Here is a 144,179-nt window from a genome sequence, read left to right on the forward strand (position 1 = left end):
ATTAAGGCTAGAAGTTTGAAATCAAGTTGTTGGCATGGTCATACTCCCTGTGAAGGTGCTAGGGAAGAATCCTTCCTTGCCTCATCTAGCTTCTGGGGGTTGCAGATAATCCCTTGGTGTTCTTTGGCATTTAGATGCATCACTCTAGTCTCTGCCCCTGTCTCTACATGGCTTTCTTCCCTGTGTGTGCGTATCCAAATTTCCCATATAAAGTCACCAGTCATATTGGATTTAGGGCCTACTCTAGTCCTGTATGACTTTATGATTTTTTTTTTTTTTTTTTTTTTTTTTTAGACAGCTCTATTGTCCAGGCTGGAGTACAGTGGTACGGTATCAGCTCACCGCAACCTCCACCTCCCAGGTTCAACAGACTCTCATGCCTCAGTCTCCTGAGTAGCTGGGATTACAGGCCTGTGCCACCATGCCTCGCTAATTTTTATTTTTAGTAGAGACAGGGATTCACCATGTTGGCCAGGCTGGTCTCAAACTCCTGACCTCAAGTGATCCACCTGCCTTGGCCTCCCAAAGTGCTGGGATTACAGGTGTGAGCTATCGCACCTGGCTCTGTATGACATCTTAACTTTATTTATCTGCAAAGACCCTATGTCCAAATGAGGTCACATTCATGGGCTCCAGGTGAACATGAATTTTTAGGAGATATTATTCAATCTGCTAAAGCATCTATTGATTGTCTGTTTTCATTGAGTTTGAAATCTTCCTGGTTCTTGGTATGATGAGTGATTTTCATTTGAAATCTGGACTTTCATATTATGTCCTGAGATTCTGCATTCCATTCAAACTTCAGTTTCTGCTGCTCTGACGCTGCTTTGGTAGGAGAAGTTGGGGAGCCACCTTGTTGCTTCTAGGCAGACATAGACGTCCAAGTTTCCTGCTTAGTTCCAGTGAGATCTAGGAGAGCTTCCTGCTTAATGCTGAGCAGAGGTGGGAGCTCCAGTTCTCTACACATTTTCAAAAGTCACAGTGGTAGGGATGCTCTCATTACCACTGGGTGATGGTGAAAGTTCTGGGTCTCCACTAGCCCTCTCTGACACCACCCCATGGTTGTCTTGTTACTACCAGATGTGGTAGACATCCAGGTTTCCCAATTTCCATTATTTCTTTGACTTTTGAGTTATTTGGCAATGTGTTTTATGTTTACAAAATATTTGTTTTGATTTCTTTTTTGTCATTGATTTCTAACCCAATTGAAACGTAGTCATGAAATGCAATGTGTATTAGAGTGATTTCTTCACTTCCTTTATATTCTAGTGTGTAGTCAATTTTTATAAATATTCCATATGTGGTAACTTATTATTTACTTGATGTGGACAGGATGTGACAATTCAATGAAGCATATCTTGTTTTCTTGTCTTCTCTGTACCAAATGTTTGTCTTCTTGAGCGATTAATGAAAAAAAAATGTAAATATTTCCCTTCATGATGGTGGGTGGGTTTTTTTTGTTTTTTTGTTTGTTTGTTTGTTTTGTTTTTGAGATGGAGTCTCCCTTTGTCGCCCAGGCTGGAGTGCAGTGGTGCGATCTCGGCTCACTGCAAGCTCCGCCTTCCTGGTTCACGCCATTCTCCTGCCTCAGCCTCCGAGTAGCTGGGACTACAGGCGCCCGCCACCACGCCCGGCTAGTTTTTTGTATTTTTAGTAGAGACAGGGTTTCACCACGTTAGCCAGGATGGTCTCGATCTCCTGACCTCGTGATCCACCCGCCTCGGCCTCCCAAAGTGCTGGGATTACAGGCGTGAGCCACCGCGCCCCGCGACGCTGGGTGTTATGGACAGAATTGTGTACCCCTGAAATTCAGATGTTTAAGCCTTAACCCCCAATGTGACTGTATTTGCAGATAGGGCCTTTAGAGAGGTAATTAAGGTTAAATGAAATCATAAGGATGAAGCCCTAATCTGATAACTGATGGTGCCCTTATAAAAGGAGGAAGAGATTCCCACAGATCTCTCTCTCTCTCTCTCCCCCCCCCCGCTCCCCCCCCCCCCCCCCCCCCCCCCGCCTTTGTGGGTACACGGAGAAGAGGCCACATGAGGTCACAGTGAGAAGGTGGTCATCTGTAAACCAGGAAGAGAATTCACACCAAGAACCATATTGCTGACAGCTTGCTTGTTATTGCTAGTACCTTGCTTGATCTGGGTCTTCTCCAGAATTGTGAGAAAATAAATTCTTGTTGTTTAAGCCATTCAGTTTTTGGTATTTTGTTATGGCAGCCTGAGAAGACTAACACAGTGAGCTTATATTTCTCCTTGAAATTCTGTCAGTTTTGCTTCACTTTTTTTGAGACTACATGATTAGCATCTGGGTAAACTGAAAAATTTATCATTATGTAATACTTTTTTATCCCTAAAAAGTTATTTTGCCTGAAACTCTATTTTATCTGATAATAATATAGCTATAACAGCTTTATTCTGGTTAATATTTGTCTGGTAAATATGATTTTTCATGTCTTTCTTTTTTAGTTTCAGTCTTGCTGTATCCTATGTAGAATGTGTGTCTCTTTTAAATAGCTTAAAACTAGATGTAAATAAATATCTAGTTTGAAAATCTTTTTACTGGAGAATTTAGTCCATTTTGTTATGAATACAAATGTATCTTTAACTTAATTAATTTAATTCTGTAATTGTCTTTTGTGTCTTCCACTTTTCTGTATTGTCCTTCTTACCTTACTTCGAGTAATATTCTTAATTCCATTTTTTCTCTACCATTTGGAAGTACTGCTTTTATTTTAGCAGCTATCCTTAAAATTCTAACAAACTTACTTAATATGTAAATTAGTCAATATCTTTACCTTTTCTCAAAAAAATTAGAGTCCAGAATCATTTTAACTTCAATGACTTCTCATCTATTTTTTCATATGATTGTGGTAAAATGCTTTACTTCTATCTTTTTGAACTTCTCAAATTAGATAATTTTTATATAATCAACTTTTTAAAGATTAACCACAAGTTAACTAAATTGTCATGATTTCTTCTTATATGTAAGGGCCTTTTTTCTGAGATCATGGTTATTATTTCTAAACTACATTCTTCAGAATTTTGTTTGGTGTTGATCTGTTGGTTTGTGGGGTTTTTGTGTCTGTTGTTAGGTTTTTGTCCCCATTAAAGATGTCTTTATTTTGCTTTCACATAGGGGTGATAATTTAGCAGGGCATGACTATAAGTTATTATTTTGAGGATTTTAAAAATGTTTTAATTTTTAATTCTTGTGGGTACATAGTAGGGTATATATAGTTATGGGACACAAGAGATGTATTGATACAACATGCAATGTATAATAATCACATCCGGGAAAATCGGGTATCCATTCCCTCAAGCATTTATCCTTTGTGTTACAAACAATCCAGTTATACTCTCTTAGTTGTTTTTAAATGTACAATTAAATTACTACTGACTGTAGCCACCCTGTTGTGCTACCAAATACTTGGTCTTATTCATTCTTTCTATTTTTTTTTGTACCCATTAACCATCCCCACCTCCCCCAAGCCCCTCACTACTTTTCCCAGCCTCTGGTTACCATCCTTCTGATCTTTATCTCCATAAGTTCAATTGTTTTGATTTTTAGATCTTTGGGGATTTTTTCTCCTCAGTAATTTGAATACGCTCTTTCCCTTTATTTTAGCTTCCATTGTTGCTATTGAGTAGGATGTTGACAGTGTGTGTTGTCTTCTTGTACGTATTCCATCTTTTCTCTCTGGTTGCTTTTAAAATCTCGGTGTCTTTGATGTTCTGCACTGCCACTATAATGTGTAGCTGTTTGTGTTGAACCTAAGATTTATGTATAGTTATGCACTGTATGACAACCTTTCAGGCAACAGTGGTCCCATAAGATTATAATATCATATATATTTTTCCTCTATCTTTTCTATGTTTAGATACACAAATACTTACCATTGTGTTACAACTGCCTACAGTATTCAGTATAGTAACATGCCATATATGTTTTTTAGCTTAGTAGCAATAGATTATATAGCCTAAGTATCTAGTAGGCTATACGATCTAGATTTGCGTAAGTACAGTCTATGATGTTTGCACAACGATGACATCACCAATACATTTCTCAGAACGTATCCCCATCATTAAGTGATGCATGATTACTTCCTTAATCTTCAAGATTAACATCTGAATAAATTTGGGGAAATTCTTAGCCATTATCTTTTCAAAATCTTGTCTCTTCCAGTTTCTCATGTCAATCTTTCTGGAACTTCAATTAAACATGTAATTGATATCCATATTCTAACATCTGTATGTCATCTTCTTTCTTATATATTCATGTCTTTGTGTCTTCAGGCATTATTATTATTTTGGATAATTCAGATCTATCTTCTGATTTACTTCTTTCTTATGTGTAATCTGTTGCTTAATTTATTCCTTGAGGTTTATTTGGTGACTATGTTTCTTATTTCAATTACTATATTTTTCAGGCCTACAGATTCTTTTATTTTTAATTTTACCTGGTCAATTTTTGTTTTTTCTTTTACTTCGTCATTTTTTAATGGTCTCTTGTTTCTTTCAAGTCTCTCTTTTATTTCTGTGAACATTTTAAGCATAACATTTTATACTCTACATTTGAGAATTCTAATATCTGAAGTGCTTTGAAACATAAATGTGATGCTTTTAAAATTTACTTCTGGCCATTAATGTTTATCTCATACATTTGGTAATTTTTGTTGGTCATAATTTGTAGAAATACTACAGTGTCTGGATTTGGGGTATATTCATTCAAAAAGAGTCTGTACTGCTCTCACCAGATCCCCAGGATGTTATCAACCTAAGAACAGTTTAAATTAATATCTAGGCTTGGGATTTCCAATACCATGAAAGTAGAATAAATTTAGACTTACAGGAGGACAGCCTTGTGGTTTCTCAAGAGCTACACCCTAAAACAAACATTTTCTGGTTGGCTCCCTTTGTTGGCAGATAAGTATTTTTTTTCCCCTAGCTTGTCTTTTCACTGAGAATGAAGTCTTTAAAACTCCCAGCTTTGGGGCATCTCAATTTTGCTTCACCATTTTGCCCAGCCAAAAGCCTTGCCTCTTGTTCCCCTGTCCAAACATTAAAACCAAGCACTATTTTATTTTTTATTTTATTTTATTTTATTTTATTTTATTTTATTTTGAGATGGAGTTTTGCTCTGTCGCCCAGGCTGGAGTGCAGTGGCACGATCCCAGCTCACTGCAAGCTCCGCCTCCCAGAATCATACCGTTCTCCTGCCTCAGCCTCCCAAGTAGCTGGGACTACAGGCGCCCGCCACCACATCCAGCTAGTTTTTTTTTTTTTTTTTTTTTTTTTTTTTTTTTTTTTTGTATTTTTAGTAGAGATGGGGTTTCACCATGTTGGCCAGGATGGTCTTGATCTCCTGACCTCATGATTCACCCACCTCGGCCTCCCAAAGTGCTGGGATTACAGGCATGAGCCACTGTGCCCAGGCAAAACTAATCTACAGAGGTAGAAATCAGAATAATGGTTATCTTTGAGGGTACTGCCTGAGAATGGGCATGAAGGAGCCAGTTTAGATTTAGAAAATGTTTTAAATATTTACAAATATTACACATTTGTAAAAATTAATCGTGTTTTACACTTTAGATCTGTGCATTTTACTGACTATAGGCTTTATCACATCAAAAAAAATATGCAAACAAGGTTCTGGGTTCCTGTTATTGGCAGATATTCCTGATTTCTCTTACTTTTTAAAAAGAGATCATCCATGCACATAAAATAATTCTGGTTATATTTTACCAAAATTCTGTGTTTGTAGTGGGTTTTTCATCCACTCCACCATAATGTTGATGTGTATCTCACATGCCACTCTTCTAATTCTGATACTGTTTTTGGAGACTTTAGTATTGTTTAAATATTCCAGTTGGATTTTTAAATTAAACGTCAGGCTTTTTCTCTGCTGTGAGGGAAATAAGGTAAGGTGTGTGAATCCTCCGTGAGAGGACCTTTAGTGGTAGAAATGGTGCTCTACAGGGCAATGTGAGGCAGCCACAGTGATTTTTATGATTCCCGGGAGAAGATGCCACTTCCACACTAGGGTCAAGACTGACAAATCGACTTTCCCTTCCCAATCATGGAGGACAGAGGTCTGTTTATTTTAGAAGGATTCAGCTAACCATTCTCCCCTCACCCTCTATCACCCTCTTTTTTCTTTTCTTTTCTTTTTTTTTCTGAGATGGAGTCTCACTCTGTCTCCAGGCTGGAGTGCAGTGGCACAATCTCGGTTCACTGCAACCTTTGCCTCCAGGGTACAAGCAATTCTTCTGCCTCAGCCTCTTGAGTAGCTGGGACTACAGACATGCGCCACCACACCTGGCTAATTTTTGTATTTTTAGTAGAGATAGGGTTTCACCATATTGGCCAGGCTGGTCTCAAAGTCCTGACCTCAGGATCCACCGGCCTTGGCCTCCCAAAGTGCTGGGATTACAGGTGTGAGTCACCGTGCCTGCCCACCCTCTTTTTCCTTTAAAGTGAGGCACCCATGTGTGTCTATGACAGTTGTTAATAGATTGAATTGTGACCTGTTAAGATTACGTTGAAGTCCTAACCCCTAGTACCTTTTAATGCGACCCTTATTTGAAAATAAGGTATAATAACTGCAGATGTAAACAGTAAGTTAAGATAAGGTCATACTGAATTTAGGATCGGCTCTTAATCCAGTATGACTGGAGTGACACATATGGGGAGAACATATAATTGGGTTATATGTTCACAGCAGATTGGAGCGATGCAGCAGCAAGCCAAGGAATGCTGATGATTGACAGCCATCACTAGAAGGTAGGAAGAGGCAAGGAAGAATTCTATTCAGAGTGTCAGAGGGAGCATGGCCCTGCTGACACCTTGATTTTGGATTTACAGTCTCCAGAACTTTGAAAGAATACATTTCTATTGTTTTAAGCCACCCAGTTTGTGGCATTTTGTTATGGCAGTCCTAGGAAATCAACACAAGGATTATTGTAAGTTTGGTGAAGAAAGACTGGAAATGGACAGGAGGTGACTCAAGGTCTGTCTTTGCCTTATCTCAAGTCATAAGTTGTGGGTTGGGAGCCCGTTGGTCCTGAAGTTTAGTCAGGAACAAAGATAAATGCACTCCAAAATTATTACATAAGTCATGGGAGAGAGTTCAATTTCCAAACATTGATTTATATCTAACATTTCCAGGGTCCATCTGTTGTATAAAACAAGGTGTATCTTGGCTTTAGAAAGCCAAAATTCTTGCCAGGAATTGGGTTATGATTTTCCTGCCCAAAGCATTTCATTCGACAATCTACCTGGCAAATGGGGAACAGTTGTGAGCCAGGAAGCTCCTAAGGCTGGATATCTTAGTGAAATGAACAAGGAAAACTGGAAAGTGGAGGAAAAACAGTCCTTTCTATTTTTCATTTAAAATTCAGGGAAGGATTTAAAGCATAGGCATTGAGGTACCTCTCAAGGATACACATCTATTTATATTTTTCAGAGATCAGGAGGAGAATGCACATAAAGCCTTTGAAAATGTGTGTGAACAAACATCTATGTGAACATATGGCAGGGGAGTGTGATCCTGTTAAACACTCGCTGTGTTTGGTAGGACTAAAGAGCTAGAATGCCTGCTCACTTAGTTCCTCCCACCCCCGCAGATGTGTAAGTCTTAGCAGGTGAGAGGATCTGTGGCTTGCTTCCTGAGGTCCATGTAGGAAGGACAAACTTCAGCCCTAACCTCAACTAAGGAGTGCTTTGTCCAATGCAAAAGCAGTATCAGGACACAAATGGAGAGTACATGTTACTCTAAGGATAGAGCCTAGAAAATGTGTGGAAGCAAGATGCACAGTGCAGAGGAACTGCACTGATGTGTTGATAGGGCTGTCAGTACCTATGAGCTCTATATGACATTGAGAGGCCACGTGCCAAGTCAAACCTTCCTCCACACCCTGCCAGGCCTCTCTGCCATTGATGGCCAGCTTTAGAACAAATGCAGCTTTAGGATCTGAAATGGCTGTGGCCTAAAACCTCCACCCAGAAACTGGGAAGGCTCTTTGGCACATGCTGTTTCTTTTACTCTGGATACTCTTCTTCTCTCTGCTAGCTCCTCCTTCAGGCCTCAGCTTATTTGTCATCTGCTCAGGAAGAGTCACTGATCAGCACGTTCTTCTTATAGTCAGAATTTTGCACATTTGTAGTAACACAATTTCGTTTACAACCATTGTTTAATACTATTGTCCTTCTCATCAGATTGTAGGAGATTCTTTTCTGCTCACTGCCATTTTCCTGAAGCCTATAGAATGCCTGACATATAGTAGGCATTTGAGAAATACTGTTGACTAATTGGCTATCCAGTATCCACCCACTTGAAAAAAAATGCTTATAGTTTATTCTCAAAAAAAGGAAGAAGGGTGTGGTGAAAGAGACTTTAAAAAATTCCACATTTTCAAAGAACTCCTTCAGCTTTAAAATGGAAGGAAGAAAGGAAATAAGGAAGGGAAGAAGGGAGATAAATGGAAAATGAACAAGGGTTATGAAGAAGCAAGTCACAGAAGAAATTCAAACGGCCAACAAATATATGAAAAGATGCTTATCTAGACTAGTAGTCCGGGAAATTAAAGTTAAAAACAATATTTTATGCCCTTAGATTGGCAAATTAAAAATATTGACAAAATTCACTTTTAGCATGGACTTAGGGAATAAGATTGCTGATATACACTATTGGTAATTCACAATAGTGCAATGTATATGGAAGATACTGGTATTAAGTTTTAAATTTTTAACTGTGCCTATATTTACAGGATTATTTACTAGGGAAAAACTAGAAACAACTTAATCTTATATAATAGGGAAGTAGTTAAATAAATTATGGTACATTCTTGCTATGGATTGCCATAGGTATTGACACTGATGAAAATCTCTATAAAATTTGTTTAAAAGGAAATTGTAGGACAATGTATACAACATAATATCAATTAAGTAAAAATAGGGCTGGGTGAGGTGGCTCAATGTATATAATATAATCTCAATTAAGTAAAAATAGGGCCGGCCAAGGTGGCTCACACCTGTAATCCCAACACTTTGAGAGGCTGAGGTGGGAGGATCACTTGAGCTCAGGAGTTTGAGGCCAGCCTGGGCAACATGGCTAAACCTTGTCTCTACAGAAAAACTACAAAATCAGCTGGGCGTGGTGGCTGGCACCCAGCTACTCAGGAGGCCGAGGTGGGAGGATCGCTTGAGCCTGGGAAGTGGAGGCTTCAGTGAGGCAAGATCCTGCCACTGCACTCTGGCCTGGGTGACAAAGTGAGACCCTGTCTCAAAAACAAATACATAAATAAAAATAAAAGTATATTTTCCAAAGGAAAAGGTTTCAGAAGATTCACACTATATTTAATAGTTGGTGTGAATCCTTTGAGACCTTTTCCCCTGAGGAAGTGAGAATGCGGGTTTAACTTTTCACAATGAACAGGTAGTGCTTTTTTAAAGAGAACTTTATTGAAGTATGATGGACATAAAATAAATTGCACATACTTAGTGTCCAACCTGTTAAGTTTTGATATTGTATACATCTGCGAAACCATCATCACAATCAAGATATTATCCGTCATCCCCCTAAACTTCGTGTCTCTTTGTAACCCCTCTTTTCTGCTCCTTTCCGACCCCACTCCTATCCGCTAGCAACCGCCAATGTACTTTCTGTCACTACGTATTAGTTTGCATTTTCCAGAATGTTATATAAATGGAATCACACGATTCTGGCTTCTTTCGGTTGGCAGAATTATTTTGAGATTCATCCATGCTGTTGCATTTATAAACAGTTTACTCTTTTTTATTGCTCAGTACTATTCCTCCGTATGGATCAATCACAACTGGTTTATCCATTCTCTTGTTGATAGACATTTGGATTGTTTCCAGTTTACGGCTATTACAAATAGAGCTGCTATGAGCATTTGTGTACAAGTCTCTGTAAGAACGTATGCTTTTTTCCCTCTTGAGTAAATAGCTAGGAATGGAAGGCTGGCTTTGTTTAGCATTTTAAGAAATTGCCAAAATGTTTTCAAAGCTGCCGAACCATTTTATGATTCCACCAGAGACAGGAGTATGGGGCTGAGGTAACAAATGGTCCCTTCACCATCCTCGATGAGGTAATGACAGTAACCATCAGCTCACCGTATAGGCCTAATCAGGGACTGTCCGTGCTAAAATGTGTCTAGTTCTCTTTAGTCAGACTCCTTTGAGAGTGTGATTAGGCTCACGGTCGGTGTGGCGTGTAGGACGGCACACACATGGACAAATGCTAGGCAGGAATCGCCCACGCTGTAAAGGGCGATGGCCTGAACAAAAACTACCGCAGTTGGGATGGAAAGGAGAGGGCTGAAGTTAGAATGGTTGGGAGTTGGTAGGAGGGGAGAGAGGAGGACGCCTAGGGTTTAGCGACCAGGTGATGGTGGTGCAAGCAGACGGGAGGAGTGGGTTGGCGGGAGGAAAAAGAGGCCATTTTTGGTTTGTCACCTGTGAGTCGCCTACTGGACACAAAGACGAAGCTGTCGGGAAAGTGATGGTAAGTGTACACGTCTGCGTGGAGATCCAGACTTCTGGTGCAACATCTAGGTTTAGGTGAAGTATCAGAAGCAGTTATAGTCAACACATTCGTATCTTTCAGAGCAATCATTTCTACACCCCACGAAAAACACCGAATCCGTGGTCTCCCCTACACAGACACGCCCAGAACATGCGCAATGACGTCAGCCTTGTTGACTAGTATCCCACTCACTCAATTCTGCGCATGCGTACCGCGCATGCGCACCATCCTCTACTGCGGCCGCTCCCTACTCTGGGCGTCGGCACTACCTCCCTCTCCGTGGGCCCCGCCCCGGCGGCTGCCCGTGACCTGCCTGGGCGCGGGGAACGGAAAGCCGGAAGGGGCAAGACGGGTTCAGTTCGTCATGGGGCTGTTTGGAAAAACTCAGGAGAAGCCGCCCAAAGAACTGGTAAGGGCTACGGCGGCGGCAGATAAGCGGGTGGATCTGTGTGGGGCGAACTGGAGTTGGTAATTGACAGGACACTCTTCTCCCCACCGCCTGCCCGATACCGACCGGCCCCCATTTCCGGGGCCTCCCACTCGACTGGGGGGCCCGGAGGAAGAATCTTTAGGAGTTGGCTTTGGGGAGCGAGAGCTCCTGGTGCCACTCTCTACCAGGTAGCCGAGGGGTGGATGAAGAGTTTCTTCACCTCGCCACCGAGCGCGTAGGCAGCGACACCGTCCTGGCCTTGGAAACCCCTTCCCCCTGCGCGCGTTGGTACGACCCGCCCGGAACCTTTTCCCTGCGTAGGCCCCACCCCTCACGCCCGTCTGCGGACCCGCCGGAGAACCTTCCCTTGCCCGGAGCGTTGTTTGGAGCTGGCCGGGTCGCGTCTGCCGGAGGAGCATGGCACCTGCCGCCTGTTCTCGGTCCTCCCCGTTGTGTTGAAAAGGAGACTGTTTCCTCTTTCCCCAGCCCTACAACCTTGTGTTGACCCTTGTTACATATTATAGCAGGGCAGGGACTCGACCCAGAAGGATGTTGCAGAAGATAGCTCCGGACCCAGCTTCGAATTCTCATTACCTATTAATTGAGATAATATTGGGAGGCAAGCAGTTGAAAGTTCCCTGCAGTCAGTCAACCTAAGTTTGAATCCTGCCTTTCCACATCTCACCTCTGTGATCTCTGGAAAGTTCACTTCTCAGTGCCTTAGTCTTCTCGTCTGTCAAGCCAAAATAATAGTAGTGTCATCTCAGAGTAATTGAAGATTCAGGGATGTAAAGTTTTCATATTCGTAGTTAGGGCTAATTCTTTAAATACGGCACAGCCTTGCTACTCAGGTGCCAACCAGCAGCATCAACATCACCTGGGAGCTTGTTAAATCTCCAGACCCACTGACTCCAGACCCACTGAGTCAGATTTTGAATTCTGACAGGCTCCCTAAGATGGGTGTGCACATCAGTGCTTTAAGAAGCACTGCTCTACCACACCTAGGTTTGTCCATAATGGAAAAAAAAATCCTGAAATCCTTTAATAAATGATCTTACCTGTTCAGCTCTAGCAGGCACATTTTAAAAACCAATCTTATGCATCTTGCAATTCCTGGCACATAATGTGCGTTAATGTAAATTTTTTGTTGTTGTTGTTAATCAAAGGCCCTAGAATAGTAGGCACTCATTTTCGTCAGGAAACTTACTAAGTTTTGCTCCTTGGTAAAATAGAAATCGTGGCGCTTAAATGAAATAACGGTGTAACATCACTTTGGAAACTATAGAACATTATATAGATGCACATTTTGTGACATCTGTATATTCTAAGATTCTTGTTATTGTAGGAGTGTGGTAGGGAGAGATTATTTATTGCCTTCAGTATTTGACCTTGGCATTGCCATTCGTAAATTGAGTTAAGATTATGGAGAAACAAAAAGATCATAGGGAAATGGTTGCTTTACTGTTTAAACTAGTCTCCAGTATATGTATTACTATACTACTATAGTATATTATACACTTAGATTGCTTTTAAATGATAAATACAATTGCTAAGAACACGATGTTAGTACACTCTTCAGTAGGGTAATCTACCTGAGAAAGCTGATTGACACTGGAAAATAGCAGGGTTGATGCATGAGATTGGTTTATAAAACTATGCTTGCCAGAGCCAAACAGGTAAGATCATTTATTGAATAAACATTTTAGGTTTTTTTTTTTCCCCATTATGGACAAGTCTGGGTATTGTAGAGCAGTGCTTCTCAAGCATTAATATGCACACTAATCATTAGGGATCTTGTCAGAATTCAAAAATCTGATTCAGTAGGTCTTGGATAAAGCCTGAAAGTTCTAATAAGCTCCCAGGTGATGTTGATGCTGCTGGTCTGCACTTGAGTAGCAAGATTGTAGAGTGAATTAAGATTAGCCCTAACTACCACCACCTTTACCTAACATATTGAACCAGGCATTGTGTTAAGCATTCTGCAGTGTTGTGAATTAGGAACTATTATTATCTCCACTTTACAGGTGGCAACCGAGGCATACAGTATTTAGGTAATGTGCCCAAGGTCATATAATTTGTGAATTACAGCACCAGAGGTTATGTATTCTAAGGCCTGTACTTAGAACTACCATGCCATTTATGCTGCGTCCCAAAGAGGGATCATAAAGGTGAAATAAGAAGCCAAAGAACTTAATTTCTAGCAAATAAACATTTTAAGAACAAGTTTGGATAGGGCACCTGATACGGTTTGGATCTGTGTCCCCGCCAAATCTCATGTCAAATTGTCATCCCGTATTGGAGGTGGGACCTGTGTATGAGGTGATTGGATCATGGGAGCGGATTTCTCATGAGTGGTTTAGCACTATCACCCTTGGTACTGTCCTTGAGATAGTGAGTTCTCATGAGATCTGGTTGTTTAAAAGTGTGTAGCACCTTCCCCCTCATTCTCTCTTACTCCTGCCATGTAAGATGCCTATTTCTTTGCCTTCCCCTATGATTGAAGCTTTCTGAGGCCTCCCCAAAAGCAGAAGCTGCTGTGCTTCCTGTACAGCCTGCAGAACCGTGAGCCAGTTAAACCTCTTTTCTTTTTTATTTTTTTTATTTTACTTTAAGTTCTGGGTTACATGTGCAGAACATGCAGTTTTGTTACATATATACACGTGCCATGGTAGTTTGCTGCACCCATCAACCCATCACCTACATTAGGTATTTCTGCTAATGTTATCGCTCCCCTAGCCTCCCACCCCCAACAGGCCCCGGTGTGTCATGATCTCCTCCCTGTGTCCATGTGTTCTCATTGTTCAACTCCCACTTACGAGTGAGAACATGTGGTGTTTGGTTTTCTGATCTTGTGATAGTTTGCTGAGAATGATGGTTTCCAGCTTCATCCGTGCCCCTGCAAAGGACATGAATTCATCCTTTTTTATGACTGCATAGTATTCCATGGTGCCACATTTTCTTAATCCAGTCTATCACTGATGGATATTTGGGTTGGTTACAAGTCTTTGCTATTGTGAATAGTGCCGCAGTAATTTTTTTTTTGTTTTCGAGATGGAGTTTTGCTCTGTCACCTAGGCAGTGCAGTGGCGCGATCTTGGCTCACTGCAACCTCTGCCTCCCGAGTTCAACCGATTCTCCTGCCTCAGCCTCCCGAGTAACTGGGACTACAGGTGTGTGCCACCACACCTGGCTAATTTTTTGTGTTTTTAGTAGAGACAGTATTTCACCGGGTTAGCCAGGATAGTCTCGATCTCCTGACCTCGTGATCCACCTGCCTTGGCCTCCCAAGTGCTGGGATTACAAGTGTAAGCCACCGCGCCTGGCCCTCTTTTCTTTTTATGAATTACCCAGTCTTAGGTATTTCTTTATAGCAATGTAAAAACCGATTAATACAGTACGACATACACAGGTATAGGAGTTCAGTGGTTGGAGTGATTATTTCTAGGCTGAGATGGTCAGAAACAGTTGACCTTTCACTGTCGTGTGTTCCATCCCCTTCCTGAATGGGTTCTTGATTATTTAGTAGGATTTTTAGTGTTAGGTGATCCACTTTATCTGGTGCTGGAGATATCCAGCCCAAGATTTTCTTCAAGTTCCTCCTCAGTTCTTCAAGGTACCCCTTCAGTTTTGATGATATGTTTTAGTTTGTTAGAAGAATGTCCATCCACTTTAGGGTCAGCTTCTACCAAGTGCTGCTAGGCTTTCTTTCACATCTGTGACTTGTGACCAAAGAAAGCGTTTTGTCACCAGCCTTGGTTACTTAGCATGAGTCTGTAATTCAAAAAAGTGCCAGTAAAGCAGCGATGGTGTATTAATCAGGGTTTTCCAGAGAAGTAGAACCAACAGGATGGATGGATAGATAGGTAGTTGAGAGGGAATTTAATATGGAAATTGACTGGGGATTTTGAAGGCTGAGAAGTACTGTGATATGCTCTCTGTAAGCTGGAGACCCAGAGAAGCCAGTGGTGTAGCTCAGTCCGGGGTTGAAGGCTGGAGAATGTAGTGAGTTGGGGTAGCACTGATGGAGGTCCCAAAGTCCAGAGAGTAGAGAACCTACAGTACTGATGTCCAAGAGCAGGAGAAGGCTATCCCAGATTCAGAAGAGAGCAAGAATCTGCCTTCTGCCTTTTTTTATATCCAGACCCTCAACTGATTGGATGATGCCCACTCACATTGGGTGGGGGCTGATCTTTAGTTCACTGATGGAAATGCCAGTCTCTTCCAGAAACACCCTCATAGACATATTCAGAAATAGTGCTTTACCAGCTATCTGGGTATCCCTCAACCCAGCTGAGGAGATATCTAAAATTAACCATCACAGATGGGAAATACTTTTTTCTCTGTAGAACTGCTGATGCACTGATAAAGTATTGAGAGCTGTATATGAATAAGAAGCCAAGTAATGTTAGTTTGGCCTTTTTTTTTTTTCTTTTTCTTTTAAGGGAGAAAGAAAATACTTCAGAGGCCAAGTGAAGGAAATTTTTTAAAGATAAGAAAAAGTTGGCAGAAATGGAAGAGGTGTTCGAGAGAGAGGGAATTGACTAAATGCTGTAGTCTCAGCTGGGCATTTTTGAGTTGGGATAAGCTTACAAGACAGCTCCTTCCGTTGGGGGCTGAAAGATGCAGACATGTGGGTCTGGGTCCTGGCACAGTATAAGCAGAGGCTAGGTGTAGTCATGTCACACCATCATGATTGTCACACATGGTACCATTTAGGCCATGGTGACAGGTCAATTCGGGCAAGTAAGATACATTATAGGTGGTTTCTCCAGAGCTCTGATATAACATGCAGCATACAGTGGGTGCTAAGCAAATATTTGTTAAATGACGAGTGAGTGTCAGAATAAAGTTTAGTAGGGTTTAAGGTCAGGTAGTCCCAAGATGAGCAATATTTCAAGGAACTCTCTAGGGAAACATTAACTATATTAGGAGCCTCTACAGACTAAAGTCTTTGCCCCTGCACAAACTTTGATGGAGACATCTTAGTGGTGAAACCTATTCTGTTTTAAAGGATGCAAGTAAAGACCAGACTGGGCCTGCTGAGGATGAGGATGCCTTAAAATCCATTTAGAAACCTGTGACAATCTTGGGGTGGGAATCAGGAGGACATGGAATTCTGCTGGAAAGAGATTCTTCTCTTAGACTTGAGGTTCTGCTGGGAAAATTGTTCTGTCTTACTTAGGGACTTCACTAATTTAGTCTTGGGGTAGAGTGCCCCCTTCCGTGGCATCCGAATTCTTAAATCATGTGACTAACTTATGTTCTTAGACTGGGTCATGACTCGTGGTTGTGGATTCTATCAGAAAAGTGAAGAAAATGAGAAGGGGAGCTGGAGAAAAAGATAAAGCTTCATTCACTTAGTTCGTACAACAAATATCGAGAGATTTTGGTGTGCATTGGATTGGAATAAGGTTTACAAAAATAAGACACTATATGATGACTTAAAAGAATGTGGAGGAGACTGACATGTAAGTAAACACTATAGGGAGATAGGAGCAATAATTTAAGCATGTACAAAGTCTTTGATGCCATAGTGGAGGGAGTGATTATTCAGAATGCGGAAGGGAAGCTGGTCAGGGAGGGTCTCTGGGTCTTGTCACAAGTGGCATTCACCAGGTGGACAGGTAGGTATAGAATCAGGAAAGGGGAGGCATCCCTAGTAAAGTGAACTGAATATCTAGGGTTTAGAAGTGTGGAACATATGTTAGAGGAACTAGGGAAAACATTCAGAATGGTTGGAGGATGAAATGCTGTTCTGAGTGGAATGCAAGAGGAGTGATGGTAGTGGTAAGATGTAACATTGGAGAGGTAGTTAGAGGGCAGATTAATAAAGGTCTGTGTGTCATGCCTACTAAAGATGGGAAGCATTCAGAACAGTGGGTTAGGGCAAGAACTAGAAGTAAGAGATTTAGGTAGGGAGGCCGGTTAGTGGCCCAGGTGATAGATGATGTGAGCCTTAGAATGGCAATGGGAATGGAGAGGATAGGATGAGTTTTAGAAATATTTAGCATAGATAGTCAGAATTTGCTGAACTACTGCATGTGGGATGAGTGCAAAGATGATTCTTAGGTTTCTGTTTAACCCTACCCCAGTCAAACCTGTTCAACCCCCTGAATGGCAGTGCCATGAGCTGAAATGGAGAGAATTCAGGAAAGGAGCAAATTGTATGGGAATGGTGATAGTGGAGAAGGAGCCAGAGCTTAGTTTTGGACAGCATTTAAGAAATGAGAGAAGACAGACACAGGGAAATCCTGAAAGAATATTTTTCTCTTCTGCTTTGTGTCCTCAGCAAAATTGTAAACTTAAGAGCAAGGATTGTATTTCTATTTATTCTCTGTCATCCACTGGGCTGGCATAATGTTGAACTTCCTCAGGAAGAGTAAAGTGCTCATCAGGTGCTTGTTTCATGGACAGAAGTAGGGATGGTGTGCCGTGTCCCACCGGCGTATCCTGGCTCAACGACGGATGAAAGAATGCACTCAGACACAGGTATCCAGTGAAAGAGCCTAGGGGACAAGGCTGCTCACAGACCCCGAGGAGGGTGTTGTAGTAATCTGGGCCCTGACAAGCCGGCCCTGCAGGCGTTTCACTACAGATTTAATGACAAAGGCTTTGAGCCAACACGCTTGTGGGTAATTAACACCCCCACCTTCGTGGAGAGAGCAGTTCTGCCGGCGGATGATTAAAGGCCAGCTTCCCAGGCCTAAGTAAACTAACTTATCTAGATCAGTTTCTTTACATCCCCTTGAGAATCTGGCTGCCTTCAGCCAAATCCTTTTCTGAAGCTTTTGTAAAATCTCCCGACCTTCCATGAAGGTTTGTATCTTTTTGCAATTTTTCCCACCACTGTGACCAATCTCCTACAATGGTGAGAGAAAACACTTGGACATTTGAAATATAGCATGATTAAGCTGATATATACTCAGCTGACAGTGACAGGAATAGGCAGATTTTGATCTAAGGTCACTTGTATTTGTTGCTTTTGGCCGATTTCTAGTTTTATGTATATTTTAGATTGTCTTGAAAGATATACAAAATCCTACATTGCCTCCAGGAGAGGAGCTAGGTAGCTGAGGGTCAAAAATGGGAAGGAAACTTATTTTTCACTATTTGCCTATTGAATTTGTTCCATTTAAATGTATTATCTAGTCTGAAATTATCTTAAAAATGTTTTCTGGAGTCAGTATTTTCCTACTTTAAATTGATTTTATGTATTTCTGTTTTTTTTTTTTTTTTAAGGATTTGCTTGTTATATTTTTCCAGTCTTTTAATTTCGCTCTTAAATATGTAAAAAAAATCTTTAATATTTTAAATTAAAAAAACAGAGGATAACATATCCATTGTGGCAGGCTGAAAAAGTCCCCCACCCCCAAAGAGATCAGGTCCTAATCCTTGGAACCTATATATGTTCCTTATTTGGAAAAAGGGTCCTTACAGGTATGACTAAATTAAGGTTCTTGAGATGGGGAGTTATTCAGGTGGCCCCTAAATGCAATTACCTGTATCCTTATAAGAGGGATTTAGAGGGAGATTGGAAATACACAGAAGAAGAGAAGGCAATGTGAGGATGGAGCAGAGAGACAGCATTGAAGATGCTGGCCTTGAAGATTGGATGATGAGGCTGCAAACTAAGGATTACTGGTAGCCATTAAAAGTTGGAAGGCAAGAAATGGATTCTTCGCTAGATCCACTAGAGGAAGCATGGCCTTCCTGCTACCTTGATTTTGGCTTAGTGATACTCAGATTAGAACTGTGAAACAGTACATTTATTATTTTTTTATTTATTTATTTATTTTTTGAGACAGTCTTGCTCTGTCGCCAGGCTGGAGTGCAGAGGTGCCATATCGGCTCACTGCATTCCCCGCCTCCCGGGTTCAATTGATTCTCATTTATGTTTTAAGTACTTTGTTACGGCAGCCTCAGGAAACAATACAGTTATATACATGCTTACTCTCTTTATCCCATTTTCTTACATCAGCACACAGAATGACAGTCACTGTCCTAAATTTGGTATGATTCCTTTCTGCTCAGCATTGTTTGTGTATTTTGAAAATGAAGTTTATTCATACCAATATATATAGATGTATTTCATGTATTTTAACTCCATGGAATTTGATTGTATAAATTTATGACAATATATTAGTTCTAAGGCCAGGAGTGGTGGCTCATGCCTGTAATCCCAGCACTTTGGGAGGCTGGGGCAAGCGGATCACTTGAGGTCAGGAGTTCAAGACCAGCCTGGCCAACATAGTGAAAGCCCGTCTCTACTAAAAAATACAAAAATTAGCCGGGTGTGGTGGCAGGCGCCTGTAATCCCAGCTACTCAGTAGGCTGAGGCAGGAGTATCGCTTGAACCCAGGAGGCAGAGGTTGCAGTGAGCCAAGATCACCCCACTGCACTCTAGCCTGGGCAACAAAGTGGGACTCCATGTCAAAACACACACACACAAACACACACACACATTTATTCTATTGATGGACTTCTAGGTTGTTTCCTTGTGTAATACAACAATGCAGTGAACATTCTAATACCTGTATGCTTGTGTATTTATGAGAGAGTTTCTTTAGGCTATATACATGGGAAGTTATTGGATCTTAGGATATGACTTCTTTGTACAAAAATACTGCCAAATTGGTTTCTAAAGGGTTGAACTGATTTATACATTTACCAGCAATGTATGAAAGTTGCTTGTCTTTAGATCTTCTCTAGCACTTGTTATTAACTGAATTTTTGACTTTTGCCAGTCTTAGAGGAATGAAATGAATATCAGGCTTTTTCCTGATTATCAGTGAGATTGAACATCTTTATCTTCTCCAATTATGTGACTTGTCATTTCACTATTGTATATATTATCATAAAGACCTTGTCAAGTTTAATTTCTTCTTAAAATAGAACACCTATGAAATGCCAAGTACTTTATTTTAAAATTTTATTATGAAAATTTTTAAATTTTTAGAAAAGTAGAAATAATAGCAGTTGTTAGTACATTTGGGCTGCTATCACAAAATACTACAAGCTGGGTAATTTATAAACAACAGAAATTTATATTCTACAGTTTATGGGGCCAGGAAGTCTGTGATTAAGGCACTGACAGATATAGTGTCTGGTGAGGGCACTGCTTTTTGGTTCATAGATGGTGTCTTCTTGCTGTCCTCACATGGTTGAAGGGGCAAAAGAGCTCCCTTGGGTCTATTTTATAAGGGCATTAATCCCATTCCTAAGGGACCTAATCACCTCTCAAAAGGCCCCACCTCCTGATACTATCACCTTGAGGATTAGGATTCAACATACGAATTTGGGGACATGCACCAACATTCATACCACAGCAAATAGTACAATGAAAACCTGTATAATCAAATGTTGATAGCACTTTGCTGTTATTTGATATATATTTTTCAGCTGAGTCATTTTGAAGTAGATTATAAATATAACACATTTTGCAACATTTCATATTGCATCTCTAGAATATATGGAAATTCTATATAACGAAAATACCTTCATATCATTGAATATCTAGTCCCTATTTAAATTTTCGCAAGTGTTCCCAGTATGTCTTTTATAACTTTTTAAAACTTAGGATTCAGTGAGGTTTGTGTTTGGCTGTTACTTGATTTTATTTAAAAATCCCGTTTTGGGTCAGGCTCGGTGGCTCACACCTATAATCCCAGCAGTTTCGGAGGCCGAGGCGGCTGGATCGTGAGGTCAGGAGATCGAGATCATCCTGGCCAACATGATGAAACCCAGTCTCTACTAAAAATACAAAAATTAGCTGGGCGTGGTGGCGCACACCTATAATCCCAGCTACTCGGGAGGCTGAGGCAGGAGAATCGTTTTAACCAGGGAGCGGGAGGTTGCAGTGAGCCAAGATTGCGCCACTGCACTCCAGCCTGGCGACAGAGCAAGACTCCATCTCAAATAATATTAATAATAATAATAATAAATAAAAATCCCCTGCTTTCTACTTATAGCATTGTAAGAATAAAGACTTGTTTGTAAAGTATGGCGTTTGTTTTGTAGAATGTTCCTTGTTCTGGATTTGTCTGTGTCTTGTGGTTAGTTTTTTTTTTCCCCCCCAACTTTTAAGTTCAAGGGTATATGTGCAGGATATGCCGGTTTGTTACATAGGTAAACATGTGCCATGGTGGTTTGCTGCGCACATCATCCCATCACCTAGGTATTAAGTCCAGTATCCATTAGCTGTTCTTCCTGATGCTCTCCCTCCCCCACCACCCCCCAAACTGCCCCCCCCTGCACTGGCTGACAGGCCCCAGTGTGTGTTGTTGCCCTCCATGTGCCCATGTGTTGTCATCATTCAGCTCCCACTTATAAGCGAAAACATGTGGTGTTTGGTTTTCTGATCCTGCATTAGTTTGCTGAGGATAATGGCTTCTAGCTCCTTTCATGTCCCTACAAAGGACATGATCTTGTTACTTTTGTGGTTAGCTTTTTTCTCTACCCTTTGCGTTTTCTATGAAATGGAAGTTGGGTCTAAGTTTGACAAGATCCAAGTTAAACAATTTTAGCAAGAATGTCTCACAGGCAACCTGTGTACTTCATAGTGTATCACATCAGGAGGCATATAATGTCTGTTTGTCTCATAATTAATGATGCTAATAACTTTAGCCACCTGGTTGAGTTAGTGACACACCAGATCTCTACATCATTTTCTTCCTTTTTATGCTAGTAACTAACCTGAGGGGTGATATTTTAGCGCCATGTGAATGTCCAGTTCTTCAGTAACCCTTCACTTAGACACATTAACGTTTATAGATGTCCCTTTCTGGAATCAGCTATTCTATAAGAGTTTTTAGAGTGGTGATTTTTCTAATTCTCTGATTTCTTTTTCATTTTTAGCTGGCAGTCTTCTGTAAAGATCTGTCTCTTATTAGCTGGGGCTATTTGGTTACCTTGACATATAGTTTCTATTGAAAATGCAGGATAAGTGCTTAATGCTCTCTATTTAATTGCTAATATTTAGAATAAAGAATTGGTATAATAGTATCCAGTGGTGTCAAATGCATTCTCTCTCCACCTGTGCCTCTCAGAAGCACCATTTTGGACTCATGGATTTTTGTATATTTAGTGTGTTATAGCCCTAACCATTATTCTGTTTGATGCTGAAAAACTTATACATTTGGTCAGTGGGAGCTATTTCAAGCCAGTTCCTATCTGCTTTTAGCATAATTTTACTGATCTTTGAATACCTCCTTGTTTTCTAGCATATATCCTGGTGTGATTTATGAATTCCTTGCCTGAGACCTGAAATCGGCCATTTCTCCAAGATGCAGTGGTTTCTTTTAGCGGGAATGCTATTTAGAAACCAAAATTTGAGTGCACATGATGCTTCTTGCTACTTGAGTGTCCCTGCTTCTAAGCGTTTTTATGGAACAGAACTAGGAAACATGTTCTTTAAAAAATCATGAAGGTGTTTATAGACCAAGTTGCTTTGAACCAACCCTTTGCCAAAACAAAAAATGTAACTATTTGAAATCACTGAAAGCTACCAGGGCAGTGAGAAATTGCAAAATCAAGATCTCAGCGAAGAGGGAAGCTCAGTTACATGAGCCCAATCTCTTGGAACTACCTTCCCTCTAAAGAGATCCTCTAATTCCTAATGCAGTGGCTGGCAAATAGAATTTGAGTAGAGTTTTTGACAAACCCTGTGGTTGGGGAGTATAAAAATTGGAGTTCATGGCCAGGCATGGTGACTCACACCTGTAATCCCAGCACTTTGGGAGGCTGAGGTGGACAGATCCCCTGAGGTCAGTAGTTCAAGACCAGCCTGGCCAACATGGTGAAACCCCATGCCTACTAAGAATACAAAAAGTAGTCGGGTGTGGTGGCGAGCATCTATAGTCCCAGCTACTCGGGAGGCTGAGGCAGGAGAATTGTTTGAACCTTGGAGGCAGAGGTTGCAGTGAGCACTACTGTACTCCAGCCTGGGTGACAGAGAGAGACTCCATCTAAAAATAAGTAAATAAATAAATAATAAATTGGAGTTCGTAAGTAGATATTCAGGGCTTTTGGTTGGGACTCTGAAAGAATACCCTTTAGCAATAATAGTGACCTGGAAATAGACTGGCTTTCACAAAGACTGAAGACCAGTTTCAAATAATCTCTATCCCCTGATAGGATTAATTACGATTAGTTAAGAACCAATTGCCAGGACACTTAAGCTGTATGTTTGCCAGAAGCAAATGTAATTCCTCTTTGGAAGAAGACAATATCATTCAGAAACTTAAATTATCCTGCAGATTTTCATATGTAGTTGTTTCTCAGTATCTGAGGAGGATTGGTTCCAGGGTCCCTCCGCCCATACCAAAATCCATAGATGCTTAAGTCCTTGATTTAAAAAGAAAAAGGTAATATTTGCATATAATCTATGTACATCCTTCTGTGTACTTTAATCTCTAGATTACTTATAATACCTAATACAATGTAAATGCTATGTAAATAGTTGTTGCACTGTATTTAGGGAATAATGATAGGATCTATATGTTCCACACAGATACAGCCAACCATTTGTTGTTTTAAAATATTTTTGAACTGTAGTTGGTTGAATCCACACATGCAGAACCCATGGATATAGAGGACTGACTGTACAATATTGAGAATTCCATTCTTAAAAAATCAGTAAATGCCTTTTATTTATTACCATTTATATGGTTACAAATATTATCTCCCAGTTTGTAACATTTTTCTTTTTTTTTTGAGATGGAGTCTCACTCTGTCACCCAGGCTGGAGTGCGGTGGCGTGATCTTGGCTCACTGCAAGCTCCGCCTCCTGGGTTCACACCATTCTCCTGCCTCAGCCTCCCGAGTAGCTGGGACTACAGGCGCCTGCCACCACGCCTGGCTAATTTTTTGTATTTTTTAGTAGAGACAGGGTTTCACTCTGTTAGCCAGGATGGTCTCCATCTCCTGACCTCGTGATCCGCCCGCCTCAGCCTCCCAAAGTACTGGGATTACAGGTGTGAGCCACCGCGCCTGGCCAACATTTTACTTTCTTAATGGAGTCATGGTGAATAAAAATTTGTAATTTCAATATAGATAAAAATAACAAGCCTTTTCCTTTTAGTGGTTATTGCTTTTGTGTCTTGTTTAAGAACTCCTTGTCTAACCTGAAATCATAAATGTGTTCTCCTATACTATCTTCTTAAAGCACCACAGTTTTGCATTCCAAATGTTTTCAGTCCACCTAGAATGAATTTCAGTGAAGGATGGAACAGGAATTCAATCATTTTGTTTTCTATTTGTCTTAAGCCGTCTCTCAGCATGATTCATGGAAAATACCCTCTTAATGGTGTTAGTATCCTTTGCCTAGTTTGGCATATAATAGACTCTCTATGAATGACTTTGAATAAAGGATAATATTTTGGTAGTGTGAAACTCTAGAGGTTCCTTGTGGTTTTCAAATATATTGTATAATTTACTAATTGATTTTTTTATTCTGTACTCCTTATGTTCTGTTTTACTGATCAATTATAAGGGCCTCTCATACTACTGAAATCCTGTCGGCACTAAATTAATATTTGTCGAATTTTCTTTACATCTGTTTTAAATTTCCTGTTGTTTATTGTAGTGGTCTTTACAATTATGAGACTTGCTTGATACATTTTCTTGAGCTCTTTGTCTTAGACTGTGTTTTTTAACTTGAACATAACATTACAGTCACCTGAAGAGATTTTAAATGCTACCTGTCATTTGGGCTCTACCCGTGGCCCAGTTAAATTAGTATTTTTAAAGGTTCCCAGTTGACTTTTGTGTAGTTCAGGTGGAGAAGCACTGGTCTGAGACATGACTGGATATCTTGGTTCTTCAGATTTCTCTTAGGTAAGTTTTTCTTTTTTGCAAAGCCCCTTTTGATTTTATAAGTTTAAAAGGAATTTCTCTTTTTGACAGATTTTATGAAACTTTTACTCTTTGACATTTAAAAACATACATAGAAAGTTTCTGAAGATTGTTACATAAGTGTTATTTATGGCTGAAATTTTTTGTCCCATCACATTTTGTATTCCATGCAATTAAATTCAACAGATATTTATTGTCCTTTGTGCCAGGTATTATGCAAGGGCTTGGTGAATAAGAGAAGGTCTTTGACTTTCTGGAGCTTATAGTCTATACTTGTAAGTAGCTCTCCAAAAGAGGTGGGGGTATAGGGTGCTGTGCAGTTGTACTGCCTGGAGGGTTGAACCTATTCTGTGAGTCAGGGAATGTCTCCCTGAAGTAACATTTAAGCTGAGACTTTAAGAACAAGTTCAAAAAACACATTCTTTAGATAAACTAGACTTTTTCAAAGTTAAAAACTTTTGTATTTCAAAGGACATTATCAAGAAAGAAGATTTTCTTGAATGGAAGAAAATATTTGCAAATCATGTATCAATGAAAGGTCTACTACTATCAGAATGTATAAAGAACTCATACAACCCAACAAACAGACAACTCAATTAAAAAATGGACAGAAGATACGAATAAACAGTTCTCCAGAGGAGATATAGAAATGACTAACAAGCACATGAAAAGATGTCCAATTTCAGCCGGGTGCAGTGGCTCATGCCTTTAATCCCAGCACTTTGGGAGGCTGAGGCAGGTGGATCACCTAAGGGCAGGAGTTCGAGACAAGCCTGGCCAGTGTGGTGAAATCCCATCTCTATTGAAAACTCAAAAATTAGCTGGGCATGGTGGTGAGCACCTATAATCCCAGCTACTTGGGAGGCTGAGGCAGGAGAATCACTTGAATGCTGGAGGCGGAGGTTGCAGTGAACTGAGATTGCGCTAAGGGAGGAGACCACCCCTCATATCGTCTTACGCCCAATTTCTGCCTCCAAAGAAAGAAGAAGTAGAAACTAAAAGGCAGAAATGAAATCCACAGGCAGACAGCCCGGCGCCACACCCTGGGCCTGGTAAAGATTGACCCCTGACCTAATCGGTTGTGTTATCTATAGATTACAGACATTGTATAGAAATGCACTGTGAAAATCTCTATCCTGTTTTGTTCTGATCTAATTACCGGTGCATGCAGCCCCCAGTCACATACCCCCTGCTTGTTCAATCAATCACGACCCTCTCACATCCACCCCCTTAGAGCTGTGAGCCCTTAAAAGGGACAGGAATTGCTCACTCGGAGAGCTCGGCTCTTGAGACAGGAGTCTTGCCGATGCCCCCGGCCGAATAAACCCCTTCCTTCTTTAACTTGGTGTCTGAGGATTTTTGTCTGCCGCTTCTCCTGCTACATTTCTTGGTTCCCTGACTGGGAAGCAAGGTGATTGGCGGATGGTCAAGGCAGCTCCTTAGGCGGCTTAAGCCTGCCCTGTGGAACAACCCTGCAGGGGACTCCGACCAGCCTGAGTGACGCGGATCCTGAGAGTACTCCCGGGTAGGCATTTGCCCCAGTGAGACGCTTCGCCTGAGCAATGTGTGGCAGGCCCCCATGGAGGATCAACGCAGTGGCTGAACACCAGGAAGGAGTGGGCACTTGGAGTTTAGACATCTAAAACTTGGTAAGACTAGTCTTTGAAACTTGCCCACTCCATTTGAGTGGAAGCATGGCCTGATCACCCACGGTGTGCCTGTACTGGCACTATGGTTTTGTTTTTGACTTGACTTGGATTGCGTGATACTTTGGTTTTGGTTTTGACCTGGCTTGAATTTCCAGATACTCTGATTTGGTTTCGATTTGGGTTTGGTGTAAACTACAAAAGTGTGTGTGTGCCCTTTTTACCTGTTGTTTTGTGATGTGTGTGTGGTGTGAGTGTGGTGTTTTGTCTCAAGGAAACATGGGTAGGCATAAAGTAAGCCCACCCCACTAGGAGCTATGTTGAAAAATTTCAACAAAAGGATTTAAGGGAGACTATGGAGTACTATGAAACCAGGAAAACTTAAAACTTTGTGTAAGATAGACTGGCCAGCATTAGAGGTAGGTTGGCCATTAGAATGAAGCTGGACAGGTCCCCTGTTTCAAAGGTATGGCACAAGGTAACCTGTAAGCCAGGGTACCCAGACCAGCTGCGGTACATAGATACTTGGTTACAGCTGGTTTTAGACCCCCCCACCCCCAACACACAGTGGTTCAGAGAACAGCAGCATAAGCGGCTGGCAGAGGCAAGGAAAGACCAGCAGAGAGAGAGAAAGGAAAGAGACAGAGGAAAAGAGGCAAAAAGAGAGAAAGAGACAGGCAAAGAGGGAGTCAAGGAGAGAGAGAGAGAGATTAAGAGAGAGGCAGAGAGCGAGAGAGAGAGAGAGAAGGATAGAGGCAAAAGGAAAGTCAAAGAGAGAAAGATGATTTAACATTAACCACTGATAATTCCCTTAACCCAGCAGGTTTCCTAATAGGAGATCTAAATCTTAATTGCCATACGGATGTCTGACTGGACCTAGGAGGAACTCCCTTCAGGACAGGATGATTGATGGTTCCTCCTGGGTAACTGAAAAAAACAAAAAACTAAAAGTCTTTTAGCACATGTACTACCCCTAGAATTTCTAGTAAACCAGTACCAGCCTGAAGATCACATTCTTATCAAAGGGTGGAAAGAAGAAAAACTTGAGCCAGCCTAGGAAGGACCCTACCTTGTGCTGCTAACCACCGAGACTGCCGTTCGTACAGAAAAAAAAAGGATGGCCTCATCACACCTGAGTCAAGAAAGTGCCACCCACTCCAGAGTCGTGGACCATAGTCCCAGGGGAAAACTCTACCAAACTAAAGCTAAGAAAAATTAAACTCTTTTCATCTATTCTATTACTCTTTCTTCTTTCCTTGTTCTATTGCTGACCATCTAGTCAGCAACATAACCAAGTCAATTTCACCACAAACTATTGCATATAATGCTTGCCCTGTTATACCCTGTGAGGACTTGCCAAGTCAAAGACAGCTTTCTATTTCAGAAAAGCACTTTTGTCCCTCCTGACTCTCCTCAGACTGGGCATTAGTAAACTAGGACCATTTAATCCAGGGAGATTTCGATAAAGACCCCAGTGCCAACCAGGAGTCTTGCCCCCCAATGTAGAGCTTTCATGCCGTAGTTGGTCCAGCGTTCTATGGACCACTGCAGAGCAAGGATGGGTAAACTAGGACCATTTAATCAGGGGAGATTTCGATAAAGACCCCAGTGCCAACCAGGAGTCTTGCCCCCCGATGTAGAGCTTTCATGCTGTCGTTGGTCCAACGTTCTATGGACCACTAAAGAGCAAGGATGGGTAAACTAGGACCATTTAATCCAGAGAGATTTCAATAAAGACCCCAGTGCCAACCAGGAGTCTTGCCCCCCGATGTAGAGCCTCCATGCTGTAGTTGGTCAAACGTTTTGTGGACCACTGAAGAGCAAGGATGGACCGCCCCAACTGGTTTTTGTAATTTCCTTAAGACCATACATTCATTTTACTAGAGGATCATAGAAGTTAAAGACTTAAAACAAACTTTAGCAATTAAGACAGGATACTAAGATGCAAATGCCTGGTTAAAATGGATCAAATGTTCCATCTGCATGTTAAACAAAAGCAAATGTTATGCTTGTGCACATGACAGGCCAGAGGCCCAGATTGTCCCCCTTCCACTAAGGTGGTCCTCCAGTCGACCAGGTGTAGGCTGCATGGCAGCTGTTTTCCAGGATTCTACAGCTTGGAGTAATAAGTCGTGCCGGGCTCTCTCTTCACCCTGCGGTTCAGCCCCCGAGGGCCGTCTAGCTTCCATCTCCCAACACTAAGTTCACTTCGTGTCTCTCACGACAGGGAGGAAACATAGCATTCCTGGGAGACCTGAAGGGATGCGATGAGCTTAAGAATTTTCAAGAGCTTATCAATCAGTCAGCCCTTGTTCATCCCTGAGCAGATGTGTGGTGGTATTGTGGTAGACCTTTACTGGGGACTCTGCCGAATAACTGGAGTGGCACTTGTAGTTTAGTCCAAGTGGCTGTCCCTTTCATCCTGGCATTTCATCAACCACAGGGAGAAAAAATAAGACATTGTAAAGTGAGAGAAGCCCCTTGTGGGTCTTTCGACTCTCATGTCTATTTAACACAACTGGAGTCCCACAAGGAATACCAGGTCAATTTAAAGCTGGAAATCAAATAGTTGCAGGATTTAAGTCAATATTTTGGTGGGTGACTGTTAATAAAAATGTAGATTAGATAAACTACATCTATTACAACCAACAGCAACGAGGTTTTCATGAGTTAAAAGAAAAACTCATGTTGGCCCTGGCCCTAAGGCTACCTGATCTGACAAAACTCTTTACACTCTATGTGTCAGAAAGAGAAAAAATGGCAGTTGGAGTTTTAACCCAGACTGTGGGACCCTGGCCAAGGCCAGTGGCCTATCTCTCAAAACAACTAGACAGGGTTTCCAAAGGCTGGCCCCCAGGTCTAAGGGCCCTAGCAGCAACGGCCCTGTTAGCACAAGAAGCAGATAAACTAACCCTTAGGCAAAACCTGAATATAAAGGCTCCCCATGCTATGGTAACTTTAATAAATACCAAAGGACATCATTGGTTAACAAATGCTAGATTAACCAAGTACCAAAGCTGGCTATGTGAAAATCCCCACATAACCACTGAAGTTTGCAACACCCTAAACCCCACCACCTTGCTCCTGGTATCAGAGAGCCCAGTTGAACATAACTGTGTAGAGGTGTTGGACACAGTTTATTCTAGTGGGACCAACCTCCGAGACCATCCTTAAACATCAGTAGACTGTGAGCTGTACGTGGATGGGAGCAGCTTCGCCATCCCCTGCAAAATGACTCGGACGAAGACGACAAGCCCTGCTCCAGTCACACCCGGAAGCTGACTGGTCCATGCATGGCCGAAGCATGAGGAAACTCATCACGGGACTCATTTTCCTTAAAATTTGGACTTATACAGTAAGGACTTCAACTGACCTTCCTCAGACTGAGGGCTGTTTCCAGTGTATACATCAAGTCACTGAGGTAGGACAAAAGGTTGCTATGGTCCTATTATTTTATGGTCATTAGAAGTGTACTGGAACCTTAAAAATAACTTGTTTGTATAATGTTATTCTATACAAGATATGTAGCCCAGGAAATGACCAACCTGATGTGTGTTTTGCCTCATCTGAGCCTCCCATGACCACAGTTTTTAAAATAAGATTAAGAACTGAAGACTGGTAGGGACTCATAAATGATATCAGTAAAGTGTTAGCCAAAACAGAAAAAAAAAAGGGTGCCCAAACAAGTCACCTTGAAATTTGATGCCTGTGCCGTCATTAATAGCGATAAGTTAGGAAGGGGATGTGGCTCTTTTAGTTGGGAAAAAGGCTATATGACCAAAAATAAGTATATTTGTCATGAATTAGGACTGTATGGAAATGAATGTGGCTACTGGTCTTGTGTCATTTGGGTCACTTGGATAAAAAAATGAAGAGGATCCAGTCCACCTTCAGAAAGGAAAAAATGGCCCTTCCTGTACTAAGGGACAGTGTAACCCCTTAGAGCTAGTAATAACCAATCCCCTGGATCCTCTCTGGAAAAAAGGGGAGCGTGTGACCTTAGGAATTGATGGGGCCAGACTGGATCCTCGAGTAAATATCTTGGTTCAAGGAGAAGTTTACAGACGCTCTCCTGAACCAGTGTTTCAAACTTTCTATGATGAGCTAAATATACCAGTACCAGAAATTCCAGGAAAAACAAGAAATTTGTTTTTGCGATTAGCTGAGCATGTAGCCCAGTCTCTCAATGTCACTTCATATTATGTATGTGGAGGAACTGTAATGGGAGATCAATGGCCATGAGAATTCTGAGAATTAGTACCTACAGACCCAGTTCCTGATGAATTCCCAGCTCAAAATAATCACCTTGATAATTTCTGGGTCCTAAAAGCCTCAATTATTGGACAATATTGCATAGCTAGAGAAGGAAAAGAATTCACTCACCCTGTAGGACGACTTAGTTGTCTGGGACAGAAACTGTATATTGGTACCACAAAAACAGTCACTTGGTGGAGTTCAGATCAAACAGAGAGGAATCCATTCAGCAAATTCCAAAAGTTGCAAACCGTGTGGACCCACCCGGAGTCCCACCGGGACTGGACAGCCCCCACTGGATTATATTGGATATGTGGGCATAGAGTTTATGCCAGATTACCTGACTAGTGGGCAGGTAGTTGTGTTATTGGCACTATTAAACCGTCTTTCTTCCTACTGCCCATAAAAACAGGCGAACTCCTGGGCTTCCCTGTCTGTGCTTCCCGTGAAAAGGGAAGGATAATTATAGGAAATTGGAAAGATGATGAATGGCCCCCTCAGAGAATCATACAATATTATGGGCCTACTACTTGGGCACAAGACAGCTTGTGGGGATACCGGACCCCCATTTACATGATCAAACGAATCATACGGTTACAAGCTGTCTTAGAAATAATCACTAATAAAACCAGCAGAGGCTTGACTATTCTGGCCTGGCAAGAAACTCTGATGAGAAATGCTATCTGTCAAAATAGATTGACTCTCGACTACTTGCTAGCAGCTAAAGGAGGGATCTGTGGGAAATTTAACCTTACTAATTGCTGTTTACAAATAGATGATCAAGGGCAAGTAGTTGAAGACCTAGAAACATGACAAAACTGGCACATGTGCCCATGCAAGTGTGGCATGGATTTGATCCTGGGGCCATGTTTGGAAAATGGTTCCCAGCGCTAGGAGGATTTAAAACTCTTATAATAAGAGTTATAATAATAATAGGAACCTGCCTACTGCTCCCTTGTTTGATACCTGTACTTCTTCAAATGATAAAAAGCTTCATCACTACCTTAGTTCACCAAAATGCTTCAGCACAAGTGTGCTATATGAATCACTATCAGTCTGTCTTGCAAGAAGACATGGGTAGTGAAAATGAAAGTGAGAACTCCCACTAATAAAATGAGAGTCTCAAAAGGGGGAATAAGGGAGGAGACCACCCATCATATCGTCTTATGCCCAATTTCCACCTCCAAAGAAAGAAGAAGTAAAAACTAAAAGGGAGAAATGAAATCCACAGGCAGACAGCCCAGCACCACACCCTGGGCCTGGTAGTTAAAGATCGACCCCTGACCTAATTGGTTATGTTATCTTACAGACATTGTATAGAAATGCACTGTGAAAATCCCTGTCCTGTTTTGTTCCAGTCTAATTACTGGTAAATGCAGCCCCCAGTCATGTACCCCCTGCTTGCTCAATCAATCACAACCCTCTCACACGCACCCCCTTAGAGTTGTGAGCCCTTAAAAGGAACAGGAATTGCTCACTCGGGGAGCTCGGCTCTTGAAACAGGCGTCTTGCCGATGCCCCCGGCCGAATAAACCCCTTCCTTCTTTAACTCGGTGTCTGAGGATTTTTGTCTGCCACTCGTCCTGCTACAGTACCACTGCACTCCAACTTGGCCAACAAAGACCGAAACTCCGTCTCAAAAAAAAAAAAAAATCCAACTTCACTGGGCATTAAGAAAATGTGAATCAAAACAGTGAGATGCCACTTCACACTCAGCAGACAGCTATCATAAAAAAATTAGAAAATAACAAGTATTGGTGAGATGTGGTAGAAATGGTAACCAAAAGGTATAAACAACCCAGACATACACATGCATTAACAGTTGAATGAATAAATGAGTTGTGTTATACACATATAAAGAAATAATACCCAGCCATAAAAAGGACTGAAGTACTGATACATGCTACAACATGGAGGCACCTTGAAAACATCATGTTAAATAAAGGAACCACAAACGAAAAGTTAACACATTGTGTGATTCCTTTCATATTCAGAATAAGCAATCCCATAGAGACAGAAAGCAAATTAGTGGTTGCCAGGGAACTGGGGAGGGGGAGATAGGAAGAGATTATTTAAAGGGTATAGGGAGGTGGTGGTTGTATGACATTGTATATGCAGTAAATGCCAGTGAATTGTATACTTTAAAATGATTAATTATATAAATTTCACTTTGAAAAAAACTACATAAACCTGATTAGATTTTTAAAACTTGTATGAGCATACAGTTTTAAGTGCTTAAGTATTTCTTCTGAGTGGAGTTGGTCAACCTAAATAACAAGCAGAGAGAGGTTCCCTAGAAGAAAATGATGGTTCTTTGGCAACAGCATTGCAGTGGGAATGTGCTTGCCATGGTAAACTATGTATATATTCAAGGACGTAAAGGAAGGCAAAGATTTTTAAAGGGAAAAGGAGGGTTATGTAATTGTTTTGAAATGATTATCCTTGGCTACAGAGATCAATAACAAGAGTGATGCCAGTCCAAGGTTGGACAGGCAGTTGCTGGGCAGATGTCCTTGCGAAAGTATTTTTTGTGTAAGATTGCAGTGCCTCTGAGCAAGCAAGGCTGTGGTTTTTGCAGAGTCTTTTGTAATAGTTTTTGTCTAGGTATACAAGTGTGAGAACCCTCTTAGCCTTTCCAGCTGTATATGTCAGATTTTTTAATACACTAGTGACTTCATTTTGACTCTAACAACTTTCACAAATTATTACAATTGTTGTTGCATAATAGTTTACAGATTTTGTTCAATATTAAACATTAAAAATGAAATTTATTGGAAATACATCTTCTAATGGTATGGACTTTTAAAAAATGCCATTTAGTCCATGGATGACTGCTACATGAATGAATGCTACAAGGGTTCAGCATAAATTCTGTTCCTGTTTTATGATTTATTAGACTCAAGTGCTGAGAAACCTTGTTGATGTAATAAAAGGGTAATGGAAGGAGTTTAGTTATAGCAGTGTCACTCATTTTTTTGAACTTCTGAGTCATGTACTAAAAAGCACATAGTAATTTAGCATAAAATTGACTTTTAATGATTGACTCACACAACTCAGGTTTTCCTACAGGGTTTTTGAAACGTGAAGAATTGGAAAACAGTTCACTTGCATAACAATTTGGTAATCATTAGAGTAATTTACTACTTCCTCAACACCTCCATCAGCATTTCCAGTCCACCCTCTGTTTAGTGCTTCAGAAATGTTTGCCCGTCAGAGAACTACCATGGTAATAAGAGACATAGGTTAGGGGAATGCTTTTCTTTGGTAAAATGGAAAAGCATTATTGTTAAAGGGAAAAAGGGAAAGATGAGTTCTCATGACACAGGCAGAATAGTTTTTGAAATGATTACCTGTGAAAGATGAAAATTTTCTGATGCTCTTAAAGCTAACTGTGCACTTGGACCTCTTCAAATCTTTGTGTACCTAGAGAGTACCATACTCTTTCTGAGGTTTTATATAAAGTGCTGCTTACAGCCTGCCTTCAGCTACAAATCTTTGAATAAGGTGAAACTCCTGTGCACTGTGAATAAAAAAGAGGTGAAATTTTAAAAAAAGTAAAATTTGACTCTAAAGCTCTGTCTTTGAAAATGGCTTTTTTTTTTTTTTTTAATTTTGTATCTGGAATAAATGTAGAGTTAATACAAAATTGTCAAATTAGATTGAGTTAGGAGTTTCAGCTTTTCTTCTCATTCCTTTTCTAAAAATTTTCCCAGGTCAATGAGTGGTCATTGAAGATAAGAAAGGAAATGAGAGTTGTGGACAGGCAAATAAGGGGTAAGTTATCATTTTATGTCTTCTATTTTTCACCTTCTTGGTATATTTTGCTTCAGTTCATAAAAATAAACTGCATTTATATATCATAAGACATAGTTTATTCCTATATCAGTTACTTATAGCTGTCTGACTTATTTTGCTTTTTAATTCTGTAATCAGTATTTTTAAAAAAGATCATGAGTTAGAAGAAACTTTATATTTTGGAAGAGCAAAAGAAACCTCTTGCTACTTATAAAGAATTGTCTTTTATGGAATTCAAATTAAATAAATTATACATAAGTAAGGGATACAATTCCATTGTCACTGCTCTGTTTATCTTAGCATGACTGTAAATTGAGGACAGTATGTTTATAAATAAAGTTGATTTTTTTTTTGTTTAGTACCATTTAAGGTGATTTACAAAGGGATGGTAATATTTAAAACTTTTAAGGTTTTTAACACTCATGATTGGAGAAGAGTTAATATCATAAAGGTATCCCAGTATCACTTTCTTTAAAAAGAATTGGAGAGGGAAATTCCATTCCCAGCCATGAAGGAGTAATTGCTTTTCAACTTGCATTCTCATTGTAAATAAAATTTTGGACAAAGCAAGAGAGAAAAAAAACTGGACAAAAATCTGTGAAACAGCTGTTTTCAAACATTGGACAGCTGGCAGTACAGGGTTGTGATCACTGAGAGAATAGAAACAAAGACAGAGAGCCTTAATATGACCCTGTCATTCTGCTTGGAGATACTTTCTGGATTATAGCCCATGGAAAGACATTCCAAGCAGAGCATAGTGGTTTCACTGGGTTGAGAATAGAGATAAGGGTTCAGAGAGTGGCTGGAATTTGTGGGGCAGAGTATCAGAGAGAAGGGAAATACTCAGAGAAAGAACTTCAAATGTCTCCATAGGATCCATTGGAGTCTTTGACTGAATACTAAGCTGTGCATGCTTAGAGTGAAATTCTGAGAGGCTGGGCAAATAACAATTACTAGGAACAGAACTACCAGGAAGCTGTAAGGTGAATAATTCCTAGAGCTAATAAAGGATTGAGAAATGGTTGAGTTCTGATCAGACACAGAAAAGAGACTTTGTTGAACCTCTGGGATGTTCAGTAGAGACCTCAGAAGAGTCACACCTTAATAATAAGGATCAGGTAGGTAGTCCTAGAAAAAAGGCTACCACAAGCCCATACCAACTAACCAACAAGACTTAAAAGACTTGAAGGCTGATTTGCAGGTAATTTGACTGCCTGCCAAAGTAAAGATTAACACTCTTTAAGGGAAGACTACAAAATTCAGACACCCAACAATGAAACATACACAGTGGCCAGCTTCCAATGAGATACTATTATGAAGAAGCAGGAAAATGCGACCCCAAATCAGGAAAAAAGCCAGGTAATAGAAATAGATTAAAAAAAAAAAAAACCAAAAATCCAAAACCCCCACGAAAAAAACAGATGATTGAATTCACAGTCAAGGATTTTTAAGCAGCTATTATAAATATGTTGAGATTAAAGGATAATGTATACATAATGAGGAGATAAATACAAAATACAGAAAATAACAAAATGGAATTTCTAGAGGTGAAAGATCTGAAATGAAGTGAAATTAAATGAAGACTCACTAAATGGGTTTAACAGCAGAATAGACACTACAGAAAATGAGATAAGTGAAATTGAAGATATACAAAATCTAAAATGTTCAAATGAGCATTTCCTTTGAGTGTCCTATCAGCAGCCCAAATATTTCAGATTTTGGATTTTGGATTTTCTGATTAGGGATATACAACTGGTATGATGCAAACCTTCCGAAATCTAAAGCCTGAAAGACATTTGGTTTCTAAGCATTTTGGATAAGGGATATTCAACCTGTAATACAAATTATCCAAACTGTAGTACAGACAGAAAAAAGAAAAAACAACAACACAGAGCTTTTAATATCAAGTGAGCTAATGTGTGTAATTTGAGTGTCAGGAGGAGAGGGGTCAGGAAGAGATCATATGAAATAGTAACTGAATGTTTTTCAAACATGATGAAAGCTGTTAAGCTTGCAGATCCAAGGAACTCATCTCCAAATCGAATAAACACAAAACCATACAAAGGCAAAGCATAATCAAATTACTGAAAACCAAAAAGATAACCCCCCAAAAAAGACAAATTTAGGTCCAATAAACAGTGATAAGAATGATTTTTAAATTCTTATCAGAAACAATGCAAACTAGAATATCTTTCATATGGTGAGAAAAACCCCACAAAACAACCCCATGTTATCCTAGATTTAAGTCCAATGAAAATAACATTCATAGGTGAAGGTGAAATAAAGATAATTTCAAACAAAAGCCAGAAAGAATATGTTGCCGATAAAATAAATGTTAAAAGAGGTTGTAGGCTGAAGAAAAATCATACCAGATACAAACTTGGATTTATATGAAGGAATAAAGTATGCTGGAAATGGTAAATATATAAGTAAATATAAATTATTTTTTCCTCTTAAGAATGTGTTTAACTTACTGACTCTTGAAAGTAAAAATAATAATGTATTGTGGGGCTTGTAACATGTAGAGGTAAAATGTATGACAATTATAATAATTGATTTGTGTCAAAAATAAATGTTAGAAACCTCATAAGTTTCATTAGTGTCTCACAGCCTTGCATATTCCTTTTTTGTGCTATGCTCACTGTATTTCTTCTCACATCCATAGCTGATTTTGCCTTTTAAATGACGATCTTCAAGCCCAATATCTTTCATGTATGTTTCCTATTATTTGTCATTAATAGTAATTTATTAATTTACTAACTCTAACATGATATCAGAAAAAGATCATGGATTTTGGAGTCTTAACATTACCAGGTTTAAACTCTGATATCACCTGTCCTTATATAAACTTCTTTGAATCTCTTAGAATTGTTGTGACAGTTAAATCTGTGAATATATGTAAAATGTTTAGGGCAGTACCTGGCATACAGTAGAGACTTCACTACTTGATGGTGATACCAAAAAGGGGGATGGGGCACTTTGATAAAGTGTGACTATGAAGTAATGTGATTGCTTTAAATGTTACTTGTGAAAGCATATGAAGGTTTATCGTAGCAGTTGGTTTTTCATTTGGTTTTATACTAGCAGTCAAGGTGAATGGATTTAAAAAGAAATACTAGTATAAAAATGAGCAACTGCAAAACAAATTTATGTTCTCAGAAGTCAAGCTATTGGCTATGCTTATTGGGGGGAAATGGTGGATTAAAGGTGACATAAGGGGGCCTTGTGGCATGTTGGTGATACTCTGTTTCTTGATCTAGGTCCTGGTTACATGAGCATGTTTAATTTGTGAAAATGTATATAGCTGTACAGTTATGTTTACTTTTCTGTATATATGTTATACTTAAATAACAAGTTAAGTAACTTAAAGCAAAATGTAACTATAGGGTGTTCTCAGCTTCTCATGGAAGATTTATGGTAGTCCACATGTTTAGCTTTCAGTCAAATGTAACACATTTTGAACACTCATTATAGGCAATAATTGGAATGAATTTAGGTAATTCATTTCATCTGCTCCTTAAATGAAAATAGTCAGCTTGGGTGAGTACTCATGACTATAAAGGTGAAATATACACATGTGAAAATTCAGAAAAGTAGAAAGAAGAAAGTTAAAATCGCCCTGAAGTTTGACCACTTAGAGATAACCACCACAAATACTTTTTATGATCATCCTTTTCTAGATATATTTCTCTCTGTTTTTGTATTTATACCCAAATGTTTATTTATAAGTGAGTCATACTAGTCTTGCTGCTGATTTTTATTTATTTTTATTGTAAAATTTACATAAAATAAAGCTGACCATTTTAACCATTTTTAAGTGTACAGTTCAGTGGCAGTCAGTGCATTCATAATGTTGTGCAACCATCACCACTATCCATCTCCAGATCCTTTTCCTCATCCATACTGAAACTCTGTACCTATTAAACAATAACTTCCTATTTCTCCCTACCCCCAGCCCCTAGTAACCACTATTCTACCTTCTGTATCTAAGTATTTGACTATTCTAAGTACCTCATATAGGTAGAATCAAATAATATTTGTCTTTGTGTCTGGCTTATTTCACTTACTGTAACGTTTTTAAGGATCATCCATGTTGTAGCAGGTATCAGAATTTCATTCCTTTTTAAGGCTAATATTCTGTTGCCTGTATATACCATATTTTATTTATACACTTATCTGCTGATGGACATTTAGATTGTTTCTACCTTTTGGCTATTGTGAATAATGCTGCTATGAAGATGGATGTACAGATACCTGTTTTGCTTCCAATTCTTTTCAGTACTTTTGCATACATAAACGAAATCATTACTGGATCAAATAATAATAGTATTTTTAATTTTAGGGGGAACCATTTACTGTTTTCCATGGCAGCTGTGCCATTTTACATTTCTGTCATCAAGAGCTAGGCTACTCAAAAGTAGCTGTATATATGAGGGAATATAGAAGTCACTGTGCATGCCCAGGGAATGGTACAGGCTCATAAAATAGCTCAGAAGACCTTGAGTTTATACCTTGTGCTGATCTTTACCACAGAAATCCTATGCCAATTTTAAAAAACAAAAAAGAAAACAAAACCAAACCTGACGAGCCCTGGGGAAGAGGCAGCATCTGATCTCCAGAGTTATCACTTTAGAAGATTCAAACATTCAGTAAAATCATAAGGCATACAAAGAAACAGGAAAATATGGCCTCCTCAAAGCAGGGAAAAGTAAGTCACTAGAAACTGTTGCTGAGAAAGACTAGATGGTAGATTTGCTAAACAAACACTTAAAGCAAGTATCTTACAGATGTGCAAAGAACTAAAGGAAGAGGTGGATTAAGTTAAAAAAAAAACAGTGGAATAAAATGGAAATATCAATGGAAAGATAGAAAACAAGAAAAGAAACACCAAAATTCTGGAGCTGAAAAGTGTAATAACTGAAGTGAAAACCTTACTTGAATGATTCAAAAGCATATTTGAGCAGGTAAAATAAAGAATCAGCAGACTTCAAAACAAAACAATTGAAATTATGAAGTCTGAGGAACAGAAGAAAAAAATGAGACTGGCTGCAATGGCTAACGCCTATAATCCCAACGCTTTGGGAGGCTGAGGCAGGTGTGTTGCTTGAGGCCGGGAGTTTGAGACGAGCCTGGGCAACACGGCAAAACCTCATCTCTGCAAAAAATAAAAACAAAAATTAGCCAGGTGTGGTGATATATGCCTGTAGTCCTGCCTACCCAGGAGGTTGAGGCAGGATCACTTGAGTCCAGGAGCTTGAGGCTGCAGTAAGCCATGATCATGCCACTGCACTCCAGCCTGGGCAACAGAGCAAGACCCTGTCTATAAAAAAAAATAAAAAATAAATGGACAGAGCCTAAGAAACCTGTCAGACATCATCAAGTAGACCAACATGCAATGTGGAAATTTTAGGAGAAAAGAGAGAGAAAGGTGCAGAAAGAGTATTTGAAGAAATGGCTGAAAACTTCCTAGATTTGATGAAAGATATGAATATAAACCTCCAAGAAGTTCAGTGAACTCCAGGTAGGATAAACTCAAGTGAGATCTCGCCAAGAAAGACACATTATAATCAAACTGTAGAAAGCCATAGACAATGAGAAAATCTTAAAAGGAGCAAGAGAGAAACATCTTGTCACATACAAAGGATCCTCATAAGATTTTAGAAGATTTCTCATCCGAAACATTAGAGGCCAGAAAGCAGTGGGTTCAATTGCTTGAACCCGGGGGACGGAGGTTGCAGTGAGCTGAGATCATGATACCACTGCACTCTAGCCTGAGTGATAAAGTGAGACTCAAAAACAAAGAAGCTCATGCAAATTCACATTAGAGTGTTATAAGTTTAGGATGTTAAGCGTAATCCCTGTGGTATCCACAAAGAAAATGGCTATACAAAAGGAAATAAGAAGGGAATTAAAACATTTCATTACCAAAACAATCAAGTAAACACACAAGAAAACATTAATGCAGGAAACAAGAGACAAAATAGCTATGACATACAGAAAATAAATGACAGGTTGGTAGAAGAAAATTTGTCCTTATCAATAATTCCTTTTTTTTTTTTTTTTTTTTGAGATAGGGTCTTGCTCTGTCACCCAGGCTGGAGTGCAGTGGCGTGACACGGCTCACAGCAGCCTCGACCTCCTGGACTCTAGCAATCCTCCCATCTCAGCCTGCCAAGTACCTGGGACTATAGATGCATGCCACTGCACCAGCTAATTTTTGTATTTTTTGTAGAGACAGGGTTTCATCATGTTGCCTAGGCTAGTCTGGAACTCCTGGACTCAAGCAGTCCTCCTGCCTTGGCCTCCCAAAGTGCTAGGATTACAGGCATGAACCACTGTGCCCAGCCCACAGTAATTACTTTGAATGTAAATGGATTTAAAGTCTCCAATCAAATAACAGATATTGGCAGAATGAATTTTATAAAACATAATCTTATATTTAAAAACATATATGCTGTCTACAAGAGTAAGACTTTAGATCCAAAAATGCAAATAGATTGAAAGCAAAAAGGATGGAAAAAGATATTTTATGGACATAGTAAATAAAAGACAGCAGGAACGGCTATGTTATTATCAGATAAAACAGACTTTAAATAAAGATTATATGAGACAAAGAAGGATATTATATATTAATAAAAGATTAAATACAGCAAGAAGATAAAACAAGTGTACATATTTTTGTATATAATAACAGACTGTCAAAACATATGCAGCAAAAGTGGACAGAATTAGAGAAATATTTCTTCTGTAATAGTTAGACAATACCCCACTGTCAACAATGGGTCTATTAACTAGATAGGAATTAGGTAGGAAAACAGGGGTCCTGAAGAATGAAGGCAGAGCACAGTGGCTAATACCTATAATCCTAGCACTTTGGGAGGCTGAGGCAGGTGGATCACCTGATATCAGGAGTTTGAGACCAGCCTGACCAACATGGCGAAACCCTGTCTCTACTAAAAATACAAAAATTAGCTGGGTGTCATGGTTTGTGCCTGTAATCCCAGGTACGGGAGGCTGAGATAGGTGAATCACTTGAACCTGGAAGGTGGAGGTTACGTTGAGCCGAGATTGTGCCACTACACTCCAGCCTGGGAGACAGAGCGAGACTCCACCTCAAAAAAAATAAAAATAAAATAAAAATAAAACAATTAGATCTAAAGATGTATACAGAATACTACCCAACAACAAAATACACATTCTTCTCACATATACATGAGACATTCTTTAGGACAGACCATATGTTAGACTTAAATCAAGTCTCAGTCAAATTTAAAAGATATATAAGGTATCTTCTCTGACCACAACAGGATGAAATTAGAAATCAGTAACAGAAAGAATACTGGAAAATTCACAAATGTATGGAAATTAAGCAACACATTCTTAACCAATGGGTGAAAAAAGAAATCACAAAGGAAATTAGAAAGTACTTACAGACAAGTAAAAACCAAATCAGAACATACCAAAAGTTAGAAGGTGCCGCAAAAGCAACACTCAGAGGAAAATTAATAGCTATAAATGCTTACATTAAGAATGAATGCCAGGCGTGGTGGCTTAATCCCAACACTTTGGGAGGCCAAAGCGGGCAGATCACTTGAGCCCAGGAGTTTGAGGCTAGCCTGGGCAACATGGTGAAACCTGTCTCTATCAAAAATGCAAAAATTAGCTAGGTGCTGTAGTCTATGGGTAGTCACAGCTACTTGGGAGGCTGAGGTGGGAAGACTGCTTGAACCCAGAGGCAGAAGTTACAGTGAGTTGCAATGGTGACCCACCTTGCACTCTAGCCTGGGTGACGGGAGTGAAACCGTGTCTCAAAAAAAAAAAAAAAAACCCAAAAAACCTCAGGTGAACAACCTAGCTTTCAACTTAAAGGAAATAGAACAAGAACAAACTCAACCCAAATCTAGCAGAATGAAGGAAATAATAAAGATAAAAGCAGAGACAAACAGAACAGAAAAAGAATAGAGCATTAACAAAGTCCATAGTTGGTTCTTGAAAAAGACAACGAAATGTATATGCCTTAACTAGATTGACTAAGGAAGAAGAGAAGGTTGAAAGTACTAAAATCAGAGTTAAAAGTGGAGACATTACTACTGATTCCACAGAAATAAAGATTATAAGAATACTATGGACAATTGTATGTTAATAAATTGTGTAACCTAGGTGTGATGGACAAATTACTAGAAACATAAAACTTACCAAGATTGGAACATGAAGAAATAGAAAATGTGAACAGACTTATACCTAGCAGGGAGAGTGAATCAGTGATCAAAAATATCTTGACAGAGAAAAGCTGTGGACCTGATGACTTCACTGGTAAATTCTATCAAACAGTTAAGAACTAACACCAGTGCTTCTCAAACTTCAAGAAATTGAAGAAAAGAAAACACTTCCTAATTCATTCTGTGATGCCAGTATTGTCTTGATATAATATCAGACAAAGATGCTGCAAGAAAACTGTAGACCAGTATCTCTTACGAACATTGATGCAAAAATCTTCAACAGAATACTAGCAAACCAAATCCAGCAACACATTAAACACATCACGGCCAAGTGCGATTTATCCTGGAATGCAAGAATGATTCAACATATAAAATTTGATCAGTGTAATATATCACATTAACAGAAAGAAGGGGAAAAGAAACTCACATTATCATCTCAATTGACACAGAAAAGGCATTTGGCCAAATTCAGCACCCTTTCATGCTAAAAACAACTAGGAATAGAAGGACCTGAACATAGTAAAAACCATGTATGAAAAAAACCACAGGGACTATCATAGTAAATGGTGAAAGACTAAAAGCTTTTCCTCTAGAATCAGGAACAAGGCAAGGAGACCCACTTTTGCCACTTCTCTTTAACGTAATATTGAACTTCTAGCCAGAGGAATTAGACAAGAAAAAAATAGTTAAAAGTATCTAAATTGGAAAGGAAGAAGTAAAAATCTATTTGCAGCTGATACTATAAGTGTAATACCCTAAAGATTTTTCAGAAAAGACCTATTAGAACTAATAAATTCAATAAAGTAGCAAGATATAAAATCAGCACCAAAAACATCAATTGTATTTCTCTATATTAACAATGGACAATCTGAAAAGGAAATTAAGAAAACCCATTTTCAATAGCATCAAAAATAATCAAATACTTAGGAATTTACTTAACCAAGGAGGCAAAAGACTTGTATAATGAAAATGATGAAATATTACTGAAAGAAATTAGACATAAATAAATGGAAAGATATCTCATTTTCATGGATTGGGAGATTAAATATTGTTAAGATGTCAGTACTACCCAAAGCAATCTTATACATTCAAAGTGCTATCCTTATCAAAATCCCAATGACATTTTTTGTAGAAATAGAGATATCTGTCCTAAAATTCTTATAGAATCTTAAGAGACCCTAAATAATCAAAATAGTCTTAAAAAAAGAAACTTTGACCACTCTCTTCCTGGTTTCAAAAGTTGCTACAAAGCTACAGAGAGAAAATCAATGTACTTAAACTAACATAAAGACAGACATATAAACCAATGGAATAAAATAGGTATCCAGAAAAACTCTGCCTGTTGTCAACTGATTTTTGACAAGGGTAGCAAGACCATTCAGTGGAGGAAAGGACAGTTTTCAACAAATGGTGCTGGGAAAACTGAATATCCATTTGCAAAAGAATTTAGTTGGACCTTTACCTAACAATGTATACAAAAATTAACCCCAAATGGATCAAAGACCTAAATGTAAGAGCTAAAACTATGAAACTCTTAGAAAAAAACATAGGGCAAAACTTCACAACATGAAGAACAAACTGCTGGGCATGGTGATGTGTGACTGTAGTCCCAGCTACTCGGGAGGCTGAGGCTGGAAGATCAGTTGAGGCCAGGAGTATGAGGCTGTAATGTGTTATACTAATGCCTGTGAATAGCCACTGCATTACACCCTGAGCCACATAGATCCATCTCCAAAAAATAGAGTAGACAAACTGGACTTCATGAAAATAAAAAATTTTCGTGCATCTTAAAAAGATTACCTGGCAGGGCACAGTGGTTCACGCCTATAATTCCAGCACTTTGAGAGGCTGTGGTGGGTCAATTGCTTGAGCCCAGGCGTTTGAGACCAGCCTGGGCAACGTGGCAAAACCCCATCTCTACAAAAAAAGAAAAAGAAAAATTGTGTATTAAAAAAATAAGAAAATGTTACCAACAGAGTTACTCATAGGCAACTCATAGAATGGGAGAAGGCATTTGCAAATCATTTGTCTGACGAGAGATTGTATTCAGAATATATACACAACACCTAAAATGCCACAACAATAAAACGACTTGATTCAAAAAGAGGCAAAGGACTTCAATAGACTTTTGGAATTTCTCCAGATAAGCTGTACAGATTGTCAGTAAGCATATGAAAAGATGCTCAACATCACTAATCATTGGGGAAATGCAAATCAAAATGACCTCATACCCATTAGAATGACTACTATCAAAACAACAACAACAAAACCCCCAGAAAATAACAAGTGTTGGTGAGTATGTAGTGAAATTGGAACCTTTGTATACCGTTAGTGAGAATGTAAAATGATGTCGCCATTGTGAAAACCGGTACAGCTGTTCCTCAAAAAATTAAAAATAGAATTACCATGTAACCTAACAGTTGTACTTTTAGGCATATGCACAAAAGAAAGCAGGGTCTTGAAGACATGTTTGTACATTCATGTTCTTCACAATAGCTAAAAATTGGAAGTAACCCAAGTGTCCATTGACAGATGAATGGTTAAGTAAAGTGTCGTATATACATACAATAGAATATTATTGAGCCTTAAAAAGAAAGTTCTGACATATGCTACAACATGGATGAACCTTGAAAATATTATGCTTAGTGAAATAAGCCAGTCAGAAAAAGAAAAATATTCCACTTAAAGGAAGTAACAAGGGTAGTAAAATTCGTAAAGACAGAAAATAGAATAGTGGATGCCAGGAGTTAGGGGAAAGGGGAAATGGAGAGTTACTGTTCAGTGGGTGCAGAATTTTAGTTTTGGGAAAGTTGAAAAAAGTTCTGGGCCAGGCGCGGTGGCTCATGCCTGTAATTCAGCACTTTGGGAGGCCGAGGCAGGTGGATCACCTGAGGTCAGCAGTTCGATACCAGCCTGGCCAACATGGTGAAACCCCATCTCTGCTAAAAATACAAAAATTAGCCGGGCATTGTGGTGGGTGCCTATAATCCCAGCTCCTTGGGAGGCTGAGGCAGAATCACTTGAAACCCAGGGGGTGGAAGTTGCAGTGAGCTGAGACCACACCATTGCACTCTAGCATGGGCAACAAGAGTGAAACTCCGTCTCAAAAAAAAAAAAAAAAAAAAAAAAATAGAGAGTTCTGGGTGGAGGTGATGGTTGCACAACAATGTGAATGTTACTTTATTCCACTGATTGTACACTTAAAAATGGTTAAGACGGTATATTTTATGTATTTGCCACAGTTTTAAAAATTGGAGAAAACACTACTGATCATAAAGCATATAATAAAGACATGTCTTACCTTTAGCTGATGCTGGTATGAGACTTATAATATGTTCAGGCTTTCCTTAAGTTGCAGGTTTCTAGAAATGATTAGTGACTGTATAGAAACTGTACTCTTATGATTGTGGGAATACTACTTATTGATTATTGGAGCAAGCTCTGGAATGCATTTATAGTAATTTTGTTTTTTAAGTTCTTAGGGCCAGTACCAACAAATGTAAGAAGGGTGTTTCGAAATTTTGTCAAGTGTAATAAGATCGTACTTTTCTTTTAAACTACTTTGATGTTGTTTCTGGAAATGATGAATATTCACTACATTATTTTGATTTTATGTTTATCCTTCTACATGTTTTTCTACTTAATAGACACATTTAGATCACAGTAAGAATGTATTTGAGTGCCAATAAACCTGACTTACCCTTGATTTTTGATGTTCTGTTCTAAATTTAGATATCCAAAGAGAAGAAGAAAAAGTGAAACGATCTGTGAAAGATGCTGCCAAGAAGGGCCAGAAGGATGTCTGTGTAGTTCTGGCCAAGGAGATGATCAGGTCAAGGAAGGCCGTGAGCAAGCTGTATGCCTCCAAAGCGCACATGAACTCAGTGCTCATGGGGATGAAGAACCAGCTGGGTAAGGCTGCACTTAACCTTACAGTCAGCTTGTAATGCCAGTGTTGCTGTTATTATCAACATGGGTTCCTTGAATAGGAAAAACTCTACTCTGGTTTTTATTCTTTGTATTTTCTTAGTGTTGAGTGTTGTACAAATGCAAAATATAATAATGTTTTCTTTTGTTAGTATTTTCTAAATAATAATGAAATCTACATATAAATCTGCTTTGTTTAGAAGTTAGAATGTATTGAACAGTGTTATCAAGTGACCTGAGAATTCAGTTGTAGAAGTAAGGGGCCAGCTTAGATGTTTGGAGGGAGACTGAAGAAAAGAGCTTTCTACCTTTGTCCTAGTCCCAGAGCAGCCGCAGGCAAAATGTTACAACAGGCTGTGGGGCTTTGGCTCATCTCCTTTTCTCCTTCATCTCTGTCTACCTAATGCTTCCTCACATCTTAGGAATCTGTAGACTACGTTATGGGTATTCAGCATACATGTGAACTGTCCATTTTCGATGACTTTTAGGAACTCATGATATTTAAAATAGGAATAAACATTGTTTCCTTTCAGTGTCCAGTACAGTACTGTTTGTAGTCATTCATCTAGTTGGTTTCTTTTCTTAATTTCCATTAAATTATGAAGTAGTTGTAACTCAGAACTATAATTCTTTAGTAATGGCAGCAAATGACTGTCAGAAATTTAGATTGAATACAGACTCAGAAATCATGGAGAGCTACGCATGGTGGCATGCAGTTGTAGTCCCAGCTGCTAAGGAGGTTGAGCAAAGAGAATTAAGTGCTTGAGCCCAGGGGTTTGAGGCCACAGTGAGCTATGATTGCACCTGTGAATAACCATTGTGCTTGAGCCTGGACAATATATATAGCAAGACTGTGTCTGTAAAAAAGAAAGAAATTATGGAGAAATTTTTCACTAAAGAATATTTTCAACTCTGTCAGATACTTCATTGATCACACTCAAAAGAAGTTAGAAGATGAAGTGATTTAATTTATAGAATGGTGCCAAATGAGTTTTTAATGCATTATTTGGTTGTATTTTGTTCTGAAGGTATTTTCTTCACATTCAATTTTAACATTCAAATATGGTTTTAAAATATGCCTAACCATTAATGTATCATTAGTTTCTTTCTCCAGATACTGAAGAGAATAATCATGGGCTGAGAAAGAGTAAAAAAAAATGACAAAATGTTTGTACCACATCATCTTTTAAAAAATCTATCAAGATTATCTTTTATTTATTTACTTTTTGTTTTTTGAGGTGGAGTCTGTCACCCAGGCTGGAGTGCAGTGGTGCGATCTTGGTAACTGCGACCTCCACCTCCCAGGTTCAAGCGATTCTCCCGCCTCACCCTCCCGAGTAGCTGGGATTACAGGTGCCCACCACTACACACCCCTAATTTTTGTATTTTTAGTAGAGATAGGGTTTCGCCATGTTACCCAGGCTGGTCTCAAACTCCTGACCTCAGATGATCTGCCTTCCTCGGCCCTGCAAAGTGCTGGGATTACAGGCATGAGTCACCACTTCTGGCCTATCTTCACTTTTAAATACCATGTTATTTCAGCCCTAAAGTGATGATTTTAGGCTCTTGAAATACTGGATATATCACCTAGATATGCCTTTTGACCAAACTGAGTATCAGTGCCGTAAAGAAATAGTCTAATCTTGTCATGTTTGAAAGCTCAAGTATTCTTGTCTTTTATAGCCAGCTTGAAAGTTTCAGATTTATTCTCAACTTTTCCTGCAACATGCTCAAAAGACACATGTTCAGTTGACCATGATAAGCTTGTTTAAAATTTTTTCACTCTTTCCTTATTGCTTATTTTGCCTTTTTTCCTCTATGAATAAAGCAAGTATATGCACAGCCTCTTTTTTCCAATTGTGGAGATGAAAGCAGAGGATAATATAATAAATCTTTATGTACCTATCATGCAGAACTAATAAAATCTATCTTTTATTTATTTATTTTTTTGGTAGAGACAGGGTTTCGCCATGTTGCCCAGGCTGGTCCTGAACTCCTGAGCTCAAGCGATCCACCCACCTCAGTCTTCCAAAGTGCTGGGATTATAGGTGTGAGCCGCTGCACCTGGTCCAGAACTAATAAAATCTAACGTTTTGTTGTATTTGCCTGCTTCTATATTATAAAAGAAATAAAGCATTATTACAAAAGTTGAAGTTCCTTTACTACCCCTTTCCAGTTTCATTCTCTTCTCTCCCATCCTCTCCAGAGAAAACCACTATTGTGAATCTTAAAATTTATATGAATAGTATACTATAGATACCATTCTGCGTCTTTTTTCTCCATTTATCATTGTTTTTGAAATATGTTCATATGGATAAATGTAGGTGGGGTACAATGGCTCACACCTGTAATGCCAGCCCTTTGGGAGACTGTGGCAGGAGGATCACTTGAGCCAGGAGTTCGAAACCAGCCTGGGAAACATAATGAAATCCTGTCTGTATAAAACAAGACAAAAAAAACCAACAGCAACCACAATAAAATGATCTATGTATATATATAGAGAGAGGGAGAGGATGCTGTAGTCCATTGATTTGAACTACTAGATGAAATTACATTGGTGTATCACATTTTATTTTCTGTTCCCCTTTTGATGGATATTAAGGTTATTTTCAGGTTTTGCTATGTGTAAAAGTTTAGGACAGTTGTATACTCAGAAGTAGAATTGCTAAGTAAATAGTTGGGTTTAAATTTTGCTAGAATTACAAAATTGCTCTCCAAAGAAGCTTTACTAATTTATATTTCCAGCAGCAGTTCATGAGTTCTTTTTTTCCATACCTTTTTAATTGGTATTGTCATACTTTTTTATTTTTGAGAAATGTTACCTTGTATTAATAGTTCTCTCAGAGCTACTAAACTTGATCATTCTCTTTTCTTTGCCCTTTCTTCCTGTATCCTGATTCCAAAATACCTTTTCAACTAGTTAAAGTAAGTAATCATTAGTCTGCATGGAAAAAACTCTTTTATCATACACTTTAAGCGGTATACAAAACAAAAGCTCCCCTGTGCACTGCACATAAGAGCCTATTGTTTAAGTATACACCCATAACAATATGTTAAGTTGTTTGTTTCATATATACTGTAGCTTTACCAGAATTGAAAAGTGAAGTATTTGCTCTTTGGCCTCTGAATGTTAAGGTGCTAGGGTTCTATTCTAGATCCTCTGCTCCTTTCCATCTTTACTCCCACTAGTTGATCTTATCTAACCCCATGCCTTTAAATGCCATTGATTTTTAAATTTTTATCTTCAGGGCTGACTTTATCTCTAAGTGAGTACTTGGCATCTCCACTCAGATGTCTTAAGGGGTATCTCAAAATTGATATGCCTATAAAAAAAAATCTTGATTTTCCTTCTCCCACCACTTTCTCTTCTTCCAGTCTTTCTACTATGAGAATTTTTTTTTAATTTTAATTTTTGGCATCATTAAAAAATTAAACATATGTATACTCTGGGTTACATTATAATTGATGAGTTTAATGAGACTTCAATCCCCCATTTGCATTTTTGTTTTTGAGGTTTGGTGTCAAATTTCACTGTGGCAATCCAGTGTGAAAAGAGGAAAACTCAATTTACTGTGTAAATGTCCTTACCAAAGGAATCCCATCTGATGCAAGGATTTTAAGTAGTCTTTTTTTATTTTATTTTTTGAGACGAGGTCTCGCACTGTCGCCCAGGCTGGAGTGCAGTGGTGCCATCTCGGCTCACTGCAACCTCAGTAGTCTTAATGGAGAAAAGTGGGAAAGGAGTCGCCGGACAGATAGATGAGAACAGTGTATATATATGCATAGTTCTCAAGTATTTTATCTGTAGCATAACCCACATTATAAGTGGTGTTTTAGTTCAGCAAAGTATCACATGAAATTTATGTTGTTAATGTGAATTTTATTGATTTTGAAGTTTTTTTATATTTAAGTTTGTTTTTGAAATAGTTTTATAATTGTACAATTATAGGCATTGGGCATTTGTACCCAATTAGTAAAATACACATAAGTAAAGCCAACAACAGAAAGTTGTTTGTAACAGGGGAACTGTTAACATTTTATTTTTCTTCAGTGAAGGATTGAATCAGTAAATTATGATTTATTTAGGTTTCAGCATAGTATTCAGCTATAGAAAGATGTTAATGATGCATCATTTAATAAGAAATCAAGTTGCAGAACAGTATATATAGCATGATAGCACTCTGTAAATAAGTAAATAGAGGATGCGTTTGTGTAGGTGTGTAAATAAATGATAAGTGGATAAACAGAGGTCTGAAAAAGGTTTACTTCTCAGGAGAGAAGTTGGATTGTTTGAATCGTCCTTACTGTTTTCTCTTTAACTTCTTATTATGGAAATTTTAAGCATATGCAAAAGCAGAGTGAATACCCAAATGAATCTCTATGTACCTATCACCCAGCTTAAACAATTGTCAACTCTTGGCTGATTTTACTTAATCTATATTCATCCCACCTAGTCCCTGTGTTTTCCCCTGGGAATCCATATACATTTATCCCTCAGTGTCCACAGGGGGATTGGTTCCAGGATCCCCACAGATACCAACATTTGTGGATGCTCAAGTCCCTTATATAAAATGAAGTAGTATTTGCATATAACCTACGCATATCCTCCTGTATACGTTTAACCTCTAGATTAATTATGTAATACCTAATACAATGCAAATGCTATGTAAATAATTGTTATACTATATTGTTTAGGGAATAATGACAAAAAGCTTATCCGTGTTTGGTACAGACACAGCCTTTCATTTTCATTGTTGTTGAATATTTTTGATATTGAATATTTTGTTGTCTTTGGTTGGTTGAATTTACAAACACTGAACCCACAGATATGGAGGACGAACTGTAATTTCATCTATAAGTATTTCCATATGGATTTCTAAAAGAAAAGCATTGTATCCTTCTATTCCTTGGCGCATCTTTTCAGTCCTGGGGACTTGTATCCTACAGTGCTTGGATGTGTGCATGTACATTGCCTTTGCACTGTATTTTCTGTTTCTTTCTGAAAGCAACAGTCTTAGTTATTGGATTTCTCAGACTGGTCCTTTAATTTTCTTATCTTTTCCATGTTCCATTTTGAGGATAATAATAGTTAGTGCCTTCCTCATAAGCAGGTTGTGAGGCTCACTTCATTGTCTGGCATAGTAATTGCTGTATAGATAGGTTCTAAATATTCTCATCATTATCATGATCAATTTTGTCTGTATAATCTACTTTTTGCAAAATTTCCTCAACTTTATTTTCCATTTTTTCTCATGAATTCTTTATTTTGGCTATCTTAACTTTAATTTTCAAGAAAGAGTTCTCAGTTTCTTATTTAAAAAAAAATCATTCTGTTCTTCCTCGTTGGTGCAGTATTTTCTTTTGTTAATGATAGTTGTCCTTTTGAAATTTTCTTACGTTCTGTATACTGTTTCTCAGAACTTCTCCCAATCGTCCTCTTCTTTCCTATTCCACTTATCTTTTTAAAGAAAGAGGTGGGCGGGAGGGAGGGAGGCAGAGGAGAGAGTGGAAGGGAGGAGGGTAGGGGAAGCTAGATTTAAATATAGGCTTTCTGAGTACCTGCCCTCCCTAGTCTTTTCAGGCATATAGACTGAGCTACAAAAACCAAAATGTTAATTCATTTAATAAATATCTCTTTTAGCCCTATTATGTGCTAGGCATACTGCTGGGCACTGGGGTTAAAATCGTGAATATTACAGGCACAATCACTGCCCTCTAGGTATGGGGTAAATTGCAGATAATTGAAGAAATATAATAAAAATTAAAAATAATAAATAATCAAATGGATATTTATAATTGCAAACTGTGATATGCACTAGGAGAATGTAAAAGAGAAATGTAGAATCAGGGATGGCTCCTTTCAGGCACTGATGAATCCTGAAGGAAGATGAACTATTAAGTTTGTGGGAGCGTGGGAAGCGGTGTGCCAACTTGGATGGCTAGCATGTGTGAAGGCCCTGGGGCCAAAAAGAACTGAGCATTCCCGGCACAGAAGGAAGGTCTGGGAGGTTGGGTACTGAGCAAGTGGGAGGGATGGCTGGAGAGGATGAGCAAGGAGGTGAAGATGACAGTTTTTACAGCTGTTAGAAGAGCAAGGTTTCTCAAAGACAAATTCAAAATAAGACGTGCTGTAGCAATGCAGATAAAGTGCAATGCGAGTTAAGAGGAAAAGTATTTTGGGGAGAATCAGGGCAGCATCTGAGTATAGAGGGATTAGGTGTACTAAGGCACAATTGAAATATTTCAGGCTGTGTTCAGGAAACAGTTTGACAGGAATACATGAAGGGGAGCAGTGGGAGGTGAGGCTGGAAAGGTAAGTTGGAGTCAGAGTTCTGAGATATCAGGCTGAGGAATTTAAATTCTTTTGTAGACATTTGAAAGCTTTAGCACATTATAAGCACAGAGCACAGGTGCAGGGAGGGACAGTCCATTGTGATTGGTGGCAGTGGGACCTGAGAGGTAAAGGAGTGGAGTAGGGGAATGGAATAGGTTAGTCTAGTGAGAATGGAGTAGAAGACACAAGAACAGGTGCAGAGTGAAGGTATAAACAAGGCTGAGATGCTCTGAGCCTTTGAGCCTGGAAAGAGACTGCAGGGCCATTAACAGACACTGGAAATACAGGAAGAGGAACAGGTCTAAGAGAGGAGTCTTCACTTGGGCTGATCAGACTAGCCCCAGGAAATCAGTGGCTATTTGGTTCACCTGGCCTCTGCAGCGCCTGAGCTTTTGCTGGCAGGAAGGATTCCTAGACAGCATTGTTGCGTTGGTTAATAGTGGAATGTTGCTTGTTGGGAGATTAAATACAGCAGAGTAGGTACCAGGATAGAACTTGGGACAGGGCAGGAAGGAAAAGGCTACATTTTGGGAGTGGAAAAAGAGAAAACTAACCAAAGTTCCTGAGATGTCTTTGTTGTCTTTCCATGGCCCCATCCCACCCCTAGCCTGTTGCTGCTTTGAAAAGCCAAGATTTAACAAAGTCATTCCTCTTTCTTAAGATGTTCGCCTATTAAAATGCAGATGCCTCTGGGGAGGGGTAATCTGTTCAGCCTTGTCACGTATTAATACATTGTCATGATTAGGTGCTTTCCAGGTAACAGCTTTCTGAAATCAGCCCCTTGTAGTGTAAGACAGATGATGAGTGTATTTTGATTGGAAGAGAGGGTTAAGGGAGAGGGTCGAAGGTGGGGCAGGAAATAGAATTACCATATGCTCCAGCAATTCCGCTTTTGGGATCTACCCGAAAGAATGGAAGGCAGGGACTCAAATAGGTATTTGGATGCCAATGTTCATAGCAGCAGCATTCACAATAGCCAAAAGGTAGAAGCAACCCAAGTGTCCATTGACAGATGAATGGGTAAACAAAATGTGATATATCTGTATAATAGAATATTATTCAGCCTTAAAAAGGGAGGAAATTCTGACTTATGCTACAGCAACATGGATGAATCTTGAAGGCATTATGCTAAGTGAAATGAGCACTTCAAAAAAGGATGAATACTACACGATTCCACTTACATGATGTACCTTGAATTCTCAGATGTAGACGCAGAAAGTAGAGTGTTGGTTGCCAAGGGTAAGGTGAAATGGGGATTGAGTTGAGTGACGGTTCAGGGGTTCAGTTTGGGAAGATGAGAAAAGTTCTGGAGATGGATGGCGGTGATGATTACACAAAAATGTGAATGAATGTACCTACCTCCACTTAACTATATACTTAAAATTAGATACATTACAAATTTTGTTATGTATAATTTTGGGTTAAAATAATTTATGTATATTTTACCATTAAAGCAGTGGGGCAGGTGTGAGTGCTGAGCTATGGTGGGATTCTGAGTGGCAGAGATGCATGAGAGCTCCAAACTCTTATATATTGATGACACTGTGTCTAGAGGGGCAGGCCATGCAATAAAAGAGAGGCCCAGGTAGGGTAGTACATCCACCTAGCTACCTTTGTCCTTTTATTTTGTTTTCTTCTGTGCTTTGATTGGAGTACCTGAAAGTGAGTTTGCAAGTTATGGATCTTTGGGGTCAAGCATAACGTTTGTGAAGTTTAAACCAATTTGTTGAATCAAAACACATTTTAAAATAATTTTCTAGTATTTTTAACTTAAGTGTTACAGATTTTGATATGATTTGGCTCTGTGTCCCCACCTAAATCTCATGTTGAATTGTGATCCTGAGTGTTGGAGGTGGTCCTGGTGGGAGGTGATTGGATCATGGGGGTGGTTTCTAATGGTTTAGCACCATCCCCCTAGTGGTGCCTCATGATAGAGTTCTCATGATCTGGTTGTTTGAAACTGTATAGCACCTCCCCTATCTGTCTCTCTCTCTCTGTCTCCTGCCTGCCATGTGAAGATGTGCCTGCTTCCCCTTTGCCTTGCACCACAGTTGTAAGTTTCCTGAGGCCTCCCCAGAAGCTGAAGCCTATACAGCCCACAGAACTGAGCTGATTAAACCTCTTTTCCTTATAAACGACCCAGTCTGAGGTGTGTCTTTATAGCAGTGTGAGAACATACTAATATAGACTTATTGTTTTTTAAAATGCTGTAGAAATATGTAAAATAAAAGTAATTGTTCACCAATTTCTTTGTCTTGGCCTCAGCCCCCTTACCCACTGGTAGCTACTATTTGAGTACTATACGAACTGTCCTGCAGTTTGTTTTTGTTAGTCCAACATTATGTCATTTTATACATACCACACACATTTATTACTCAGGTCTACAAATTTGAGCCCTTAAATAAACAAATTTTGCATTTAATATTAAATTGTGATCTAGCATATGCAAGATTAAAATTCAGTTTCTTTAAGGCTTGCTGAATAATAAGTAATCTTCTAAAATAAATACATATCCGTGTCATGTGTTGTTCATGATGGTGTTTATTCAAGGATTTTAAGTTTTCCCCTCCAAAACTTTTACAGATTTCAATTCTACAGTGCATGATTGTCTTTTTCAAATGAAATATTTGCCCCTACATAAGCAAAATACATTAAATGAAATTTTTAAAGGGAGTGAAAAAATCATCTACCTTCCTCACAAATTGATTGTTTCATATTTAATTTTAGTTATTCATATGAATGTTTATTTTATACTCTGTAAATACCATATAAAAACACATCATTGGCGTTAAGTGAGAGTGATACTAGGCAGTCATCCTTCTAGAATTTTAAAGTCCAATTCCTGTTAGCAAGCTGGATCCTCAGAAACCCTTCTCCATCCTCCTGTTTTACTTCCCACAGCAATGCCTTTGCTGAGTTGTTTTCATAGTATTCCTTTGCTTTTTGTTGTTGTTGTCGTTGCCCAGGCTGGAGCACAATGGCGCAATCTGCTCACTGCAACCTCTGCCTCCCGGGTTCAAGCTACTCAGCCTCGCAAGTAGCTGGGATTACAGGCACCCGCCACCATGCCCAGCTCATTTTTGTATATTTAGTAGCAACGGGGTTTCACCATGTTGACGAGGCTGGTCTTGAACTTCTGACCTCAGGTGATCCACCCGCCTCGGCCTCCCAAAGTGCTGGGATTACAGGCGTGAGCCACCCGCCCAGCCCTCCTTTGCGTTTTTGTGGTGGGTAAGAAAACAGCCACATGAAGATTATTTCTATAACTTCTATACAATTAGTGGTGCAGTCAATAAAGATTATATTCTTTAATATTACTTAATATTAAAAGCCATGGAAGAAATTTATCTTAGAAGCTAGCCTGAAAAAAAGTCTTTCCTAGTGAAACCGTGTTGCTTTTACCAATGAGTGTCCTACAGCCCAAAACATGATTAACTTTTATGTTTTAGCTGTTGAGATGCTCACAGCTAAACTTAATCTCAATTGCAGTAGCTTTTATTAGCCTAGGCCACTGATTCTCAACTGGGGCTTGGGAGACATCTGACAGTATTTGGGGCCATTTTCAGTTGTCACAACTAGGAGGAAAAAGGGTGCTGCTACTGGCATCTAGTGGGCAGAAACCAGGGTTGCTGCTGAACACCCTAGAATGCATAAAACAGCTGCCTCCAACAAAAGAATTGTCCAGCCCAAACTGTCAATAGTGTGGTTGTTGAGATACTCCAGCCCACATTTATGGAATCGACTCACACTTTTGAGCGTTTTAAATTTATTTTATTGTATCTGCCATATACATCTTTTTGATAAACTGCTTCAAGTTATTTTTTTCAAGTGGAGCGTGTAAGTCATAAATAAACGTGACTTTGAATTTTTAAAGTTTCTGAAATGTACATTGTTTCGATATTCTTTTGTGACATCCTTTTGGTTTTGGTTCACCATATTATAGAATGTTTGTACTATCTCCTTTTAATTTTTATCTTTCTGTTCATTATTATTATGTGTTAGAGATTTTTTTGGAAATCATGATGTCCCCTTTAACTGCTTTTTTTTTTTTTTTCTTGTTACAAGGAAAAGGTGTCTTACTCTCAAGGGATTTTTACTTTTGAGGTTCAAATGTTTTTAGTATCCCTTCTCTGAGCTTTCATTTATCATTATTGTGAAATGTCATAAGATTTCATATTTTCTTATAATCTGATTCATTGTGTTTGTAAATGCCGGTTTTAAGTTGGCTTTTAAAACCCACACTGTTGGTCTAGTGAGTCAATGTATTGCTCCCCTGGGCTCTTGCTACCAATGAGCTGCATGTTTTTGATGCTGTTTTTAACATTATTTTTACTTCATTTTATTTTTATTTTATTTTTGAGATAGGATATGTTGCCCAGTCTGGAGTGCAGTGGTGCGATCATGACTCACATAGCCTCAACCTCCGTGGCTCAGGTGATCCTCCCACCTCAGCCTCCTGGGTAGCTGGGACTACAAGCACGAGCCACCTTACCCAGCTAGTTTCTTGTAGAGAAAGGGTTTAACCGTATTGCCCAGGCTGGTCTCGGTCTCCTGTGCTCAAGTGATCCGCTTGCCTGGGCCTCTCAAAGTGCTGGGATTACAGGTGTGAGCCACTATGCCTGGCCCCACTTTTATTTGCTAATTTTTAAAAAATTTAACTAAAATTTAATAATTCCCATGAGAGCCTGTGATAGGTAGAAAGAGTTCTCTGTTTTTGTTGCTTTCATTATTGGTGTCCAGATTATTTTCAGAATATTTTCACTGGGTTCCACATCTACTGATTATGAAACTAATTTTTTTTTTTAATTTTATTTGAGACAGAGTCTCGCTCTGTCTCTCAGGCTGGAGTGCAGTGGCATGATCTCGGCTCACTGCAAGCTCCGCCTCATGGGTTCATGCCATTCTCCTGCCTCAGCCTCCTGAGTAGCTGGGATTACAGGTGCCCGCCACCACGCCCAGCTAATTTTTTGTATTTTTAGTAGAGACAAGATTTCACCGTGTTAGCCAGGATGGTCTCGATCTCCTGACCTCGTGATCTGCCCGCCTTGGTCTCCCAAAGTGCTGGGATTATAGGCATGAGCCACTGCACCTGGCCATGAAACTAATTTTTTAGTTACTTTGCTTCCATCTTTAGTTGTTGATATTATAACATGGTCATATTTATAGCAGAAATTGTTTTTGTGTGTATAATATCCCTTTTTCATTTGTATCAGGTGTGGGGTTGTAATGTTACTTTATTTTTACATGCTTTAATGTTTTTTAAATTAAGGTTTGTGTTTTTAGAAACTAGTAGACTCACATACATGTGGTATACCTGTATTTGCAAGAAATAATACAGAGAAATTCTGTGTACCCTTCACCTACTTTCCCCCCATGGTAACATCTTGCAAATCCGGAGTACAGTCAAACTACAGAACATTTCCCTCAATACAAGGATCCCTCATGTCGCCCTTGTAGAGCCACACCTACTTTCCTCCCATCTCTGCCTTCTCCTTAGCAGCCACTAATTCTCCATTTCTATAATTTTGTCATTTTAAGAATGTTGTATAAATGGAGTTATATAGTTATGTAACTTCTTGGGATTGGCTTTTTTCACTCAGCATACTTCTGTGGAAATTAACTCAAGTGTTTACATGTATCCATAGTTCAATTCTTTTTATTGTTGAGTAGTATTTCATTATATGGATATACCAGTTTATTTAACCATTCACCCAGGAGGACTTCTGAGTTGCTTCCAGTTGTTGGCTATTATGAATAAAGCTGCTATAAAAGTGTACAGGTTTAAATTTCCACCAGCCAATGTATGAGTGATCCTGTTTTTCTGCATCTTCTCCAACATTTGTTGTTGTCACTGTTTTTCATTTTAGACATTCTGATAGGTGTATGGTGCTGATTGTGGTTTTAATTTGCATTTCCTTCATGGCCAATTATTAAGAACATCTTTTCATGTGCTTATATGCTACCTGTATCTCCTGTTTGGTGAAATGATACTTCTCTACTTTTCTGTGTCTTCAAAATTCTCTTTGATGAAATGTTTAAAAGTGAACCTTTTTTATTTCTGGTTTTTAATTTCTTTTCCTACATCAGTTGCTTTTTGTTACCAGTATGTGGATGTTCTGTCTATAATTTAAAACACTGGGAGAATGAGCTTCTATTTCCTTCTCCCTGCTATTTGCCATATGAATTTTTTTTTGTTTTTGTTTTTGTTTTGAGACAGTCTCTCGCTCTGTCATCAGGCTGGAGGTGCAGTGGTGTGATCTCGGCTCACTGCAAGCTCCACTTCCCGGGTTGAAGTGATTTTCCTGCCTCAGCCTCCCAAGTAGCTGGGATTACAGGCGCACACCACCACACCCAGCTAGTTTTTGTATTTTTTAGTAGAGAGAGGGTTTCACCATGTTGGCCTCTATCTCCTGACCTCGTGATCCACCCGCTTTGGCCTCCTGAAGTGTTGGGATTACAGGGGTGAGCCACTGCACCCAGCCGAAATTTTTTTTTTAAATAATGTTCTGGAAGTTTTCTGATCAATACAAGAAAGAAAAAACATATTTCTGACCCAATACTAAATCTTTCATTCTATGTAGGAGCACTTGAGTCTTTATAAAACCACCTCAGTGTTAAATTCATTTATTGGTTTTTTCAACAAATGCTTGTCGGCCATGTCAGGCACAGTGCTAGGCACTGGAAATAAAATAGTGAGTCTTCCTCCAAATAAAAGGAATCTAGTGGCCAGGCACAGTGGCTCACGCCTGTAAATCCCAGCACTTTGGGAGGCTGAGGCAGGTGGATCACCTGAGGTCAGGAGTTCGAGACCAGCCTGGCCAACATGGTGAAACACCGCCTCTTCTAAAAATACAAAAATTAGCCAAGTGTGGTGGCGTGTGCCTGTAATCCCAGCTACTTGGGAGGCTGAGGCAGGAGAATCGCTTAGAACCCGGGAGACAGAGGTTGCAGTGAGCTGAGATCGCACCACTGCACTCCAGCTTTCTTGGGCAGCACATATACTAAAATTGAAACACTACTGAGAAGATTAATGTGGCCCTGCACAAGGATAAATACAAACTTTGAAGCACTCCCTTTTTTTTTTTTTTAACTTTGTCCACCAAGCCTCTACAGTATGGAGCTGTCAGTGGGACTGGCACTCCACACTGAGGGAGGACCATGTGGAGAGGCCCTGAAGTTGGAGAGAGCCTGAATCCAGAGAGATCTGCAGACAGGCCTGGGGTAGGGAAGGCATTTCAACAAAAAGAGCTGTGACCAATGGAATGCTGCTCAGTTTATTTCATATTCCTCTCTGTGTAACTTTGATCTTTGTAGTTTTAAATGTGATCAACTAATTTTTACATTGCTGACTTAGTAATGTTTTCTGTAAAATTTTAACCTTTTGGGGGGGATGTGGGGAAAGTTTTTTATTATAGTTAAATATACATAAGAAAATTTGCCATTTTAACCATTTTTAAGCATGAAATTTGGCATTTTAATTAAATATATAATGATACTTTGAACGCTGTGGTCTTTTGAAGATTTTAGACAGGAATTTCTGTTTCAGTCTAACACATGCTTTCTGGGACTTTCTACCATTAAATAATGCTTTGTTTATGGATTGATTCATTTATTTATTCAGCATCTATTTGTTGATTGCATTCTGTACACTCAGCATATTGTTAACATAGTGGGACGCAGTCACTACTCTGATGCCATTTATATTTTAGTGTATAATATGTGTTCTTGGTTTTTGAATGTGGTATTTTTAGATTAAGCCACCCATGCCTATTGAATGTGAATCTACTTTGGTCTTAATGGGTTTGTACAATCTATTTGAGGATAGTTTTAGTATTTTAAATAGCACCTGAGTTCATTAGAATACTATCTGGCAACTCTATGATTAGAGTTTTGTTCAGACTTTAGAATTAGTGTTACATATACTTCATAAAACATAATGGGTGATATTTTTGCTTTTTTTTGTAGTATTAGCTAAGGAATATGTTCAGCAGCAAATAACAGAAAACTTTACTACAGTGGCTTATAGCAGAGTTGTGGAACTAGGCCTCTTTCACCTCTCATTGCCTGTCCCTGCTTCGAGCTGGTTATCTTGTACGTGTGACATGGGCCTTTCCATCAGTGCTTTCTCAGAGTCAGGAGCTGACCAGCAGCACACCAAGGTGTGGTCATGCATCCTAACCAAGTCCCACTCATCTGGGACATTCTTAAGATACATTTATAAACTGCTTCAGCAGTAGCACTTTATATTTGTATGTGTGTGAGAATTTACAAAGCTCTTTGACATGTGATCTCATTCAATCTTCACAAATAAGGAAAACAATTCAGCTTGCTGAAGATGACAGTGAGGAAATGGCAGAGATGGGGTTCAAACCCAGTTATCTCTAGTCTAAGTCATATGTACACTAGAATAATCAGGCAGAAAAAAAGTCCAACGACTCTGGCATGTTGGTTTTGTAGATTCTGGAGGAAACGCCTGATGCCAGGTGTTGCTGCATTCTACTGCATTCTACTGATATTAAGGACTGGAGTCCTTCCAGTCTCATCATACAAAATGGCAATCTTGAATACAGATGGCCCTTCTATTACTCTTGATTTCACCTTCAGGGTATAGTTGTTTTTATTTTTTAGTAAACTTATTTTTTGAACAGTTTTAGATTCAGAGCAAAATTGAATAGAAAGTACAGAAGATCCATGTAGCCCTGCCCTCACACGTGCATAGCCTCCATCACTATCAACATCCCACACCAGAGTGGTACATTTGTTACAATTAGTAAACCTCTATTTACATGTTGTTATCACCCAAAGTCCATAGTTTACATAGGATTCACTCTTGGTGTTGTACATTCTATGGGTTTGGACACATGTATAATGATATCCACAATTATAGTATCAGTAAATACAAAGTAGTTTCATTGCCCGAAAAATTCTCTGTGCTGTCTTTATTCATCTTTTTTCCCTACTAACCCTTGGCAACCACTGATTTTTTTTTTTTACTGTCTCCATAGTTTTGCCTTTTCTAGAATGTCATATAGTTGGAATCATACAATATGTAGCCTTTTCAGATTGGCTTCTTTCACTTAGTAATAGGCATTTAAGTTTCTTCCATGTCTTTTCATGGCTTTTAGAGCTCATTTATTTTTAGTACTGAATACTATTCCATTGTCTGAATGTACCAGTTTGTTTATCCATACACCTGCTGAAAGACATCTTGGTTTCTTCCAAGTTTTGGCAGTTATGAATAAAGCTGCTATAAGTCATCCGTGTGCAGGTTTTTCTGTGGACCTATTTTTAATTCATTTGGATAAATACCAAGGAGCACACTTGCTGGATCATATGGTAGGTGTGTGTCTGGCTTTGTCTTCCAAAGTGGCTGTACCATTTTGCATTCCCATCAGTAATAAATGAGAGTTCCTGTTGCGGCACATTCTCACCAGCATCTGGTATTGTCAGTGGTCTGGACTGGGCCATTCTAATGGGTTTTTGGTGGTATCTCATTGTTTTAATTTAGTCCCCAAATGATACAAGATGTTGAACATCTTTTCATATGCTTACTTGCCATTTGTATTAATATATCATCTTGGTGAGTTATCTGTTCAGGTCTTTTGACCATTTTTAAGTTCAGTTATTTTCTCATTATTGAGTTTTAAGAGTTCTTTGTATGTTATGGATAGCAGTCCTTTATCACATATGTCTTTTGCAAATATTTTCCTGCAGCTTGTGGCTTGCCTTCTCATTCTTTTGAAGGTTTGGCTATTTTTATTATGAAATAATTTTTACCTGCCATACCTTCTTATTTCATTTTTCCTTTTGGAACATAGGAAATACATTTTTTTTAATACCTTAGTTTGTTCTGTGCTGCTATAGCAGAATACCTGAGACTGAGTTATTTATTCAGAGTAGAATTTTATTTTATGCAGTTCTGGAGTCTGGGAAGTTCAAGATCAAGATGCTGGCAGGGTTGGTTGTCTGGTAAGGGCTGCATTCTCTGGAGGGTAGGCATGCTGTGGTCTCACATGGCAGGAGGAAGGGCAAGGGAGAACAAACTGCCTCCTGCAGGCCCTTTTCTAAGGGCACCTGATCCATTCACGAGGGTGGAACCTCATGGCCTAATCACCTCTTAAAGGCTCCACCTCTTAATACTATCACAGTGGCAATACCTGAATTTTGGAGGGGACATATTCAAACCATAGCGACCACCTTTGTCTTGAGTTTCAAGTGTACAACATAAAATTAGTCTGGCCTTTTAAAAATCCACTTACCTAATCCATTTTGATTGGTTATCAACTTGAATGTTTTTGTAGTAAGTTTTATTTCTAAGTTTATTTTTGCGTCCTCTTTTTCCTACAACATTGACTCTTCCTTTCTTGTACCTTCTAATAATGAGAAATTTATACCTTTTTCAAAATACAAATGACTCAGTGTTTAAATACTTCTGTAGTCATAGTTTTTTCCATGTCTCCCATCTGTTTACTTATTTTCACTAATTCAGCTCAAAGAAGTTTATTGAACACATACCATGTTCAGGTACTCTCTCTGGGTTACAGACTCAGGATGCAAATAATAATGCAACTTATAATATGTATAAGGATGTATCAGGACACAAATTATAAAATAATACAACTACAGGCTCATGTAGACATCAGGCTTTATAAACAAAACTGGATGGAATTTGCTTTATTTTTACGCTTTTCTTCCCATCTTTATATAATCAATAATAACTTTTAACATTCTATAACTTTTTATATCATTTTAATGGCATATGTAATTTATTGCTTATTTCAGCCTCACAGATTCTTGACACTTCCTCTGTCATTCTACTAATATTAATAAATATTTTATTTTCCCATTTCAGTGTTAAAAGAAATGAAGTGTTCTCTGCAACTAGCAAACTCCCTTACTCCTTTAGAAAAAACATAGTGCTATAAATGTCAGACAGGCATTTCTCTGGTCACTCTTGCTTTCCCTTAGATGTGAAAGCTTCCTAGGGTCTGGATTCCACCAGAGGTAAACCTATAGTGACTCCTGATTTAGCCAGGAGGAAGGAAGTCTGTGCGCCAGTTTTAGGGAACAGCTTGTATATGACAGCTCTCAGAACTTCAAGTCTCAGAAATTCTAAAACAGGTTTGGATGGTTGCCAACTCTTTGACATGTTAAAGACATTGAGAGTAGGGCAATGATCTTTTGATACTACCATGATTTCTTATAAAGAAGATTATAGTAGGCATATAATCTCAGACTACAGAAGGTTTTTCTCTAGTAAGGAACCACCTCACACTGACACACATACACATATTCACTGTATCTATCCTAGTTGCTCTCATTTTTCTGAGGACCAGTGATAAGCTGGCTCCATACCGAACAGACACTGTCCATAGGCTGGTGAATGGGGAGCTCTACTTGGGTCCTAAAGCCTTCTCTTTTCTAGTGTGGCCTTTACAAGGTCTGGAGCTGTTCCTCCCATTTGTGATTTTCCTGGGTGTCACAGTTACTCCGAGCTGGCTTCTTTTCCTAAAAGTCAAGAGTGGCTTCAGGCCACTCTCCAGATTGGTCATCTGGTGTGCATGCTCACTGAATTCACATCAGTAGTAACCCAGATAGCATACAATTTAGAAAAGTCAGTCTCTTGGTCAACAAGGACAGTAATTAATTTAAAGGCACACAAATAACCTTGGGTGTCCATCTGCTACTGCTGTTATTTATTGGAATGGCTCATAATTTGGCTGTGTCTCTTTATTCCATCCTGTTGAACAATCCTGACTGTACACATTATCTTTCAGCGGTCTTGCGAGTGGCTGGTTCCTTGCAGAAGAGCACAGAAGTGATGAAGGCCATGCAAAGTCTTGTGAAGATTCCAGAAATTCAGGCCACCATGAGGGAGTTGTCCAAAGAAATGATGAAGGTGACTTAGGCTAGCCCTGCTTTCCTTTCCAAACCCCGGGGTCACTCTAAGCAAGTAGCAGTGGTCCAGGGATGAGGGTGGGTGGGGATGAACAGACTACACCTGCTAGACAGAATTAATTTTAAGGAGTAGCTGTTAACATTGATCGAAACCATTTGAGCTCAGCATGGCAGAGTCTGGGTCAGATTGCCAGAGTGTTCTGTAGAAGTAGCAAAAGTCTACCCAGAGCTCTAGAGGAGGTGGGGGATCCAAGGAGCAACCATTTAGGGATCAAGGAAATAAAGTTTGTAGGGTCCAACATAGGCAAGGAGAAGGAAAGAAACTTGATTTACAAAAACAGGCAGAGACCATATTTGGCCTGCAGCAGCAGGTCAAATTTGCTGATATCTGTTTTAAACTAAAAAAGGAGAGACTGAGAATCAATAGAAAGCATGTAAATACCTGCCACCCCCAGAATCAGGGTCTGGCAAGGACCTGTACTCGTGGCCTTCAGACAAGGACAGGGATAAAGAAGGCATTGTTGCCGAGCCCCGGCAGCCACATACTGTCCTATCTCCTAGTCTGTTCTTCTAGCCATCTTGAGAGGGAGGGATTTTTATCCTCTTTTTACATAGACAGAAACTGAGTCTTTGGGTCATCAGGTAGTTTCCCTAAGGTCACCTTGGTTGTAAGTGAAGATCTGGAGTTGGGGCACTGATGTCTGACCTTATCACTTGAGTTGTCACAGTGGAAATGAGGATGGGAGGTCCCTCACACAGATGCTGTTCCATGCTTCAGACCTGTGACTGACAACCAAGAGTGTACACCTCAAATTCTTGTATAGAGGCTGTGCGTAGAAATCGCCTCCCTTAGTCTCAGTGAATTTCATTTATGAACTTGAATTGTATACAGGGTTTAGGGCATGGGAGAGAGGGGCTGGAAAAGAAAATTGCAGAAAAACAACATAGAAAGCCCAGGGCCCAGGTTGTTTGAATGAGAAGTCCTTGGGCAGTAGCAGTAAGGAAGGAATGGGTCAGGAGGGTATGTCCTTTACAAATAGCATGTAGGTGTCTTGCCCCCAAGTTGGTGATCACTGTTCATCTAGAACCAGATAATAAGATCATTCTTGGAGTGCCTTCAGGCTTGCTCATTTTAACTCAGAGCCACCAGGATCTGAGAGGGAAGCCTTTTTCAGAATCTGGGATCTTTTTCATAATGGTTTCTGAATACTGGGAGTAATATAGATTTGGAAGAAGGCTTGCGTCTGGTAGATTCCGAAGGCCCCAGTAGGGGCTCAGCTTCACAAGGGCAGGGACACATCTTAGTCATTCCGTTTATCCCCAGGCCTATTGTGTGGCACAGAGCAGGACTTTGATGAATCGTTGCTGATTGAATGAATAAATAAATGACAACTTCTGCCTCCAGAGTGTGAAGGGCTATTACAGTTAGGATTCTGGTGGACTCTTTTTAACCAATTAGCAAGCATTTATTGCACTTCTTTTACAGTAGCTCCCAGTACTAAGATGATCCCATTCAGGAAGGCCCTAGGGTTCCACCTGGGTGAACATGGACTTGAATTTATTTGTTCATTTTGGTTGGATAGAACGGATATGAGGATGGGCAGAATAGGGTGCTAGTTAGATTCAGGCAGGCAGGATAGAAGGTTGCTTTAAATCTGAACCCTTCAGCATAGTCACTGAGAATTGTACCCTGGCTGAGTACAAGGGAGCCAGGGCCGGAGCTGCTACATGTGACTTTCTGCTCCTTGAATCACCAGAACGTCAAGGTACAAAGCAAGGGACTTAGTTTTTTCAGGTGGCAAGACAACCAGGGTTTTCTTTTTCTAGCAGCTTCTCAAAAACCTGAACCCATGCCCTCCACCACAGCCACTCAACCCCCCAGTACCTGTTCTGTCCAGGGATGTCAGCAGCCCCCTTGTTGACTTTGGAGGTTGCTGTTCCAACCCTTTGCTTCAGTAACAAACAAAGAACATTCAATAGGGCCCTATCTGGGAGTTGAGGAACTGCTGAGCACAAAGACTGCAGGGCTAGGTTGGGTTGGGCCAGTGTTAAAGCTATTTGCTTGTGTCCTGCAGTGGTGCCGTGCTGCCTTGAGAACAGAGGAGGCTGACTGGCTGGCTCCTGCACGCTGCCAGGCACAGGACTTCCAGAAAAGTGTCTGGCCTTTACTTTGTTGGGTCCAGAAATATTGTCTTAGTCCTCCCAGGAGTGGGTGATCAGATTTTGGTTAATTGATCCTTGCAGATTCCCCCATTCTGGCAGATGTAACCTGGACAAGTTGAAGTCCTCTCCAGGCCTTTTTTGGCTTCTGCCCTGCTGTTGGCATTTGTTATCACAGCGTCTACTACGGCTCCAACTACTTTTCATACCATATTCCAACCCCTGTGTTCACAAATTATATTTGCAGCGTTAGGGCAGATGCTTCCCAAAACGGCACTGGAAATACACTCATCTGTCAGCGAGCTGTTTCTCAGGTGCTGCCATTATATTGAGTCTGGGTTACTTTAGGAAGCTCTGCTGACAGCCAGTAGTAGCAATCCCCACCCCTAGGGTGTTAAATTTAGAGAGCCGTTTCCCTTTGGGGGTTTTGCATTTCTGCAGAGAGGACAACATCCAGTGTTTCCTTGGCCAGCTGTCTTGTGTGTCAGCCCTTGAAAGGATGGACTGGACTTAGGCTCGAGCTCGGTCTAGGTGATATGTAGGGTGTCTGATGGGAACAGATTTAACAGTTGACCGAAGTGACATATTTATTCTGTGTTTAGGCTGGGATCATAGAAGAGATGTTAGAGGACACTTTTGAAAGCATGGACGATCAGGAAGAAATGGAGGAAGCAGCAGAAATGGAAATTGACAGAATTCTGTTTGAAATTACAGCAGGTATGACCATGAGATCCCTCCTTTCTTCTCCTTTTATGGCCATTCTTCCTGCATTCACTAAATTAGCTAGTAGCTTTTTCTTTAGGCATTAACTCCCTTCTACATTTTTAACATTTTAGAGTATACAGCTTATTTCTTGAAAAATAAGCACAATATCCATAACCATCTTTTAAAAAAACACAATTCTTAAAATTTTTAGAGTTTTCTTGATTTTAAAGGAAGATACTGCTCTCATATACTGCTGTTGGGATTTTAAATTGGTATAGACTTTCTCGAAAGCGATTTGACCGTAGCCATTCAAAAGCCCTTGCCCTCGCCAGGTGCAGTGGTTCACGCCTGTTATCCCAGCACTTTGGGAGGCTGAGGTGGGTGGATCACTTGAGCTCAGGAGTTTGAGACCTGCCTGGGCAATCATAGTGAGACCCCATCTCAAAAAAATATGTATTAAAAAAAAAAAAAGTATTTGACCTAACAGATTGACTTCTGGGAGTTGAATGAAATAATTAAGAATGTGCTGAAATATTTAACTCAAGGATGTCTGTAGTAGCATTCTTTATAACAATGAAAAGTTTGAAGGCCAGGTGCAGTGGCTTATGCCTGTAATCCCAACACTTTTTGAGGGAGGCCGAGGCAAGTGGATTGGTTGAACTCAGGAGCCCAGCCTGGGCAACATGGTGAAACCCTATCTCTACAAAAAATATATAAATTAGGTGGGTGTGGTGGCACACGCCTTAGTCCCAGCTGCTTGGGAGACTGAGGTGGGAGGACTGCTTGAGCCCAGGAGGTCCAGGCTGCAGTTGGCCATGATCATGCCACTGCACTCCAGCCTGGGTGACAGGGACATCCTGTCTCAAAAAAAAAAAGTTTGAAATAAAAATAAAATCATTTGTGTTACATTTATTTTAATGGTATACTATATATTGTGATAGATGATACAGAAATACACTCATTAACATGGAAAGATATTTACAACATGTGATTAAAGCCTTTTAACTGAAATACATACTTTTGTGTAAAAACATGTCTATAGAAGTCTGGAAGGGAGATGATAAAAATGGTAATCTCCAAGTGATGGTTAATGAGTTTTTAAACTTTTTACTTCTAGATTTTCTGAGTTTTATGTTTAAAAAATGGTGGGGTTTAATTTTTGTTCATTTGTTGGTTTTAAGTTGTTGGGGAAAGGAAGACAGTTACTTCAAGAAAATATTTTGTGAAGATTTAGAAACAGTTTAGTTTTATTCAGAAAGAAGATTTAAAGTTTTCAGTAGCATTTAGGAATTTAGATTAGGAGCTTCAGAACCAAGATTCTTAAAATCCTTACAATTATTATGACTTTGGCATCATTACAGGTAGCTATTTGCACATTTCCCAGAGTGAGTAAAACCCCCCAAAACAACTTGATTTACGGTCCCATTTTTGTATCTGGTCAGATTGGTCCAGGAATGAAAGGCAGGGAAGATTGAGGGGCTGCTTCCTTAAGCCAATGTGGTGTTCATCTTCGCTCTTTCTTTTCAGGGGCCTTGGGCAAAGCACCCAGTAAAGTGACCGATGCCCTTCCAGAGCCAGAACCTTCAGGAGCAATGGCTGCCTCAGATGAGGAGGAGGAGGAGGAAGAGGCTCTGGAGGCTATGCAGTCCCGGCTGGCCACACTCCGCAGCTAGGGGCTGCCTACCCCGCTGGGTGTGCTCACACTCCTCTCAAGAGCTGCCATTTTATGTATCTCTTGCACTACACCTCCGTTGTGAGGACCATTTTGGAGAAGGTTCTGTTTGTCTCTTTTCACTCTCTGCCCAGGTTTTGGGATCACAAAGGGATTGTTCTTGTAAACGTGGTGTAAATAAATGCATCATTTTTAGGAGTATGTACAGAAATATCTTATTGTGGGGAGGAAAAAGAAATCCATCTTCTCATGAAGCAGTTCTGAAAATACAGGTGATGGCGTGAATGTCGAAGATTCTACTTTTGTCTATAAAACACTGCATAAATGAATTTTAATAAATTTTTGCTTTAGCACTTGGCCCCATTGTAGATTGCCCTGTGCAGTAAACTTTCAAGGTGTTGGCTGCCCCAGATTGCTTCATTTGTTGGGCGTGGAAAGAGTTGCGATGGCCAGGCATATGGGATTTGGAAGCTCAGCAGAACTGACTTCTGCTCTGTGGATGCTGCTCCCCAGCTTTCACAGACATGGTATGGCAGCCATTCTTTTATCTGTTTAACCAAGAGAATGCTTGGGAATTGTGCTGCTTGTCCTGTTGGCTGGTGGCTGTAGTATGTCCTGGGGTGTGTATGTGGGTCTATTTAGAGCTTCTGTCCCTTCCTTCCCATTGCAAGTTGCACCCAGATCAGACAGCTGTAGGACTAGGTCTCTTTCACCTCTCACTGCCTGTCCCTGCTTTGAGCTGGTTGTCTTGTGCATGGGACATGGGCCTTCCTATCCGTGTTTTCTCAAAGTCAGGAGCTGACCAGGAGCACACTAAGGTGTGGTCATGCATCCTAACCAACATTCACTCATCTGGGACATTCTTAAGATACATTTATAAATCATTTCAGCAGTAGCACTTTGTATGTGTTGAGAGTTTACGAAGCTCTTTGACATATGCGATCTCATTTAGTCTTTACAAATAAGGAAAACAGCTCAGTTTGGGAAGTATCAGAGCTGGGATTCAAACGCAGATCCTCTGGTCCAAGTTGTATGTGCACTGAACTAATCAGGCAGGAAAAAAGCCCAGCCACTGTCTCACAGATCGGTTTTTGTATATTGTAGCAAAATCTTGAAACAATGGGGTCCTGCCAGTTTCATCATACAAAATGGCAATCTTGGCTGGGTATAGTGGTTCATGCCTATAATCCCAGCGCTTTACAAGGCTGAGGCAGGAGGCTGTCTTGAGAATAGGAGTTCAAGACCAGCCTGGGCAACATAGCAAGATCCTGCCTCTACCAAAAAAAAAAAAGAAGTCATTCTTGAGTCCAGAGGACCCTCCTATTACTCTTGATTTCATCTTTAGAGTATAGTTTAAAAAGTTTTTTAAATAAAGGATTTTTTTAAATCAGTTGTAGGTTCACAGCAAAATTGAACAAAAAAATTTCTCATATATCCCGTCCTCACACATGCACAGCCTCCCACCACTATCAATATCCCACACCAGACACATCATTATTGCCTGAAATCTATAGTTTACATGAGGATTCACTCTTCGTGTTTTACATTGTATGGACTTGGACAGATATATAATGATATCTTCTACAATTATAGAATCATATAGAATAGTTTCACTGCCCTAAAACTTCTATGTGCTTCACCTGTTCATCCCTTTCTTCCCTAATCCCCCAGCAACCACTTAAAAAAAATTATTTTAGGTTCTGGGGTACATGTGCAGGTAAACTCATGACAAGGGGGTTTGTTATACAGATTATTTAGTGCCCAGGTACTAAGCCTAGTCCCCAATAGTTATTTTTCTGGTCCTGTCCCTTTTCCCACCCTCTACCCTCAGGTAGGCCCCAGTGTGTTACTCCTTTGTGTCCATGTTATTTCGCTCCCACTTGTAACTGAGAACATGCAATATTTGGTTTCCTGTTCCTGCATTAGTTTGCTAAGGATAATGGCCTCCAGCCCATCCATGTTCCTGCAAAGGATATGATCTCATTCTTTGGCAACCACTTTTTACTGTCTCCCTAGTTTTCCTTTTTCTAGAATGTCATATTAGAATCATACAATATGTAGCCTTTTCAGACTGGCTTCTTTCACTTAGTAATATGCAATTAAGGTTCCTCCATGTCATTTCATGGCTTAATACTGCATTTATTTTTAGCACTGAATAATACTCCATTGTCTAGATGAACAGTTTATCCATTCACCTATTGAAAGACTTCTTAGTGTAAAGCTGTTGTAAACATCTGTGTGCAGGTTTTTCTGTGGGCATGTTTTTAATTCATTTGAATAAATACCAAGAGCTTCAGTGCTGGATCATATGGTTTGTCTCGTTTGACTGTCAAAGTGCACCATTTGCATTCCCACCATCAATTAATGAGTTCCTGTTGCTCCACACCCTCACCAGCATTTGGTGGTGTAAGCGTCCTGGGTTTTGGCTATTCTAATAGTTGTGTGGTGGTACCTGATTGATTGACATTTGCAGTCCCCTCATGACATGTTGAACGTCTTTTCATATGCTTGCTTCTCAGTAAGTTGTCTTTTCAGGACTTTTGCCTATTGTTTAATTGTGTATTTCTGATTATTAAATTTTAAGTGTTGTCTATTTTGGATAACAGTACTTTATCAGATGTGCCTTTTGCAAGTATTTTATCCCAGTCTGTGGTTTGTCTTCTCATTATCTTGACAGCGACTTTCACAAAGCAGAAGTTTTTATTTTTATTGAAATCCAGCTTATCTGTATTTTTCATGGATTGTGCCTTTAGTGTTGTATTTTAAAAAATCATCACCAAACCCACAGCCATTCTATATTTTCTCCTGTTATCTTCCAGGAGTTTTGTGTTTTACATTTAGGTCTGTGATCCACTTTACTTTTTATGAAGGGTGTTAAAGTCTGTGTCTAGATTTGTTTTTTCTTGCTTGCTTTTTTTCTTTATTTTGCATGTGCGTGTCCAGTTGTCCACCATTTGTTGATGTTGAAAGGACTTCTTTTGAGACAGGGTCTGACTCTGTTGACCCATGCTGGAGTAGAGTGATGCCATTTTGGCTCACTGCAACCTCTGCTTCCTGGGCGCAAGTGATCCTCCCCCGGTGCATGCCATCATGCTCAGCTAATTTTTAAAGGTGTTTTTGTAGAGATGAGGTTTCACTATATTGCCCAGGCTGGTCTCGAACTCCTGGACTTAGGCGATCCTTCCTCTTTGGCCTCCCAAGTTGCTGGGATTAGACATGAGCCACTGCCTCTAGCAAAGACTGTCTTTTCTCCATTGTATTGCATTTGCTTCCATGTCAAAGATCAGTTGACTATATTTGTGTGGGGCTATTTCTGGGCGATTTGTTTCCAGTGATCATGTCTATTTTTTCACCATTACCACCCTATCTTGATTACTGTAGCTTTATAATGAGTCTTAAAGTTGGGTAGTATCAGTCTTCTGATCTTTTTCTCTTTCAACATTGTGCCAGCTATTCTGATCTTTTGCCTCTCCATGTAAACTTTAGAACCAGTTTGTCAAGATCCACAAAATAACTTGCTGGGTTTTGATTGGGATTGCATTGAATCCACAGGTCAAGTTGGCAAAAACTGACATACAGCAATGCCAGGTTATTGTTTTATGATAGCCTTAATCCATCTAGTTTCTTCACAGGATGATGCTGGAATTATGGGATGCTCATAATCCTTGAATATTTTTTAGGTGGATAATTAAACTTTATCTCGGTAGATGGTTGGATAACCAGAATAGTGATAACCTCTCTTCCAGCCACTCAAATAAAATGATCTAAACACAGGGTTGGTTTAATTGTTGAGAGGTCATGTTTTTTCCATTCTTGCTCTCAGGTAAGGAAAGAGCACTGTTGGTTCATGCATTCCTTTATCCCTCATACACTTTGTTGGGCACTGATACGGTTTGGCTCTGTGTTCCCACCCAAATCTCATGTTGAATTGTGATCCTGAGTGTTGGAGGTGGGGCCTGGTGGAAGGTGACTGGATCATGGAGGTGGATTTTCCCCTTGGTGTTCTCATGATAGTGAGTTCTCATAGATGTGGTTGTTTAAAAGTGTATAGCACTTCCTGCTTCACTCTCTCCCATTCCACCATGTGAAGAAGATGCCTTTGCCCTTCCGCTGTGACTGTAAGTTTCCTGAGGCCTTCCCAACCGTGCCTCCTGTATAACCTGTGGAACTGTGAGTCAGTTAAACCGCTTTTCTTCATTAGTTACCCAGTCTCAGGTAGTTTTTTATGACAGTGTGAGAATGGACTAATACAGAAAATTGGTACCAGAGAAGTGGGACATTGCTATAAAGATACCTGAAAATGTGGAAGTGACTTTGGAACTGGGTAATGGGCAGAGGTTGGAACAGTTTCGAGGGCTCAGAAGAAGACAGGAAGATGAGGGAAAGTTTGCAACTTCGAGACTTGTTCAATGGTTGTGACCAATGTGCTGACAGTGATATGGATAGTGAAGTCCAGGCTGAGTTGGTCTTAGATGGGAGATGAGAATCTTATTTGGAACTGGAGTGAAGGTCACTCTTGGCTTTAGCAAAGAGAGTGGTGGCATTGTGCCCCTGCTCTAGAGATCTGCAAAATCTGAACTTGAGAGGGTACCTGGCAGAAAAAACTTCTAAGCAGCAAGGTGTTCAAGATGTAGCCTGACTGCTTCTAAAAGCCTATGCTCATTTGCATGAACAAAGAAATGACCTGAAAGTAGAACTTATATTTAAAACGAACGCTGAGCTTTTATAAAAGTTTGGAGAATATGCAGCCCAACCATGTGGTAAAAAAGAAAAACCCATTTTCTGGGGGAAATTCAAGGCTGCAGAAATTTGCATAAGAAGACTCTCATGCTAATAGCCAAGACAGTGAGGAAAATGCCTCCAGAGCATTTCAGAGACCTTCACAGCAGCTCCTCCCATCACAAGCATGGAAGCCTAGGAGGGAGAAATGGTTTTGTGGGCCAGGCCCAGGGCCCCACTGTTCTGTGCAGCCTTGGAACATGGCACACTGCATCTCAGCCACTCCAGCTCCAGCTGTGACTAAAAGGGACCAAGGTATAGCTTGGGCTGCTGCTTCAGAGGGTGCAAGCTCCAAACCTTGGTGGCTTCCATGTGGTGTTAGGTGGGTATGCAAAGGCAAGAGTTGAGGTTTAGGAACCTCTACCTAGATTTCAGAGGATGTATGGAAACGCCTGGATGTCCAGGGAGAAGTTTGGTGCAGAGGCAGAGCCCTCATGAGTAACAGCTGCAAAGGCAGTGTGGAGAGGAAATGTGGGGTTGGAGCGCACACACAGAGTCCCCACTGGGGCACTGCCTAGTGAAGCTATGAGAAGAGGGCCACCATCCTCCAGACCCCAGCATTGCAGATCCACTGACAGCTTGCACCGTGCACCTGTAAATGTTGCAGGCACTTAACGCCAGCCTGTGAAAGCAGCCGTAGGGGCCATATTTAGAGCCACAGAGGCAGAGCTGCCCAAGGCCTTGGGAGCCCACCCCTTGTGCCAGTGTGGCCTGGATGTGAGACATGGAGTCAAAGATCATTCTGGAGGTTTGAGATTTAATGACTGCCCTCCTTGGTTATGGACTTGCATGGGGCCCATAGCCCCTTTTTGGCTGATTTCTCCTGTTTGGAATGGGAGCATTTACCCCAATGCCTGTATTCCCATTGTATCTTGGGAGTAACTTGTTTTTGATTTTACAGGCTCATAGGAGGAAGGGACTTGGTTTGTCTCAGATGAGACCTGACTTGGGACATCTGAGTTAATGCTGGAATGAGTTAAGACTTTAGGGGGCTGTTGGGAAGGCATGATTGTGTTTTGAAATGTGAGGACATGAGATTTGGGAGGGGCCAGGGGTGGAATGATATGGTTTGGCTGTGTGTCCCCACCCAAATCTCATGTTGAATTGTGATCCTGAGTCTTGGAGATGAAGCCTGGTGGGAGGTGATTGGATCATGGGTGCAGATTTCCCCCTTGCTGTTCTCATGATAGTGAGTTCTCATGAGATCTGGTTAAGTGTGTCGCAGTTCCCCCTTTGCTTGCTCTCTCCTTCTGCCATGTGAAGAAGGTCCTTGCTTTCCCTTCGCCCTTCTACCATGACTAAGTTTCTCGAGGCCTCCCAGCCATGCTTCCTGTACAGCCTGCAGAACTGTGAGTTAATTAAACCTCTTTTCTTCATAAATTATCCAGTCTCAGGTAGTTCTTTATAGCGGTGTGAGAATGGACTAACGCCGCATCACTGGGGACAAAGTGAGTCAGACACTTAGTCCTAGAAGGGCATATGATGATGGTTGTACAGACGTGCAATAAAATAAAATAAATAAAAAAATAAATAAAATATCTATCTTCAGGTACTCAACTTGAGTCCAGCAATAGCAGCATCAGCTCCCACCCACCCTGCCTCGCATCTTACCCCAAACACATATAGGATCTACTTGGTGCCCTAATTTTATTCATTTCCAAGGGCACTCAAACTATCATTCCATACCACCTTCACATTTGTTTTGAAACATAGCTTTTTAAAAATCACTTTTCAGCTTGAGGTGGTCACCTAGTGGTTCCCTCCAGGCAGGCTATAACCTGACTATCCCTGTTTCGTCTATCAAAGATGTCTTCCACAACACCTAGCAATCATACAGCTCATATGGCTTTAGGCACCTTGGTTTTATGTATTCCCAGGTGTTTGTCTTGGAACTCCTGGAGAGATGGGGTTCTGACTCATTTGTTTCCAAATAGTACTAGTCATGTCTGCTTTGGGCCTTTTTCCAGTCCCACAACTGACAAATCATACAGCTTTCAAAGCTTTCACTAACTGGGACCATTTTTCTTGTCCTACTGTAGTGACAGGTGCTCTTCAAATAGTAATCTTTATTATCAGTAATAAAAGGATCTTAGACTTGGAAATGTTTGGTTAAAATAAACATAAAACAGGCTTTCTTGAGAACTTTTCTAAGGCTTTCATATGCTTTTCCCAAATTTATTTGACTAATACAGTTTTCTTTTGAGACATCAGAATTAACATCCCCCAGCCACTGAACCATCTCAGAAATGCAGATCTAGGCCATAGTGGGGAAATACCTTGTTTTTTAGAGTAAGGAAGTTCTTTCCTGTACATAATTATAGTTTCAAAAATAGATTTATAGAATATCAGCAAGGTGTTGGAGTAGACAGCTTCAAACACCCATCCTTCCAGAGAGGGGAACACGCCTGAACCCAGTTTGTCAGAGCTCTGGAAAACAAAGGTTACTATAAAGCAACCAAGTAAATCTGGATTAAGAAAAAGGAAACTTAATAATGGTAAGAAAACTTGGTGTCATTTTTACTTGCCCCTCCCAGCATGGCAGTGGTCTTGAATACAGCAGCCCACAGACCCTGGTTCTTGGTTCCAGAGGGAACAAAGCAGGCCTTATTCACAAGTTATATGTGTCTGCCGTAAACCTGTCTGGGAGACTGACACAAGGTGCTCATCTCTGGTTTGCCTGAGAACCTCCTTGGCAGAAAAGCTGCAGGCATTGCTTGAAAACACTGTAAGGCAATCAGGAAGAAAGTGCACCTTTTACCTGAGGTGAAAGATTAAAGTTGAAACATACAATGGACTGCCTAAAACCTGGGAAGAAAAGCTGGGGAGGTAAAAGAAAACCATGGACAAATGAACTAAAAAGGAAACCAGGAAAACACTACTAATGAAATCAGAATATCAATAAAGAGACAAAGTGTAAAATAGAACCACACAGAAACACTGGAGCTCAAATGTATGCTAACTGAAATTTTTGAAAATACACTAGAGGGGTTCAACAGCAGGTTTGAGTAGGTACAAGGAGGAATCAGCAAACTTGAAAACAGAATAATTGAAAAAAATACAGTCTGAGGCTGGGCTTGGTGGCTCATGCCTGTAATCCCAGCACTTTGGGAGGCCAAGGCGGGAGAATTGCTTGAGCAGAGGAGTTTGAAACTAGTCTGGCAACATGGCGAGACCCCATCTCTACAAAAAATAAAAAATTAGCCAGGCATAGTGGCATACACCTGTAGTTTCCACCAACTTGGAGGCTGCGATGGGAGGAGGATCACCTCAGCCTGGGAGACTGGGGCTGCAATGAGTGTGATCATGCCACTGCACTCCAGCCTAGGTGACAGAGTGAGACCCTGTCTCAAAAAAATCAGTCTATGGAACAGAAAGAGTTAAGAATGAAGAAAAGCCAAAGGACTTGTGGAAGCCCATCAAGCTCACCAATGTACACATTATGGCAGTGTCAGAGGGAAAAGAGACAAAAGGACAGTATTTGAAGATATAATGGTTGAAAACCTCCAAAATCTGAAAGATTAAGAATCCAAGAAACTCAATTCCAAACAGGATAAACCCAAAGGGATCCACAAGGAGACACGATAGACAAACTTAAAAAAAAAAATTTAAAGCAGCAAGAGAGAAGTGACTCATTATATACAAGGGATCCTCAATGTAATTTCTTATCAGAATACACGAGGGCCAGAAGGCTGTAAGGATAACATATTTAAGGTGCTGGGGAGAAAAAAGCTATCAATGAAGAATTAATTATATTCCAGGGAAATTATCCTTCAAGAATGAAGGAGAAACTGAGACAGTCGCTGAAAATCAAAAATGAAGACAGTCTGTTTTTAGCAGATCTGCCACACAATAAATGCTAAAGTGAGACCTTAAGGCTGAAATGAAACAACACTAGACTAACTTAAAGTCATACAAAAAAAGTAATAATTAAGAGCACTAGTAAAGATAATTCCAAGTAAATATAAAAGCCAGTTATACTTCTGGTTTGTAATTCATTTTTTTCCTATTTTTTGCCTTAAGGCAAATATGCATAAATAATTGAAAATCTAGGCCGGGCGCAGTGGCTCAAGCCTGTAATCCCAGCACTTTGGGAGGCTGAGACAGGCGGATCACGAGGTCAGGAGATCGAGACCATCCTGGCTAACACCGTGAAACCCCGTCTCTACTAAAAAATACAAAAAAACTAGGCGGGCGAGGTGGCGGGTGCCTGTAGTCCCAGCTACTCAGGAGGCTGAGGAGAATGGCATGAACCCGGGAAGTGGAGCTTGCAGTGAGCTGAGATCCGGCCACTGCACTCCAACCTGGGCGACAGAGCAAGACTCTGTCTCAAAAAAAAAAAAAAAAAAAAAAAAAAACTATGTTAATGGACACTATAGAGATGTAATCTGTGACAATAACACTATAAATAAGCAGAGATGAAGATGTATAGGGGCAGACTTTTTGTATACTATTGCAGTTTATAAGCCAGGCACAATGGCTCACGCCTGTAATCTTAGCACTTTGGGAGGCTGAGGTGGCCACATGGACTGCTTGAGCCCAGCAGTTTGGGACCATTCTGGGCAACAGTGAGACCTCGCCTCTACAAAAAAATAAAAAATAAAAAAATTAGTTGAGTGTGGTGGTGCATGCCTGTAGTCCCAGCTACTCAGGAAACTGAGGTGGGAAGATCACTTGAGCCCAGGTGGCAGATGCAGTGAGCCAAGACTGTGCCAGCCTGGGTGACACAGTGAGGCCCTGTCTCAAAAACAAAACAAGAAAACCTCCTGAAGTTTGTAAAGCTTAAGATGTTAACTGCAGTTCCTGAGGGAATAACCAAGAAAATAACTTAAAAATATACACAAAAAGAAAGAAAAGGAGGTACAATACAAAGTTTCAACTAAATATGAAATAAAGCAGTAATGGTGGGATTTTAAGTAACAAAAACCAGATAAAACATACAGAAAACAGCTAAAAAGCAGAAGTCAGTCATCTAATTACTCTAAATGTATTAAACTCCAATTAAAAGGCAGATTGAAGGCATAAAAAACATGATCTAGCTATATGCTGACAATTTAGATACAAAGAAAAAAAGGTTAAAAGTAAAAGGATGGAAAAGAGCCCATAGAAATGGTAACCACTAGAAAGCTGGGGTTATCTATATAATTGTCAGACAAAACAGATTTCAGTTTAAGATTTCAAGACACCAAAGAAGGACATTACATGTTGATAAAAGGACCAATCCATTAAGAATATATAATAAACACATATGCAATTATAAACACATATGCACCTAACAACAGAACTTCCAAAAGACATGAAAAATTGCCAGAATTGAAGACATAAATCGTTCTACAGTAATAGTTGCAGACTTCAATATCCCACTTTCAATAACAAACATGACAACCAGGCAAAACATCAATAAAGAAACAGAGGGCTTGGATGACACTATATACGAAACAGACCCAACAGACATACAGAATGACCCACCCAACAACAGCAAAATATACACTGTTCTCAAATGCAAATGGGACAATCTCCAGCATAAACCATATGGGCACAAAACAAGTCTCAAGAAATTTAAAAAGACTGAAATTATACAAAGTATCTTTGCCAACCAGGATGGAATAAAATCAGAAATCAGTAACAGAGGAAAACTAAAATATTCACAAATATGTGGAAATTAACACAGTCTTAACCAAAGGGTCAAGGAAGAAATCACAAGAGAAATTAGAAAATACCTGAGACATGGCTCACGCCTGTAATCCCAGCACTTTGGGAGGCTGAGGCGGGCATATCACGAGGTGAAGAGATCGAGATCAGCCTGGCCAACATGGTGAAACCTCGTCTCTACTAAAAATACAAAAATTAGCTGAGCATGGTGGCATGCACCTGCAGTACTAGCTACTCGGGAGGCTGAGGCAGGAGAATCGTTTGAACCCAGGAGGTGGAGGTTGCAGTGAGCCAAGATCACACCACTGCACTCCAGCCTGGTGACAGAACAAGACTCTGTCTCAAAAAAACAAAACAAACAAAAAAAAACCTAAGATAAATGAAAATGAAAACACAACATGCCAAAACAAAGGGGATGCAGCAAAAATAATGCTCAGAGGGAAATTTACGGCTATAAATACCTATATTAAATGAGAAGAAAGATTTCATATCAGTAACTGTCATAGTCCATTCAGACTCCTATAACAACATACTTAAGACTGGGTAATTTACAAAAAAAAAAAAAAAAATGTATTGCTCACAGTACCACAGGTTTCCCAGAGGCTGGAAAGCACAAGACCAGGGCAGCAGCAGATTTGGTGTCTGGTAAAGGCTTGCTTTCTGCTTCATGGATGGTGCCTTCTTGCTGTGTTTTCACATTTCCGAAAGGTTAGAGGAACTTGCTTGAGCCTCTTTGATAAGCCCTAATCCCACTCATGATGTTCATGTGAAGCCCTAATAACTTATTTCCCAAAGGCTCTACCTCTTATTTTTTTGTTTTTGTTTTTTTGTTTTTGAGACGGAGTCTCGCTCTGTCACCCAGGCTGGACTGCAGTGGCTCACTGCAAGCTCCGCCTCCCGGGTTCACACCATTCTCCTGCCTCAGCCTCCTGAGTAGCTGGGACTACAGGCGCCCGCCACCACGCCCGGCTAGTTTTTTGTATTTTTTAGTAGAGACGGGGTTTCACCGTGTTAGCCAGGATGGTCTCGATCTCCTGACCTCGTGATCCACCCGTCTCGGCCTCCCAAAGTGCTGGGATTACAGGCGTGACCCACCGCGCCCGGCCTCTTAATACTATTACATTGGGCGTTAGATTTCAATATATGAATTTTGAAAGTCAACAACATTCAGACCATAGCAATAACCTAACTGTACACCTTAAGGAACCAGAAAAAAAGAGAAACTAAACCCAGAGCTAGCAAAAGGACAAAGATTAGAGCGGATATAAATGAAATTGGAAACAGAAAAACTACAGAAAATCAACAAAATCAAAAGACAGTTCTATAAAAATACCAACAAAATTAACAAGCCTAGAGCTAGACTGACTATAAGAGGATGAGGATGAGGGCAGAAGTTACTAAAATCAGATACGAAATAGGAGAAACCACCACCCACTTTACACAAATAAAAAGGATTTTAAAAGAATGCTATAAACAATTATATCTCAATATATCAGCAATATCCTGATACCAATTTCAGACAAAGATACCACAAGAAAAACTACAACAAACCCTTATGGTTAGAGATGCAGACATCCTCAAAATACTAGGAAACCAAGTCCAGTGGCCTATTAAATGGAGTATACACCACAACCAAGTGAGATTTATCCTCGGAATAGACAGGTGGTTCAACATATGAAAAGTATTCAGTGTATATGCCACATTAATAGAATGAAGAATGGAGGAAAAACGTGATTTCTACTGATGCAGAGAAAAACATATGACAAAATCCAACACCCTTTCAGGATAAAAAAAGAAAACAATAAAAAATAGAAGAGAACCTCCTTAACAGTATAAAGGCCATAGATGAAAAATACACAGCTAAGTCACTCTGAAAGCTTTCCCCTAAAGATGAGGAACAAGACAAGGATGCCCACTTTCACTACTTTTATTTAACATGGAACTGAAAATTCTGGCCAGAGCAATTAGGCAAGAAAAAGAAAGGTATCCAGATTATATACAGGAGTAAGTAAAATTATCCCTGTTCACAGATGGCATGATTTTATATGTATAGTTGCAAAATACAAATCAATGCCAAGAATCGGTTGCATTTATAAATGCTAGCAATACAAGAAGAAAAATAATTTCATTTATCATAGCAAAAAAAGAATAAAATACCTAGGAATAAATTTAACCACGAAGGTACAAAACTCATACAACTGAAAACTACAAAACATTGCTGAAAGAAATTAGACACCAATAAGTGGAAACACAACATCCCATGCTCATGGATTGCAAGAAGTAGACTGTCAAGATGACACACTACCCAAAGCAACATACGGGTTCAATGCAATCTCTACCAATACCCAGATGGTGTTTTTTGCAGAAATAAAAAAACCTACCCCAAAATTCATATGGAATTTCCAGTGACCCTAACTAAAACAATCATGAAAAAGAAGACCAAAGTTGGAGAACTCACAGTTCTTGATTTTAAAACTTACTACAAAGTAGCAGACATCAGAACAGTGCAGTATTGGCATAAAGACAGATACACAGACCAATGGAATATGAGAGCCTAGAAATATGCTTTCCCACCTGCGATCAATTGATTTTTAACTAGAGTGCCAAGACCATTCAATGGGGGAAAGAACAGTGTTTGACAAATGTTGCTGGGAAAACTGGGTATCCATATTCAAAAAAATGAAATTGAATCTTTACCTTACACCATATTTAATTAACTCCAAATAGGTCAAAGATTTAAGAGCTAAAATTTTAAAACTCCTAGAAAACATTAGGGCAAATCTTTTGACCTTAGATTTGGCAATGGGTTTTTTAATTTAATACTGATCCTCTGGCCTCCTACTCAGCTCACAAAACTCAGGTTCTAGGGTTTGTCTATGTACTACCTGATTTCAATGTTTAATTCCTTTTTTTAAAGAAATTAAATGAAAGAGTGGCCTAGGAGAATCAGTGGGTTAACGAAAGGTGCTTCTCTGTGAATTTTTTTTCCTTCACAGAGATGAGTATTTTAGGTAGTACTGTCATAGAACTTAATTTCATTTTCCTTCATAAACTTACATTATGAAGGGCCAGAAGACAAAGTGTTTCATTACTTACCTTTTTAGAACCATTTAACCTGGCACTACTACTTGGTTTCTTGGTTAATTCCTGTTTCTAAATGTAATTGGTGGTGTTTCCTTGACAAAGTGTGACAGGGTTTCTACCTGGCTGAGCAGGAATTTCCATGTTAGCTTTGTAATAATCACTCAGAAAATCACTACAGCATCAAACTTCTTCACTTTTGAGAAGAGTTCTTGGAGCAATTCATTACACCTGCATTTGAAGAAAGTTGTGTTGGAACCACAATGAGAGGATAATGCCAATAAACTGAGCCAAAATATTATATGAATATTTTAATGCAAAATGCTGAACACTTAAAATTAGCAAAGCTTCATTTAAATTAAAATTCCATTTAACTAAAGATGGTTAACCCCAAGAAATTGTACAGTAGTTGATTTCTGCTATATAATGCCAATCCTATGCCATACAATAAGAACTGCAACATTAGCTGTCACTTCCTCCATTGCTCTTCTGGACCCTAAGGGATGAGGGAGAGGGGACTCTGACACAAAACAAAATACAACCCAAGTAAACTGTGCAGTGATTCCTAATAGTTACAAACCCAATCTAAGTTGTCCAAACAACTGGAGAATAACTGCAGGTATTGTTCCAGAGCTGATATGAGGTTTTGCTTTTACAGCCTGGTAAAAGTTCTGCACTAGGTGAGAAGTCACAGTTTAAGGATGCATGTTCTGTAAATAGTTACTACATATACACATTTACTGTCTGTAAACACTAGAAATATACATTAGACAGAGTACCCTCACAAGTTGGGTACAGTTTAAAAAAGAAGATGAGGTAACATGAATCTCAAAAGTCCACAGGAATCCTGCCTGAAGTGTTTGAACAGCTGCCTGTAATTCATTTCCAATGTGCAGGGAGATTAAGGTTTGCCAAAACTGGATTCACTGGCCTTTAGCATAGCAACTGCATCTTTCACTGCATGGTAGATAACATTCTTCACCTAAAAATAATAGAAAATATGGTCATTTTACATTTAAATCTGAAACCTGTCACTAAGAATAAACTTCTCCAATTTTATTACCTTCTCGCAGAATTTAAAATTCAATATTCGTATGAAATGTCAAGACTGTAAAGGTCCCTGGGCTCCTTCAGACCAGTATTTCATATACATTTTAAACCCATGATTTCAAGAACTTAAAAAGCTCATTTTCCTCCTTTTAAAGGTTTTGATGCCACATAGACCTACTCACAGTGAGTACAGAGAGAGGCAATTCCAAGGTACAGCTTTATTATTTTTCCCTAATTTTCCAAACATGAAATTATGTTACATAATTCATTACTGAAATCCTTTTGAAAATACCACCCCTTCAGACCTCTTTCAGTCTGAGAGACTCAGTTCTGCTCTACCTAAGGGTGATGAGAACACTGCAGCACTGAAGGTTAAGAACTGTGTTCATGACCCCTGACAGGCAGCTGGGCCAAGATCAGAAGACAAATCTATTCATTTTCAGTACTAAGGCCTTTCTCTGTGGGGACAGTTCCTTACAGATTCTAAACAATATCAAATCAAACCAAGGTGAGATTTCCTCTTGTTCCTCCCTCACTTAAGCAGATAGTGGTACTAGATATAAAGTAAGTTCATCAACTCACTGTGCTACTAAGTATGATATGGCCAAGTCCACTGACTCTCTTTATAAGGTCAAGAATGGGCCATGAAGCCATAGCCAGAGAATGCTAGGAATTGGTGCTATTTTTACCTGTAATTTATCTTCATGATTGGTGTGAGTCTGTGACAGATAGCGGAATTCCTGAGTAAGCCAGAAGCAGTGTTTAACATGCTCTGGAGAAACAAAATCTTCAGCCACTTTGATGCAGCTATACAAGTTATGAACCTGAAAAACAGCAAGTGATATCAGTAACCCAAAAGTTCACACTATAAAGAGAATAAAGAAAAAGTAATGATTCTTGCCTGATGTGGAGCTCCTGCCGGGATAAACACCACATCCCCAAGAAACTGCACAATAGCCCAGCCTTGAACTCCATACTCTTGATGAAGACGCTTTCTTAATGATCGGTCTAAATACCAGCTTTGATCATGAATAGGATCGTGGTCTGCTGGGTTTTCTTGACCTTGCTCTTCTGACACCTAGAATACACCCAAAATGTTATGCAACAGTAACATGCTAAGGCCCAATAAGCCATTTTTTTCCTCTAAACAGTGTTGGCAGTTCATAAATGTCAGGTCTTCTTCAACTTAAGTGCCCCCATTGGCAGAAAAAGACAAGTAGTACTGGAAGACTTCAGCTGAATGAACCAACAGAAGGAGGACGAGGAAAATGTGGCTTCTCTGATGTCAGTTCCCATAAACCATGACTGGCAGGCTCTGTGTAAGTTTGTAAATACTGTATTTAAACAATATTTTAGTCTAGACTTTTAAACATAAGTAGGCTCAGGCTCCTTATAAATGAACTTGTTTTAAAGTTATCAGAAACTTGTCTTCACTTAATCTGACTTATGAAACAGTCCCGAAGACAGCTGCAGATTAGACTTGTTTATGCTTGATCCAGTAACTGGTAAAGCAGAGACTCAGAGTGACAATATCAAAGGAACAATATGGTGACCAAGCCAGTTTTCTGCAAGAGCCAAATGATCCTTAGCCAGAAACACCTTGATTCAAACAAATGCTTGTTAAAGACATACTTGGGGCCAGCTAACAGGTTAGGAATGTTCATATCCAAGACTCGTGAATGACTGAAGCATATCAGCCAAAGACACCTGGGTTGCAACTGGCAGCCTCAGTGCCAAACAAGTTTAAAACTGAACATGTCTCATCTTTCTAGTTGCCTAGAATTTCCACACATAGCCCTTGCTGAAAAAACCTGCCAACTACAGGGGAAACCTAGAATCTTCTGAATCCCTGCATCCCTTGCTAATGACAAGTAGGGTCACTTGCTACATGAGAGTGGACAAAACCAAACTTAGTAACTCACTCAAGAACATGGTCACTCAGGGCCAAGGATACATGCACCTCTGAAGTGCTCAGATTCTTAAGGCAGTAAAAACAAATAGATGCTGGGAGATGATCAGATGCACTAACTTGAAAGCAGAGAACAAAAATTTCTAAATGCACTCTAACACAAAACACAGCCATAAAAGATAAGGCCTGCTTTTTTTAAGAAGTGTAACCCTAATCATTTAGAATCCTTGTTCCTTAGCAACCACCTTCAGCCTATTCAATCTGACAGGTACAGATTTAACTTTTCAGGTCGTGACAGTTCCCCTAGCCAAGCCAGTCAGTTCACCACATGTAACGTAATATTGCTATTCTCTATTCCTCTGTTCACACATGCCATAAAAAGCACACCTTTTTAAGAAATTCCCTTATCTTCTCCGTGTCCTTCGCAGCATATATGTGCCACAGTGCTCCTGGCTTCTCTTTTCCTTCAATAAATCGCTTTATTGTGAGTTCGTCAGAATCTCCATCTTGGATGGTCTTAAGGACTTCTAGAGCAAGAAGAGAAAGCAAATATCAGACCACAGGCCCTGTCTCAAAGAGTAAGCCCTCCTTTTATGCTCAGCACCCTACCTTCTTCTTGCTCACACTGTCCTTTGGGAATTCCCACATAGACCATGACATTAGCTGCATCAGATACATCTAAGTGAAGATTTGTTGTTCCATATTTCCGATCTTCAGGAGTGATTAATCCTGCAAAAACAAAGTGCCTTAAGTTTACGGAAGACAACAAAGGCTGCCATAGTCTTTCCACTACCTGGGGGATGGTAGGTCCCTGATTGACTCTTCTGCTGAGAATAAAAATTCTGGATCAAACTATTGCAAAAAAAAATCTTTAACCAATCAATGTGCTAGCAAGAAAAGGAGGAATACTCAGAAGCCAAAAACAGGAGGAAATGGAAGTGGTAAAGCAGGCTTCTGAAGGTGGGATTTGCCAAAAGGACATCTGCTAAATCAAGTGAGCTCAGGCTCTGATTATTGCCACAGCCTAGGAGCTCTGGGACAAGAGGCAAAGCCCAAGGACCACTCAAGATGGGGAGTCCAAGGGAAAGCCCCCACCCACACACACACATAAACCTGGAACCTCAAATGGCTATCACAAGTATAAGAAGGAACACTGCCCAACGCATTCCTTGGTTCTCTCAACTGTAAAAGAGGAGGGGTGAGGAGTGATGCGGAATGACAAGTCCCTCCAGTGTTCATAGTCTGTGGCTAATTCCTTGCTCACAGGAGAAGGCTCACCTTGCTCAGCAATCATCCTGAAGCTTACCCTGCAGTCACCTTGGGCAAGCCATTCTAACACTAGGACTCTGCTTCTTAGGCTGGGCAGTAGAGAGAAGCACAGCTTGTAGTGAGCAAGCAGCAGCTGTTTTCTAACCTGCTGGCCTCTGCAAACGCCCCGCAATACTGTTTTGGAGGAAGACTTTATCTCTGGCTTGCCTGGGGCTGTGGTTTTAGAGGGGCTATACTTTTGAGAGGGCACATTTCTTCATTCCAACTTGGGACCAGGGCCCCAGAACCCTGTTGTACTTTTTCTTTCCAGCTTGCTGAAATATCAGCCCTAGGAATAGGTAAAGCATTTGGTATTAGAATGAAATCATAGTATAGATGAGAGGATGATGAAAAAATTTAAGGAGAGGAGACAATGAAACAATTATGGCAAAAAGTTGAAAGCTCTTATATAACTGGGTGATGAGTTATACGGAGTCACTACTGTTGTGGGAAGTCAGGGACCCCAAACAGAGAGACTGGCTGAAGCCATGGCAGAAGAACAAAAATTGTGAAGATTTCATGGACATTTATTAGTTCCCCAAATTAATACTTTTATAATTTCTTATGCCTGTCTTTACTGCAGTCTCTGAACATAAATTGTGAAGATTTCATGGACACTTATCACTTCCCCAATCAATACCCTTGTGATTTCCTATGCCTCTCTTTAATCTCTTAATCCTGTCATCTTCGTAAGGTGAGGAGGATGTATGCTGCCTCAGGACTCTGTGATGGTTGCGTTAAGTGCACAAATTGTTTGTAGAGCATGTGTGTTTGAACAATATGAAATCTGGGCACCCTGAAAAAAGAACAGGATAACAGCAATGTTCAGGGAACAAGAGAGATAACCTTAAACTCTGACTGCTGGTGAGCTGAGTGGAACAGAGCCATATTTCTCTTCTTTCAAAAGCAAATAGGAGAAATACCATTGAATTATTTTTCTCAGCAAGGAACATCCCTGAGAAAGAGAATGCGTCCCTGAGGGAGGCCTCTAAACAGCCCCCTTGGGAGTGGCTGTCTTTTGCGGTCAAAGTTGAAGGGATGAAATAAGCCTAGGTCTCCTGTAGTGCTCCCAGGCTTATAAGGACGAGGAAATTCCCGCCTAATAAATCTTGGTCAGACAGGTTGTCTGCTCTCAAACTCTATCTCCTGGTAAGATGTTATCAATGACAATAACAATGTTATCAATGACAATTGTGAACTTCATTAGCAGTTTTAATTTTGCCCCATCCTGTGGTCCTGTGATCTCACCCTGCCTCCATTTGCTCTGTGATATTTTATTACCTTGTGAAGCATGTGATCTGTGTAACCCATACCCTATTCGTACACTCCCTCCCCTTCTGAAAATTGCTAATAAAAACTTGCTGATTTTACAGCTGGGGGGGGCATCACAGAACCTGCCGACATGTGATGTCTCCCCCGGACACCCAGCTTTAAAATTTCTCTCTTTTGTACTCTTCCCCTTTGTTTCTCAGACCAGCCGACGCTTAGGGAAATAGAAAAGAACCCACGTTGAATATCGGGGGTGGGGTTTCCCCAATACACTACCAGACTCTCAAGTTTTCAGTGTGTTTGAAAAATAGTTCCACAGTAAAAAGCCCAATTTCAGAAAAAAGCAATTAATGTAATAGAAATAAAATGAATGAAATGAACACATGGATGATACATTATTATATGACAGCATGGATGAATATAAAAAATCTGATTCTATTTATATGAAGTTCAAAAGCAGGTTAAAAACAAAGAATACTGTGCAGGAATACAAGTATATATGTTAAAAGTATAAATATAAGCGAACGATAAACACAAACTTGAAGATGATGGTTAAGACTAAGGGCAATAGGAAGAGGATGGAGCTGGGAAGAAAAGGAAAGGAGACTAGGAGGCAAAGCCTTGGCATGGACTGGCTGCCTGCTGATCCGGCCACTGCCACACTGCAAAACGAGGAAGGAAAAAACTGCTGTGCAGCCACTGGCCCAAAGTCCATCGGATCCCAGTCATGGGTAACTGTACACTGATAAAACCAAACTCTAAACCATGGTAAACTCAGATGAAACCAAAATTGTAAAAACATAATGGTCAAAAGGAAAGGAGTGCTAGACAACAAAACATCCTGAAACAAAACACCATGGACTTTTAAGGGAGAAAAAAGCTGAAATAGTAGGGGCTGTTGGGTGATGGGGAGTTAGAGTAGAGGAAGAGTAGGAAAATGGGCTCTAGCTTGGAAATTAGGAGATCTAAGTACTAGTCTCAGACCTGCCACTAGCTGCCCCCTGGAGATCCTGAACAGGTCAATGTCCCTTCTACTGTCCTCAAGTCCTGGTCCTCATTGCAAAATGGGCGGGGGGGGGTGTTGCAGGAGCTGAAGAGAGGCTGGATTATATGATCTCTCCAAAGCGCCTTTGCACTTACTCTGATTGAAGAGTCACAACTCAATCACCCAACCTTTGAAAAGACCACTCTTCAATGATGTTTACAATAAGATATAAGGTGGTTGATAATGAACACATCTTCATTATTTTCATTCCCTGAATGCTTACTTCTGGATGGGAACCCTTTTGTCATAGGAAAAGCTTTTATAGAGTAACACTGCCATCTATTAGTGTCTAGGGGAAAAGACCTGCTGCCAAGCTAGTTAAACCACGCAAGCAATTCTTTTGAAAATTTCTCAGATACCCACCTTTAAAGCTTCAGGATTTCTATAATGCATGGAGATAAAACTACAATATCACACGATACAATTTATTGGAAAAATGCTCTCATATACATAAGTTTGCCCAAGATCCCAACCAGCTGCTTTAATCAGTCTCTGAAGGGCTCGAGGGACAGGACCTCAAGAGAGCACACTGCACACCCACAGCACATGGAGGACTCACCGAGACCTGAGAAGTAAGGAACAGGCAAAAGGCCTTGTGCCCACAGGGTCTTCTCACCCACACGCCATTTCTCACTCTACCCCTACCCTGGCAGAACTATCTTGGGCATAGAGACTGCTGGGAGCTTGCAAACAAAAACACTCCCCTGTCACAACAGTCCCCAACTACACCCCTGGTGGTTCCCTGAGCTGACTCAACATAACAGAATTGTGGGGCTGGAGTCTTTGCCCCTCTTCTCCTCCCCTCCCGCAACAGTCTTTGGAGAACACGGTGAAGACTACAACAGACCTTGTCCTTTTTGAAAAGGACACCCACAGGTCTAAGGCTAGAAATGGAAAGTGACATGGAAGTAATTATGGGAAGAATAAATAAATAATTTCCAAGAGGACTGGAAAAGTAGGGGCCAAATAGTAAAAATGAGTAAATAAAATTCACTGAAATATTCAAACAATTAGAACTGCATTCAACAATAAATAATTCCTTCAAAATGGCCAACTCGAATCCAGCCATAATTAAAGGCCATATGTAAAACTGATAAAGATCACAGTTACAATGATGAAAGAAGGCTCTGATAAATGGAGAAACCAATCTTTATCCCAGGCATCCTCCTTGTTAGACAGTTAGTATTGAGTCATGTCAAAAGAATAAAAGTCCAATTCAAAGAGTACTTTGAATCCTAAGTAACTAACTTCTACTCACCAATATAGAACACTGCATTTAATTGTAGCAGATGTTAAGACAGCTAGAATGCTAGCAGATTGACCTAAATGTCTGAACACTGAAATCACTAACAAAAGTACATTCTTTCAATGATGTATCACACACCATTAAAAGTGATCTAAAGACTATTAAGTAACATGTAAAGATTTTACAACGTAAAATTAGGCATAGTAAAGGGAAAAACACAAAATTGCATATGCCCTACAACTGCAACTATGAAAATGAAATACATAAACATGTGGCCAGGGAATGAAAAGAAATACGTAAAAATGAAGGCTGTGGCTGTATTAAGCATTAAGATTATGGGTGCTTTCCACCTTTCCCTCCCACAAAATCAATTTTCCAAACATTTTCAGTTGTTTTATTTCCAGTTTAAAGTTAGCCATCTCCTCCTTACCATAAGCATTATACATCTTGGGACCCAGATCTGGCCGAACAAAGTAGTTGGGCAGCCTAGAGGCCAAGTTCAGTTTGCCATCTCGCCTTGTGTACTCGGGCAGCGGAATGTTGGCCATCAGATCATCAAACCTAGAACAACAGAACCAGGAATTTGCAAAATAAGATTGCTTTTCTAATTCATTATTGTGTAACCTGTTTTGTTCCTTTTACAGCAAAAGGAACAAATACATCTGTGATCATGTAGACAGAGAGAGCCATCAAATATTTAAGATTAGAATTACAGTAGTTACAAACAAACATGTCTTCTTTTTCTCCTACAACACACAAATGTGTCAAAATCGGCTGTAACAGTTCAGACAAAAGATCTCAGCAATAAATTCTAGACAAAAAGTTACGCTTAGAGATACATCATTGATTAGTTATGATACCCTTTTCAAGGTTTCAAGCTCAATCAGGAAAATAGATCCACCCAATAGATGTCTTCTTGTCTAACTCAGTGCTGTGACTATACTGTTCTGACCCTTACACATCAGATTCCACAACTGCCTCCAAATCAGCCTTGTAAGAAAAAGTGAGCCTCTTCTCTAGTAGGGCCTACCTCGGAAAATGTGTGGTGTTCCATTAGCCAGGCCTAAAAGCCAATCACTTCTTCATCTCATCTAAAAATAAACATGCCTCCAATGACTACAGACTAGAAATGAAAAATCAGCAGCAGTATAACTGCAGAACTTTTGTTATTTCCTTGAAAACTATTTTCTCACTATCCTACCAAGTCAAGGACAGAATCATCTCTCCCCACCTTCATAATCATACCTGGAAGGCATCATATCTCTAAAATCTTCTCCTGGTGGCCAGTCCTTAAGTTTCAACACCATTGGTTCTTTTTCATTTTTCAAACGATCTGAAAGGTAACCACAATGAACTGTTACTATTTATAACTCAGAAACAGACCAAAATAAATGACAAAGTAGCATTTTATGCCTCAACAATACAAATAAATTTATCTCTGCAAAATTTTCATAACCTGATAAATTCAGTATACAAATATTATTACTCCTTATTTTTCCCCTCTTACCAACTATCCACCATTTTATTTCTGCAGTGTAAAGAAATCCATTTGTACCCAGAAGGCAGCAAGGTGCAGCAAAATAAAGATCACCAACTAACAGATTTGTGTCAGGGCCTTGTCTTTCCTAGAAGCTTATTAAGCTGCTACTCATTCTTGGGAGATTCAGCCGCTCCCTTTTGCCCACTGCAGGTAGGTGGTGTTTCGACAGCTGTCATTGATCCAATCTGCTCCTCCTCTACAGTTCCGGAAGAAGTGAGCAGCATCCCAACTAATCAATAGCAATGCACGTCAGCAATCAAAGGTCACAGGTGTTTAGTAAACCCAGTTTTCTGAGGCCAGCATGGAACAAATTACTTATTCTGCTTGGAGAGAGAGATTGACCCTATCTGATGTTCTGTCCAAGGACAACAAAGACAAACAGAGCAGGTAATAATGCCTCAGAGTTTAAAAGCATAAACATTGTAACAAGGAAGGGGAGGAGAGATGTTAATTTTAAACTCCAAAATCCTGGAAAATGCTGCGGCTGCCACTGATGGGTCTCAGACTCCTGCCATTCCTGTGTTCCCTCCTTTCACATCCTCAACCCCCTTAAAAGATCTTTCATACATACTTGGAACGTCTTCAAATCCATCCCAGAAGTCTCCTACTGTGGCTCCTGTGATGATTTCATTGGTCCTACAATTAACTAGGTCTACTTCCTGCTCACCAAACTCTTTCCTGAAGGATTCAGGTTTCCAAAGTTCAGAGTTCAATTTGTGATGCACTCCAGACACCATCACTGGCTAAATGAAGAGAAGAAGACTTTAGTCTGAACTCTGGCAGCTCTGTCCCCACTCCCGAAGGCAGTCCCTCTTCACACTGCTATTGGTGTATTTCCATGGAGCTGGTGCTCCATCTCAGATGGTGATGTGACAGTTTAGGCTTAGTTCTCTGAGCTCCCGAAGCACCTCCAACCTTCACCATTCATCTGCTTACACACCTCTTGCTCTCAAAACTACATGGGTAAGCATCTAGGAGAAAGGATCACCTTTCCATTACTCACAGCAAGACGGAGACTGTGAAGATGACAAGGGCTGGAAGGAGTGTCCAGTGACACCAGTCACCGGTGAAACAGGGTGACCTCACTATACTTGAGCCTGTTACTGCCAAGCAGGAATATGGTCGGTGACACCCCTCACTACTACTGGCTGTGTGAGGGTGCCAAATCTTTTGGCTGTCTAAGACAACCCAGAAGCTCTAACCTTTATGTGAAATAGTCTAACTTTAAATAAAATAGTCTAACTTTAAGTGACTTTATAGTTAACTTTATGTGAAATAGTCTAACTTTATAGTTTAACTTTATGTGAAATAGTCTAACTTTAAAATATTGGCAACAAGCAAGAAAGCCTGCTGAAACACTGTATTCAGCCCATCATTTTGTTTCTTGTCTATATATGATTAAATGAGCAAATCCTATTAGTACACTAGATGGAGAAAAACATTTTTGAAAATTTATTTTTGGTTAAACACTCACATATTTCTTTTTGGCAATTCTCCCAAATCCTTGTCCAAGAGAGCAGAGTGTTCCTTTAGCAAAGACCCTATCTGGCCAAACAGAGAAGCCAAAGATCCAGAAAACAGAACCAAAACAAGAAAGCACAGAAGCAGGCCTAGAAATTCTCCTGAAGATATTAACCAGCACTTAAGATCCAACAACACTGCCCTTTAAAGCAGGCACCTGGGGACTGTATGACACCACACGGCCCTAGCCTACCTAGAATTGCCTTCAGCACAGGCTTTCCATTCAGGTAAGAGGGGTGCATGATTTTCTACCACATTGTGTCTAATCTCCCAAATCCCATCAGCCTGTAGTCACACTCTCACTTCCTCTGCTGAGGTTTACCATAGGAATTACCAAGCCTGGACGCCCTCATCAAAATCCCAACGGGGACTGGTAGGAAGCAACAAAAACCTGAATGGAAAAGTCAGTTTAGGACCATCTGCTTTAAAAAGGAAGACTCACGGCCACATCCTGACCTGATTATATTCACCTAAACAATAAAGAATAAAACAGAAGGTGAAGGGGTGGGGGAAGGCTGGGGTGGGGTTGACAGAAGTCTGCCAAAGAAACTGAGAAGGGGGTTCTGAATAGGGCTGGAGGATGGGAGGCCTACATTACCTGTCCTTGTTTCCAGCACTCCCTAAACACATTCCAGTTGCTCTTATTGTTGGGGTCTTGCAAGCACAGCAAGCGATTATCACAAAGCCAATAGTGAGGAGTGTCAAAGCCCAGAATGCTGGGCTTGATCGTCAGTCCTTGAGGCCTCTTAGATAAATCGGAAGAAGTCTTATTTTGCACCAAAGAGGCAAAGATGTCATCAAGGATTTTTGGTGTGTTCTTGAGTCCATTTTCTGTCTGAATTGGAGAAAGAACAAAAATCTCAAATATGTCATTCGCCTACCATCAAGAAACCCCATTCCCATAATGATGAGTATATATTACACATCCAGAAGATTCTAAGCCAGGTCCCCCAGGCAAAGAGGCACATCCCCTGTCCCCACTTGACAACTCACAGAAGTGAGGTAACATGAGAAAGTGGCCTGGCCCAGAACTATATTCCCATAAAACCCATCCTCCAATGACTCAAGCCTTCGGAACCCACAAAGGTAAGTATGTGATTCAGTCTCCTTTCTACTTTCAGTTCCAACTTCTCTACTCTTTTCCTGTTCTGTTTTCAACTTTACAACATGCAGTACCAAACAAACAAACACACACCTTTCCTGTAGAAGAATTCAAGAGATTCCGGAGGAAACCAGAATTGTTGTTGCTTACGGGTGTCAAAATTGTGCTGTTAAACGTTTGGAGGACTGTGCTGGATTTGCTTAAAGGCGGGAGGGGTGGAAGGCATTTGATTTCATTCTTTAAAATTGGCATCATTGGTTGTTTTTCTAAAATAAAACCAAAACATCCAGATGAAAAAATATTCTGAAAGGCAAATCCCTTATTAGTATTCTACAAACAGAATTACTTTAGAACTTGCTTTCTATTTACTGGAACAAAAAAAAAACTTTAGGAGATAAGTATGAATGATATGATTTACTTAGACAAGGATTCCTCATTGAGGTTAAAACAATAACTACTCAGTACAACGGAATTTTGTAAATTGACCTTTGTATCTAGCAACCCTGACAAATGTTTAGTAAATGTAGATTCTTTTGGATTTTTTGTTTGTACTGTCTACAAATACTGGCAGCATTCTCTTTACACTTTTTTTTTTCCCTCAATGCACTGACCAGGACTTCCAGTACAATGCTTAATAAAAAGTGGTAATAGATATCGTCTTGAACATAGAAACTGTTAAAATAAAACAAAACAAAAAAACCTCAAAGACCAGCTTGGCCAACATGGCAAAACCCCATCTCTACTAAAAATACAAAAATTAGCAGGGCGTGGTGGCGGGCATCTATGAGCCTAGCTACTCGGGAGGCTGAGGCAGGCGAATCGCTTGAACCTGGGAGGTAGAGTGCAATGTGAGCCAAGACTGTGTCTCTGCACTCCAGCCTGGGTGGACAGAGCAAGATTCCGTCTCAAAAAACCTCAAAACAATTTTTTTTTAAATTCAATGATTATTTATGATGTCTCCAGTTTTTTTGCTTAAACTCTTGATTAAGAATGTTCATAAGTTTTTTGTAAATCATAAACAGGTACTGAATTTTACTTAATGTTTTCCTGCATCTTGTCCCATGATTCTTCTATATTTTTGAATGTCAGACTACATCTTCATTTCTGGAAAAACCTTGAAAAATTTGAATTCTTTTCCAGCCACTTGCTAACTGTCTTACTTCGGCTCAAATGTGCTGGTTTCTATGCTTCAGCTTCCTCATCAGTAATACAGAAATAATAACAATACTGATGATTGAGCATCACGGAATTACATCACATGTAAAGAGAGGGCCTGGACCACAACATGAGTTTGAATATTCTTTTTCCTCCTTCTAAGGTATGTATAAACTCACCAGCTGTGCTCTTGCTAGCTTTTCAAATTATTTTTTTCTACAACAGTCCTCTTAGACCTAATTTATGAGTTCTTTTAAGAGCTCCTTATCACACTTTTAAAGCTATATAAAGGTTTTTCCAGAAATTCAGGTGTAGTCTAACATTCAAATATTCCTTCATTTACAGTGTCAAATTTGATTCATTAAAATTTTGTCCCAGATCTTTACATGAAAGAAGTGGCCTACAATTCTTCTCTTCTGTAACACAGCCAGAAGGTAGAAGTCTCTACATTTTAATGCAGCAAAATTTCTCCTCTTTGGTACTGCATTTCAAAAACACTTTCATTTGTGGCAGGTTCCAGGATGACTCCAGAGAAGCACTTTCCATTCCACAGGACTTCTAACCACTGTCCTCCCAGCAACTGAGGTTGCCAAGTCCTTCCATGAATGGACTAAAATACTCAGGAACAAACAGGAAAGCAGGAAACACTCACCCTTGTTTTCCTTGTTGACATTCCCACTGGTTAGGTCTGCCAGCCAGTTTAGAGGAGATGTGCTGGCTGGACAGGCAGGCTTCATGCTGCCGGCTGGCTTGGAGACTGCTTCCCCACCCACAGCTGCTGGCTCCAACACTGAGGGATTCTGCTGGAGCACTGTACCAAGAGTCGGTTTTTCTCCAGCTAAAGAAGTCTGTGTTAAGCATTAAAGGACGATTTTATATAAGCTGAAGAATGACAGCTTCCTTTTCTTTTATTCTCTCCTAATAGCCAACCGACAAGTAAGATAAATATCCAGAACAAAACCACCTAATAGCTAGCCCTGGGTATCCCCACAGCTGCAGTAATCCCACACTAGTAGAGAGTAACTACAAGGTAGAAGAGATGTTAGCAACTTAAAACACAGCAAGATATTACCCCGCGCACCCTTTTACCAGCCCCTGCTGGTACATATCCCTATTACTCTATGTACCATGCTGGTTTAAAATGACCAGTTTGTGCCTGTCTCCCCTGTGAACTCATCCCAGAATCCAGGATAGGCACAGAAAACATGGTTGAAAATGAATAAATGAGGCAGGCAGGAAAGGTAAAGCTGTGATTTCAGAAGGAAATGGGATGCAGAGAAAGAGAAAATGCTATTTTGACTTAGCTTTAAAAATGTGATGAGGAGCTCTTAAAAGAACTCATAAATTAAATCTAAGATGACTGCTGTAGAAGAAAATAATTTTTAAAACTGACAAGAGCCAGTTTATACATACATAAGAAGGAGGAAAAAAAATATCCAAACTCCTGTTGTGGTCCAGGCCCTCTCTTTACATATGATATAATTCTGTGATGCCCAATCATCAATACTGCTTATTATTTCTATATTACTGATGAGGAAGCTGAACCACATAGAAACCAGCTCACTTTAGCCAAAGTAACACAACTAGCAAGTGGAAGGAAAAGACTTCACATTCAGTTCTGACTCCAAATATTACAAGTCTTCTGCTCTCCCATCCTGCCTATGACACCACAGCTTTATAGAAATGTAAATTTCTGATTATTAAACACAATGCGGCATACTGATTACTGCAACAAGGAGGAGAAGGGAGAGCAAGGCACACATGTGATGGTGGAGAGGAGAGGGATGCCACCAAGGAGACATATGAGGACTGAGAAAATTAACATTTTTTACATTGCATGATGGCAACTAAAGGTTCATTTTATCATTATTTCCTTCAACTTTTCATAAACGTAGGCAAAATATATTACGTAATTTTTAAAATGTTAAGGCTTATCTGAATAATTTTAATTCTGCAAAATACACAGAATTTTTTTTAAACCCTTTACAAACTCGACAGCTACTTATTAGATAGACTACTATAGAACCTTTTGCTTTTTCAAGAAACAAAAATGTAAAACCTACTAAAAGAGGCCACAGAAGAGTCTACAAAAGTAATGTGAAAAGTCAGAACAGGTCTCTGAACTGCCACATGAAATGTATGAATTATTTCTCTCTCTCTTTCCACTGATTACTATCCCCAGATTCCTTTCAAATGCACTGACAGAAATCCTTGGGTTATTTGAAAAACAGACAAATGACAATTACAAGGGATGGTGAATTTAACATAAGCAGTAAATACCTGTTTTAGGTCTTCCTTTGAGGCTGGCTTTGAAAAGAGTTTGAATTGCCTGTTTGAACAAGGGCAGTTTGCCTTTATTCCCCATTTCGCTCTTACAGAATGCACAATGTCTCCAACATCATACAGGGCTAGAAAGGGCAGAGGCAAACATCTGAACAAGGGTATTAGGTACTTTCAACCTCAACGTTACACAGCAGAAACTGGCATTCCCCACAGGATTACTTTTCCCACTCCCTCCCTTTCATCCTGCTCCAGAGGCCTTCCACAAAATACATTTTCTTTTCTTCTACAAAATTATCCTACAGAACTTTAATCAAAAAGTGTTGGAGGAATTATTTAATACACTTCTGGACAAAAATAAACTTAAGCGAGTGATAAAGTAAAACCAAACTACCAGCCCCCATGAGTTAACCAAGACAAAGGGAAAGAAAATCACTGCAGCACATGAAATACCTTTTCCAGGAATGATCTGTGTGGGCATTAAGTTCTCTGGTTCATGTATCTGACTCTTCACGCATTTTAGCCAAGAGAAAGTCTTGTAAGCAGCACCTGCAAATAACTGATTTGTAGTAACTGTTCTTTATAGACTCTGGCTCCACATGCTTCAAGAAACCCACCAAACATAAATCAACAAAAAACTTGATTTAACTGTGTAGAGGGGCTGGAGGAGAATCAAATCGGTTCTCACCTTGTTGGCAATTCTTTCTCTTCATCCGATAGCAATCCACACATACTCCAAACCCACACCGAGGACACACCCAGTGCAGGTTGAAGATGGTGGTGTCGCACACATCACACATTTCTCGAACACCTTTGACAGCTCGCTTCCAAGCAACCTGTCCTGCAAAAATCAGTAAATCACTTAGTCTTTGGAAGGAGAGGGCCTCTGAAATCAAATATGAAAGGTAGGGGTTGTTGTCATTCCTCCCTGTGACTAGACTTTAGACTTCAAATTAACTTTGTTCAGCTTTCATTGCAAATGCTGTCCTCCGCCCCATGAAGTGCTCCTGGATCCCCTCAGCATTCCTAGTAACTTTAATTTGTACTTGAGATTCATGCCTCTTCTCACTGTATATATTCAGGCACAGTCTCACCTCCCTCCAGGAGACTGAACTCCAAGCAGAATCCCTATTCAGACTGTGCAGCACTAGTTACACAAGTTGGAGCTCAGATACAGGTATCACATAACAGTGGTTCTTAACCTCTGAGTCATGAGTCACTTTCAGAATTTAAAGGCAGCATGTTCCAGGCTTTCTCCAAAGGAAAAAAAAATTTACTCAGATCCACAAACCCAGTAATCTTCATAGAGCATCAGGTTATTCAGATACCCTAAATCCACTCAGACTGCCCACTAAAAACTCCACGGTGCTCAGTGGGCCTGGAGGGAGTTGCACATTAACTTTGTGCAGGCACAATGGTCCAAGGTCAGTTCCTTCACCAGTCAGTCAGAAATTCGATTTAGCCAGTGCCAGAAATGATGCAGGCACCCAGGACTGACTCACACTAACCAAACATCCAGCAGATTAAGGCAGGACCCCGGATTCCACAAAGCAGCATTTTCTGTTCCAGTGGCCAAGACCTAATAACTGGAGAGAGAGGCCTTCCAAAACAGGACAGGCCATTGGACCCTTTCCCCAGATGGAGGAGTGCCAGATCAAGGAACCAAACCAGGTATCAGCAAGCTTTCAGAAATATGAGCAAAGGGAGGACATTTTTGTGGGTCACAGAAAAGCCCAAGGTCTCCTGACTAGGAGACTCCTGGCAGACAGTCTGTGTCTCTCTCCCGAACAACACTGGATCAATGCTGCTGCACTCCTGTTCTACGGTGAACATCTTCTTCCTAATCCAGTTTGGGGTTAACTCATTCCTTCTTCAGACTGAACACTATCCAAATGACCAAGCTTTAGTTTATACAAAATCAAACCAATTGCTGAATGAACTTCTGCCATTACATTATAATGTAATAGCACAGGACACAATACATATAGCTTTAGGCATCTTATAAATGAGATTTTATGATCTTGGACACTTGGATTAGACTGTTTTATCAGAAAGTACTCTTAGATCTCTTAGCCACCCATTTAATGATTATTTGTCACTGAAAAGACAGAATAAAAGTAGTAATAGTTGAGATCTGCTCCCTAATCTCAGGATCAGAGGTAAACTCTTCTGGGTATGGTGGCGTATTTCAGTGTCACTCACAGTGGGTTTCTCTCTCCAATCTGACCAGCTTGTCATAGAGAAAAGAAAGAGCAACAGGATAATCAAAAAGGCAAGGAGGAAAGGTTAATCACATTTAAGTCTTCAAGGAGGAGAGTTTCTTAATTATGTTCTAAAAGATAACTGTCTATGCCTTTTCTATATTAAAAAAAAAAAAAACACATTTTTCAGATGACTCACCATTATCGAAGACAAAGCCATCACTTGCTTAAAACAGCTCTGCTCATTCAGGAGCAAAGTTACTAATACATTCCAAAAAAGTATTTCCACATTGCAGTCATGTATGTACCACTGCCAGATCAGTTACTTAGGAATTTTTCTTTCCATCTACTACTCTTACTTAAATATATTTAATAAAGAAACTTTGTATCTCTACTGAAAGTGGAAAACTAATATTGCTTGTCTTAAACAGACTACAGGGGGGAAAAGTATAATAAGACTTTTGACTTAGAGTCTCCACTACCCTAGCAGAATGAAGTAATTCTAAAGAATGACTCTGGTTGTTCCAGGCACTCGCAATTCCCTTTCTCCCAGGCAGCTCTGGATTCCTACAGCTGGGAATGCCCTAGTCCTGTTCCTTGGACTCTGAGAGAGTATCCACATCTATTCAGTAAGTTATTTTTGTGCTTAAGCTAGCTTTGGTTAGTTGCTGGTAATATATCAAAATTCTTAAGACTGGCATGGATGCTTGTATTCAAACATACTTGGGTAAGCAGAGTCTAAAAAGAGACATACCAGAGGAATGGAAAGGCTTCACTTTTAACTTTCAACCACTGATAAAGATAAAATGATGGAAGAAAATATGAGGCTTACAAGACAGATACCCCATGGTGCTTCTGGCTGGATTAACTCATTTCCACAGAGAGACATGGACAGGAAGAGGCTGTACCGTCCTCCAAACATCCTAGCTTGAGATGTCATGAAGGAGGTCTGGCTCTAATATGGCACCTACCCTGATTCCTGTGGCTTAACAGGCTGCCAGATCAGCATAAGAGTGCTCCCAAAGAGCAGAGGACACAAGCACATGCCCATCTAGAACCTCCAAGTATTCCCTTCAAACCTTGACTCTAACAATCATTTCCATTCTGAACCTGTTCTCACTCTCATGTCTGGGACCCAGCCCTGCAGACTCTAACCCAGTAGGTCTAAGAGTCAGCCTTCCCCTTCTTTCTTTCCTTGAAATGTATTCATGATTAATAACCTTTGTTTTAAAATAGACCAATCTGAGACCTCATCCCCTTGTAGTGTGCCTGCACTGCTGGTGAGGCTGTGCAAATCCACCATTACTGTACCTTCCTTCACCTTTCCTAACAAAAAAGGAGTTCCACTCCTTTGGTAACTGTACCTTCACCTTTCCTAACAAAAAAGGAGTTCCACTCCTTTGGTAATTGGCCCAAAATAAACCCCAAAAATAGATGGCTAACTCTGATCAAACCTGTTACAAAAGGAAAACTGCAACCTCATTACACCAAAGTTATCTAAACTTCTGGGTGAAAAAAAAAACCCAAGCAATTAGGACTTAGGTGTCACTTAGGAACAAAAATCAAGTTGGGCTCAAAAATCCTACCCCCTAAGAGATGCTCTTACTGTGTGGCTCAATAGTTGACATAGCTTCCTTTTCAGAAATCACCATTTGACAGAAGTGGTCTCCAATGTTGGCCAAGATGTACTTTGCTGTGTCCAAATCAATCCCCACAACGTTTTTGGTTAAAGGTAACCACAAGCCAATTGCTTCATTGTCATACTTGTTTGGTGTTAAGAATCCTTCTACCCGCAACACACCATGTTTGTTGAATTGTAACCTAGGGAAGCAGGGGAAAAAAAGATATAATGCACACACACACACACACAAAACTGATTTACAACTTGTAATTACTTTTTGAGGGGGCGAGGGGGAGATGGAGTCTCGCTCTGTCACCCAGGCTGGAGTGCAGTGGTGCCATCTCGGCTCACTGCAACCTCCGCCTCCCAGGTTCAAGCAATTCTCCCTGCCTCAGCTTCCCCAGTAGCTGGGATTACAAGCATGCACCACCACTCCTGCCTAAGTTTTGTATTTTTAGTAGAGAATTTTGCTATGTTGGCCAGGATGGTCTTGAACTCCTGACCTCAGGTGATACTCCTGCCTCAGTCTCCCAAAGTGCTGGGATTACAGGCATGAGCCACCGTGCCCATCCACAACTTGTAATTACTATTTAAATCAACAAAGTCCTTCCTAGTTTTCTGTAATCTCCATGGCTAATCACAGCCAATGATTATTTGGCAATGTCAGTAGGAAGATTCAAAACACTTTTTCCCCAAAAGACAAGCTAGACAGGGGGAAAGAGGAGCGAGGAGAAGGGGAGAGAGGTATATTTTGCACTCAAACCAATATAATCACACTGCCTCCAGGGATAGTTGTTCGACCTGCTGGACTTGGCACTTAAGAGCAGGAAAATCGTAAGTTACTACAAAGGTAAGTCGTTAACAAACAGAAGGTGATAAATAACCTGATCAGATTTAAATACAACTACTGCTTCAAGACAAAAGCTCAGCTAAAGAAGGGTAACCGCTAGACAGTCACTGAAGCAATGGCCACACTGGTTTGTGAGGTACTTGGTGCCTATATGAATTCCAGCTGCACGTTACTGTCCAAGCTTCTGGAAAGAGGGAAGCATTAAAATGGGCCTCAGAACCTAAGAAGTGGAACAAAGGGCAGACCATTTGTTCATTATTTGCCTTCAATACTCTGTAACACTTGAATGTTTTTTTCATAAGCTATGTATTTTAAATTTTTAAAACACAAAATATTTTTTTCTTTTTTTGAGACAGGCTCTCACTCCAATGCCCCAGGCTGGAGTACAGTGGTACAATTATGGCTCACTGCAACCCCCACCTCCCAGGCTTCAGCAATCCTCCCATCTTAGCCGCTCAAGTGGCTGGGAAGGCAGGCATGTGCTACCACACCCAGTTAATTTTCTTTTTCCATTTTTTGTAGAGACAGGAGTTTGTCATGTTGCCCAAGCTGGTGTCAAACTCCTGGGCTCAAGCAATCCTCCCACCTTGGTCTCCTGAAGTGCTGGGATTACAAGCATGAACCACCATGCCCAGCCTAAAAATATAGTATTCTGGCTAGGCACAATGGCTCACTGTAATCCTAGCACTTTGGGAGGCTGAGACGGATCCAGTTCGAGACCAGCCCAGAGAACATAGCAAGACCCTGTCTCTACAAAAAAAAATTTTTTTTAATTAGCCAGGCATGGTGGCAGAAGCCTGTAGTCCTAGGTACCTGGGAAGCTGAGATGGGAAGATCACTTGAGCCCTGGAGTTTGACATAACAGTAAGCTATGATCGTGCCAATGCACTCCAGCCTGGGCAGCAGAGTAAGATTCTGTCTCTAAACATAAATAAGTAAATACATACATACATACATACATACAAACAAATATTTCTAGTAGGAGACATAAGAAATAGACATAAAACACAATGAAGTAGCCTGTAACATATCGTAACAGTCATCAATTCTTGTAAGAGCAGAGGACGAAGTGCTGACTGCTGACTATGAGTTTTGTGGGCCAATATGATGAGGGCCTCACGGTAAAGAGAGTAACTGAGCTTGCTTTGGCAAGAAAAGGTAGACAATTAGGTGAAAGAAGGTATGTCCAAAAGACAGTATTTCATACAAAAGCAAGAAAACTAAAGGTGAACAGGGTGACAACAGACCAATTAGACTAAAGGGTTTATTCAAATAGGTAAGAATCAGGAAGAAGTTGCAGAGGTAAGTTGGGGTCAATTGCTGAAGCCTTCATTATTTCACTGGGGACCTTGACTTTGCTAGGCACTGGGCAGCTATCAAAAGTCATCATGTGAGACACACGCGAAGTTGTGTTTTAGAAAAACCATTTGTCCAAAAGAGTGTAGAATAAACTGGAAGGACAAGACTCTGTTAGCTAACATATGCAAATTATTTCAAGCAGTCCAAATGAGAGATGCAAGTTTTTAATTGACGGTCCAAATTAGAGATAGTCATAACACTAAAAAATAAATTTGAAAGCATTTCAAAGTGAGACGTAATGGCAACAGGACCTAGCAACTGAGCCTTACCACTGAGACCCTACCCCTAACTCCTATTTTATTTGCAAAAGAGTTTAATGAGATAGAAACTTGATGAGGAGGCTAATGACAGCCTCGATCTTCACTCTAAACATCAGGAAAAAAGTTAAATTATGATATTCTTTCACCAAGATATGAGTTTTTTCTAGTTTCTACTACACTGGCTTCTACTATGCAGCATTAGGCAAAGGTACTCTCCCCTTTAAAGAAGTCAAAAATGAAAAAAACAGCTAAGTCATAAAGTCAATGACTTCTAGACTGTTACAAAAATATAGTGGGTTTAAAAAAAAAAAAGCTCTAATCATATTACAAAGAACAAAACAAAATAAATTATCTCTTCCCTAAAATGCCTTTGCAACTTAAACCAATCTCTCATCCAATCTAGTTATACCTTTCATAGCAGAGGAGCCATAACAACATGAAATCAAGTGCATGATAGAAACACAAAGACCTGCACAAAGCACAACCATTTCAGTTTCTTCAAAATACATACACATACAAATGAACATGCACTGTAACACACCTGTTTAAGAAAAAAATTCTCGAGAGGAAGGGAAATAGAGTTACCCTCTACTGAGAGCTTATTCTGGGCCAGGAGTTATTCAAAATATATTAATATATGCATATGTTAACATATGTTAACAGTATTACAGCTCTAAATGCTACCCACATGCTTTATGATGTGCTTTTGCAATTTACAAAGGGATGAATGGGGCAAACTAGTATCTAAAAAATTCTTATTTTGTTAAATAAGCCTGAATCTGAAAATTACAAGCATATATAATTAATGATCTAAATTCCCTGTGCATTTAATTCAGCTCATCAGCAATCTTTTCACTTAGATAAAATGAAAGGGGAGGAGGAGAATAGGAAGAAATTGAAGTCAACTCTTCTGTTTATGATTAGAGTTAGTTCAACCTGAAAGTACCTAGATTTCTGAGAAAGTGAATTCTATCTCAAGTTCAACTATGCCAACACTGTTCATTTCTATATGAACAAAAGAGAAGATAGGGCTGCTTTTTTCTTCACTCAGGATAGAAGAATTTAAAGAAAATGATTTTGAATTTATATATATATATATATATATATATATGAAAATTTTGCCTATAAAATTGGAAAAGATTTTTTTAAAAGATATGCCTCTCCCTGCTGCCAATGGTACAGAGACCATGGGAGCATGTTCAAACCCTGCAGTGGGCAAGGACACAGGTGCAACCTTCCTGCAGGATAACTTGACAGAACATGTGTATCAAAGTCTTTTTTTTTTTTTTTTTTTTTGAGACGGAGTCTTGCTCTGTCACCCAGGCTGGAGTGCAGTGGCCGGATCTCAGCTCACTGCAAGCTCCGCCTCCCGGGTTTACACCATTCTCCTGCCTCAGCCTCCCGAGTAGCTGGGACTACAGGCGCCCGCCACCTCGCCCGGCTAGTTTTTTTGTATTTTTTAGTAGAGACGGGGTTTCACCGTGTTAGCCGGGATCGTCTCTCGATCTCCTGGCCTCGTGATCCGCCCGTCTCGGCCTCCCAAAGTGCTGGGATTACAGGCTTGAGCCACCGCGCCCGGCCAATGTATCAAAGTCTTAAAACACACACACCTTCTGACCCAGAAATGCCATTTCTAGTAATCCTCCCAAAGCAAATAATCAGGGACATGGACAAGATGATCATTTCTGCATTATTTCCAGTCACAAAAAATACAAAATAATCTTAATACCAACAAGGGAATTGGTGAAATAAATTATCAAACATTACTATAATGTGCTCTTACACAGAAATTCAAAAGTATTTTAAGGAAAAGGTTATGATCAAGAGGTCCCTACTACATAATAGGAAAATAAGATTCAAAACAGAAGGCGCAGTATACCAACTATGTATGCCTGAATACATTTTATGATCATACAATGCACTGAAAAGTTAATAGTAGTTATTTGTAGTGGTTTTTCAGAAGCTTCAACATTTTTCTATAATGACTGTTCCTTTCAGAAATAGAAGTTTATATTTTTAAGCTTCGTTACTTTAAAAAAAAAACAAAAATAAGAATGAAAAGTCACATGCAATAAGATCTAGATTCTCCAACCTAGTGATTACAAATGCAACATCTGCCACCTTTTTACTTCTAGATTTACTGTTGATAAAAGAGTAAAAAAGGTAGGTTAGATGATCTAGCATAAAAAGTATGCCCAGATTATCTGAACTTTTCCCAAAATGCCTCACCTCCTGAAGTGAAAGAAGCGGCAAAACACAGGTGAGTCCTTCTGTTGCTCCTTATCCTTGCGGAGACTGTCCAAGCGACACTCTCGGCACTTAGGCAACTGTGCCACAATGTTCACACAAGAATCATCCTGTACAAAGGCCTCGCCACTCTGTTGCAGCTTTTTGAGTTTAGCTGGGTCTGTCAAAACCGACTTCCTGGAAGGGGCTAGGAAAACAAAAGATAAACGAGACAGGACCTCAAATTTTTTAACACCACATTCATATATGACTGAATTCTATTCAAAAAGCCAATATTCCCTTAAAGAGAACTCCCTTCTCCATTCCTGGTTCAACTGTAATTTCCAAAAATGGCTCAACAGAAAACAACTCTCAGAATAACTGGAAAAGTTTTACTCTCTTTATAAAACAATTCTTATTTGCTGAATCCATTTGGCAACATAAAACTCGAAATTAAACAGCCAGACTCACAATTTAAAGTTAATGTATACTTCTATTCACAATCCTACATTTTAGGATGTTTTCAAATCAGGTATTTAATTCAAACTCTGTTGAGGTTCACCTCCGTAAAGGCCTGACTTTGTGGACGTCCACTCTGTCATGTTCCAAATGCAAAAAAGACTGGTTTAAGGTGTGTTTTTAAAAGTACAATGCAAAAACTAACCATTCTAAAAATAACAATAAACAAATCACTTTCCTACATAGCCCCTCAGTCTACGGGGTTACAGCATCTTCTAAATGCCTGTCACTTGACTCCTGACATGTCTTCCACTTCTGCTCATGTGGTCTATGCAGGATTAAGAGCACTGGCTACAGACAGGATTATAATTCTAAGTAAATGCAGATTCTATGTTTTAACTTGTAATCAGCCGGAGAACTTGAAATGTTAATATGGTTTCTAAAGAAAGGTAGAGATGTATTAGGAAAGAGCAATCACCGTGTCAGAGAACAAAGTAAGGAATCCATTTGTATGTCAAGAGCCTTAAGGAATATTTAATAGAAAACAGAAAAGACCTTTTCTTAGGGTCCAAGAGAGCTGAGAAGAAGGAAGTGGGTTTTTAGGCAAACAAACAAAAGTCAAAAACCAACAGCTTCTGGGGAACTAGTTGAGAGATGGGTGGGAGAGGTCAGTCTTGGAGAAAATGCGAAGATCCTAAACCAAAGAAGGTTTTAAATAAAGTAAACATCTTCAATAATTACCTTAGAGATGATCTAATCTTACCTCTCTTTTAAAGCAGGACTAGACCACATGTAAATTTCAACATGATGCTGTTAGTCCTTGATCCCTTAAACACTCTTATTCAGTTATAGTGAAAGAGAAGGTAAAGTAAGAAAGGAAAGAAAATAAAGAGATTAGTAGTTCAAGGATGTAATTTTAATTACTCAGATATTGAAAGACATCATCCTTTGAGTTGGGCCACACTTCCACAGATCACAGGCAAAAAAGGTTATCTTACCTGTTCTATCCTGGCTCACACGAAGAAATATCTAGAAATAAGAAAGTTGAACTGTCTAAATCTAGCTCTTTACCGAGGAGAGCAACAGGAGCTACCATCAGTGATTCTCTGAATTCAAAGCCAAGTCAAGAGAAAAATGCAATGCCCACTTCTGAGGAGCCACATTATCTATCTGAACAGAAAAAAAGGCAGCTGTTTGACTCCAGTTTGCTTTTGTTTTCTAGACCCAAAGTGCAAGAAAGGAGCAAAAAAGTTTTCCAAGCCTTCTGTACCAACATGCATTACTAGTGGACACAGATTAGAAGTCACGGAAGGCTTCTGATCACATTCTCACACCTCAATCAAAAAAAAAGTCACAGTAGATAGCAGGATGTGCTAGTCCAGGATGTAAGTAGGTATTTCACTTCTTTTACAATCCATTAGATGGAGTATAGCTGCATAATATATTAAATGAGACAAAGCTGGACTCCATAACTCACTTGTGTATCTATTATGTGCTTACTGCACTAGAATCTTTACTGCTTCTTCACATATTAATTTGCTTCAAAAACTAGCTGAGTGTGAGAGCTGATGATTCAAAAAGCATAAATAGAACAAGGATATGGTTATGAATATGTACTTCTTGAGTGTTACATAATTTCTGAGAATAGGATAATCTTATGCAATTAATTTTATGCAAATTAACAGCTATATTAACTTAAACCTCAATGAAGAAGCTAGGTTAGAAGTATTGCTAGGCAAAGAAAGTTCTATTCTTCCAATGCTATACTAAAAAGATTCGCAAGTCAAATCCAGCCATCTTGCCCTCTAATTTTACAGAGGCCTGCAATTAAAAAGGCAGTGTAGATATATTCATTTTTACTGATCCAAATAAATAAGTTGTTTTCGTAGGTTGCTTTTATTCGTTTTGTTTTTTTGAGCCAAGCTCTCGCTCTGTCGCCCAGGCTAGAGTGCAGAGGTACAATCATAACTCACTGCAGCCTCCAACTCCTGGGGTCAAGCAACCCCCCTGCCTCAGCTTCCCCAGTAGCTAGGAATAACAGGTGTGTACCACCATGCCCGGTTGATTTTTTTAAAAATTTTTTGTGGAGATGGGGTCTCACTATGTTGCCCAGGCTGGTCTCAAACTCCTGGTCTGAAGCAATACTCCCACAGTTGCCTCCCAAAGTATTGGGATTACAGGTGTTAGCCACTACGCCCAGCCTAAAACACTAACAAAATCCATACCAATTTCCCACATAGCTAACAGTGATCAAAAGGCATCTTTAAATTCTAATAGCTCTAAACCTTTTGACATGCTGAAATTCCATTCTGTTCTTCTAACTCTAGTAACAGAGCTTCTGATAACTACCACCATTGTAATGCATCCTCAAACTTCATGTAAGTAGCATCAAGTACAATGTACCATTTTTCCTATAAGAAGAGTAGTTTTAAATTGTGGGTGCAGCAGGACCTCCCCTTAAGCAAAGAGACTCTTCCTGGTATTTCAGCCCTATCCTTAACAACTTCAACCCAAGTCCCTTTTCCAGAAATGATACAATTCTGCATCTTTTCTAAAATTTTAAATCTCAGCTACCTGTCACAGATCACCTCTCCTACTCCAACCTGGATGTTACAGAAACTGACAAGCTGAAATAAAGTAATCACTAGATTACTTTAGATTTTGTTTCAAAATTTTCTTAACCTAAAAATTGGGAACCACCTAATAGGAACCAGTTAAATCATATGGTAAATGAATATAACAGAATCCTTGCTTTAAAATACTAATAGATATCTACACTAATTCACAGGGTAAAACTGTCGGCATGAACCCATTTGTGTATACATGAAACTAGGTACACCAAAATATTAACAGTAATCGTTTCTGAGATTTGGGGATTATACCTTCAACTTCTCTGACTGTATAAACTATTTCTACAAAGTCATTTTCACATAGTTTCTCATAGGACAAGAAACAGATATATGTATCTCTACCATTTCTTACCTTCTACCAATAAAGATATTGAGAAACACTCACCATTCTGGATTTTATTGTTGCTTCTTGTACAACAGCTTTCATTATCTACTTTTACTGAAGATTCCTTTAAATTCTGTGATTGGCAAGCTAAAGCTGAAGGTTCTACCTTTTTTCCCGAACAGTTATTTGGGCTATCACTATTGACACCTGCTTTCACTTCTGGTGTATTAGAAACATCCGATGGGGAAGGTGCATGTTCTAGGTGCTTCTGCCGTACAGGAGGATTGGCAATTTCCAATTCTGCCCTAGAAGAAGCCTTTGTAGGTAAGCACTCCTTAGGAAGGCCAGTCAATGGTTGTGGAACAGACTCCAATCTGTTTTCCTGATCAGTGTTTGTCTTAGGCTGAGTACAGCTGCCTTTTGGCTCACTCAGAATTTTCAAGTCTCCAGTTCCAATCTGAGAGGACTTTGAGAGCAACCCTGCTTTGCAGACATCTGGTTTTGTTCTCAGAGCTTCAGACTTTGTATTTAGACAGGAAGAAATTTCCTCTGGCAAACTCTGTTTATGACATCTGAAAAAGATAATATAGAAAGCTAGCATCCAGGCCTCCTTTTCTCTCTCCATTATCTTCCCAAAACAAACTGTTTGGTTCCCTAAGGTAATGAGCATGAAAGAAAAAAGAAAATTTCTTGTATGTTACAAAATTTAGGATAGGTTTCTGTGAGCTGGAGTTAAAAGTCATCAGTCAACAGTTCTGCAAAAATATCATAACCACTCAGAAAAATACAACCCTAAATTCTGTCTGCATGTTCTCAGAAATCTTTAACTTCTTACATTAGCTCTACTTCTCACAGCACAACGAACCTTAGCTTTCTCTCAAAACAAAATATTGTATGAACCAAAGAATACACTCAGCAGATGAGCTCTGTGGTTTATAAATATCAAAACTAGAACTCTGTGTAGGGGCAATTCTGAAAGTTTCTTCTTTTTTTTTTCTTGTTAATTTCAGAGACACCTCTGCTAACTTTTTTCTATAAGGAAGATTACGTTTGAATTTCAAAGATAAAACTAGCATTCTTACTACTTGCCAAGAGTCAAAAATTGAACCTCTAGTAAAAGTCAATGTGTCAAGACAAAAATTCTAAAATATGTATGTATGTAAGAAATGTTAGAAATCCCTTCAAAGATATTCACACAAAATCTGATTAAAAACGAACAATGGGCAAGGTACAATGGCTCACACCTGTAATTCCAGGATTCTGGGAGGCCAAGATGAGAGAACTGCTTGAGACCAGGAGTTCATGACCAGACTGGGCAAAACAGCTAGTCCCCCAACTCCACAAAAAAATTAAAAATTGGCCTGGTGTGGTGGCACATGCCTGTAGTCTCAGCTAGTTGGGAGGCTGAGGCAAGAGGATCAATTGAGCCCAACAGTTCAAAGCTGCAGTAAGCTTTGACTGTACCACTGCAACTGCACTCCTGCCTGGGCAACAGAGCAAGATCCTGTCTCTAAAAAAAGAACCTCAAAAAACAAAAAATCTAACAAACTGGCAGCAGCACAAAACCCTTTTCTGCTATGAACATGTAACCAGCCCTAACAGGGAATAATTTCATTCTTGTTTGTTCAGTGATCAGGACACATAGCAAATAGAATAGCTGATTACTTGGTTATTCAAAGAACAATTTGGTATTTTCCCTGTACATCTTACTAGGGACAGCCTTGAAGAACTTTTATTTCTTAGAAATTCATCCTAGAGTTCTTTCTCAAGAAAAATGCAAAGTCTTTTTTTTCTATTATACCTTTTTGTTCCTGCCTCTACCAAAGGATTTCATCTCGGAGAAGAATTTTTCATTTAAACACTCAGATGAAAAATCTTTCTTTGGATATCACTGAACTTCCTAAAGTTCCCTCCCTTTCTATTTTGAAGACTGCTCCTCCTCCTGTCTGACTGCCACATGGCCATCCTCCAAGCTCTATCCCAGGCTGCCTGCTTTTTCCCAGTGAACCAGTGTGCTCAGCCACTCTCCCACCTTCTAAACCTACTTTTCTATACCACAGTCTCTCTGACCTCTATCTTAAGTCTGTATCAACTGCTTGCCTATATAGGCCACCACCACTTCCCAAAAGAGACCCTTCCCTTAAAACTACTTGCACTGTCAACCTTGTAACTACTTTAAATTTCTACTTAAACTTTACATTTCATATTCATTTTCTTCTTCTACAAGTTAGTAACAGTACCACCTACAGCTATTGCTTCCTCATCTCTATTCTTCTTAGAACCCTCTCTACTGCCATATTTCTCAACTATACTTGGGTCAGCTCATGTAAAGACTGAGGAGAATCTCTCACTGTAATCACGTCTCACTGCTTCTTCACACTCCCACTGACCTCAGTCTTCCATGTACGACCAATCTGTTCCCTTCTCCTTCAAAGAAGACACTTGTTTTACAAATGTCTATACTATTTCAATTGATCCTTCTCACTGTATCAAGATAGTCTCTTTTCTCATGCCCCCCTTTCACTTCTACACCATTTTCCATGTTGCTGTGTGCCTTCTATACTTTTTCACCTCCAAAAGCATTTATCTATCTTTTCTCGGAAACCCTAATGAAAAATCTCCCTGGACAACCGGGGATAAAAACAATGAGCCATGACTAAAATAATTTTTTATTATTATAATTAAACATCTTTAACAAATCACTACTCACCCTTGAGGAATTTTTGCTCCAAGGTTAGGTGGAGAGTTGGCAGCCTGAGGAGTACTTTGCTGTCTTGGGTCCTTACTAGGTGGAGTTGCTGCAGTACAGCCAAGCAGTATCTCCTTAAAAACTGTTGTAGGTACAGACTGTACAGGACACATACTGGGAGAGGCCTAGAAGATACCAAACCAACAGATATTAAAAGGAAGTCCCTAGTTAAGAAATAATAAAATGCTACCAAATTTAAGATCATTTGCTTAATACTAAACAAGCATAATACCACTGCCAAATAAAAAGAAAGAAGAAAGTGAAACAAGTGATAAACTATAAAATTAAGGGCTTTAAGACTGTAAATAAATCACTCCAACTTTTCACAAAACTTATGTCTTCCTACAAAGGATCACAAGCTTATCTTTTTCAGATCTCTGAACTATTGTGCCAGGAAAACAGTCAGGTGGCAATTACTTTAATAATACAACGCAGAGGTGAACTTTTAAGTGACAATTTTAAACGGTGGCAGTTTCACATGCATTCACTTTGGCATGACTTGAGTGCCCACCACGCACTTACTGCGTAGTTTGGCAGGAGACCAGACCACATAGGACTCTTGTGTTAGGCAGCGATGCCTATCTGGTATCCAGATAAGCCTTTGCAATGCAATAAAAGTTGAGGACAGTTCTTGCTCTTATGTGGCTCATCAAGTCACAAAAGTCATCCCAAGCTGCAAAAAATATCAAGTTATGACAGGCCTGTGGGCAAAGCTGGGACACCCGTCCCCGTTCCCTTTTCAGGTAATTTTATCTTCACAAAAATATAAGTATTGAATCCACTTCTAAACAGTTTATACCATTCACAAAAATAAACTTCCCACCATGAAAAAAGAGACTAGATAAATTCAAGACAACAAGTCTATGGCTGAACCAGGGGAAATCAATTCACCCATCTCACCAGGCTCCTTACATGTGCTTAAATTTTTAAGTCATATACCTTTCTCAATCATCTTGCCTTACCACCAAATCTAAACTTGAAGAATCTCCAAAGTTTCTTCATCTTCTAGTTACTAACTTCTAAAGTTTGATTACAACTTCCATTAATAGATTTTTTGTTTTGTGTTTTGTTTTTTGTTTTTGAGACAGTCTCGCTATTATCACCCAGGCTAGAGTGCAGTGGCGCCATCTCGGTTCATTACAACCTCTGCCTCCTGGGTTCCAGCAATTCTCATGGCTCAGCCTCCCGAGTAGCTGGGATTGCAGGCATGCACCACCATGCTCGGCTAATTTTTCGTATTTTTAGTAGAGACAGGATTTTGCTATGTTAAGGCTGGTGTCCAACTCTTGGCCTCAAGTGATCCGCCTGCCTTGGCCTCCTAAAGTGCTGAGATTACAGGCATGAGCCACTGCGCCTGGCCAGCAGGTTTTCAAAACCTGACAATTTTGAATATATTTACATGTACTCTACTCATGAATGTTTTTCTCAGAAATTTACTATGACAGCCTTGAAAAGACTGGCTAGCATATACTAAACAGATATATCTGAAAAATAAGAATTTAATCACATGCCAAGTTTTGGCATAGTTTCAACTATTTTTAGGCACAAAATTATCTGATCATATATTATACTATTTCAGTCAACTCAATTTTGGTTAAATAGAACCTTAATGTTCTCCAGAAGGTGTTATGGTTGGTTTGGGGTGTTTTTTGAGTTTCCTAATCCTTTAAATGAGGAAATTAGTTTATTCCTAAAGTCCCTTTTGCTTATAATAGCTTACAATTCCCTGTTAATCTGAAGTTAGTCTCCCAAAGTTTAATGCCAAATCAATTTGAAATGCTTATTCAGGGCTCAATTTTACCAATTATCTTTCCTCATATAGGTCACCATCCTTATTTTGAATTATGTTTAGAGTTGATACACTAATAACTTTCCTTACTCTCCCAAGAGCAACATACTTGAGAAATTTGGATTATAAACCTAAGCATAAATTTTTACTCTGTATAAAATCAAGCCGCTCAAGTAAAAAAAAACCCTCCATCGCTCTAATTTCCCATATGTAATCAATAAACCAATAAATCTTGCCTCTATTTGCAAAATATGTATTGAATCTACCCATTTCTTTCCATGTCACTACTACTACCATCTTTCCCCTAAGCTACACGTCTCCTAACCAACCTTCCTTCCGTTCGTGTTGAATCCTCTGCATACTACCCAAGATCTCTCCTACCACAAAGCAATCTCTATAAAACATAAATCAAATAAGATCATGGCAGTCCACTGCCTACAAGAATCCCATGTGGTCCAGTCTCCTACCCACTCCTGCTCCTCCTCCCCCCATCTTTTTCACTGCCCGCCTTGCTCCCAGTACTCCAACTACACTTGCTTCCTTTCTCATCTCCTAGTGTTCTAAGCCCTTTCTTGCCTGGGCCTGTGTGCTTGTTATCTCTCCGGCTACATCGTTTTCAGTGGCTGGTTGGTTCTCTCTCTTCACCCTCAAGTCTGTTAAAATGTCACCCTCTCAGAATTTCTGATTACTCTTTCTAAAGTAGCATCCCAAAAGCTGTCCCTTACTCTTTATCATTTTTCTGTTTATACCTTTCATAGCCCTTATCACGCCATGAAAGTACCTTTCACTTATTTATTGTCAGTCTCCTCACAATGGGACGCACACTCTTTATGGGCAGAGGCCCTGCTCTTATACCCACTGTTATACCTCATAAAACCAAACATACAGTGGATGCTCAATAAATAAGACTGGTGGAATGAACATACGAATGAGTGAATGCTGTGGGCACATAACATTCCTAAATAGCTATAAATCAATAAGTCTTATGAGTTACTTCAAGTGATAGGAAGTGATGATCACCACTGTAGATCAGTCTAGCAAATACTAACTTGTTGGAAGGACGGATGGAGGAACAGAGGGAAGGAGGGAAGAAAGGAGAAATCTGCTATTTATACAAAGGTAATTCACCACACCACGGAGAAGATTTGGAGAGCAGTGGCAACAGCACAGTGATGAAGACTATTGGATTTTGGCGTTAGCCTTTGGTTTGAAATTCAGTCTCTAACACTTCCTAGCACTTTCTTCCTATAAAGTATACTTTACAGGGCTGTGCTTTACCATAGTGCCTGGTGCTAAAACAAATTTTAGAGATGAGCTGTCTTAAAGCAGAAAAACATTGCGAAAACTTTCTCAATTCTGTCACCGTGTGTTAGAATTAGCATAACTTAGCGTGCTTTTCCTTTAAGAAACTCAAGTATTTCCTTCTACAACTTTCCTAAGGTGTAGCTCAACAGGAACAGGACTCCAATTCCCAAACCCATGTTCACAAGTGCACCACTGCACTGGCCTCTGACTCAACAAAGGGTCAAAGTTTCTTCTTACCTGAAGAGTTTTCCCTGAAGGTCTTCTATACCAGTCATGGCAATAGTTCCTCCCTGCCAGCAGACGGAGATAATATAATTGAGTGTATGATAGAATTCTAAAAAGGACACTGCTGGCTCACACTCCTCAGCAGACTCTTTCCCAACTAACCAGGCAACATCATAACTCTGAGGAATAGTCTGCTAGGCAGAGAAGACCTTCAAGGAGCCAGATATCACTGGCAAACAGGTTTAGCTTAACCAAAAGTATTCATCAAGACAGTCAAGAGTCTTGCCTACCTAATCCCAAATGCCTGTCTTCCAAAGACCACCCTAAAAGTGCCTGTCCAACACATCTGGGAAGTGCAAACACAGTGAGAATCGTGCTGAGTGTGTTACTGTACTCACCTTTCACTCATACATTTTCAAATACTTTCCTTCCCCACTGCTCCCTTTATCTCCCCAGCCCTCTTGAAATCTACGCCAGGCCAGTATATCCAAAACTTGTCTGATTACAAGAATCACCCAGAATGAAAGATATTTGCCAATATGGAATAATAGTTATAATACATTGCACAGGAATCAAGGAGGCTACAAGACTATGGTTTTTAGTTTTAAAAAACTAACAAAAAAATCAGGTCTCTGTGATACATATGGGGGAAAAAGAGGAAATAAGTATTTCAAAATGTAAACAGAGAGTCTCTGAGAAGTATAATTATAAGTGATGATTCTATTCTTTACTATACTTTTCTAGGTTAACCAAAAATTTTAAAATGAGATGAGCTTAATAATCAAAAAAATATTTTCAAACACTTCTAAAACCCAGGTAAAAATCCACCACCTTCAACTCCCTTTAGAATGACATGACTAGCATAGAGCTCAAGAGCTGCAACGTACATTTTTAAAACACTTTATTTAGTTTATCATTTTAGATGCAGAAGTTAAGAAACTTATCTCCAGGCTAAAGTGCAGGCTTATTTTTTTTAATAGCTTCTAATGTGCCCATCAATCAGCTCAATAGCACATATAATATGGGCAACATGCTGAGAAAGATAAAAAAGTAATGCTCCCTACCTTTTAAGAATTTGAGTCAAGGAGACAGGATCACATCATATATGTCTATATACCCACATTTTACAAGTACCTCCTTGAAGGTAAGAAATTTACTTGCTCAAACGCCTTTCCCATTGCTGACACACTCAACACTCTGAAGGCACATTCCCCCACAGGAGGTTCCCACTGACCTCAGTTCAGCTTGCACCCCAGACTGATTGCTCCACCATCCAACAGGATATGCCATTCCTATTCCTGACCCCTCTTCCTCAGCACACCTCGCAGCTCAGCTCTCCTTTTCATCATACTCCAATTTACACTGACACATTCCCCATGACAGGTAACACACAACCAACTTCTCCAAACTGATACTTACTAACTCTAGACTACTAATAATTTATCTAATGTTAAAACCTGACATAAAGAAATTATTGTTCTATCCTGTTTATCTCTCAGCTTCTAATACTATGGATTACTCGACAATATTGTCTCTGAGCTTGACATCCTCTGTGTAGTCCTGGCCACATTACTTACCCAGAGCCTTACTATCTGTTCCCTTCTAGACCAGGGACCCCTATTCCTCACCAGCTCAGCCCCTTTCTACACTGGGAGACTATATAGTATCATAAATAATTGCCTGACCATGTCACTTGGGATTCCTAAGCTAGAACTGTCATGTTCTTTGAGGCAGACATTCCATTTGTTCTACCTACTTCATTAGCTAGGTTCCTGTGCTTCCTCAGTCCTAACACCTAGTCTTCCACCAAATTCAACTAATGCTGTCTCCTAAATAGCTCTCCACCCCCTTAGCTACCGCCTCACCTCAAGCCTATTTATGATGTGCAATACAACTAATCTAATCAGTGCCCTCATTTCTATTCTCATATCCTTCTCTCATCCATCATCTAACAAAGCTTAAGTCAATCTCCTGAACTTAAAACCCCTGAACACCCTAGACACCCCTTCTTCATCTGCAGCATAAAACCCAAACTTCCTATCTCTGACCCTGCTTCTCTTTTTCCACGCCTCCTGTGCCCCGGCCACAATGAAACATTTGCCCTTCAGCAAACAAGACACGTCCTCTCTGTCTCACGGGTTCTGCCCAGGCTGCTTCTTGAGGCACCTGCAGAGCTCCTGCCCAGAGCACTCCCCCTGCACTTGTGGGAGCCCTTTGGAAGTCTGTCTCCTTCACTATCCTATGGACTCTGAGACAGGAACTCCAGATACCTTTCAATCTCCAGGACCAAGTATCCACCACACAGTGAGTACTTAACACAGTAACTGGTTTTTTGGATGGATGTACTTGAAATTACCTTGTAAACTTTAAGGCAAAAATGAAAGGTAGTAAGACTAATTTCCATAATTACTTCTTCATTCTTTCCTAAACAACCTGAGCCTCCACTCAAGAAGTCAAAGCCTATACCCTTTCAAAGGAGGGCAGAGGCTTCAGACACTGGTTTACAAAGCTTTTGGTGAAGTATCAAAGTTCCTGTTGCCTGTATACAGGCAAAGATTCAAGAAAGCCAATTAACCATCCTAGCTACATAGACTCAAGTGTTTGTGTGGCACAGTGCTAGCTTTGGTTCCAGTCGATGCTGTAGTCCAGTCTGCCCTTAATCAAAAAACCTAGATTCATTCATTGGCTTCCTGGCCCACTCCCCATGCCATTTCTCCTGGCCTTGGTCAGTTTTTAAATTTTAAACTCCATGCTGGGGCAGAGCATTATAAAGGAGTTTTCAATAATTATAACACAGGAAACTATCCATGTGACAAGTGCATTTGGATTCCGAAGGTGCAAAAAAGTTATCTGTACTGTAATAGGTCCTAATGATTTAATTCACCTAAAAAAGAAATAGTCTTGGTCCAAATGGTAACTATTTCAGAACAGAATTAAATCTGGTACCTGAACCCATGGTAGCATTCACAAAAGCCTATACTTTTCTGGGCAGAAATTAGTAATGGCAAACCAATCACTTCCCTTGAAATACATTTGTTTACCCAATCACAAACGACCAATTAAAATTCCTTATTATTCAGAAGGTGAGGGTCCTATTTCAACACCCAAACTACTCAGAATTCTAAGGCTCCTTCCCTCTTTTCATGCCAGGCACTGACACACACAACTCAATTTACCTTTAAGAACACTTCCACATGGTGAAATTGTCAAATCTATTGAGAATCTCCAGCAAATACCAAAAAATGAAACTTTTTTACATAAAATAGTGAACCATAAACTTATATTATCTCCATCTGCTTCAGTGTAGAAATTATGGCCAAGATCTGGAACTAGCAAAGAAGAGCAGACAGCAATATAACACTAAAAAAATTGGCCATGCAGCCAGGGGCAGTAGCTCACTCATGACTGTAATCTCAGCACTTTCGGAAGCTGAGGCGGGAGGATTGCTTGAGCCCAGGAATTCAAGATCAGTCTGATCAACATACCAAGACCCTATCTCTACAAAAAACACAAAAATTAGCCAGACGTCGTGCATGGCATATGCCTGCAGTTCCAGCTACTCTGGAGGCAGGAGTTCAAGGCTGCAGTAAGCTCTGACTGCACCACTGCACTCTAGCCTGGGTGACAGGGTGAGATCCTATCTCTGAAACAAAAATAATTAAATAAATGATTAAAAAAATATAAACTAGCCATGCAATGTTAGAGTTAAGGAAAGCTTTACACAAGTGACATAAATAAAGGTTACCTCAGAGCAAGATTTTGCTTGTTTGGAAACCAGGGTTCCATTATTCTCAGAAGACTTGCGTTTTACAGCTCCAATTCTTGCAGAATTACCTAAAATATTTAAAAATAGGTTAAGTTGGCTTCCCTGTTTCTCTTAATATGAGAAGAAAGGAGGAAAAGGGAAAGGAGAAGAAAGATTTTAATAACGTATCTTACCACATGTCACAAGGTTATCGTGTACAACTTCAACATGAATCAGTGATGGATCAACAATTTTCAGTGCTGGAATCTTAAAAATAAATGAAACAAACATACAGGAAAATAAAAATGCTCAAGAACATACTGAAAATCAGTTTCAAATAATAAAGGTATTTAGTGCCTAGAAAATCATACATGCTTTGTATAGTTATCATACTTTGTCGAGTTATCTTACAAGGAGTTATTGTTGTCTTTACCTCCTCACAGTTGACTTGAAGAGTTTTTGATGCTGGGTTTCCACTTACAACGGTTGCTGAAAACCACTGAGTAGATGGGTCCAAGCTATAAATTTTTACTTCTGAACCAACTAAGTTTTTGTCACCTTAAAAAAAAAAAACAAAAAAACTTAGAACCATTTGCATTATCTCCCAATAGCAACATCATCCAGGACAATCTTTTCCTAAGTCTTTTTTTTAAAAAATGCAAAAGTAAACATTAAAAGAATCACTACAAACATAAGATGACTGACATTTCAGAAAAGCTAAGAGAAAATTTAAACTTTTTATTTTGTATCAGACTGAAGTCGTATCAGACAATTCATCAAGACCTCACTCACTGTCCTGTGTAGTTTTAGAGGAATCAAATTCAGGAACCCCAACAGAAATACTATGTCTGATAATCTAAAAATCACAGAAAAAAATGTATGATTGTAGAAACTCAGTAACATAAATGGGAAAGTAAGGAGTATCAAATTAATGACATCCATTTTATATGGCTGATATTCCAAACATATCAAATTCCACATCAAAATATAGCTGAGCTTTAAAAATATCTACTTTATTTATTTATTTATTTATTTATTTATTTTGAGACAGGGTCTTGCTCTGTCACTCAGGCTGGAGCATAGCAGTGTAATCAGGGATCACTGCAGCCTTGACCTCCTGGGCTCAAGTGATCCTCCTGCCTCAGCCTCCTGAGTAGCTGGGATTACAGGCATGTGCCACCACACTGGGATAATTTTTTTTAAAATGTTTTGTAGAGATCGGCATCTCCCCGTGTTGCCTAAGCTGGTCTTGAACTCCTATCCTAGGCTCAAGCAATCCTCCCACCTTGGACGTCCCAAAGTGCTGGGATTACAGGTTTGAGCCACTGTGCCTGGCCCTACTTTACTGTTAGTTTCATATAATCCCAAAACTTTCCAAATTTCAGAGGTTTTAGCAACACACACATTTTTTGAATTTCAAATTTTAAAACTCTTAAAAATTTATTTGAGCAAAAAAGAAAGAAATGGCTGGGCATCACGGCTCACATTTGGCAGGCAGATCACTTAAGGCCAGGAGTTTGAGACCAGTCTGGCCAACATAGTGAAACCTTGTCTCTACTAAAATACAAAACTAACCAGGTGTGGTGATACATGCCTGTAGTCCTAGCTACTTGGAAGGCAGAGGCTGCAGTGAGCCAAGACAGCACCACTGCACTCCAGCCTAGGAACAAGACTCTGTCTCAAAAAAAAAAAAAGAAAAGAAAAAAAGAAATTTCAATGAGCAAATGAATGAGAGGCTAAACCCTAGTTTCTCACAAGCTAATTATTGGTCAACTCATGAACTATCAACACTAGATAATGCATATACCTTTTAAAAGATGGCTTTCATCTAAATGCTTCACTATCAAAGCTTGAAATTCTTTGCTGACAATCTGATTATCCGTAAGAGAAAGTCGAAGACTGTTTACATCCTGAAAAATGAAAAATCATTACATGTTAAGGAATAACAGTTAATAAGAAGAGTTATTTAAATTCCAGTGGGCTATTTCAATTGGTTAATCAAATGGGTTAAAGTAGTGTCAACAAACCACGTGATAGCCCAAATCATTCCAATTCCAGTAAACCAGATGGCTCAAAAAGTCCTAAACCATCAAATGATCACAGCTATAAGGCAGACTGAAGTAAAGTCATCCCAAGCTAGAAGCATGGGAAATATTAAGAGCAGATCAAAGCATAATTTTAAATATGACTAACTTTGTCGATGGGAAAAAAGCAAGCAAACAAATAGCTGGTCAATCCAAGTAAAAAACACTCTGTATCCTAAATACTGTGGATGGGGAAATCACAATCTAAATCCAAGGGACAAAAAACACAGATAAGACACACAAGAGACAGATGTACATGGTCAATTCATTTCAATTACTGTTTGGGTTTTATTTTATATAACACACTGCCTGTGCCATATAATACACTGTGTAACCTCCTAGCAGGGGTAGATGACCATAACTGAGAGTTAGTTTATTCATCAATCAGAAGAATGTTTCCTTAATCAGTGTTCTCCAGACCTTTTGATACATCATAAAGATTAACTCCAAAGGTACACATATCTCTTTCCATCAAACTCCACTGATTATGGGCAGCCCTTTTTTCCACATTCCCATTAGTGAATCCATGGCTGTGCCCAGTGGCCACCCTGGGGATGAGCAAGCATGCACCCATGATGGCAATTTTAGGGAAAATCTTGAACCACATCTCGGCCTGGTTACCTAGGCCAAAACTCTATTTTCTAAGGCACCTTAAAGCTGACCAAGCTTCGGCTCCCTTCCTGGTAAGAAACTGCTGTTTTTAACAACCCATTTCACACAGATTATTTTAACATAACTAGTATTACAAATGCATTTTTTTTTTTTTTTTTTTACAAAAAGGGATGTGGGGGGACAAACAGAAAATCTCAATGAATAGCCTCAGGCTTCAGAGTAAGCCAGTTCTGAAACATTCAATTCTTGGCAGCAGCTCCATTCTTGGCACTATTCCACAGTCTTCTGGCTTTGTGTGCACACCCAGTTATGATAAATGTAATACAGAAACTGTCAATAGGAATAACCTGCCAAACTGAATTCTAGCAGGGCAAAGAAAAAACAGTGCTAAACACAGAAGCCCTTCCAATATCAGGCCTTTATGCTTTTCTGCCACTGTGAAATGGTTAGTGACCAAGAATGGTTCATCCATTTTTCCCACTAGGAAGGATAAATAGTCTGTTAGAGAGAGAAGCCGCACTGGAAAAATGTATTTCTTTTGCCAAGTAACATTAGACAAACCTAGGGTCTCCATAAGAGATCAATATTAATTACCAGAACGTGTTCGTTTTTGTTTTCTCATGCATGTATTGTTTATACAATTTCAAAAAATTTAATTGTATTCTCCAATTCCTACTACAAGATGAAAGTACATAATAATGGAAAGAACTGCAAAGGGCTTCAATAAAGTAGAAAAATATCAGGCTACCTAGAAGAGTTTTAGGGCTTACCAAAAGTGCAGGACAGTTGTCCAGATACCTTATCTTTTTCTCACCCACAGATAACTGAGTGAAATTCAATCTAAAGACGGATCCTAACTTTCAACCCCAATTTTTGCATATGCCAAATGATATTCACGTGCTCTGTGCATTATCTAGAGCAAGTATCCTACTGGGGTGAACACATCCCCCAATGTGGACTTTTGTACAGCCTACTGTGATCACCCATATCTACAAGATAATTATCTGAAGTACTAAACTTTGAAAACTCAACATCAGTAAAAGACCACACATTATATTTCTCCCAGTTAATTATATATTAATATTGTATTAATGACAACATTCACACTGATGGCTCACAGCCCCTCTGAGAATAAATATAAACTTACTAATTTAGATGTTTCTTTTTCAACCTCAAGAAACAAGAGTTCTACCTTAACTGAAAACCTTAAATACAGGAAAGATGTAAATTCAGAAAACATCACTAAGAATAAAAAATTCCTTTTATCACTCACTAAAGCAAAATATCCACAACCTCCCTGTATGTTATTTGATCCCTGCAAGCAAGTCAGTCTTCCTTTTAAGGCAGGAAAAATATCCAGATGGGTATTAACCTAAGAACTTGTGTCTGAAATTAACTAAGAGAAAGCATCTTCCTCTGTTCCATTACTTATACATTATAAAATAAGGTTCAGATTATGAATCCTGTTTTCACTCACTTTCCAGATATGGAAGTACGGATGAGACTCAAGTAGAGGGAAAGCCAGTGCTTTGGGCTTCCCAACACAGGCTTGGCAACCCGGTAACCACTGACCCCAAACCACTTTTAGCAAATAGGTTTCAGAGTTCTATACCACAAAGAAACAAGTATGAAGTCACAAAACAGAAAGTGGTAAAGAAGATTATTCAGCTTTATAAATGATTATCTAAAAGATAAATATTATTATAATGTGTGTTTGTGCACGCGCGTGAAGTCTATTCTCACCCATTTGCAGTATTTAAGTTTTATCAAGTTGCAAAAAAATGGTTTATTAACAAATACTGAACCATTGCTCCTAGGGGAAATACAGGCATAGGTTCCTTCGAGCCTCTGGTCACATTTTCATCAAACAATTGACACATAATCTTGTTTTATGCGTTTCTGTTGAAAGACATCTTATTTAACATACACTGCTTATGCACTAAACTTGAATTCACAGCCAAGAGCACTATAACTCACAGATGAACGAAGCTTATCTAACACATTTTGTTCCTAAGACACATCATGGCACTTCAGCACTGCTGCTGAGACCATTTTAAACAGTGAAATCACCAAAAAAAAAAAAAAAAGCACAAAAATGCAGCACTAGACTGCAAGAAGCACACTTGTTTACAGCATAAGTGAAACAAGGTGGAACATCACCTATTTAACCTTAGCTAGGAGCTGGGAACCTGCATCACGCAACTCAAATTGTTTGCAGCTCTGTAAGTACTGGTGAATGACCATGAGTCACCACAAGTATTGATTTGGGGTTACAAATATATTTTAGCAAGTAGATAAATTCACAAACATAGAATCTACAAATAATGAGGACTGCTTATATATACGTATGCATAAGTGTATATATGTGCATGCACATATATGTATATAAACAGTCTACTTTTAAACATTATTTTCATATTACCTAAGTGTTTTCCATACACACACACCATCAACTATAGTCCTTTCAACCATAAATGGACAGCACTAACCCAAAAGCTAACACTGAGGAATGAGTCTAACACCTAATTGATGATGGGATGGGTTCTTTCCCGTTAGGTATTTAAATTAGAGCAATCAACATCAATACATTTGGCCACTGAACAACACAGGTGTGGACTTTGCAGACCCCTTATCAACAGATTTTCTTCCACCTCTGCCACCCCTGAGATTGCAAGACCGAAAGCCTACTCAACATGAAGACAAGGATAAAAACCTTTATAATGATCTACTTCTACTTAATGAATACTAAATGTATTCTGCTTACGATTTTAATAACATTTTCTTTTATCTAGCTAATTTTATTGTAAGATACAGTATGTAATACATACACAAAATATATGTTAACCAACTGTTTATCAACAAGGCTTCTGGTCAACAGTAAGCTATTAGCAGAGTTTGGAGGGAATCGAAGTTATATGTAGATGTTTTACTGTGCAAGGGGGTCGGCATCCATAATACCCGCACTGTTCAAGGTTCAACTGTACTTTACTTCTCATGTTAAAGGAGTTCGTATTTCTGTTTCTAAAGATTACTACTGTTTCTATGTTTTACCTGTATAGGCTTCAAAACATCTTTAGAAAGAAATACTCTTTGTTGATCTCCCAGAAAGCGAATAGAAGTTATGGATCCCAAACCAGCTTTGTCCAACAGAGGTTTGTACATCTAAAACAAAAGAAAACACGTTAGCATCATAACTGCTGTCAGCATAATTCTGAAAATAGGAACTGGCTATTTTCCATACACAGAGAAAGTGATAAAGCCATTAATTTTTTTTATTTACTGCAAGTTATCTCACAACTACTATTTATGCAGCCACAGATAATACAATTTTTATTCAAACCCAGTAATTTAAACCAGATAGACGTTTGGGAGTTATTAATATTCAGGACTGGGTCCACAGATTCATGGTTTCCCAAAAATTTATGCAAAAACTGTTTGTATGCACACTTTTCTGGGGAGACAGGCCTGTGTTTTTACCCAGTTCTAAACAGCTGGAAAAAAAATACAAAGAGCAAAATAAAACTTTAACCACAACCCTTATCTCTCAAGAATCTCCATGGCAGCTCTTTTCACTTATGGGCAAAATCTGATCACAATCTGATCAGCCTTCAACTATTCTCCCGGCCTTTCCAAACTATCTAGATCCAACCTTTACTCCTTGAAGCACCAGCTCAAGTCCTATAAAGACTAAAGTGCCCTCTCCAGACAGCGCTCACTCTTCTCTTTGCACCACACTTTACAATGTGGATAAAGCACAATCATATACTGACTTACAGTATCTTTAAAGCCAAAAAATATAATAATCCAGAGGGAACCTTAAAGATCATAAGATCAAGACTGGAAACCATACAGGAAACAAGGCAACAGCTACTATTCAGTTCCAGCCTATTGCTGCCTTAAGGCTCCAGTGCTGCCATTATCTTGTAGATTTTTTAAGAGACAGTGGAAATCTAGATTTTTAGATGTATTCTCCACATTTTTTAAAGTAGGCAATTAATTCAAATGTTTTGAAAGTATTGCAAGGGCCAAACCAAACAGATCTATATGTTTGCATATGACTGCTAGGTTCCTGCCTTCTGACCTAGACATTCCCACTACTACCTCCAGGGCTGGCAGGAGATCCTGGGAACTTTTCTGACTTTCTGGCATTACATTTATATATTCCTTATTTTACCCACAATGGATAAAACGCCCTCTTCTCAGGAGTTCAATAAGCCCAAGTTTTACTCACTATTGCAGGCCACTGTACAATTCGTTCAGAAATTTCAGGTGACTTTCTTTCAGCTAAAACCAAGTTATGTTCTACTAAAAATGCTCTCCTTAGAAGACTGTAGACTTCTATCCATCTTCTTTTCCTCCAAGATTCCCCATCAAATTCCACACACACCTAGACAGACAAAATTGGGGGGTGGGGGAAGCAGATTCAATTTGTAAAAATAAGCATTACAAATGCCCCAGTTAATAATGAACTATACCTTCATTATTCTATGTGAATCTTTTATCTGGATGTGCTTTCCCCCTTTCAGCTCCCTCACGTCCCGTCACAGCCCACAATACATAATCACACATGAACCAGGCTTTGGCTCCCAATTCACTTCGGGATGCAGAAGTCAAGGCTTTTTGGGCCAGTCTCTGTCCCTAAAGTAAACCCCTGGGAAGCCCAGAAACCAAAGAACCCCTACTTAGCAGGTGTTTACATACGTTAATTAGACATCTGAGCTTTTGGAATTGGAAGACAAAAATTTGAAACTCAAAAGATGTACTTAATAGAATTGCATTGTAACTCTCTGTTGACAATATAAGTGGGCTTCAGACAACACCCCATCACCACAATCCACCACCTGCTTTTGAATTCCTCTGAAATGAGTAGAATTTAGCACAAGGCCTAATATATAGCACATCTTCAATATCCCTTTCAGTTGAATAAGCTAGGAAATTTACCACAGAATTTGGAGTCTAAAACTACTAGTTTGATAACATAGAAACAAGTGATTAATATAATGACTACAGAGTTTTTCAGAACTGTAACTTCTTACATGAAAGTTAAACTACCTTGAAATATTGTTTTCCAAGTAATTGTAATGTTTTCTGCTTCTGACCTGCATAATACTTTTAACCCTAAGGCTACAACTCTTATAATTTGTATACATATTTTAAGACATTAAAAAAATTCAGTCTAAAAGTGGGCTTCTGGGAGTGATCTATGAGTACGAATTGTTTACAAAACCATAAAACTCAAAGTCATATAAAAGCACTGAAACACTCCAGCTTCCTTAACCCAATATGAATATGCTACCCCTTAACTTATTCTAGGTCCTCTTTAACGCTTTTTGTATTCTACCAATGACAATAAACTCCCTCAATATTCAGTGTAAAAATCACTGTTTCTATTTGATTTAAAATTCCTCCTCTCACTAAAGAGGTCTCTCATTTTGGTTTCCAGGAATTAGTTAATACATCTATCATCTATCAAATCTGTTCATAATTTTACAGACATCAGTCAGACATCCCTTTTCAACCTTAAGTTTATTAACTAGTTAACTTCATCTGTCAGAACAAAATTCATATATCCTTTCCTCAAACCCTCCCTTGCCAAAGTGCCTCTCTCTCCCAAGAGAGGTCTCCTTACTAATTGCACTCAAAGTTCTGTACTTTTCCGTCTTAGCTCTTATCCACACTTTGCATTATTTATTTGTGGTTAACTGGTTGACAAATAAATTCTAATAGGTCAAAGTCTGTCTCTGCTTTTGCTTACCACCGTATATCACTGGTATATGGAAACTAATCGGCACTCAAATACTTGTTGGAATAGATTAATGAAAAAATTTCCCTCTGCATTGGGTTCCTATCTTGTTTCTCTCATCTACTTAGAAGGCACTAAATTCCCACATTAGCCCCAATCCCAAACCTTCTCCAGTCCACAGGATAAAAATAAATGAAATCTAAGATCTACCCTACCCTTCTCAGCCAACAAAACATGCATCCCTAACTTCCCAGGCAACTTTACCTAGGAAACTACATATCTTCTTGGTATTTTAGGCTTTTAACTTTGCAGTTATTACTGAGTACTTTCCAAATCAGAATGAATGTAAACACCCGCGTGGCAAGGCCCATATATGTTTCTCCCTGGTTATATATATGTTTTCTATCACTGTAATCAACCAAATGGTCTTTCACAAAGGTTGGCAGAGACTGCCCATCTTTCTTTCTGTTTCCTAGCCACGGAATCCGTATCTTCTGACATCTCCCCTAAATTGGCTAGTCTTTCTGCTCCATATTCACATCAACCTCAAACTCAACCAAGCTTTAGGTGGACAGTTTTCTCATTTATCAGCAATGTGGCATAAGAGGCATGAGCACCCACAAATTCCAGATCCAGATTCAGAGATCTTGGTTTGAATTCCCAGCTATATTGAATCTCTCTTAGAATGATTTTACATATATAAAATAAAATATTTACAATTACAAAGGAAACCAACTAACCTGCACCCCAGGTTAAGAACCCTCACTTAGAAAATCTAAGTTCTCGCAACGTTTTTCAAAATGAAAAACGTAACACCTCTCATTGCATAGTTGGGCATATTTCAAAAGACAGTATGTAAAGGGTCTGGCAAAACAACTCAGTAGTTTTAATACCTCCATGGTTAATTCAAATCTTATCAAGGTATCACCTATTAGGAGCAGAGGAAAGAGGGTCTTCAACATGATTAATATCTATTCAGCGCAAAAAAAAAAAAAAAAAAAAAGTGCAGGATTAAGACGGATTAAGATCTTAAGTGGTTTCCCAAAACTTAAGCAACATCACAGTTCTTACCAGATCACTATCTAAAGCTTAAGATAACCATAAACCAAAAGCCAGACAGGATCCCTATTCATATCCCAATTTTTGAGTGATGTGAAAAAAAAAAATTCAGTTCCTTAAAAACAATTTAAGCTTATGACTTTCAAATATTAGGCTGTGTTAGCCAAAAATTCACATTATCTTTGGTTTGGAAAAAGACGACTTTAAAAAATACATAATAAAACCAACAAGTTGTGAGCTTTCTTCAATATTGTTCAAAAGTTTCCTAGCAAAACCATATATGTCAGTCAGGCACGGTGACTCACACCTGTAATCCCAGCACCTTGGGAGGCCAAGGCAGGAGGATCACTTGAGTCCAGGAGTTCTAAACCAGCCAAGGCAACGTGGGGAAACCTCGTCTCTACAAAAAATACAAAAATTAACGAGGAGTGGTGGTGCACACCTCTAGTCCTAGATATTTGGGAGGCTGAGGTGGGAGGATTGCTTGAGCCAAGGAAGTTGAGGCTGCAGTGAGCTATGATTGCGCCACTGCACTTTAGCCTGGGGGACAGAGCGAGACCCCATTTCCAGAAAAAACAAAGCATCTTTCATTTGTGCCTTGAGGTCTGAGGTTTTACATTTAATGACATCCCCCCAAAAAGCCTCTTCTGTGGACATTTAAAGACACTTATTTTTTGAGACAGTCTCAATCTGTTGCCCAAGTTGGAGTGCAGTGGTGCAATCTCAGCTCACTGCATCCTCTGCCTCCCGGATGCAGGTGATTCTCGTGCCTCAGCTTCCCAGGTAGCTGGGATTACAGGTGTGTGCCACCACACCTAGCTAATTTTTGTATTTTTAGTAGAGACTGGGTTTTACACCATGTTGGCCATGCTGGTCGTGAACTCCTGCCCTCCACCCGTCTTGGCCTACCAAATTACTGGGATTACAGGTGTAAGCCACTGCGCCTGGCCTAAAGAGACATTTAAATTCAGTAAGAACTAAAGTGACTTGACCAAGCTCATGCAAGCTGACAGATACAACTAGTTTCTATTCCAAATTGTGTTATTTCACCCGTGCTCCTTTGGTTCACAATGAGATGTGTAACTTAGGCCGCGTGACTTCAAAAGCCAGAGTCAATTATGATTTACTACCTATAATTTTGAAATCTGCTCCTTTTAATATGGTATTTTGCAAATGTGTACCTTATTAGTACCTATGAAACACCTTGACCAAATGCTCGGTATTTCAGATTTTTCAAGCTAGTATTTCCCCAACAGAAAATCTCTGATATATAATTATTTCTAATAAACTAATATCAAAATCTCCCACTCTTACCATACTCTCATCTCACCTGACTATATGATTATAAAAGCCATCAGAAAGACCAAGGAAAATGTTTCCAAGTTTAAAAGTAGGAGCACAGAATGATACGGTTTTTAGACAAGAAATTTTTAATTACACGTCTATTTTGTGCCCTGTACAATGCAGAATACCACTTAATTCACTATCCCACAAAGAAATTAATTCCTTGTGCTTCCACTTATGTCTTCTTATGCCTAAATAAAATGTTTGTCTAAAATCCCAAGGTCCAGCATTCAATTAAAAGGGGCAGTTTTTATACTGTGCTAGTTTTTTCATTTTATGTGGCTTGACTGGCAGCAGACTGCACTAACATTAAAGTTCCAATGGTGTGCAAAAATGAAAGGCTAGGCATTAGTCAAGTAACCCAACTGCTGACAATAGCAGGAAATAGTACATACAGATGGCAAGGACTACTTACCTGCTAAGGACACCCCTAAGGACTAAGAAGGGGCATTAGACTCAAGGAAAAGCTAGGCTTCAAGGAAGAAAAGGACAAGTTAAAGAAGCAGGGCATTCCCAGCATGCATAATTATGTGAACAAAATCAGCTAGGAAGCAACTCATTTCATACTCAAGTAGAAAGAGCAGAATAAAAATAAGATTAAAGTGGTCTTTATAGCCACATCTAATTAAGATCTGTTGTCATTCCAGATGAAGAGAATGCTACTGCCTCATCAGTAGATTCTTTCTGAACTGTTGCTCCACAGGAGAGGTAATAATTTTACGATTCCTTCATTTATCCATTCAAATAGTTGAGCACACACTACATGCCAAGCAGTGTTCTAGGTGCTAGGGATATAGAGGCTAGCAAACTAAAATGCTCTAACCTCGCTCTACCTGAATATTAAAGCCCAGTGTCCAAGGTCTGGAGACAAACTTGGACAAGTTATTTAACTTCTTTACGCCTCAGTTTTTGACACTAAAAATGTAGTTTACCATCTAGGATATCTGTAAGGATTAAATGAAGTAATCGCCACATAATAATCATTTAATGATTATTTTTTCTTTGCTAAATCCTGATGTAACCACTTAATCATAGTTATCTACTGTTATTATGTCTTCACCTTAACTTCTATGTAACCAACTACTAGACATATTATCTTTTTGTCATCTAAATAAGTGATTCTGTTACAAAGTCTCTCTAGATGAAACAAAATTAACAAGCCTTGGCCTCATTAATATCATGCCTAGCTATCTAAGCAAGCCAGTCTAGACAGACTTGTATTGGTCCTAATAATAGAAGAATGGTTACATATTCCTTGAATGTTATTTATTGACATTCATCTCAGCTCCTCGCCCCACCCCCATCCCACCCCCGCCAAAACGTAAAGCCCCTAAACCCTAGTGCAAGCATGTTCTTAGTTACTTGGTTCCTGCCTGTATCTCACCAAGCACAAATTGGTTTCGGTGTTTTGAACCCAGGAGTTCCAGACCAGCCTGGGCAACAAGACCCCTGAACTCTAAAATCAAGGTAAAATAAAATCCTATTTTTTGTTAAAGGCAACTTAGCCCCCAAACTTAATATCTGCTACTCAACTAAGAAATGCAGTGATAAATCATGACTAGAAAAGAGACAGTAGATTGGCATCTTACATGAGGGGTGAGTTGTGATGTGTACAAAGTAAGGCAAAAATTCAACCTAGCCAAAATTGTTTTTGACATGAACTCCCAGGTGTCTTCAGGTTAGGCACCGAAGTGCAGTGGAGAAGACACTCGGCCAAATCTGGATTCGCAGCCTCCCTTAGTAGTTAATTATGCAAATCTGGAGACGATTCCTTTTCCTAAATCTATTTCCTCATTCTGAAAATGAAGACATCACCACCTCCTCAAAGGTCGGGGGTGGAGGGAGGAGATTTAAAAATATATACATGTAAAGTTCCTCCTAGATTGCCTGCCTAACCCAACAGGTCCTTGGTCACTGTCAGAGAAGAGAAGGGAACGCCTAGTCTCTCAACATCTGCCAAAGAACTAAAGACTGTAAAGTTTAAATAAAATCTTGTTTCCATTCAAATCACATAAAAACAAATGCACTAGAGAAAATTTGATTTGGCAGGTGAAATAAACCACAACAAACACGACTGAAATCTAGTACACAAAGCCCATCTTATAGAAAGGTTGTAAGTCCAAAGCAAAAAGGTTAGCCATTCTTGTACCACAATATATTATCTCTATAAACATCAAAAACTGATTTGGCAGAAAAATGAGCGGAATGGAGGAAAAAACCAAACCTCACAGCATATGACAGGAGCTCTGTTGTGGCTCTTGATCACTGGCCTGACGGTTAAGAGGGCAGCTTCTGGAGTAAAACTTCCTGGGTTAGACAGAATACAGGCTATGTCAATTCCTAGTTATGTGTCCTTGGCAAGATGCTTAATGTCCCTCAGGCACAGTAGTTTCATCCATAAAATGGGGGCAATATTAGTACCTACCCCCAAGAACTACCATAAGGATTAAACGAGATCATAGTTGTGAAGTGCTTGGCACATGGTTAAATGCTCTTTGGTCACTCCTCCTTTTCAACATGAGAGAAGGCACAACATTGAAGCTTTAAAACATGCTTAACAACATACCCCTTTCCTACAACTCTTTGCAGATAAATACCAGTTTGGGCATACACTGTCCCCCTGAAAGTGTTCAAATGAACAGCGTTTCAGAAATCAACATAAAATCAACTGCCAATGCTAAAACTTGCTTCCTTTATTTGAGCACAGTTTAAGAAAAAGCAAAGATGATGGCCAAGTGAAGATTTTGAAACATATCCACTACGCAGGGTGGAAATATCTTCTGTTCTGACAAGATTCCTTCAAGTTATCACCACTTTGGAGTCTTTGTTAGGAACCTTTTTTCAGTTATTTTTGCACAAAGGAGTCTTTGTTGGTACAATGGCTTCCTCACTGGTTGTTCCCAGACAATCCTTTCACACCAATACTTCTATTAGGGAGCACAATCAGAATTCAACTGTCTTTGAAAAGATCTAACAGAAAAAGGTTCTGAGTGTCATTATGATTAAAAAAAAAAAAACTCACTGGCCGCACTTGTTCCCAATTCTCTCCCTCCCCTCATGCGTCCAAGTGCAGTATTTCTAAGCCAGTCCTCCAATATACCATATATGGGACAGCTCCACCCCATCCCTCCATATACGGTCATATCCCACACCCACCCACAGGCTCATCACAGACAACCAGGAACCCACTCCTGCCCTGACCCACTACATACGGACAAACACCCACCCTAATACGCCAAACAGAACTTAAGCTCCTCCCTCTACACTCACTTCGTTTTTAACAAGTATGGAAGTTTTTTAAAAGTTGAGTGAATAAATTAACAGGAACAAACAAACAAAACCAGCTGAAAGTACTTCTAAACACTAACTCTCAATTCTTAATGACCCCAAACGTCACCTACAGGCCCAACCTAACGCTAACAAAAATACTCCTCCTCCTTTGGAGTAAAGATGAGACAGTCCTAGTGGGACACAGCACCGGCATTAATGAAGCGTGTCTGAACAACCCTAAGCCCATTATTAAAGCCAGGCAGCCAGGAGCTGTGGGCCAAACACAACTCGGCTCTACACCACCATTCCAAAGACTTTCAAGGTCTAGCTTCCTGCACCTTCAGATCATATGCCAACTTTCTGGTCTCCGTTTTCAGAAAACGGAAGGAGGGAACCCATGGTCGCGTTACCAAGGTAACTGCGAAACGTCCGGCGGCAGAGGCCCGGAGCCGCCTGTACCTTCAGATCTTTCTTGGTAACGTCGGTGTGGGAGACAGCTCGAATGGTCCCGGAGAGCCAGGGCCACTCGGCGACGCGCTCCACGTCCCAGCTGTCGTGGCTGCCGTCGCTGCCGTCTGCTGCAGACAGACTGAGAAATCGCTTCCCCACCAATACCGGCCAACTTTCTCCGAGCGTGAGCACCATGGTTTCCACGCCTGCAGGAAGGGCTCCTCCCTGCAAAAACACAAAAACAAAATGCGACGGGGGCGGCCAGTGGGAGGGGGCCGGGCGGAGACAGCAGGGAGGGCGGGCGGAGGGCGCCGAACCCGCGCGAGGACGCGGCCCCGGGCGGACCCGTACCAAGCCCCCCTCCCGCACCTTCCCGCTCCCCGGCGCCCTCCCCTGCCACACACCCGGGCCCCAGCGCCGCGTGACCCTCGTTCTCCCAAGTTTGGCTTCTCTAACAGCTCAAACGCAAACGCAGAGAGAGTGAGAGAAGAATTATCTGCGGCTCGAGTGGATATGAAAGTGTTCAGCCCTCAGCCCCTAAAAGAAAAGGCCCCCGGTGCAGAGCGCCGGTCCCTGGCGGCTGGGTCCCCGCCCCGGGCGGCCCCGCGGGGGAGGGAGGGCGAGCCCGCGATTCCGCACTTGCCCCGCCGCCCAGCCCCGGCGCCCAGCTCCCCGGCCCCCGACCCCCGGGCGCCTGTTTCCCCCGGCCTGCGCCGCTGCCAACGGGCGGCGGGGCCGCGCGCTCAGCGCTTTCACCTTTCTTCCCCCTCTCCCCGCAGCCGAGGCCGCGGCGCTCTTACCCCGCCTCCCGCCTCCCTGAGTCACCGGCGGCAGCCGCCGTTTCCAGCCGCCCAGGCGACTCCAGCACTGACTTGGTTCAAGAGCTCTCACAAGACACGCACAGCCTCCCGGACCCGCCCCCTCGGAGCCGCTTCCGCCGCTCATTGGCTGAGACACAAGAGCTGGGCGAGGCTCCGGGGGAAACAGATCATCACCATTGGCCGGCCGGGCGAGGGCGGGGCCAGAGAAAAAAACAATTCCTTGGCTGCCTCCTCCCTTTCCCCTCCCCCTTCCGACTCCCGGGCGACCCCCATTAGGTTAAAGTACACAGAGAATAAGCCAGTGATCCCTCCGCCACAGACCCATTCTTTCCATTTGTTGCCTCACGGTATGCAAAAAAAAAGTCCCGCGAAATCGGTTATCAACTTTGGGACCTAGAGGAAAATTGCCGTGGCGCATAGATAAGACTGAACGGCGAGATCCTGAGCTATAAGTGCCTATTGGATTGTTCTTCAAGTGCGTGGGCTGTCGACCGAAGATGAGCCTTCCACTTCGCGGAAGAATCTCACAGGAAAGGGTGAGGGCGGTGCAGAGTCAGCGGGGGAGGGAAGGGAAGAGAACGTGCGGTTTCAGGCGTACTCAGCTAGAGGGAGGAGCGACAGTGCGCTGGAGGCTCGTGCGCAGGCGCCTCGCAGAGGTTAGGCTGCTGGGCGAAATGGCTGCGGGAGGCGCAGGCGCACGTGGTGCTGATCGTGGAACGTCTGAAGTCCGCCATTTTGAAGGATAAATGAAGAAAGTCGTGGAGTTACTGGATAATGACGTTCATTAAATTTAGAGCAAAAGAGACCTTTGCATACATGTATAATGGGATTTTTTTTCTCTAAAGGGGGATTGAGAAGGTATTCAGAGACTTACAAAGAAATTTAAAGTAGTTGAAGGCCATAATGAATGATGCAAGAGATGAAAGAGAAGGTGACTTTGAAGGACAAAGCAGTTAAGAGGTGATTGTGTGCCCTGGACCTTAAGTATTTTGATTGATTGAAAAAGAAATGGAATAAAGAAATTGAAGACATGTTCATAAAGGCTGGTGTTTGACATTACATCACATTTAATCCTTAAGAAGAACTCATGCCTCCATTTTGTAAGTGTGAAAACGGATAATCAGAGAATGTTTGGAAACATACAAGGGATTATAGATGCAAATTAACTCTGGATGTTAATTTTCAATATACATATTCTGAATGTGACTTCTAAGTTTTTGAAGTTAATAACACAAGAATTGAATTGGATTTATAATCTGCAGACCATTTAAAGGAAGGGAGCTGCTAAATGAAAAAAAAACTTATCCGGCTGAACGGAAGGCAGAATGGGAACGAGATAAGCAAAAGAAACTGGAACATATGGTAAAAATGTTTTTAATGTGAAAAGTAAGTCCAAACATCAGTATTTACAATAAATATAAATGGGTTAATTTCACTCACAAGTTTAAACAGACAATTGGGATTAAAAGGAAAATCCAGTATAAATTGGCCGTAAGCAAACTCTTACAACACAGGAAGCTTGAAAATACTGGGCTAAAATATTTAATCGAATGGTAGCCAAATGAAAGCAATATAGCAATATTAATATAATTAAAAGTATCAAAAGAGAAAGGATTTCATATTAAAGGATAAAGTCCATGAAGACAATATGGTCTCCTGAACTATTATGAATCTAAAAACATGGCCTATCCTAAGCTAATGCTATGAACGATGAGAAATTTTACAAATTTGACAATTTGTTATCAGAATAGAAGACAAATAGCTCAGAAGTATGCAACTCAAATTTAAAATACAAGAGAAGGTATGGAGAACTTAGATAATGTAATTAAATATTAATCTGAAAAACAACTCAAGGGAAAAATTCTACTGATCTTAGAAAAGATGGAAAGATATCCAATGCTTTTTATAAAAGTCCCAAACCATTTTACAAATTCTGAACTGGGAGAGTATAAGAAAGAAAAACTATGGTTCAGTTATAGTTAGGAACATAGATGGGAAATTCTTTTATAAAATGCCAGTAAATTAAATCCAGCAGCATATCTTTTAGGTAACTGCTATGATTAGTGTTACATGAATACAAAGATACTTCAAGATTAGAAAATTACTCAAATTCACTATGACAGGTTAAAAGAAAAATCATGTGTTCACCTTAGTCAAGGCTAAATAGAGCATGCAGTCACATTGAACACTTGTGATCTTGAGAGTATTTTTAAGTTACATAGAAAACTAAGAATATTATAAGTGCACACATATTCAATATGACTCATAATTTTTTAAAATGTTTTTAAACTTTCTAAAAACCTGGGAATATAAGTGATCCACCATAGAAAAGCACCCACACACATATGAACAAGAAAACATCTGCAAATAATCTAAATGTACTTCAGTTGGAGAAGGAATAAATAAAATTATTAATAATAAATGGAATGTAATGCATATATTGGAAAGATGTAGAGGATTTTTAAAGGAGTAAAAGCAGCTAGATGATCCAATAAAAATAGTTACCAAAATACATTATGAATGAAAGAGAAATTTGCATTTGGTACTATTTCAAAATACACATACAAAAACTACAGCAAATATGTTCTGTTAAATATGGTTATTCAACGTTACAGTAATGGTTACTGGGATTGGGGGTGCACACTAGAATTAGGGGTGTTAGTCAAAGACAAACACATTATTTGTAATTCTCATTTTTTATAAGCATATTGTTTTTGTACTTTTTTTCAGATTTTTCACCTTATTTTTCATTGACAGGTAAAACTGTATATGGTGTACAATATGATGTTTTGGTATAGATATACATTGCGGAATGGCTAAATCAAATTATTTTACATATGCATTACCTCACATACTTATCTTTTTTTGTGTGGTGAGAACACTTAAAATCTACTCTTAGCAATTTTCAAATATACAATATATTGACATTAACTATAGTCACCATGATGTACATTAGATTATTTGAACTTACTCTTCCTAACTGAAATTTTGTGTCCTTTGACCAACATCTCCTCAATCTCCCCACTCCCTGTAATTGTCTCATTTTATAAGGTAAATATACTCATATGTTACTTTTAAGATTTAATTTTTAAATCTCATTAATGGAATCTACTACATAACAAAGGAGAAAATACATATGATTATCTCAATAGATACACCAAAAATTTTATATTTCATTTTCATTCATTATAAAAACTCTTAGCAAATTATAAAGGGAAGAAAACTTTTATAACTTTGTAAAGGGCATCTACCAGAAATATACTTAAACATCGTACTTAATTGTAAAATTTTAGAAAAATTCCCATTAAAGTCAGGAGCAAGATAAGGATGCCCAATGCTGTCACTACTATTCAAGTTACAATAGAGGTTAATTGCTAACGTAATAAGACAAGAAAAATAATGCAATGTAAACATTGAAATGGAAGAAAAAGCCCAAAACATTTGTAGATAACTCAAAAACATCAGTGACAAATTATTAGAATTAAAACGAGTCAAAAAGATAATGCAGTAAAAGATCAACAAACGAAAATCAAAAGAATTCCTATTCCTTAGCAAGCATCAATTAGAACATACAGTAGAAAAATAGAAACCATTAATGATAATAAAACACATAATACCTAAAAATTAATACATGGACACAACCTATATGAAGAAAATTAGACTTTGCTGACATATATAAAGACAAAAATTTCTATCTCCTTAGATGATCTGATAAATATGTCATTTCTCATCTAATAAAGCAACAAATAAAAACATCAACACATAAATATATAAGTAATTAAGATACAAAGAAACAGATACAATATATATTAAAAATTAGTTTGTGATTGACATAATATTTCTAGTGGGTGTAAAGAATAAACTATGCAATACATGCTTTGAGGTCTATTGATTATCCATTAAAAATGTATATATAAGCCAGGCGCAGTGGGAGGCTGAGGTGGCAGATCACTTCAAGTCTGGAGTTTGAGACCTGCCTAGCTAACATGGTGAGACACCATCACTACTAAAAGTATAAAAATTAGCTGAATGTAGTGTGCACACCCGTAATCCCAGCTACTCGGGAGGCTGAGACAGAAGAATCACTTGAACCTTAAACTCAGGAAGTAGAGGTTGCAGTGAGCTGAGATCACACCACTGCACTCCAACCTGGATAGCAAGACCCTGTCTCAAAAAAAAAAAAAAAAAAAAAAAAAAAAATATATATATATATATATATATATATATGTATATAATGTAACTATGACAAAGATTCCTACACCAACATTCACAAAAATAAGTTCCAGGTAGATCAAAATGCTACATATTTTAAAAGCCAATAAAATATTTTTAAATTCCCTCCTCTCTACTTCTTTTTTCTCTTTCCTTTCCTCTTTGAACATTTCAGTCTTGAGGCCATTAGGAGGGGCAGAGCAAGATAGGTGTTAATAAGGATAGGCTGTCTGCCATGGGATGTTAGAGCTCTAAAGAGTAAGGAGTAATAGCTGGGTATAGGGAGTCACAGCCCAAGTGGGGTGAGAAGGGTAGACACACAAAAGGTTAACCCAGCCTGGGGTATCTAGAGTCCAAGTGAGGTGAGGAGGGCATCCATGAATGGGGACAGCCTGTTGTGGTATGCTGGAGCCCAAACAGAGTAAAGAGACTGTTTACATGAGAAGGCCTGGCATGAGTAACAAAGCCTGAGGAGGGGGAGGAGAGTGTCTGTGTAGGAGAGTGGTCTGACATGGATGTCAGAACTCAGGGAGGGTGAGGAGGGCATTCATGTAGGGACCAGCAATGGGCGCTGAAAAGACCAAGAAATCTTTTAGAAGCAGCAGGAGAACCAGGTGAGAGGTGCATTCTAGAAACAAGCCAAAAAGAATTTCAACTTGGAAGACCATGCAGTAAGGTCAAAGGATACACTGAAGTCAAGACAGATGGAGGACTGAGCATCAGGATATTGAAACTGCCAAAGAATATATTTTGGCCACTGAGTATTGCCAGAAATCACTTCCACTGGTTAGTAAAAATTATCCAAGCTCCAGCATATACATTCCAGTCAAATCCTGACACTAACCTGCTGTGTCAACCGTAGCTCCAGAGGACATCAGAAGTTCCCAAACGCCTTAAGAAAGTTGGCAACAGAAAATTTGGAATATGCTTGACCTTGATTTCTCAATTTCAAAACAATTAGAGCACAATATTTTTGCCTAAATCTGCTTCCCTTAAATAGCACAAGAATAACTCGTGTTTTATGTGGAAATCTAAATGTCTTATGCTATTTCTGTTAATGCAAAGCACATGTGACAATTAATGAAGTCATCCCAGAGTGTCAGTGCTAAGCTCCTGCCTCTGGGTATTTTAGACTTTTTCTGTTGAGGAATAATTTATATCCAGAGAAATGCATAGATCTTAACATTTTTATCAGCTTATGAATTACATACATCTGAATAACCTACACCCCTTCAAGATATGAACAGGGGTCAGCAAACTACAGCCACAGGCCAAGTCTGTTCCACTGCCCAATTTGCTACAGCCTTTCAAGAGTGGTTTTTACATTTTTTAATATATGAGGGAGAAACGAGAACAATAATGTTTTGTGACCCATTAAAATTATATGAAATTCAAATTTTATATAATTGGTGACAAATTATTATATTATTATTATATTCTTTGTGTCTACAAAGAATATTGTTTTAATTTTTATTTTATTAATAATGTTTTAAAAAATAGAGTCTCACCATGTTGTCCAGGCTGCTGTCGAACTCCTGAGCTCAAGTGATCCACCTGCCTTGGCCTCCCAAAGTCCTGGGATTACAGGCATGAGCCACTGAACTCAGCTATAAAAATTTTAATAGAACATAGCCATACCCATTTGTTTATGTTTTATCCATGGCTGATTTCATGCTACAGTGGTAAACTTAAGTAGTTATAACAGAGACTGTATGTCCTTGAAAGCCGAAAATACTAATACTTTTGCTCCTGATAGAAAAGATTTCCCCAAGTCTGATACAAAACATTTCCATGACCCCTAAATATTCTCTCATGCTTTTTTTTTACGTTAATACTCCTTCCCAGAGTAACTGTTGTTCCAGTTTCTATCATCATAAATTACCTTTGCCTGTTGTTTAATTTAAATGTAGTAATACAATATATACTCTTTTGTGCCTAGCTTCCTTTACTCAACATATTTTTGAGATTCATCCAGGTGATCACGTCTCTAGGAATTTTGTTCCTTTTCATTGCTGGGTAGTACCCCGATGTCTGAATATGCCACAGCTGGTACGTCCACGCTATTTTTGTTTTTTGTTTTGTCTTGTTTTGAGACAACGTCTTGCTCTGTTGCCTGGGCTAGAGTACAGTGGCATGATCTCAGCTCACTGCAATCTCTGCTTCCGCAGTTCAACCAATTCTCCTCCCTCAGCCTCCCAAGTAGCTGGGACTACAGGGGGATGCCACTATGCCTGACTAGTTTTTATAGTTTTTTAGTAGAGATGGGGTTTCACCATGTTGGCCAGGCTGGTCTCGAACTCCTAACCTCAGGTGATCCACCTGCGTCGGCCTCCCAAAGTGCCGGGATTACAGGAGTGAGCCACAGTGCCTGGCCAGTATGTCCATGCTTTGTTGATGGATATCGGGACTGTTTTCAGTTCTTGGCTACGATGAATATGTTTGGATTTAAATACATTTCTTAGTGTTTCATTTGTGTTCCTTTTCTGCTCTTTATATTTTCCAACATTTTTACTCTTTCTGCATCCCTTCCTGCAAAACCAGACTTCCATCTGATATAACTTCCCTTCAGCCTAATCAGCCTTAATAAATAGATTCATACCTTTTTCAGTAATTTAGATATCACTAAGGACAAATAAAGGGAATAACAACATATTTGCTTACTGTGCATTTCTGCTCATTGATAATACTAAGTCAAAAATTTGATATATATTCAGCTCTGTTGCATTACATGTTTCTATGTATATGATTTGATTAACCAAAAAATGTATTCAATGTCAAGGTTTTTACTTTTTTTGTTTTTTAAAATCAGAGCAGTTTAACAGCACTGGGAGTTGTTTAATACAATACAGAGAGCATAAGGAAAGAAGTACAAAATGGCATTTAGCAGCAATAGCAAAACATCTTATTATGTTTATAACTAAGGATATTATTAATTTTGTGTTATGTTGTTTTAGAACATACATGAAAGCCATTGATTTGACTTTGAGGTGTATACACAAGACATAACACAATTACATGAAAAATACTTTTCATAAGTAACGTTATGTCTTAACATATTGGAAAGTGAATATCAATGTTGGTTTGTATTTTAGCTTAATAGACAAAAAAAGAACACAATTGAACCGGGAAGAGTTAATACTGATAGTGAAGCTCTTAAATATGTCTTCCTTTCTCTTTGTACTTACCACAGGCTATACAATGTTGTGAAAGGGTTCATTATGAAAGAAGTGTCAGTCACGACATTAAGACCTTACTTTGGAAGAAACTAATGAGAAAGTCAATTGTAATATGAGACTTCATCTTTGTTTTCAAATAAGTTGTCTTAATTTTTCTTCTTATGGAAAAAGTTTAAATAAGTTTATTATACATAAATCTAAACCATTAAATTTTGCAGCTTTCAGGTAAAGTCTGGCTCTTATTTTATACTAATGAACTTCTTTTAGTATATCTTGAAGTTGAGATCTGCTGGAGATAAATTATTTCAGCTTTCATCTATTCAATAAGTTTTAATTTCACCTTCATTTTTTTAGAGACAGGATCTTGCTATGTTGTCCAGGCTAGTCTCCAACTCCTGGCATCAAGTGATCCTCCTACCTTGGCCTCCCAAAGCGTTGGGATTACAGGTGTTAGCCACTGCACCCAACCTCACCTTCATTTTTGATTTTTGGATTTTTGTAGGTTGATTTTATATCCTCCAACTTTACTGAATTTATCAGTTCTAAGAGTTTTTTGGTGGAGTCTAGAGCTTTTTTAATATATAAATCATGTCATCTGCACACAGGACAATTTGACTTCCTCTTTTCCAATTTGAATGCCCTTTCTTTCTCTTGCATAATTACTCCGGCCTGGCCTATGGCTTCCACTACTATGTTGAATACAAGTGGTGCAAGTGGGAATGTCTGTCTTGTTCTAGTTCTTAGAGAAAAGGCTTTCAACTTTTCCTCACTCAGTATGATGTAGGCTGTGGGTTTGTTATATGTGGCCTTTATTGTTTTGAGGTATGTTCCCTCCATACCTAAGTTTTTTATAGTTTTTATCATGGAGAGATGTTGAATTTTATCAAATGCTTTTTCTGCATCTATTGAGATGATCATATGTGTTTTTCTTTCCATTCTGTTAATATGGCGTATCATATTTATTGATGTGCATATGCTGAGCCTTCCTTGCATCACTGGGATATATCTGCTACTTGACCATGGTATATAATCTTTGGATGTGCTGTTGAATTTGGTTTGCCAGTATTTTGTTAGTGAGGTTCACATCTATGTTCATCAAGGATATTAGCCTGCAGTTTTCTTTTGTTGTTGTTGCATTCTTGCTGGTCTTGGTATCAGGGTAATGCTGGCATTGTAAAATGAGTTAGCCAGAATTTCCTTCTCTTCAATTTTTTGGAATAGTTTGAGAAGAATTGGTATTAGTTCTTTAAATATTTTATAAAATTCAGCAGTGAAGCCATCCAGT

General features: G+C 39.5%; 2 protein-coding genes and 1 non-coding gene across 5 annotated transcripts; 2 read left to right on the forward strand and 1 right to left on the reverse strand.

Moving 5' to 3' along the window:
- Nucleotides 1–10,696: 10,696 nt before the first annotated feature.
- CHMP3 (charged multivesicular body protein 3) lies at nt 10,697–70,721 on the forward strand. Its single transcript, XM_050753109.1, has 6 exons — nt 10,697–10,963; nt 34,449–34,509; nt 46,482–46,661; nt 64,788–64,909; nt 67,671–67,785; nt 69,301–70,721. The coding sequence occupies exons 1-6, from the start codon at nt 10,712–10,714 to the stop codon at nt 69,444–69,446; spliced, it is 876 nt and encodes a 291-aa protein (XP_050609066.1). The 5' UTR covers nt 10,697–10,711; the 3' UTR covers nt 69,447–70,721.
- LOC126934521 (U6 spliceosomal RNA) lies at nt 59,990–60,091 on the forward strand. The gene has a single exon (XR_007718986.1). It is a non-coding gene; the product is annotated as a U6 spliceosomal RNA (small nuclear RNA).
- Nucleotides 70,722–83,250: 12,529 nt separating the features above from the next.
- On the reverse strand, nt 83,251–135,844 carry KDM3A (lysine demethylase 3A). Of its 3 annotated transcripts, none has more exons than XM_050752999.1 (26): nt 135,828–135,844; nt 134,695–134,910; nt 127,051–127,206; nt 125,871–125,981; nt 121,931–122,033; nt 120,557–120,681; nt 120,318–120,390; nt 120,124–120,212; nt 113,021–113,184; nt 110,371–110,882; nt 106,900–107,104; nt 102,187–102,401; nt 99,068–99,220; nt 98,833–98,928; nt 98,380–98,507; nt 96,752–96,947; nt 95,038–95,210; nt 94,441–94,677; nt 92,893–93,064; nt 92,027–92,114; nt 91,212–91,342; nt 86,523–86,642; nt 86,301–86,440; nt 84,906–85,082; nt 84,694–84,828; nt 83,251–83,936 (listed from the first exon to the last, which is right to left on the reverse strand). In XM_050752999.1, exons 2-26 carry the CDS (start codon nt 134,878–134,880, stop codon nt 83,856–83,858), a joined length of 3,966 nt encoding a protein of 1,321 aa, XP_050608956.1. In that variant the 5' UTR covers nt 134,881–134,910; nt 135,828–135,844; the 3' UTR covers nt 83,251–83,855. The 3 variants fall into 3 exon arrangements, with proteins under 3 accessions (XP_050608956.1, XP_050608954.1, XP_050608957.1); XM_050752997.1 differs by lacking the exon at nt 135,828–135,844 and adding an exon at nt 135,486–135,787; XM_050753000.1 differs by lacking the exon at nt 135,828–135,844 and adding an exon at nt 135,486–135,775 and having other exon boundaries at nt 99,068–99,215; nt 102,230–102,401.
- Nucleotides 135,845–144,179: the final 8,335 nt, after the last annotated feature.

The sequence above is a fragment of the Macaca thibetana genome, chromosome 13 (assembly GCF_024542745.1).
Source record: "Macaca thibetana thibetana isolate TM-01 chromosome 13, ASM2454274v1, whole genome shotgun sequence".
In the NCBI taxonomy this organism is placed as follows: Eukaryota; Metazoa; Chordata; class Mammalia; order Primates; family Cercopithecidae; genus Macaca; species Macaca thibetana.

Coding starts and splice junctions, on each gene's coding strand:
- CHMP3 (XM_050753109.1), top strand. CDS start 10,712: ATGACGTCAGCCTTGTTGACTAGTATCCCACTCACTCAATTCTGCGCA. Junction 34,510..46,481: donor TGTGGACAGGCAAATAAGGG/GTAAGTTATCAT, acceptor TTCTAAATTTAG/ATATCCAAAGAGAAGAAGAA. Junction 64,910..67,670: donor TGTCCAAAGAAATGATGAAG/GTGACTTAGGCT, acceptor TTCTGTGTTTAG/GCTGGGATCATAGAAGAGAT.
- KDM3A (XM_050752999.1), bottom strand. CDS start 134,880: ATGGTGCTCACGCTCGGAGAAAGTTGGCCGGTATTGGTGGGGAAGCGA. Junction 120,391..120,556: donor TTCAAGTCAACTGTGAGGAG/GTAAAGACAACA, acceptor TTTATTTTTAAG/ATTCCAGCACTGAAAATTGT. Junction 113,185..120,123: donor AAGCAAAATCTTGCTCTGAG/GTAACCTTTATT, acceptor GGTATCTTCTAG/GCCTCTCCCAGTATGTGTCC.